This window comes from Dendrobates tinctorius, unplaced genomic scaffold, assembly GCF_039654945.1.
Source record: "Dendrobates tinctorius isolate UK_male_01 unplaced genomic scaffold, ASM3965494v1 ptg000214l, whole genome shotgun sequence".
Taxonomy (NCBI): Eukaryota; Metazoa; Chordata; class Amphibia; order Anura; family Dendrobatidae; genus Dendrobates; species Dendrobates tinctorius.
This window is the reverse complement of record NW_027361881.1, coordinates 2,810,831-2,955,009: the sequence shown is the minus strand read 5'-3', so window position 1 is coordinate 2,955,009 and position 144,179 is coordinate 2,810,831. Positions and strand designations below refer to the sequence as shown.

The window sequence follows — 144,179 nt, the reverse complement described above, 5'->3', positions numbered from 1 at the left end:
TTGGGGTCTCGGTGCGGGCTGTGCGGGACGTTGGGGGCTGTGGGACGTTGGGGGCTCGGTGCTGGCTGTGCGGGACGTTGGGGGCTCGATGTGGGTCGTTGGGGGCTCGGTGCGGGCTGTGTGGGACGTTGGGGGCTCGGTGCGGGCTGTGCGGGACGTTGGGGGCTCGGTGCGGGCTGTGCGGGACGTTGGGGGCTGTGTGGGACGTTGGGGGCTCGGTGCGGGCTGTGCGGGACGTTGGGGGCTCGATGTGGGTCGTTGGGGGCTCGGTGCGGGCTGTGCGGGACGTTGGGGGCTCGGAGCGGGCTGTGCGGGACGTTGGGGGCTCGATGTGGGTCGTTGGGGGCTCGGTGCGGGCTGTGCGGGACGTTGGGGGCTCGATGTGGGTCGTTGGGGGCTCGATGTGGGTCGTTGGGGGCTCGGTGCGGGCTGTGTGGGACGTTGGGGGCTCGGTGCGGGCTGTGTGGGACGTTGGGGGCTCGGTGCGGGCTGTGCGGGACGTTGGGGGCTGTGTGGGACGTTGGGGGCTCGGTGCGGGCTGTGCGGGACGTTGGGGGCTCGGTGCGTGCTGCGCGGGACGTTGGGGGCTCGGAGCGGGCTGTGCGGGACGTTGGGGGCTCGGAGCGGGCTGTGCGGGACGTTGGGGGCTCGGTGCGGGCTGTGCGGGACGTTGGGGGCTCGATGTGGGTCGTTGGGGGCTCGGTGCGGGCTGTGTGGGACGTTGGGGGCTCGGTGCGGGCTGTGCGGGACGTTGGGGGCTCGGTGCGGGCTGTGTGGGACGTTGGGGGCTCGGTGCGGGCTGTGCGGGACGTTGGGGGCTGTGTGGGACGTTGGGGGCTCGGTGCGGGCTGTGTGGGACGTTGGGGGCTCGGTGCGGGCCGTTGGGGGCTCGATGTGGGTCGTTGGGGGCTCGGTGCGTGCTGTGCGGGTCGTTGGGGGCTCGGTGCGGGCTGTGCGGGACGTTGGGGGCTCGATGTGGGTCGTTGGGGGCTCGGTGCGGGCTGTGCGGGACGTTGAGGGCTCGGTGCGGGCTGTGCAGGACGTTGGGGGCTCTGTGCGGGACGTTGGGGGCTCGGTGCGGGCTGTGCGGGACAATGGGGGCTCGGTGCGTGCTGTGCGGGACAATGGGGGCTCGGTGCGGGCTGTGCGGGTCGTTGGGGGCTCGGTGCTGGCTGTGCGGGACGTTGGGGGCTCGATGTGGGTCGTTGGGGGCTCGGTGCGGGCTGTGCGGGTCGTTGGGGGCTCGGTGCTGGCTGTGCGGGACGTTGGGGGCTCGATGTGGGTCGTTGGGGGCTCGGTGCTGGCTGTGCGGGACGTTGGGGGCTCGATGTGGGCTCGGTGCGGGCTGTGTGGGTTGTTGGGGGCTCGGTGCGGGTCGTTGGGGGCTCGTTGGGGGCTCGGTGCGGCTCGTTGGGGGCTCGGTGCGGGCTGTGCGGGTCGTTGGGGGCTCGGTGCGGGTGTTTGTGGGCTCTTTGGGGGCTCGGTGCGGGTCGTTGGGGGCTCGGTGCGGGCTGTGCGGGTCATTGGGGGCTCGGTGCGGGTCTTTGTGGGCTTGGTGCAGGCTGTGTGGGACGTTGAGGGCTCGGTGCGGGTTGTGCGGGTCTTTGTGAGCTCGGTGCGGGCTGTGTGGGACGTTGAGGGCTCGGTGCGGGTTGTGCGGGTCGTTGGGGTTCGGTGCGGGTCGTTGAGGGTTTGGTGCGGGTCGTTGGGGGCTCGGTGCGAGCTGTGCGGGTCGTTGGGGGCTTGGTGAGGGCTGTGCGGGTCGTTGGGTGGTCGTTGGGGGCTCGGTGTGGGCTGTGCGGGACGTTGGGGGCTCCGTGCGGGTCGTTGGGGGCTCGGTGCGGGTCTTTGTGGGCTCGTTGGGGGCTCGGTGCGGGCTGTGCGGGACGTTGAGGGCTCGGTGCGGGCTGTGTGGGTCGTTGGGGGCTCGGTGCGGGTCGTTGGGGGTTCGGTGCGGGTGGTACGGGTCGTTGGGGGCTCGGTGTGGGTCGTTGGGGGCTCCGTGCGGGCTGTGCGGGTCGTTGGGGGCTCGATGTGGGTCGTTGGGGGATCGGTGCGGGCCGTGTGGGTCGTTGGGGGATCGGTGCGGGCCGTGCAGGTCGATGGGGGATCGGTGCGGGTCGATGGGGGCTCGGTGCGGGCTGTGCGGGTCGTTGGGGGCTCGGTGCGGGCTGTGCGGGTCGTTGGGGGCTCGATGTGGGTCGATGGGGGCTCGGTGCGGGCCGTGCAGGTCGATGGGGGATCGGTGCGGGTCGTTGGGGGCTCGGTGCGGGCCGTTGGGGGTTTGGTGCGGGTGGTACGGGTCGTTGGGGGATTGGTGCTGGCTGTGCGGGTCGTTGGGGCTCGTGGGGGGCTCGGTGCGGTTCCGGCTCCTCGGCGTCGGCAGTGACGTCTTCTCTCCCCTCAGGAGGATCTGGAGGCGCTGATTGCTGAATTCCAATCACTGGACGCCAAGAAAACGCAAGTGATCGAAACGGCGACTCCTCCTCCGAGCCCCAGGTGAGAGGCCAGCGACACCACATCAGGAGGGGCTGAGATATGGACGGCGGCGCCGGGAGGGGCTGAGATACGGCCGGCGGCACTGCGCCGGGAGGGGCTGAGATACGGCCGGGGGCACTGCGGGGGAGGGGGCCGAGATACAGCAGGGGGAGGGGTGGACCGGATCCTCAGGGTGCAGTGCTTGCAGAATGTGACTTTGCTGCTTCCTCTCCTCCAGGCTGAACGCTTCGCTGACTCCGCATCCTGAGAAGGACGAACTGATTCTCTTTGGAGGTGAATATTTCAATGGCCAAAAAGTAAAGTATTTCTTCATTTTATTCCCATTGTTATCTGTTTTATAAGGGGTTAATCAGTGAAGAGTGTGGAACTACAAGTGCCAGCATGCTGTACAGAGGGCGCTGTGTGTTTTGGCTTCCGATTGAACCTTTATGTGACGCTGATTACTGTATGGTGAGAGGTTCTGTGACTTTGGTGGAATCCATTTTTTCTTTTCCTTACCGTTCTCAGGGCCTCTGCTTGCTGTTGGTGAATTTTCGTGCCAATGTCCCATTCTCGGCAGAGTTTCATTACAATTGCATCCCTTATAGGGATCTCTGGGCACAAATCCTTCTGTGCTGATAGTTTGTTACAATGTATCAGTCCGGGATGTGTCCCTCGCTTTGCCCAAACTGGGTACAAATGTAACAAACCCGCAGTGTTATAAGTTTTGGCCAAGATTTTACTCTCTGGATGTAAAGAAGAATGTTCCTATTCACTGACAGGAAGCAGAGATCCTGGAAATATCAGGAAGTGACATCCAAAGTCTATTAAATAGTTGGAGAAGTTTTAATTGTAAAAAAAATGAATAATTATATAAACTGTAATGTGAGAATGGGGCGGACTCAGGAGACGAGGATCCTGTTATGCAGCTCGGATCTGATCTGCTGGGAGTTGTAGTTCTGCAGCTGGAGATTTATTCTTTAACCCCTTGGTGACTGCCTCACTACATGCAGGGTGTGAGATCCCAGATTATCAGACAGGACTGAGTGCTATATTACTGGATGCTGGAATAATGGATTTTTACTGCACAAATTAAAGATTGTTGATGACATCTTTATTTTTTGATGTAATATTTCCCGATTATAGAAAGTGGGAGTAAAGAGATGTTATTGTGCATGCAAAAAATGTACAGAATTATAATAACCCGTCCTCTGTCGCTGTGCACAGCTAGGAACATAACATACAGACAACCACCAGGGGGCGCTCTGTAAACAGCTGGTATTATAGCCACTTATGGATAACCACTAGGAAAAAGAAAAAAAAACATGCATATTACCACCAGAGGGCGCTCTGTGTACAGCCGGGGACCATAACCACATGCATATTACCACCAGAGGGCGCTCTGTGTACAGGCTGGGACCATAACCACATGCCTATTACCACCAGAATGCGCTCTGGGTGCAGCCGGGGACCATAAACCACATGCACATCCCCAACAGAGGGCGTTCTGTGCACAGCCGGAGACCATAAGCACATGCATATCACCACCAGAGGGCGCTCTGTGTACAGCCGGGGACCATAACCACATGCCTATTAACACCAGAGGGTGCTCTATATACAGCCAGGGACCATAACAACATGCACATCCCCAACAAAGGGAGCTCTGTGTACAGCCGGGGACCTAATCACATGACTATTACCACCAGAATGCGCTCTATATACACAGCCAGGGACCATAACCACATGCATATTACCACCAGCGGGCTCTCTGTGTACAGCCGTGGACCATAACCACATTCTTATCACCACAGAGGGCGCTCTGTGTACAGTCGATGACCATAACCACATGCTTATCACCACCAGAGGGCGCTCTGTGTACAGCCGTGGACCATAACCACATGCATATCACCAACAGGGCGTTCTGTGCACAGCCGGAGACCATAAGCACATGCATATCACCACCAGTGGGCGTGCTCTGCACAGCCGATGGTCATAACCACGTGCATATCACCACCAGAGGGCGCTTTGTGCACAGCAGTGGACCATAAGCACCTGCTTATCACCACCAGAGTGCGCTCTGTGCACAGTTGATATCATAATCACATGCACATCACCACCAGGGGGCGTCATGTTTCCCCCATCAGGTGTCAATGTCCCTTTTGTTTAGGTCGGTTTAATTTGTTGTTTTGCGCTGACCGCTTATCCGACACCCGCATGTGACTGCTTTACGTTGCATTACTCTGTAGCTTTTCTGTTTCTAGGAAAGCTGGGTGACGACCACCCTTCGGGCTGCAGTGTCTCCTGTATCGGTTGTTGATGAGCCTCCTCGTCAGGCCTCTGTATAATGATGTGATAGAATTGTAAGAAGTTGGTATTTTTTGTGTTTTTTTTCTTTGATTGTCCTCGTGTTTTTCGTCCCTTAGACCTTCCTGTACAATGAGTTGTATGTCTATAATATTAAGAAGAACAGCTGGAGTAAGGTGGACGTCCCGAACCCCCCGCCGCGGCGCTGTGCTCATCAGGTAATGGACCCCCATACACTCCTGTGCAGCAGATCGGGTCTGATCTGCTGGGAGTTGTAGTTCTGCAGCTAGAGATTTATTCTTTAACTCCTTGGTGACTGCCTCCCTACATGCAGGGTGGATGTCTGCACCCTCTTACGTTGCGGCCGTCACCACCGGGCCCACCGGCCCTTCTGAAGGGCGTCTCTCCTCTAACGCCCTGCCAGTGTCTGAGCGGCTAATCATACCTCAAGGGAAAGGAAACTTATAAATCGCCCTCCTGTTCCCTGCAGATGTGTCTGACAATCACTTCATCGACCAAAAAAGCCAAACTTCATGTTTTCGTCATTTCCGCCGTTCTTTGAATTTACCCCCCCGTTTTCCAGTAGATTTTATGGTAAAATGAAAGTTGTCATTCAAGATTACAACTTGTCTCCCAAAACGATCCCCGGTCCGAGTCTATAGAGGCCGAGAACCCATAAAGCCCCGATACGTCTCCGCTGATACATTGTAACAAACCCTCAGGACCCGAGTGATCGGATTAATGAACCATCGTTCTCAGCACGGTCAGGCAGAGGATCAGGAAGCGGCAGAAGTTTCCATCGTTCTCTGATTTGTCTTCGTTCTCGTGGACGGGATGGACGTTTGGGGTTTGCAGTTCTCAGGCACTTAACAGGCCGCGGCACCTCGACGGTTAATTCTGCTTTGACACCGGATGATGTGTTAATGTTGGGGTAGGGATTCTGGCATGGACGCCGGGGTCCCCATCCTCCCCCTGTCACACTGCGGAGTGCACTGAGCGCCTAATGAGTGGGTGTTCCGATAGCAAAGCGGAGGTGTGGGCGTCCGCAGCGTCGACAGGCGCAGCACCGAGGCGTCTTCACCATCTTCTTAAAGAACCCACAACCTAATTAAGAGATCCTCTTCCTCTCCTGCTGGGATCAAAATTCTTACTGTTGTCCTGTTTTTAGGGCACCTACAAAGACATAGTTATTAGCCCGCAGATTTATGGCGGAAGCATCTGGAGTCGACGTAACTTGTGCCCCTTAGTGATAATGGGATTCTGGGAGGGGAGCGATTGGAGAAAAAGTAAAATAAAGAGTTTTACAGGATAGAAGTTGGGGTCGAGTTGTGCAACTCGGGGGAGCAACACAAGTGAGAAGAGCCGGTCCCTTCGTGTAGCCCCTCGGACCCGGGCACCGCACTGGTGACGGCGGCAGCTAATATGATGGCGGTTGTTAATCCACTAATGAGCCCCAGCCTGTGTGTGATTCTGGGGGTGTCCTGCAGGAGGCGCCATCCTGCAGCTGGGTGACACGGGGTCACCTCTCTACGTTGCAGATCTGACACGTATCCATTGCTTGCAGCACATTGTATCACCGTCTCCTCTCTCGGCAGGCGGCGGCGGTCCCTCAGGCCGGGGGGCAGCTCTGGATCTTGGGAGGGGAGTTTGCATCTCCTGATGGGGAACAGTTTTACCACTACAAGGACCTCTGGGTGCTGCACCTCCAAACCAAAACCTGGGAGCAGATCAAGTAAGACCCCAAGGCAATGAGTGACCCCGATGGTAAGATGTATCCGCTGTATGTCCCATTGGATACGTAAAGCTCCGCTGCTAATAATGGTCCTGTATCGCGTGCTCACAGGACTACCACTCCCATCCTGCAGATCCTGGTCACCTCCTTGAGTTGTTGTCCTCTTCCATCTTGTCTCCCTCACAGATCTCCTGGAGGACCGTCCGGAAGAAGCGGCCATCGCATGGTGCATATGAAGAGGCAGCTGATCGTGTTCGGAGGATTTCATGAGAGCACACGGTGAGAGTTGTAGTCAGTGACGTGCTCATAAAGACCTGTGCACCATGAACTACTGTACTCATCATCTCTTTACTGCTCCCGGCATTGCCCTACAGTCTAGCAGCATGATGGGAGTTGTAGTGTACGGCAGCTGGATAGCCGCCTGCTAAAGTTCATCAATCAGTCTTTGTGTAATGAAAACTTCTCCAACTTTCCAGCAGTCTTTACTCTCTCATTCCACCACATTTGTAAGACCTCTGCTTGCTGTCATTGATCGGAGCACGTCCCCTCACTCAGGACCTTTCCTCAGTTCTCCTTCTCTTCCAGGGATTACATCTATTATAATGACGTCTATGTGTTTAATCTGGACTCCTTCACGTGGGCCAAGATCTCACCGTCCGGCACCGGCCCCTCACCGCGGTCAGGATGTCAGCTGACCACCACCCAGGACGGAGGCGTTATCGTCTATGGCGGCTATTCCAAGCAGGTCGGTACTGTCAGCGCTGACACTGATAAATTGTAGTCACCTCCCCCTGTAAAGGCTGATAACAGGGAGTAATAGACCGTAGTCACCTCCCCCAGTAATGGCTGATAACAGGGAGTAATAGACCGTAGTCACCTCCCCCAGTAATGGCTGATAACAGGGAGTAATAGACCGTAGTCACCTCCCCCAGTAATGGCTGATAACAGGGAGTAATAGATCGTAGTCACCTCCCCCTGTAAAGGCTGATAACAGGGAGTAATAGACCGTAGTCACCTCCCCCAGTAATGGCTGATAACAGGGAGTAATAGACCGTAGTCACCTCCCCCAGTAATGGCTGATAACAGGGAGTAATAGACCGTAGTCACCTCTCCCAGTAATGGCTGATAACAGGGAGTAATAGACCGTAGTCACCTCCCCCAGTAATGGCTGATAACAGGGAGTAATAGACCGTAGTCACCTCCCCCAGTAATGGCTGATAACAGGGAGTAATAGACCGTAGTCACCTCTCCCAGTAATGGCTGATAACAGGGAGTAATAGACCGTAGTCACCTCTCCCAGTAATGGCTGATAACAGGGAGTAATAGACCGTAGTCACCTCCCCCAGTAATGGCTGATAACAGGGAGTAATAGACCGTAGTCACCTCCCCCAGTAATGGCTGATAACAGGGAGTAATAGACCGTAGTCACCTCCCCCAGTAATGGCTGATAACAGGGAGTAATAGACCGTAGTCACCTCCCCCAGTAATGGCTGATAACAGGGAGTAATAGACCGTAGTCACCTCCCCCAGTAATGGCTGATAACAGGGAGTAATAGACCGTAGTCACCTCTCCCAGTAATGGCTGATAACAGGGAGTAATAGATCGTAGTCACCTCTCCCAGTAATGGCTGATAACAGGGAGTAATAGACCGTAGTCACCTCCCCCAGTAATGGCTGATAACAGGGAGTAACAGACCGTAGTCACCTCTCCCAGTAATGGCTGATAACAGGGAGTAATAGATCGTAGTCACCCCCAGTAATGGCTGATAACAGGGAGTAATAGACTGTAGTCACCCCCAGTAATGGCTGATAACAGGGAGTAATAGACCGTAGTCACCTCCCCCAGTAATGGCTGATAACAGGGAGTAATAGACCGTAGTCACCCCCAGTAATGGCTGATAACAGGGAGTTATAGACCGTAGTCACCCCCAGTAATGGCTGATAACAGGGAGTTATAGACCGTAGTCGCCCCCAGTAATGGCTGATAACAGGGAGCGATAGACCGTAGTCGCCCCCAGTAATGGCTGATAACAGGGAGCACTCACTGACTTGTGCTTCTGCTCCTCAGAGAGTGAAGAAGGACGTGGACCGGGGGACGGTGCACACGGACGCGTTCCTCCTGCGGTTGGAGGCTGCTGGTGAGTGCCCCCTCATGGTACCTTGGAATCCTCTCATCAGGAGGTGCAAGTGATATTTTTGGGGCCATCACCACTGTTTTTTTCCCAGTGTCGCCTACATGTGTTGAGTGCAGGTCTGTAAGTCTTCATAGTCATGAACCAGGAGGCTCAGGATGAGCAGAGCGGTGCCTATACAGTGATTGGTGCTATTAACCCTCTGATTGCCGACATGCTGTGATCTGTGGGGGTCTCTGTTCTCGGGTAAGATGATGGCTCTCCCTTCACCCGCTCCTGGGGCGGCGCGGCCATCACCCGGCCCCCGCAGCGGCATTCAGCTGGTAAACAGATTGATGCCAGGCTCGGTAACTGGTAATTACAGGCTCCGCCGCGTGCTGTAACATTGGAGACAATGAGCGAGGAGGGTCCCGGGGGAGCTGCGCTGTATCACCAGGGGGTGATAGCAGCTTCTCGCTGCACAAACATGACCACGTGCAACTCCCATCATCCACGCGATTCCCGGGGATCAGGCACCCGAGCCATCATCTGGAGCAGTGCGGACCGAGCACGGATTGCGCGTGTCGGGGGAAGTCGCCATATTGTAATGGACCCCCAATTATAAAGCGCTTTCGAGATCTCTGCTCAGGCGTCCTGCTCACACAGCTGAGGGTCTGTTACAGTTGTATCCAGGCCGTAATCCAGACCTGATACATTGTAACAAACAGGACAGGAGAGATCTGGGCTGGATACTTAACAGTAAAGCTTGTTAGCCCTGCTGCCTCCAGGGGGCGCTGCCCTGGGCACATGTGGGGTCACCAATGCAGCCCCCGGGTTCGTAATTTTCTAGGGGGCCGCTCCTGAAGATTGACGGATCGGACTGGCGGCATGGGCAATGGACTGATGGTCTGAAGTGTCCCCTCTGTTGCTGCAGGCAGGCGATCTCTTTACCTAGGAGACCGTCCACCGCTGATGGGCTGCAGAGGTGGCTGGTCACCTCGGCACAGAGCATTAACTACAATCCCATCATCCTCATAGTTGTTGTTTTCCAGATAAGTGGACGTGGAGTCGTCTGAGCCCCTCCGGTGTGAAGCCCACCCCCAGGACCGGCTTCTCCATGGCTCTGGCACCCAATAACCGCAGCGTCCTTTTTGGAGGAGTCTATGATGAGGAAGAGGAGGAGACCATGGAGGGCGACTTCTACAACGACCTCTACTTCTACGACCAGGGGAAGAATCGATGGTTCGCTGCTCAGACAAAGGTGAAGCCATGAATCTGATGTAGTATGCTGGGAAATATCTGCCACTGACAGCAGGGGGCAGCACATGTCAGCGGCGCTCTGAATGCAGCTTTGGATGTGAATGGAGGAGAAAAACGATGGAGCCAATTATATACTTTATATTTCAATGATTTCTGTTGGTAAGATCTCTGCTTGCTGTCAGGAAATAGTCTTGTCCTGATGTGATACTTCCCACAGCTGAGGGTCTGTTACAATCGTACGTACACTGACACATTGTAACAAACCATCAGCAGAGGAGGGGCTCTGTGCTGCTGACGAGCGATGACTCCATCTCTAATATTTCTCTACTCAAGGGCCACAAATCTGATCGGAAGAAGAGGCGGCGCGGAGACAAAACCGTGGAGGCGGAAATGGCAGCGGCCGATGCTCCGAGCCCAGCTGAGCCCATCGAGGTGATAAAGGAGATTGTGGCTGAAGACGGGACCGTGATGACCATCAAGCAGGTGATCCCCGGCGAGGCCTCCCCCGCCAGCGAGGAGGAGGATGAGGACGAGGAGGAGGAAGCTGCCGGGCCACAGGTGGAACCGTCCCCGAGGTCCAGCGCCATGACGGCCGTCAGGCAGGGCGTCCTCTACGTGTACGGAGGAATGTTTGAGGTCGGCGACCGGCAGTTCACGCTGAACGATCTCTACAGCCTGGACCTACACAAGATGGAGGAGTGGAAAGTGCTGGTGGAGATGGATCCGAGTAAGTGCCGCACCTGCACCCGCCACCAGAGGGCGCAGGGTACAAGGAGTAGAGAATAATAATTTATTTTTATATAGCGCTAACATATTCCGCAGCGCTTTACAGTTTGCACACATCATCATCGCTGTCCCCAATGGGGCTCACAATCTAGATTAAAAAGAGCCAACTTCTCCCCCCTTCCCCGAAATAAAAATGTGCAAGCAGAAAATAAAAAAGCTATGGATTGCCAAGGCATGCTAGGACTTGTAGTTCTCCACTGTTGGAGCATACAAGTGCAGAATGTAACCTCCATTGTGTTTGGTGCAGAAACCCAGGAATGGTTGGGCGAGTCTGACTCTGAAGAGGAGGAAGGTGCGGAGGGAGGAGAGGAGGATGAGGAGGACAGTGAGGAGGAGGAGGACGACAGCGGTGAGTGTCGGCACTTGGGATCTGTGATGGACTGTGCCTTCTGATCTCCAATCCCCGATTCCTCTTGCAGATGACGAGCAGCACCCCCCGGTGGAGCCCCAGGAGAAGTACACCGATTATCTGCCCCGCACAGAATCGCACTGGATCCGGATCGCTCGCAATAACTTGGGCCCCGACACCAAAGAGAAGAAAGTCCTTAAAGTGGCGCACGCCATGGCCAAGACGTTTTACGATTTTAGAGATAAATAGAACAATGGACACCAAAGTAATAACTGCAGGAGCTCGTGGAAACTGAGGCGGCCGCCGCCCCCATGGCGGTCCCGTGGGTTCGGGCTGAGATGTCGCCCATCTGTTGTGAAACTTAAAGGGGCATTGACTTTTCTTTCAAATATTAAAAGCATACAGGAAATTCCTTTTTTTCCGGCATCCGACAATCCGGTAAGTCTGTTATTCTAGCACTTATCCTAGAGCATGAGGAGTCACTGCCTTCTCTGCTAATCCAGCGCTGATGTCGGATTACAGGAAGTATTGCATGGCCCTATGACGGGGGGCCGGGTTCTGATCTGTTTTCCCACTGTGTTATTGCACTGACGAGAGGGGGGGTGTGTGTTTAAGAACAGATGCCAGCGGACTGCCGCTCACTGTTCTGCAGCCTCCCGGTTTAACCCTTGCCGCTCCTCTGTAGCCATAAGTGACGTATTCTGATTTGCGCCAAATATTGAAATTTCCCCATTTGTTAAAGTTCCGTGCCGTCTGATGAGATGTTAGACAGTGACTAAGCCCGCGCCATTTTAAAGTCGTCTGCTCCAATTTTACTAGAACTTTTGGCCATAATCACTTTTAAAGGGCCGGTGTCCAGTCTATGCTAAATAGAAATACTTGTCATGAAAACTTTTTAAACTTTCCAAAAATCATTTCATCTTCTCGCCATTTTACAATGGCCCCCCCCCTTTTTAAAAAGTGGGAGTGGCTTAGTGGAAAGGAAGGTGTGGTCAAACAGCGCCACAAATAATTTCGGCTCATCGCATGCACCTTTATATAATCTGGCTTGATAAATCCACCCTTCCCTCTTTTCCAGTTCTGCGCCATTTTTCAAAGATCTCCGCTTGCTTTCATAGAGTAGAAACCATCTTTTTTAATCCATGAGGCTGAAACCTGATCCAAGACTTCCTACAGCTGAGGGTTTGTTACAGTTGTATGCAGTCTATCCTATCCATTATGACAGATCTGTCCAGATTGTGTTGATTGGATACAACAGTAACAGAATCTCAGCTGTGAGAACTCCAGCTGTACATGTAAAGACAAAACGGCCAAAAAGTGTGACGCAAAACCTCAGCGAAAGCGGAGGGAGACTCTTCTCTGCTACAGCTGTAGTCTCATCGTTGTGACGGGAGAAGGAAACATAGGGTTAATCTGAAGTGCGGCCGTCACTGATGAGACATCTCAGCAAACACTTCCCTTCTAAGTGGGATCCTGATGATCGGGGGTCTCTTCAGCAGAGAGACATCCACCATCACCTCTAATCTTCAAAGAGCCAGAAGTCCAATCTTCAAACCAGCCTGAGAGCTGGAGACGAGACAGGGCGGCCTAGTGATTGCTGAAGAGACCACTCCACCGAAGACCCTCACATGTCCTGTAATCACAGCATACAAGTGACCTAAAGAAGCCGTCATCACGTGTGCTGGGAAGTAACGTGAGCGACAGAGTGCCAAGGGGCATCCCGAAATATGGGGAACAGAAGAGGACTATTATTCTACATAGGAGCAGTATTATAGTAGTTATATTCTTGTATATAGGGGCAGTATTATAGTAGTTATATTCTTGTACATAGGAGGCAGTATTATAGTAATTATATTCTTGTACATAGGAGGCAGTATTATAGTAGTTATATTCTTGTACATAGGGGCAGTATTATAGTAGTTATATTCTTGTACATAGGAGCAGTATTATAGTAGTTATATTCTTGTACATAGGGGGCAGTATTATAGTAGTTATATTCTAGTATATAGGGGCAGTATTATAGTAGTTATATTCTTGTGCATAGGGGCAGTATTATAGTAGTTATATTCTTGTACATAGGGGGCAGTATTATAGTAGTTATATTCTAGTATATAGGAGCAGTATTATAGTAGTTATATTCTTGTACATAGGAGTAGTATTATAGTAGTTATATTCTTGTACATACCAGTATTATAGTAGTTATATTCTTGTACATAGGAGCAGTATTATAGTAGTTATATTCTTGTACATAGGAGTAGTATTATAGTAGTTATATTCTTGTACATAGGAGTAGTATTATAGTAGTTATATTCTTGTACATAGGGGGCAGTATTATAGTAGTTATATTCTTGTACATAGGAGCAGTATTATAGTAGTTATATTCTTGTACATAGGCGTAGTATTATAGTAGTTATATTCTTGTACATACCAGTATTATAGTAGTTATATTCTTGTACATAGGAGCAGTATTATAGTAGTTATATTCTTGTACATAGGGGGCAGTATTATAGTAGTTATATTCTTGTACATAGGAGTAGTATTATAGTAGTTATATTCTTGTACATAGGAGCAGTATTATAGTAGTTATATTCTTGTACATAGGGGGCAGTATTATAGTAGTTATATTCTTGTACATAGGAGCAGTATTATAGTAGTTATATTCTTGTACATAGGAGTAGTATTATAGTAGTTATATTCTTGTACATACCAGTATTATAGTAGTTATATTCTTGTACATAGGAGCAGTATTATAGTAGTTATATTCTTGTACATAGGGGGCAGTATTATAGTAGTTATATTCTTGTACATAGGAGTAGTATTATAGTAGTTATATTCTTGTACATAGGAGTAGTATTATAGTAGTTATATTCTTGTACATAGGGGGCAGTATTATAGTAGTTATATTCTTGTACATAGGAGCAGTATTATAGTAGTTATATTCTTGTACATAGGAGTAGTATTATAGTAGTTATATTCTTGTACATAGGAGTAGTATTATAGTAGTTATATTCTTGTACATAGGAGTAGTATTATAGTAGTTATATTCTTGTACATAGGAGCAGTATTATAGTAGTTATATTCTTGTACATAGGGGGCAGTATTATAGTAGTTATATTCTTGTACATAGGAGCAGTATTATAGTAGTTATATTCTTGTACATAGGAGTAGTATTATAGTAGTTATATTCTTGTACATAGGAGCAGTATTATAGTAGTTATATTCTTGTACATAGGGGCAGTATTATAGTAGTTATATTCTATATAGGAGCAGTATTATAGTAGTTATATTCTTGTACATAGGGGCAGTATTATAGTAGTTATATTCTTGTACATAGGGGCAGTATTATAGTAGTTATATTCTTGTACATAGGGGGCAGTATTATAGTAGTTATATTCTTGTACATAGGGGCAGTATTATAGTAGTTATATTCTTGTACATAGGGGCAGTATTATAGTAGTTATATTCTTTTATATAGGGGCAGTATTATAGTAGTTATATTCTTGTAGATAGGGGCAGTATTATAGTAGTTATATTCTTGTATATAGGGTCAGTATTATAGTAATTATATTCTTGTACATAGGAGGCAGTATTATAGTAGTTATATTCTTGTACATAGGGACAGTATTACAGTAGTTATATTCTTGTACATAGGGGGCAGTATTATAGTAGTTAGATTCTTGTACATAGGGGGCAGTATTATAGTAGTTATATTCTTGTACATAGGGAGTAGTATTATAGTAGTTATATTCTTGTACATAGGGGGCAGTATTAGAGTAGTTATATTCTTGTACATAGGGGGCAGTATTACAGTAGTTATATTCTTGTACATAGGGGGCAGTATTACAGTAGCTATATTCTTGTCCATAGGGGCAGTATTATAGTAGTTATAGTCTTGTCCATAGGAGCAGTATTAGAGTAGTTATAATCTTGTACATAGGGGGCAGTATTATAGTAGTTATATTGTACATAGGGGTAGTATTATAGTAGTTATATTCTTGTACATAGGGGGCAGTATTATAGTTATTATATTCTTGTATACGGGAGCAGTATTATAGTAGTTATATTCTTGTACACGGGGGCAGTATTATAGCAGTTACATTCCTCTACATAGGGAGTAGTATTATAGCAGTTATATTCTTGTACATAGGGGATAGTATTATAGTAGTTATATTCTTGAACATAGGGGCAGTATTATAGTAGTTATATTCTTGTACATAGGGGGCAGTATTATAGTAGTTATATTCTCGTATATAGGAGCAGTATTATAGTAGTTATATTCTTGTACATAGGGGACAGTATTATAGTAGTTATATTCTTGTACATAGGGGACAGTATTATAGTAGTTATATTCTTGTACATAGGAGCAGTATTACATTCGTTATATTCTTGTACATAGGAGCAGTATTATAGTAGTTATATTCTTGCACATAGGGGACAGTATTATAGTAGTTATATTCTTGTACATAGGGGGCAGTATTATAGTAGTTATATTCTTGTATATAGGGGGCAGTATTATAGTAGTTATATTCTTGTACATAGGGGCAGTATTATAGTAGTTATATTCATGTACATAGGGGCAGTATTATAGTAGTTATATTCTTGCACATAGGGGACAGTATTATAGTAGTTATATTCTTGCACATAGGGAGCAGTATTATAGTAGTTATATTCTTGTACATGGGGGCAGTATTATAGTAGTTATATTGTTGTACATAGGGGGCAGTATTATAGTAGTTATATTCTTGTACATAGGGGCAGTATTATAGTAGTTATATTCTTTTACATGGGGCAGTATTATAGTAGTTATATTCTTGTACATAGGGGCAGTATTATAGTAGTTATATTCTTGTACATGGGGCAGTATTATAGTAGTTATATTCTTGTACATAGGGGGCAGTATTATAGTAGTTATAGTCTTGTCCATAGGAGCAGTATTAGAGTAGTTATAATCTTGTACATAGGGGGCAGTATTATAGTTATTATATTCTTGTATACGGGAGCAGTATTATAGTAGTTATATTCTTGTACACGGGGGCAGTATTATAGCAGTTACATTCCTCTACATAGGAGCAGTATTATAGTTGTTATAATACTGCCCCTATGTACAAGAATATAACAACTATAATACTGCTTCTATGTAGAGGAATGTAACTGCTATAATACTGCCCCTATGTACAAGAATATATTAGTTATATTCTTGTACATAGGGAGCAGTATTATAGTAGTTATATTCCTGTACATAGGAGGCAGTATTATAGTAGTTATATTCTTGTACATAGGGGCAGTATTACAGTAGTTATATTCTTGTACATAGGGGCAGTATTATAGTAGTTATATTCTTGTACATAGGGAGCAGTATTATAGTAGTTATATTCCTGTACATAGGAGGCAGTATTATAGTAGTTATATTCTTGTACATAGGAACAGTATTATAGTAGTTATATTCTTGTACATAGGGGGCAGTATTATAGTAGTTATATTCTTGTACATAGGAACAGTATTATAGTAGTTATATTCTTGTACATAGGGGGTAGTATTATAGTAGTTATATTCTTGTACATAGGGGCAGTATTATAGTAGTTATATTCTTGTACATAGGGGGCAGTATTATAGTAGTTATATTCTTGTACATAGGGGGCAGTATTATAGTAGTTATATTCTTGTACATAGGGGGCAGTATTATAGTAGTTATATGCTTGTACATAGGGGCAGTATTATAGTAGTTATATTCTTGTACATAGGGGGCAGTATTATAGTAGTTATATTCTTGTACATAGGAGCATTATTACAGTAGTGGCCAAAAGTATTGACACCCCTGCAATTCTGTCAGATAATACTCAAGTTTCTTCCTGAAAATGATTGCAAACACAAATTCTTTGGTATTATCTTCATTTAATTTGTCTTAAATGAAAAAAACACAAAAAGAAATGTCCTAAAGCCAAATTGGATATAATTCCACACCAAACATAAAAAAGAGGGTGGACAAAAGTATTGGCACTGTTCGAAAAATCATGTGATGCTTCTCTAATTTGTGTAACTAACAGCACCTGTAACTTACCTGTGGCACCTAACAGGTGTTGGCAATAACTAAATCACACTTGCAGCCAGGTGACATGGATTAAAATTGACTCAACCTCTGTCCTGTGTCCTTGTGTGTACCACATTGAGCATGGAGAAAAGAAAGAAGACCAAAGAACTGTCTGAGGACTTGAGAAACCAAATTGTGAGGAAGCATGAGCAATCTCAAGGCTACAAGTCCATCTCCAAAGACCTGAATGTTCCTGTGTCTACCGTGCGCAGTGTCATCAAGAAGTGTAAAGCCCATGGCACTGTGGCTAACCTCCCTAGATGTGGCCGGAAAAGAAAAATTGACAAGAGATTTCAGCGCAAGATTGTGCGGATGTTGGATAAAGAACCTCGACTAACATCCAAACAAGTTGAAGCTGCCTTGCAGTCCGAGGGTACAACAGTGTCAACCCGTACTATCCGTCGGCGTCTGAATGAAAAGGGACTGTATGGTAGGAGACCCAGGAAGACCCCACTTCTTACCCCGAGACATAAAAAAGCCAGGCTGGAGTTTGCCAAAACTTACCTGAAAAAGCCTAAAACGTTTTGGAAGAATGTTCTCTGGTCAGATGAGACAAAAGTAGAGCTTTTAGGGCAAAGGCATCAACATAGAGTTTACAGGAGAAAAAAAGAGGCATTCAAAGAAAAGAACACGGTCCCTACAGTCAAACATGGCGGAGGTTCCCTGATATTTTGGGGTTGCTTTGCTGCCTCTGGCACTGGACTGCTTGACCGTGTACATGGCATTATGAAGTCTGAAGACTACCAACAAATTTTGCAGCATAATGTAGGGCCCAGTGTGAGAAAGCTGGGTCTCCCTCAGAGGTCATGGGTCTTCCAGCAGGACAATGACCCAAAACACACTTCAAAAAGCACTAGAAAATGGTTTGAGAGAAAGCACTGGAGACTTCTAAGGTGGCCAGCAATGAGTCCAGACCTGAATCCCATAGAACACCTGTGGAGAGATCTAAAAATGGCAGTTTGGAGAAGGCCCCCTTCAAATATCAGGGGCCTGGAGCAGTTTGCCAAACAAGAATGATCTAAAATTCCAGCAGAGCATTGTAAGAAACTCACTGATGGTTACCGGAAGCGGTTGGTCGCAGTTATTTTGGCTAAAGGTTGTGCAACCAAATATTAGGTTGAGGGTGCCAATACTTTTGTCTGGCCCATTTTTGGAGTTTTGTGTGAAATGATCAATGTTTTGCTTTTTGCTTCATTCTCTTTTGTGTTTTTTCATTTAAGACAAATTAAATGAAGATAATAATACCAAAGAATTTGTGTTTGCAATCATTTTCAGGAAGAAACGGAGCATTATCTGACAGAATTGCAGGGGTGTCAATACTTTTGGCCACAACTGTATATTCTTGTACATAGGGAACAGTATTATAGTAGTTATATTCTTGTACATAGGGGCAGTATTATAGTAGTTATATTCTTGTACATAGGGGCAGTATTATAGTAGTTATATTCTTGTACATAGGGGCAGTATTACAGTAGTTACATTCTTGTACATAGGGGCAGTATTACAGTAGTTACATTCTTGTACATAGGGGCAGTATTATAGTAGTTATATTCTTGTATATAGGAGCAGTATTATAGTAGTTACATTCTTGTACATAGGGGGCAGTATTATAGTAGTTATATTCTTGTACACAGGGGCAGTATTATAGTAGTTATATTCTTGTACATAGGGGGCAGTATTATAGTTGTTATATTCTTGTACAAAGGGGGCAGTATTATAGTTGTTATATTCTTGCACATAGGAGCAGTATTATAGTAGTTATATTCTTGTACATAGGGGGCAGTATTATAGTAGTTATATTCTTGTACATAGGGGGCAGTATTATAGTAGTTATATTCTTGTACATAGGGGCAGTATTACAGTAGTTACATTCTTGTACATAGGGGACAGTATTATAGTATATTCTTGTACACAGGGGCAGTATTATAGTAGTTATATTCTTGTACATAGGAGCAGTATTATAGTTGTTATATTCTTGTACATAGGAGCAGTATTATAGTTGTTATCCTTGTACATAGGGGGCAGTATTATAGCAGTTATATTCTTGTAGATAGGGGCAGTATTATAGTAGTTATATTCTTGTACACGGGGGCAGTATTATAGCAGTTATATTCCTCTACATAGGAGCAATATTCTAGTAGTTATATTCTTGTACATAGGGGGCAGTATTCTAGTAGTTATATTCTTTTACATAGGAGCAGTATTATAGTAGTTATATTCCTGTACATAGCAGTATTATAGTAGTTATATTCTTGTACATAGGAGCATTATTATAGTATATTCTTGTACATAGGGGGCAGTATTATAGTAGTTATATTCTTATACATAGGAGGCAGTATTATAGTAGTTATATTCTAGTACATAGGGGACAATATTATAGCAGTTATATTCTTGTACATAGGGGCAGTATTATAGTAGTTATATTCTTGTATATAGGGGGCAGTATTATAGTAGTTATATTCTTGTACATAGGGGCAGTATTATAGTAGTTATATTCTTGTACATAGGAGCAGTATTATAGTAGTTATATTCTTGTACATAGGGAGCAGTATTATAGTAGTTATATTCTTGTATATAGGGGACAGTATTATAGTAGTTATATTCTTGTACATAGGGGCAGTATGATAGTAGTTATATTCTTGTATATAGGGGACAGTATTATAGTAGTTATATTCTTGTACATAGCGGCAGTATTATAGTAGTTATATTCTTGTACATAGGGGCAGTATTATAGTAGTTATATTCTTGTACATAGGGGCAGTATTATAGTAGTTATATTCTTGTATATAGGGGACAGTATTATAGTAGTTATATTCTTGTACATAGGGGCAGTATTATAGTAGTTATATTCTTGTACATAGGAGCAGTATTATAGTAGTTATATTCTTGTACATAGGGGCAGTATTATAGTAGTTATATTCTTGTATATAGGGGGCAGTATTATAGTAGTTATATTCTTGTACATAGGAGGCAGTATTATAGTAGTTATATTCTTGTACATAGGAGCAGTATTGTAGTAGTTATATTCTTGTACATAGGGGGCAGTATTATAGTAGTTATATTCTTGTACATAGGAGGCAGTATTATAGTAGTTATATTCTTGTACATAGGGGGCAGTATTATAGTAGTTATATTCTTGTATATAGGGGGCAGTATTATAGTAGTTATATTCTTGTACATAGGAGGCAGTATTATAGTAGTTATATTCTTGTACATAGGAGCAGTATTGTAGTAGTTATATTCTTGTATATAGGGGACAGTATTATAGTAGCTATATTCTTGTACATAGGGGCAGTATTATAGTAGTTATATTCTTGTATATAGGGGACAGTATTATAGTAGTTATATTTTTGTACATAGCGGCAGTATTATAGTAGTTACATTCTTGTACACGGGGGCAGTATTATAGTATATCACTTGCAGGATTAGAAATCCATGATATCGAATTGCTGTTAGATGGCAGAGAATCTTGTAGGAATATTTTCCATGTCCCTTGTGTTTTGGGGTCCCATATTTGATGCATCCCTGAAGCTTTACCTATTCTTACATCTATGAAAGTGGAACTCCAACATGTCCTGCAAACACAGTTTGAGTGCTCGAAGGGGGGGGAGGTTTGGGGGCTCAGCTTTAACCCCAAAACATCCGCCATGAAGGACATGAATCACGAATACGCAATTTTGCATCTATCTGCACATTTGTTATTAGGGTCGGTGATGCAGGCAATTTTAGCGGCCTACCTGAACTACGGCTGGATCGCTGACCCCAACACCGGAGCGATAATCCAGCGAGCCGATGGTTATGACCACTGTCCTGGCAGAAATGGTTTTCTCGCATCTCAGATAAAGCCTAAAAATTACGCCATTGAAATAATGTGTATTCACAAAAGCTTCACTCCCCAATTCCTGCTACACTGTGACAGACCCTCAGCGACGTATCAGCCCTGACAGTGCGCTAACCACAGCAGCTGCGCAAAGCTCCTGACATTGCTACAAACCCGCAGCTGTGAGCGCAGGACCACATCGGGGGATATTCTCCCTCCAAAGAAGTAGTTACATTCCCTGACAGCAAGCAGGGGATGGATGGGTAAAAGTAACTTAGAAAACTGCAGAACAGTCCAGAAATCGATTTTTAAAGGGACTCTCCATCCTGAAATTGCTATTTATTTTAAACCATCGTGTAAATAATAAATCACCCCAATAATACTCCAGCTGTGCGCGTCCTGCTCCCTCCTGTTATGTAACTGCTGCAGCCAATCGCTGCTGCGGTAGGGGTGCATTGGTCATCACTGAGGCAGCGATTGTCTGCAGCAGTCACCTGCTGTTCTGACAGAACAGGGCGCACAGACATCGGTGGAAAGAGGAAGGCTGGGGAATCTGAATGGAGAGGTTACTTTCCTTCAATATCTTACTTTCAAGAAAAAAATTAAATAGTGAACTTCCCCTTTAAGAGATCTGATTAAAGGTAGCCTGTCACATTGTATCAAGATCGATCAGGAGCAGGTGAGGCTGAGTAGACTGACGGTGGAGGCAAACGAGCCGGATCCGTCCCATGATGGATGAACCCCAGCGATGGTCCCTGCTGAGAGGTGATGGAGGACGATCAGTTCTGTCATTTTACAGAAATATTCACTTTAAATTCGTGGCGGATTCTGACATTTGCTAGAAAAAGTAGGAAAAGAAACCCCACAATCGGCAGAACCCAACTCGTCATTTAATCAAGTAATTTGAGGCACAGGAGTCCAGGGGGCGGGCTCACTCCATGATTGACAACATTCCTTGTATGCGTTTATAGTCATAGCTGTCAATCAGTAAATAGAACCACCCACTGGACTCCTAAGCCTATAATGAGCACGAGTTGCGCTCCGTCCGCCGATCAGACGCCACCGTCGACTTCCCGTTCCCTGTAGGAAGCCTGAACCGTCACTCGGGCTGGCTCCAGATCTTGGCATAATCAATGTCTGTATCACTGGACCCCAATACTGTCCTCCACACCCCCCTCAATTTGTGCCAGGCCGCCTTGTCCTGTGGTTAATCAGTTTTCCTGCGGCCATCTTCCAGAAGCAGAGGGCCGCTGAGATCTCAATCTGCGCACGTGCAGGCCGAGAAAACGGTGATGCACTCGGCTCTGCTCACTATGGACACCGGTACGGCAGCATTGCCCCACTTCTGCTGCCGCCGGCTTCCTGAGGAAGGACCATGCCTCCTGTGACCCGACTCTACCGCTGTCGGCCCTCAGGTAAGATACATTAAGATGGACCCTCATCTTATATCTTTTTTCTACCCCAAAATTTGGGGTGCGTCTTCTGGTCCGGTGTGTCTTATAGTATGATAAATACTGTTCGTCCTCTGCTGATTCACATTCTGGGAAGTTCTCAGGCTGTTTGGGTAGTGTGTCCTTAAGCTTGCTGATTGCTTCTTTTACCAACCAGCTGATTTGTGATTGCAGCTCAGGAGTATAAAAAAAAACAAAAACGGAAGATGGTATACAAAGACCAGGATCACCGGACTAATATATACATTTATTTATTAAATGACACAAAGACATATTAAAAATACGTAAAAGAACATGATATCGGAGCCCAGCACTGGTGACGTCTCATCCGCCCGTCTGTAGGATATTCTGTAAGGAATCAATGAAGAATGTGAGATCCTGCCAAGAAGAGTCTGTATTAAGCTGCGGCACAGATACACCGCTATGAAATGCAGAGTGAAAGCAACGTTATACCGTACATTGTAATACTGAACGCGGATTCACCATACATAATAAACCTGTCACACACACCCTGCACTACGGGAGCAGCGACAGTGTCCTCTGCTTCATAGTGTTAGATCTTGTTCACACATACCATATACACGCAGACATGGAAATGGCATCTACTGCTGGCACAATACTAAGAACATGCACATAATACAGAGAAGGGGATCAAGGCTTAAGAAGGTAACCTGTCCATACAGCCATGGATAGGATATCCTACGTGTTTCGCCACTCGGGACTGTGGCTTCTTGAGGGGTAGATGTGTAGCTTCGGGACTGTGGCTTCTTGAGGGGTAGATGTGTAGCTTCGGGACTGTGGCCTCTTCAGGGGTAGATGTGTAGCTTCGGGACTGTGGCTTCTTCAGAGGTAGATGTGTAGCTTCGGGACTGTGGCCTCTTCAGGGGTGGATGTGTAGCTTCGGACTGTGGCTTCTTCAGGGGAGGATGTGTAGCTTCGGGACTGTGGCTTCTTCAGGGGTAGATGTGTAGCTTCGGGACTGTGGCTTCTTCAGGGGTAGATGTGTAGCTTCGGGACTGTGGCTTCTTCAGGGGTAGATGTGTAGCTTCGGGACTGTGGCTTCTTCAGGGGTAGATGTGTAGCTTCGGGACTGTGGCCTCTTCAGGGGTGGATGTGTAGCTTCGGACTGTGGCTTCTTCAGGGGAGGATGTGTAGCTTCGGGACTGTGGCTTCTTCAGGGGTAGATGTGTAGCTTCGGGACTGTGGCTTCTTCAGGGGTAGATGTGTAGCTTCGGGACTGTGGCTTCTTCAGGGGTAGATGTGTAGCTTCGGGACTGTGGCTTCTTCAGGGGTAGATGTGTAGCTTCGGGACTGTGGCTTCTTCAGAGGTAGATGTGTAGCTTCGGGACTGTGGCCTCTTCAGGGGTGGATGTGTAGCTTCGGACTGTGGCTTCTTCAGGGGAGGATGTGTAGCTTCGGGACTGTGGCTTCTTCAGGGGTAGATGTGTAGCTTCGGGACTGTGGCTTCTTCAGGGGTAGATGTGTAGCTTCGGGACTGTGGCTTCTTCAGGGGTGGATGTGTAGCTTCGGGACTGTGGCCTCTTCAGGGGTGGATGTGTAGCTTCGGACTGTGGCTTCTTCAGGGGAGGATGTGTAGCTTCGGGACTGTGGCTTCTTCAGGGGTAGATGTGTAGCTTCGGGACTGTGGCTTCTTCAGGGGTAGATGTGTAGCTTCGGGACTGTGGCTTCTTCAGGGGTAGATGTGTAGCTTCGGGACTGTGGCTTCTTCAGGGGTAGATGTGTAGCTTCGGGACTGTGGCTTCTTGAGGGGTAGATGTGTAGCTTCGGGACTGTGGCCTCTTCAGGGGTGGATGTGTAGCTTCGGACTGTGGCTTCTTCAGGGGTAGATGTGTAGCTTCGGGACTGTGGCTTCTTCAGGGGTAAGATGTGTAGCTTCGGGACTGTGGCTTCTTCAGGGGTAGATGTGTAGCTTCGGGACTGTGGCTTCTTCAGGGATAGATGTGTAGCTTCGGGACTGTGGCTTCTTCAGGGGTACATGTGTAGCTGTGCATGGCCCGTTAGGTCATATATATACACAAATAAGTAAGTTGATACCAATCTTGGGAGGCCGGTGTGAACGAGAGCTTATGGCCACAAGACATTCAGTCTTATCCATTAAGTATGATAGGAAAGGTATAATGCACCCTCACCCGGACATGACATCACCGGAGTGCAAAACACAAACCGGACATCATGTATGTAACCAAATAAAGGCGGCGATAGAACGATCCGACAAATATTTACCTAGTGTCACCAACTAGCGAAACAGACACATCGCTGGTTACAAAATCGCGGAAGTGATAATGAATCTAAGAAAAGGAATGGCAGCACAGAAATGGTGTGTGCTGCCATGTGGAGACAGCTGGGGATCACCCAAGGAGCGCCAACACCGGACCACCGAACAGCGCAGGCACAATGCCACTTTTATAATGATCCCCAGCAGAACAGAGAGAGCAAATACAAGAGCACAGCGGACGTGGATATTCCCGGGTGAACGGTGGCACGCAGAGCGCTTCCCAAAGTGGTGATGACTGATGAGCTCCAACACTACAGAGTCACACTGAATATTACACTGTATAACGTCACATTCACTCTATATTTCATAGCGGTGTATCTGTGCCGCAGCTTTAATTACTCTTCATACAGACTCTTATTGGCAGAATCTCACCTTCAGAATCCTGCGGCTTATTCTTGATTGGTTCCTTATAGAATATCCTGCAGACGTCACCACTATAGTGTTGTGCTCCGCTATAATGTTCTGGCCACTTGTGCTTTTTATGTGTTTTTAATGTCTTTGTTTTGCCTTTGTGTCATTAAATGTATATTTTAGCCTGTTCCTTGTCTTTGCACGCCGCCTTCTTCCACGTTCACTATTGGGTATGTGACCAGTGGATCCCGACCTGATTCATGGCAGTGCGCTCTATTAGCTATGGAGCATGATCTGACTGATTATATAGGAACTCATATTCTTGTGTCTTTTTTCAATAGAACTGTGATGGTATGATATGCTATGTGGATATCATTTTGTGCATATATTTCACTTATTTTCATAGTGTTTTTCTTGATGCTGCAAGTCTACAGCCTGACTGTATCTGTCTCTTGATGATCCCCTGTAGTGCATTAATCCCCAAGGCTCCTTTGTTCTCCTCTGGGAGGCCTGGAAACCGCCCCAACCTGTTTGACTACCCCTGGACACAAGGAAGGGGGGGGGGAAGAACAGGAGCTGGTCACGTCAGTTCCTGTTTGGAGAGGATCATGTATAGACTGCACTTCAGAAAGGAGGACCCATTTTTATCCTCTGGTGCTAGAGTGTTGGAATCTCGTCTCCCTGGACATTTTATCCTGTTACTGGACTATTGTATCCTCAGTGTGGTGGATTGTTTATGGACCTTCTAATTTTGCCTGTAATAAAGGTCTTGGGATTGTTCACACTTCCCTCGCTATGTGAATTGTGTGGTATCGGAGAAGGACCCCGTGACAACTGGTGGTAGCGGTGGGATCAACAGAGTGTAACCCAATGGAGAACCACCCACAGAGTGAGTACAGAAATTGGACTGTATCCAGTTTACAGGAGAGAGCCAGAGACCTGGGCCTGAACTACCAGGGCCTGACTAAAGAGGCCTTAATCGATCTACTGGTGGGCGCTAGCCCGGCCACCTCCTCCCAGATGTCTGAAGGACGAGCACTGGAGCCAGGGAGCCCCATCCAGAAAAGCCTGTGGTTGGTGTGGTACGAAGAAGAGATGGCGGTTCTGGGCCCTGGCGTCTCTCAGGAGTACAAGGAGGAAGCTGCCCACCGGGCACAGCGGAGACAAGAAGCAATGGAGCTTGAAAGAGGGAGTAATGCAATGTGGAGTGTAACCCCAACAATCCGGGAGCCTGTACGGATCACCCGGACAGAGTTTAAGCCATTTGATGAGACTTCCGGAGATGTGGAGGGGTTCTTCAAAGACTTTGAGCAGCAGTGTGCTGTGATGGAGGTGCCCCACTCTAGCTGGATGCGTTTGTTAGTGGGGCTCCTGAACGGAAGCATGGCGGAGGCTTACCGAACCATTGACGCACCTCGGAATCGGGATTATAACATTGTAAAGCGGACTATCCTGGATTACCATGCTATCACCCCATACTCGTATAGGGCCAAGTTACGAGACCTCCCATGCACGACGGGAGGATCGTTTAGGATGTATGCACATAAGATGTCCCAGGCATGTCGGAGATGGCTGAAAGCAGAAAACGCCTTTACTGTGGAAGATGTTATACAGGCGTTCCTTATAGAACAATTTCTTGCCAAGTGCCCTGCAGAGGTACGGGAATGGGTCCGGGAGTGCACGCCGTGTACCGTGGATAGAGCTGCAGCCCTGGCCGATGAAGCCCTTACTATCCAGCCGCAATGGAGGAGGCTTCTGGACAATGAACCACGGCCTGCTCCCGCGCCCCGTCCCCCTCCAATTATATATGCCCTTCCACCTAGTCGCAAGCCGATGACCATCACGCCTCACAAACCTAGACCCCAACAGTTCTGACCACGACCTGGGGGTATCACAGAGAGGAGGTGTTATGGGTGTGGGCAACCTGGACATTTGCAGTCTGGCTGTCCCTCCAGGATTAGGAGGGAGCCCCACCTCGTCCAGTGAACCTTGTACACTCCACCACGCCTGAGGAAGAGATACCACCACCCCCACTAGAGTGGACCACTGACCAAGGCACCATAGATACCCCTCCTGGAGTGTACGGACTCCGGCCTCTGTCCTTTAGCTACTCAGAGCAACGGCAACGACACCTGCAGGATGTCTTTATTGATGGATACAAAGTGTCAGCATTTAGAGACACGGGGGCATTCTTGACTATCGCTGATCCCCATGTGGTTCGACCCGAGGCAATTTACCAGGGTCCGGGAATTCCCATTGTCCTGGCGGGGGGTGCCCGCAAATATATACAGCGAGCTTCTGTGCGTTTGGATTATGGTTGTGGAGGAAAACTGTGTTGGATTGGAGTTATGGGAGGACTTCCTGCAGATATCCTCCTTGGGAACGACATTGGGGAGTTACAGTGCCAATTTGTGGGAGCAGTCACCCGACTACAGGTCCTTCAAGCACTACGTCATCCGGACCCCACCCGGGAGCAACCACCACGAACCGCATCAGAGTCGGTAAGCAATACGTTTGCTGCTACTACATTGGGAGAGTCTTGGGACAGAGAGGAGTTTAGGAGAGAAATAGAGGGTGACACTACCTTAGCAGCCCTTAGGCGAAAGGCAGAAACTGGGCACATGGGAGATAATGGGGATGGCTTCATTCGAGAAAACGGACTGTATTATCGTGTAACAAAGGGCAGTGACCAGGGCAACCCTGACGCAACTCATTGTCCCTCAGAAGTACAGGGCACAGCTACTCCAACTGGCCCATGACATCCCCTTGGCTGGGCATCAAGGGAGAAAAAGGACTGAAAAGAGACTCACCCAAAGTTTTTACTGGCCGGGCGTCTCGCAGTCGGTAGTCCATTATTGCCGCACCTGTGATGTGTGCCAGCGAATGCGGCATCCAGGAGCTCGACATAAGGTACCCCTGCAATCCCTGCCCATAATTGAGGAACCATTTCAACGTGTAGCTGTCGACATCATAGGTCCTCTGGCCCACCCCAGCCGGTCGGGAATAAAATAAATCCTGACCGTGGTGGGCTATGCCACTAGGTATCCTGAAGCTGTGGCCCTGTCCAGTATTACAGCAGTAAAGGTAGCCGAGGCCCTTGTTACCATCTTTACCTGGGTAGGGTTTCCTAGTGAAATATTATCGGATCAAGGCACTCAGTTCATGTCAGATCTGGTCCAGTCTCTATGGCCTACCTGTGGTGTTCGAGCCATTCGCACCACCCCATACCACCCACAGACCAACGGACTATGTGAACGCTTTAATGGAACCCTAAAAAATATGCTGAGAGCTTTTGTTGACATTGAAAAAGACTGAGAAAAGTACCTGCCACATGTCTTCGCCTATCGGGAGGTTCCCCAAGAGTCCACAGGGTTCTCTCCCTTCGAACTATTGTTTAGCGGGAAGGTCCTTGGGCCTGTCACGCTTCTGAAAGAACATTTGGAGGGAGACAACAGATACCGGAATGCCCATCGTTCCCTATGTTCTAGAGCTCAGAGACCGTCTCGCCCAGCTAGCTACCTTCGCTAAAGAACATCAGCGAATGGCCCAGTCCAGACAAAAAACCTGGTATGACCGTAATGCCAGGAACCGGGAATTTATGGAAGGACAACAAGTGCTCATGATTACTGCTTCCCCTGCCAACAAGCTTCAAGCAGTGTGGGAAGGCCCTTATAAGGTTGTCAAGAAAATTAATGACACTATGTTATTGCCCTGGACTCTAGCGGTCGACGACAGAAAACCGTCCACATTAACATGCTGAAAGACTACCACGACCGATTTCTGCCTGTTCTGTCTGCCACCCCCCTAGTAATACCGCCGACGACGAGTATCTCCCAGATCTCCTCCAGGTTGCCCAAGTGGGAGGATCACTGGAACAAGTGCCCCTGGGCTCCCATTTATCGGATATACAAAAGGACGATATTGTCGCCATACTAAGGCTGAGGGCTGCTGCTTTCTCCACAAAGCCGGGGAAGACTACTCTCACCAGCCACCATGTGGAAACCCCCGGACAACGCCCCATCCAGCAGGCTGCCTACCGGGTTCCAGAGGCTGTTCAAGGCATGATAAAGAACGAACTGGAGGAGATGAAACAACTGGGAGTTATTCAGCCATTTCACAGTTCTTGGGCCTCTCCTGTCGTCCTGGTCCCCAAGAAGGATGGTACAACACGATTCTGCGTTGATTACAGACGACTAAATGATGCCACCAAGAGTGATGCTTATCCCATGCCCAGGATTGATGATCTATTGGATCGTCTGGCCAGTGCCCAATTTGTGACCACGTTAGACTTGAGCAAGGGGTACTGGCAGATACCCCTAACGGAGGACGCTCGGGAGCGCTCGGCCTTCATTACTCCATTTGGGCTTTTTGAGTTCCTGGGAATGCCCTTTGGGATGAAAACTACCCCCGCTACTTTCCAGAGACTGGTGGATCGACTGTTACAACAATGTCAGGACTTTGCCTGTGCTTACTTAGACGACATCGCCATTTTTAGCACAACCTGGGAGGAACATCTTAAACACTTGGGCATAGTGCTGGACTGTATCCTTACTGCAGGACTGACCATTCGCCCTGATAAGTGCCAAATAGGGATGGCTGAGGTGCAGTACCTCGGGCATAGAGTAGGGGGTGGGACACTAAGGCCTGAGCCTGCCAAGGTGGAAGCCATTAGCAACTGGTGTAGACCCCAGACTAAAAAGCAGGTACTTGCATTTTTAGAAACTTCTGGATACTATCGCAAATTTGTTTCTAACTTCAGCACCTTGGCCAAGCCCCTAACCGACCTGACCCGCAAGAACATGCCTAGGAATGTGACGTGGACGACTGCATGCGAGGATGCCTTTTCAGTGTTAAAGACTGCCCTCGTCACTGCTCCTGTCTTGGCTGCCCCGGATTATAAGCGCAGGTTCCTCGTGCAGACGGATGCATCCACCTTTGGGATTGGGGCAGTACTTAGCCAAGGGAACGCCGCCGGAGAAGAACATCCTGTTGCTTTTGCCAGTCGGAAACTACTGGATCGGGAAGTTGCCTATGCCACTATTGAAAAGGAGTGCCTTGCCATCGTATGGGCGCTAAAAAAATTGCAGCCACACTTGTATGGCAGAGACTTCACAATTGTTACAGACCACAACCCCCTCACATGGCTGAACCGCGTATCAGGGGACAATGGAAGATTGCTGCGGTGGAGTTTGTCCTTACAACCCTACAGCTTCTCCATCCAATACAAGCGGGGAAGCCAACACCAGAACGCCGATGGACTGTCTCGACAAGAAGAACCATAGGCTCCCCAGGCCGACCTACCCCTTCCACTATACAAGGAACTATAAATGGTTGAGCAATGTGGACTAAAGTGAGCAGGCAAGAGGTCTGGGAAGACCTCATGGCGTGCTCGCTTATTATGGGAGGGGGAGAGGTTTTGATAGTGTGATATGCTATGTGGATATCATTTTGTGTATATTTCTATTTTCCTTATTTTCCTAGTGTTTTTCTTGATGCCCTGTGGGTCTACAGCCTGACTGTATCTGTCTCTTGATGACCCCCTGTAGTGTATTAATCCCCAAGGCTCCTTTGTTCTCCTCTAGGAGGCCTGGAAACCGCCCCAACCAGTTTGACTACCCCTGGACACAAGGAAGGGGGGGGGAGAACAGGAGCTGGTCAAGTCAGGTCCTGTTTGGAGAGGATCGTGTAAAGACTGCACTTCAGAGAGAAGAACCCATTTTTATCCTCTGGTGCTAGGGTTTTGGACTCTCATCTCCCTGGACATTTTATCCTGTTACTGGACTACATTTTTGTTCTGGACTATTGTATCCTCAGTGTGGTGGATTGTTTATGGACCTTCTAATTTTGCCTGTGATAAAGGTCTTGGGATTGTTCACCCTTCCCTCACTCTGTTGATTGTGTGGTATCGGAGAAGGACCCCGTGACAAGAACTTACAAGTCTTTAATGAGAAACCACGAAGGAAGTGTTCATCAGAGGGAGGGTGACACTGAAGATGCCGCCACCGTTACTGCGCCCACCTCTAGGGGGTCCAGCGCCCCATCGGTTCTTCCCATTATGACCATTCGGCGATATCACATCTATGAGAGACAGGAGACCGCTGAAATCTGCTGCTGGAAAGAAACACTTACCATGGAGAACAAGTTTTCAATGTTCTGCAAATGTTCGCATTGCTAAAATGGTTTATTGAACAGACAGGCGACACCCTGATTGAGCGTAAGAGGATGATCAGAACATTAAAAGCAAGCATGCAGCGGGGGCAGAATGCAGGACGTGGCCAAAACGAAAAATCCTCGCTCTCCGGACGGTCGGCAGGAGGATTGTGCAATACCCTGTGGGGACAGAGGCTGATGACTGACGAGTCTGAACAGGGGGCAAAACCTTTTACTGGACTGAGCAGCAAAGTGCAAAAATACGGATCCTTAAAGGAAAACTCCACAGGAGACCAATTGTTTCCAATAATCCACATTTACTAACGGTTATTATTTCCTGGGTGAAACTGACATTTTTTATTATTATTTTCCGCCCCGGGTGGAGCTCAGACTTTGGGGCAAAGTCTGGCACAAAAAGGGCGACCGCGGGCAAACCCGAACCCAGAGCCGCTACTAAGTGCAAACCACTCTGGGGCCAGCAGGGCTTCTTTGTGCCAATTACTTTTTTTTTTTTTGGGGGGGTTTCCTGTAAATGTTACTTTTTTTTCAACTAATTTTTGAGTCGCAAAACTTGGATTATTTGGAGAGAATCATGATGAATAAGGAATAATCTTCAGAAAAAGACCCCGATCAGTCCAGTAAAATGTCCATCGCCGCACCTTTCTTTCTAGAGAAAAGCCAAATTCTCGCCCCATTTTTCAATCTCCCGCTCGTAACATATAAAAGAAGGAACCATTGGCTAAATATTCTCAAAAATTAGCTAACTGCTTCTCTCATTGGACGATGAATCGGGACGAAAATTTTGCTGATCTCAGCGCCGGATAAAACGACGGCGGCGGCTGAGAAATAAAAAGTAATGATCAGGTAATCAGGCGGATGGCACAATCCTGGTTATCATGGACGGGAACGGAACCATTTCCAGGCAGAGGGGGCAGCGTAAGGAAGTCCTCTGACCATAAATGGCTCCTTCCTTCGGAGGGGGCAGAGTTAGGGAAAAGTCTTGTCTTTCTAAACCCTTTGCACGTGATTAACGCAACTGTCGGGGGAGGGACGGACGGGTATAAAATGTCAATATCTTTTGCATTCTCTCATGCCAAACAAGCAAGAAAAAACAAAAATTACTCAAAAAAAAAACAAAACAATAAAAAGACGTTACCCATGGGAGAGGGGAAAGGCAAACTGTGATTGAAACGGAATTTCTTGTTCCTTTGGAAGAAAAAAAAACAACAAAAACATAAAAGTAAAGAATATTAAACGCAGAGGCTCAATCAGAAAATCAGCCGATGACGGAGCTACATTCCATTCCGGGCTCCACAAGCAGCGTCCATTGTTCTACAGTTTTGTTTGTTTTATGTTTTGACGTTTTATTCTTATTTTTTTTTTTTTGCAAACGTTGGAGCAGTTCCGTCAAATGAAAAAGTGGATAAACAAAATGGCGACTCCGATGTTTAGCAAAATCACCATGACGACCAGGATGGGGGCGGAGCCCTGAAAGAAAGAAAAGGAAATGGTCAAGTAACAGACGGGAAAGAAGGAGCTGGGGTAATCCGCCACTGGGGAAAAGTGACCAAAAACCTGCCCTCTAGTGGACAGCATGGTAAGGCTGGAATCCCCTGAGCCTGCAGCCTCTATCACTGGGAACAGGACTCGGACCGTTCGGTTTTGGATCGGTGGATCCCAGGGTTGTGGCTGCGCTGATCAGTATTTTATTGATGGCTCATGACAGTATTTATGGTGGGAACTGACATTTATTTATCATAGGCTCTAACTAAACAGAAGCTTGTTTAGTGCGACCAGGGACCATCACCTAAAGTATAACTATAAGGGGCCTCCTCTATGACGAATCCCTTCTTAGGAGAAGGACCTTTGGCCTGTCCCAGCTCCAGGGTTGGGCTTTGTTGCCTCCCACTATTTCCATCTGTCTCTGTGCTTGTCCAGCAAACACTTCTGACCTCACTGATCAAGCCCTTTAAGGGCCGGCTCGGGTGGCTTTGTGCCGCCTGAGTTTTCAGGGAGCAGATCATCCTGCCATCACGTGTATTTGTTTCACCTTCCACTTGACTCTGCTCCAGATACATGTCCAATTACTTTTCCAGCCTCTCCTGATGACAGTTCCGGAACCAGCTACTCTGTCCATGCTCAGTCCAGGCACCCACCCACCCGGGACCCCAGTGATATAATTGGAAACCTGGCATTAAGGATTTGTCTTCCCTGCGGCGCCCCCACTGGGGTAATGAAGCTTTGCAGGGTGTAGATCAATGGTGTAATACAGGACGAGTCCTCCACAGCCAGAGACTCTTTTCTTGGCCACAGCCATTATAACGTGGACCCTCTATGTAAACTCAGCAATCCCTAAAAGGGAATTTCAAAACCGGACAGCCCCCTAAGGGTCTGGGCTCCCTGAAAATCATACTTTATGTATTCCTGTAAGGTTGTATGTAACCGCAACAGTAAGTTTGCAACATAACCGCGTTGCAGGTTTTGCAATTGCAGCGCGACATTTTGAATTGGAACCTCATTAGATATTGATGGCCACGAGGACTGACTGCACTGAAGTGACCCCCGGACCCCAGTGATGAGAAGGCGACACAGGTAACGGACCTATCCATTGTAAGCAAATGTTAATTAGGTGATTGCCTGAGATAATCTGCATAATTCACAGGTTCAGGCCCCCCATGTGGGCGCCTCCGATCTAGCACCATAAATGCAGCCATGCCCCAACCCGACGACCGCTAACAAGGACCCGACTGCAGCTTTATTACCAGATTTGATGTAAAGTGGTCGTTGACTATGAAGTGCCTGCGGGATAGGAGCAGCGCCCGCCAGCCACAGGTCAATGCTGCAATATACACAGTCAGGGATAACTACGTCTGTCGAGAATTCTTTACAAGCTGCGACTGGAGATGAGCGACGATCTGCAGCCCGCCACATTCACCGCTCTTATCCCTGAGCAGCAACTACACCGGAGGTCAATACCGGGAAATGTCCTGAAGGAGACTGACAAATCGGAGGAAACGTACAGAGAGCGGGACAAAACACTGTAAGGAGGAAGCACCGATATCTGGCTAGAACACCGCCATCATGAGCTGTGCCGCTGTCACCAATGTCCGACTATAACACCGCCATCATGAGCTGTGCCGCTGTCACCAACGTCTGACTATAACACCTCCATCATGAGCTGTGCCGCTGTCACCAATGTCCGACTATAACACCGCCATCATGAGCTGTGCCGCTGTCAATGTCCGACTATAACACCGCCATCATGAGCTGTGCCGCTGTCACCAACGTCTGACTATAACACCTCCATCATGAGCTGTGCCGCTCTCACCGACATCCGACTATAACACCGCCATCATGAGCTGTGCCGCTGTCACCGACGTCCGACTATAAGACCGCCATCATGAGCTGTGCCGCTGTCACCAACGTCCGACTATAACACCACCATCATGAGCTGTGCCGCTGTCACCAACGTCTGTTGTGAGTTCATTTTCCCCTTCGTCACTGGGGTCTGGTGAACTCCCTATTCTGGTAAAGGAGGGTAATGAGCCTGATTATCAGGCACCTGAGTCTAATGAGGATGACTGACTGAGTGGAGTCACGGACTGGATATAAGGTTGCCGACGCCCTTCTGCCCTGCGGGTGATTTCTCTGTGGACTTCTAGGACACCAGTCTGATTCCTGCTCCTCTAAAGCTAAGTTTTCTGTTTGCCTGTTAGCTTTTTGTTTTGCTTTTTGTTTTCCTTGCTTTTCAGTATTCTGCCATTCCCTGCTGGGGTGAGCTGAATCTCCTTTTGCCTGTAGCTGTGTCTTCAGTATATTCCTGAGTACTGACATAGCTTTTTTGAAGCCTAGCGTCTTCAGGGCCTTTTTCACTGTCAGTCTGTTGGCTCTTATTTTCATAGGGTTTTTCACAGACTGCAGACAGCAGTCTTCCTGTCCTTTTCTATCTAGTTAGCTTGGGCCCCTCTTTGCTCAGTCTATCTTTCTGTCTGTGTTAGTATTTTCATCTTGCTTCACCGTCATTATATGTTGGGGGCTGCCTATTGCTTTGGGGTCTGCTCTGGGGCAGTTTAGATTTCCCCTTTCTTTCTTTAGGCCTATTTAATTCTCCGGCTGTGATCGAGCGGTCTAGGGCATCGTAGGAACCCCCCACGGCTACTGCTAGTTGTGTTGATAGGTTCAGGGGTCTGCAATCCGATAGCTGCCAACTTCTCTGGTTTTCTGGACTTAGCTAGCATTTCTGTTTTTGCCTCCTACGGTGACTCAATCATAACAGAATCACCCGCCCTACCGCAGATCCAGGGTACTCAATAGCAGGAAAGAATTGTTTTTTTAAAAAAAAAAAAAAAGGTGTGTGTATATTCTTTCCTCTATATCTCTGAGGCCGTAGGGGGGAATTTTTTTTTTTCTCTCTCAATGGAGATAAAGCAATTGTCTGATCGTGTGGAGCAGCTCGCTGCGGAAGTGCGGGGAATTTCCGCCTACCTTGCTCGTTCGCATGCTGTTGAACCAAAGATCCCTACACCTGATGTATTTTTTGGGGATCAATCTAAATTTTTGAGTTTCAAAAATAATTGTAAATTATTTTTTGCATTGAAGCCTAACTCGTCAGGGAGCTCCGCGCAGCAGGTTAAAATTGTCATCTCTTTGCTGCGTGGCGATCCCCAGGATTGGGCGTTTTCTTTGAAACCAGATGATCCTATTCTGACTAAGGTGAACGCATTCTTTCAAGCTTTGGGGTTGTTGTATGACGAACCTAATGCTATTGATCAGGCTGAAAAGACCCTGCTGGCATTGAACCAGGGTCGTGATTCTGCAGAGTTATACTGTCAAAAGTTCCGAAAGTGGGCGGTCCTTACTACCTGGAATGATAATGCCTTGGCTGCTCTCTTTCGGAAGGGTTTGTCAGAAGCCGTAAAAGATACTATGGTGGGATTTCCTGTTCCCTCTGGTCTGGACGATTCTATGTCTTTAGCCATTCAGGTTGATCGGCGTTTACGTGAACGCAGGATTGCACGAGAGGTGTTGCCACCGGTTGAACAGACGTCTGAACCTATGCAATGTGATAGAGTTTTGTCTAAGGCGCAACGTCAGGAGTTCAGAAGGCGTAATAAGCTGTGTTTTTTCTGTGGAGATGCCTCGCATATTATTTCTGTTTGTCCTAAACGAGAGAAACGCTTGGCACACACGTTTTCTGTTGGTGGTGTTCAACCTAAGTTTCTTCTGGCAATTACTCTGATCTGCTCCCTGTCCACATTTTCCGCCAAGGCTTTTGTGGATTCGGGAGCAGCGCTAAACCTAATGGACTTGGATTTTGCTAAACGTTGTGGATTTCCGATGACACCTCTGCAGACGCCTATCCCTTTGAGGGGGATTGATGCTACTCCTTTGGCTAAAAATAAACCTCAGTTTTGGACCCAGGTGGTCATGCGGGTCGCCCCAGACCATCAAGAAAATTGCAGATTTTTGGTATTGCATGGTCTGCATGATGCCGTTGTTCTGGGGTTTCCCTGGTTGCAAATTCATAATCCAGTTTTGGATTGGAAATCTGTGTCTGTGGTGAGTTGGGGTTGTCGGTGTGCCTTTAGTGAGGTTCCGGTTTTTTCCACCTCTCCTCAGTCGCATGATGTTCCTGACTATTTGGCGGACTTTTATGATGTATTTAGTGAGAATGAGTCTGCGTCCTTGCCTCCTCATAGGAGTTATGACTGTGCAATTGAACTAAGCCTGGGGTGTAAATTTCCCAAGGGTCGGCTCTTCAATTTATCTGTAATAGCACGAGCACGAGGCTATGCGGTCCTATATTAAGGAGGCGTTGGAGAAGGGTCATATTAGACCATCCTCTTCACCCTTAGGTGCCGGTTTTTTTTTTGTGGCCAAAAAGGATGGTTCTTTAAGGCCTTGTATTGATTATCGTGCCCTCAATAAAATTACTATTAAATATCAGTATCCGTTACCCCTGATTTCGGATCTATTCTCTAGAGTTAGAGGTGCTTGCTGGTTTACCAAGCTTGACCTGAGGGGGGCGTATAATCTTATTCGCATTAAGCATGGGGACGAATGGAAGACGGCGTTTAATACTCCGGAGGGACATATTGAGTACCTGGTGATGCCTTTTGGGCTCACTAATGCCCCTTCTGTCTTCCAGTGCTTCATGAACGATATTTTCCGAGACTTTGTCGATAAATTTTTGATTATCTATCTGGATGATATTTTGATCTTCTCCAAGGATTGGGATTCTCATGTGGAACATATTCGGACTGTGTTCCGGATCTTGAGGGAGAATTCACTGTATGTCAAAGGATCGAAATGCCTTTTTGGAGTACAGAGGATTTCATTTTTGGGATTTATTTTGTCTCCGTCAACTATTGAAATGGTACAGGCCATTTATGATTGGGTTCAGCCCACTTCTTTGAAGGCCCTCCAGAAGTTTTTGGGTTTTGCTAATTTTTAGCGGAAATTTATAGCAAAATTTTCTAGTATTGCCAAGCCATTGACTGATCTGACTAAGAAGGGTGCTGATGTGTTGAATTGGTCTCCTGAGGCTGTTGCTTCCTTTCAGGAGCTGAAGCGAAGATTTACCTCCGCCCCGGTTTGCGGCAACCTGATGTCTCACTCCCGTTCCAGGTAGAGGTGGATGCTTCTGAGATTGGTGCAGGAGCTGTTTTGTCCCAAAAGGATCCTGTAACATCTAAAATGAATCCCTGTGCTTTCTTTTCCCGAAAGTTCTCTCCATCTGAACGTAACTATGATGTGGGGAATCGGGAACTGTTGGCCATGAAATGGGCATTTGAGGAGTGGAGACATTGGTTGGAGGGAGCTAAACATCAAGTTGTGGTCCTCACTGACCACAAGAATTTGATTTACCTAGAGTCGGCTAAACGCTTGAACCCTAGACAGGCTAGGTGGGCCTTGTTTTTTACACGTTTTGATTTTGTGGTCTCTTTTCTTCCTGGAACTAAGAATGTCAAGGCAGACGCCCTCTCTAGGAGTTTCTTTGCTGATTCTCCTATGGTGACCAAGCCTGCTACCATCTTAGGCGAAGGGGTAGTTCTTTCTGCCATCTCGCCCGATTTGAGACTTGCTCTGCAAGAGTTCCAGGAGGACAAACCTGAGTGTTGTCCCAGTGGAAAGTTGTATGTTCCTGACCAGTGGAAGAAGAGAGTGATGTCTGAAGTTCATTGCTCTGCATTGGCTGGTCATCCAGGTATTTTTGGTACTAGAGATCTGGTGAGTCGCTCTTTTTGGTGGCCCACCTTGTCTCATGATGTCAGGAATTTTGTGCAGTCCTGTGGGACTTGCTCCCGGTCTAAATCTTGTTCTCGCTCTAGTGGGTTGTCGATTCCTTTGCCGGTCCCCAGGAGGCCATGGACCCATATTTCAATGGATTTCATCTCTGATATGCCGGTCTCTCAAAGAATGACTGTTATTTGGGTGATTTGTGATAGGTTCTCTAAGATGGTTCATCTTGTACCACTCCCTAAGTTGCCATCTTCCTCTGAGTTGGTGCCCCTGTTTTTGCAACAGGTGGTTCGCTTACACGGGATTCCTGAGAACATTGTATCTGACAGAGGAGTTCAGTTTGTGTCTAGATTTTGGAGGACTTTCTGTTCTAAGTTGGGAATTCAGTTGTCCTTCTCCTCTGCTTTTCACCCTCAGACCAATGGGCAGACAGAGAGAACAAACCAGACCTTGGAGTCGTATTTGAGATGTTTTATTTCCGCGGATCAGGATGATTGGGTTTCATTTTTGCCCTTGGCCGAATTTGCTTTGAATAATAGAGCTAGTTCTGCCACTTTGATGTCACCTTTTTTTTGTAACTTTGGGTTTCATCCTCGATTTTCTTCAGGGCAGGTGGAGCCCTCTGCCTGCCCAGGTGTTGACACTGTGGTGGAGAGAATGCACCAGATCTGGGACCAAGTGGTGGATAAGTTATCTCTCTCCCAGGAAAAGGCCCAGCGGTTTTCCAATCGACATAGGACCATTGGTCCCCAGTTTAAGATTGGTGATATGGTGTGGTTATCATCAAAAAATATTGCTATGAAGGTGGCTTCTCCTAAGTTTAAGCCTAGATTTATTGGACCTTAAAAGATTTTGGAGATTATTAATCCGGTCTCTTTTCGTTTGGCTCTTCCTGTCACATTTAAAATCCACAATGTGTTCCATAAGTCCTTGTTGAAGAGGTTTGTTGAACCAGTTGTTCCTGGGGTGGCACCTCCGGACCCTGTATTGGTTGAAGGTAACATGGAATATGAGGTAGAGAAAATACTGGATTCCCGTCTGGCGAGACGGAGACTCCAGTATTTGGTTAAGTGGAAGGGTTATGGTCAGGAGGATAATTCCTGGGTCTCTGCCTCTGATATTCATGCCAAAAGATTTGTGCGTGCATTTCATCGGGCTCACCCTGATCGCCCTGGTGGCGTGGTTGAGGGTTCGGTGACCCCTCCTCAAGGGGGAGGTACTGTTGTGAGTTCATTTTCCCCTTCGTCACTGGGGACTGGTGAACTCCCTATTCTGGTAAAGGAGGGTAATGTGCCTGATTATCAGGCACCTGAGTCTAATGAGGATGACTGGCTGAGTGGAGTCACGGACTGGATATAAGGCTGCCGACGCCCTTCTGCCCTGCGGGTGATTTCTCTGTGGACTTCTAGGACACCAGTCTGATTCCTGCTCCTTTAAAGCTAAGTTTTCTGTTTTGCCTGTTAGCTTTATGTTTTGCTTTTTGTTTTCCTTGCTTTTCAGTATTCTGCCATTCCCTGCTGGGGTGAGCTGAATCTCCTTTTGCCTGTAGCTCTGTCTTCAGTATATTCCTGAGTACTGACATAGCTTTTTTGAAGCCTAGCGTCTTCAGGGCCTTTTTCACTGTCAGTCTGTTGGCTCTTATTTTCATAAGGTTTTTCACGGATTGCAGACAGCAGCCTTCCTGTCCTTTTCTATCTAGTTAGCTTGGGCACCTCTTTGCTCAGTCTATCTTTCTGTCTGTGTTAGTATTTTCATCTTGCGTCACCGTCATTATATGTTGGGGGCTGCCTATTGCTTTGGGGTCTGCTCTGGGGCAGTTTAGATTTCCCCTTTCTTTCTTTAGGCCTATTTAATTCTCCGGCTGTGATCGAGGGGTCTAGGGCATCGTAGGAACCCCCCACGGCTACTGCTAGTTGTGTTGATAGGTTCAGGGGTCTGCAATCCGATAGCTGCCAACTTCTCTGGTTTTCTGGACATAGCTAGCATTTCTGTTTTTGCCTCCTACGGTGACTCAATCATAACAAACGTCCGACTATAACACCTCCATCATGAGCTGGGCCGCTCTCACCGACGTCCGACTATAACACCGCCATCATGAGCGGTGCCGCCGTCACAGACGTCCGGCCATAACACCGCCATCATGAGCGGTGCCGCTGTCACCATCGTCCGACTATAACACCACCATCATGAGCTGTGCCGCTGTCACCATCGTCCGACTATAACACCACCATCATGAGCTGTGCCGCTGTCACCGACGTCCGACTATAACACCGCCATCATGAGCTGTGCCGCTCTCACCGACGCCCGACTATAACACCGCCATCATGAGCTGTGCCGCTCTCCTCGACGTCTGACTATAACACCACCATCATGAGCGGTGCCGCCGTCACAGACGTCCGGCTATAACACCACCATCATGAGCGGTGCCGCTGTCACCGACGTCCGACTATAACACCACCATCATGAGCTGTGCCGCTGTCACCGACGTCCGACTATAACACCGCCATCATGAGCTGTGCCGCTCTCCCCGACGTCTGACTATAACACCACCATCATGAGCGGTGCCGCCGTCACAGACGTCCGGCTATAACACCACCATCATGAGCGGTGCCGCCGTCACAGATGTCCGGCCATAACACCACCATCATGAGCTGTGCCGCTGTCACCAACGTCCGACCATAACACCGCCATCATGAGCTGTGCCGCTGTCACCAACGTCCGACTATAAAACCACCATCATGAGCGGTGCCGCCGTCACAGACATCCGGCCATAACACCGCCATCATGAGCGGTGCTGCTGTCACCATCGTCCAAGTATAACACCGCCATCATGAGCTGTGCCGCTGTGACCGATGTCCGAGTATAACACCGCCATCATGAGCTGTGCCGCTGTCACCAACGTCCGACTATAACACCACCATCATGAGCGGTGCCGCCGTCACAGACATCCGGCCATAACACCGCCATCATGAGCGGTGCCGCTGTCACCATCGTCCGACTATAACACCACCATCATGAGCTGTGCCGCTGTCACCAATGTCCGACTATAACACCACCATCATGAGCTGTGCCGCTCTCACCGACGTCTGACTATAACACCACCATCATGAGCGGTGCCGCCGGCACAGATGTCCGGCCATAACACCACCATCATGAGCGGTGCCGCTGTCACCATCGTCCAATTATAACACCGCCATCATGAGCTGTGCCGCTGTCACCAACGTCCGACTAACATCGCCATCATGAGCTGTGCCGCTGTCACCAACGTCCGACTATAACACCTCCATCATGAGCTGTGCCGCTCTCACAGACGTCCGACTATAACACCTCCATCATGAGCTGTGCCGCTGTCACCGACGTCCGACTATAACACCGCCATCATGAGCTGTGCCGCTCTCACCGACTTCCGACTATAACACCACCATCATGAGCGGTGCCTCCGTCACAGACATCCGGCCATAACACCGCCATCATGAGCGGTGCCGCCGTCACAGACATCCGGCCATAACACCGCCATCATGAGCGGTGCCGCTGTCACCATCGTCCGACTAAAACACCGCCATCATGAGGCGTGCTGCTGTCACCGACGTCCAAGTATAACACCGCCATCATGACCTGTGCCGCTATGACCGATGTCCGAGTATAACACCGCCATCATGAGCGGTGCCGCTGTCACCATCGTCTGACTATAACACCACCATCATGAGCTGTGCCGCTCTCACCGACGTCCAACTATAACACCGCCATCATGAGCTGTGCCGCTGTCACTGACGTCCGACTATAACACCGCCATCATGAGCTGTGCCGCTCTCACCGACGTCCAACTATAACACCGCCATCATGAGCTGTGCCGCTGTCACTGACGTCCGACTATAACACCACCATCATGAGCGGTGCCGCCGTCACAGACATCCGGCCATAACACCGCCATCATGAGCGGTGCCGCTGTCACCATCGTCCGACTATAACACCGCCATCATGAGGCGAGCTGCTGTCACCGACGTCCAAGTATAACATCGCCATCATGAGCTGTGCCGCTGTGACCGATGTCCGAGTATAACACCGCCATCATGAGCTGTACCGCTGTCACCAACGTCCGACTATAACACCACCATCATGAGCGGTGCCACCGTCACAGACGTCCGGCCATAACACCACCATCATGAGCGGTGCCGCTGTCACCATCGTCAGACTATAACACCACCATCATGAGCTGTGCCACTGTCACCGACGTCCGACTATAACACCGCCATCATGAGCTGTGCCGCTGTCACCAACGTCCGACTATAACACCGCCATCATGAGCTGTGCCGCTGTCACCATCGTCCGACTATAACACCGCCATCATGAGCTGTGCCGCTGTCACCATCGTCCGACTATAACACCGCCATCATGAGCTGTCCCGCTGTCACCAACGTCCGACTATAACACCGCCATCATGAGCTGTGCCGTCACCATCGTCCGACTATAACACCGCCATCATGAGCTGTGCCGCTGTCACCAACGTCCGACTATAACACCGCCATCATGAGCTGTGCCGCTGTCACCATCGTCCGACTATAACACCGCCATCATGAGCTGTGCCGCTGTGACCGATGTCCGAGTATAACACTGCCATCATGAGCTGTGCCGCTGTCACCGATGTCCGAGTATAACACTGCCATCATGAGCTGTGCCGCTGTGACCGATGTCCGAGTATAAGACCGCCATCATGAGCTGTGCCGCTGTCACCAACGTCCGACTATAACACCGCCATCATGAGTGGTGCCGCAGTCACCATCGTCCGACTATAACACCGCCATCATGAGCTGTGCCGCTGTCACGTGACCGCTTCCCCCAGTCTCCATACATTTCTATGGGGCGGATAATGGCTCTCGGTCCTGGCACTGTCCATGGTGCTGAAGGAAAGACACAATGTCCTGCACGTCACCCCCCGCAGTGTTGCAGGCCCGGCCCCCTCAGACGTCACCCCCCCAGTGCTGCAGGCCCGGCCCCCTCAGACGTCTCCCCCCCGCAGTGCTGCAGGCCCGGCCCCCTCAGACGTCACCCCCCCGCAGTGCTGCAGGCCCGGCCCCCTCAGACGTCACCCCCCCCGCAGTGCTGCAGGCCTGGCCCCCTCAGACGCAGCAGCAGTGCACATCCTCTCCCCCTGCACTGAGGCCGAGACCCTCCACACGCAGATCTGTGATGTCATCACGTCATATACAAGTCACGTGACCAGAACCACAGATGACAGAAGATACAAGGATGACGTATCCCCCCGTAATAAGTGATATACCCCCCTGTGTAATTACGGACATGTCCCCCCCCTGGGTAATTGGCAATATATCCCCCACCCCAGGTAATTAGTGATATGTCCCTCATGTAATTAGTGCATGCCCTGCCCCCCTGTGTAATCTGTGATCTCCCCTCCACCCCTCGGCCTCCTCTCAGCAGTGGTCAGGTGACTGGGGGAAGCACAAAAAGTTGCCTAGCAACAAGATCCGGGCAGCCAACCAAGTGCGGCAGTGATGGTCGCTGGCTGGATACGATGGGTGCACCGAGATCCCAGCTGTCCCCCGCACCGCGTCCTGTCACAGAGGGGAGGAACGGCCAGCGGGTGTGGAGGCGGTTCTGAAACATCAGGGGTTAATCCATGCTATGTAATTATCGACATGCCCCCCCTCCACTGTGTAATTAGTGATATATCCCCTCCTCCGTGTAATTAGTGACATGCCCCCCTCCTCCGTGTAATTAGTGACATGCCCCCCTCCTCCGTGTAATTAGTGACATGCCCCCCTCCGTGTAATTAGCGATATATCCCCCCCTCCACCGTGTAATTAGCGATATATTCCCTCCTCCGTGTAATTAGTGACATGCCCCCCTCCTCCGTGTAATTAGTGACATGCCCCCCTCCGTGTAATTAGTGATATATCCCCCCCTCCTCCGTGTAATTAGTGATATATCCCCTCCTCCGTGTAATTAGTGACATGTCCCCCTCCTCCGTGTAATTTTTGACATATCCCCCCTCCTCCGTGTAATTAGTGACATGCCCCCCTCCTCCGTGTAATTAGTGATATATCCCCCCCTCCACCGTGTAATTAGTGATATATCCCCCCCTCCACCGTGTAATTAGTGACATATCCCCCCTCCTCCGTGTAATTAGTGACATGTCCCCCTCCTCCGTGTAATTAGTGATATATCCCCCCCTCCACTGTGTAATTAGTGATATATCCCCTCCTCCGTGTAATTAGTGACATATCCCCCCTCCTCCGTGTAATTAGTGACATGCCCCCCTCCGTGTAATTAGTGATATATCCCCCCCTCCTCCGTGTAATTAGCGATATATCCCCCCTCCACCGTGTAATTAGTGATATATCCCCTCCTCCGTGTAATTAGTGACATGTCCCCCTCCTCCGTGTAATTAGTGACATGCCCCCTCCTCCGTGTAATTAGTGACATATCCCCCCTCCTCCGTGTAATTAGTGACATGCCCCCCTCCTCCGTGTAATTAGTGATATATCCCCCCCTCCACCGTGTAATTAGTGATATATCCCCCCCTCCACCGTGTAATTAGTGACATATCCCCCCTCCTCCGTGTAATTAGTGACATGTCCCCCTCCTCCGTGTAATTAGTGATATATCCCCTCCTCCTTGTAATTAGTGTCATGCCCCCCCCTCCGTGTAATTAGCGATATATCCCCCCCTCCACCGTGTAATTAGTGATATATCCCCTCCTCCGTGTAATTAGTGACATGTCCCCCTCCTCCGTGTAATTAGTGACATGCCCCCTCCTCCGTGTAATTAGTGACATGCCCCCTCCTCCGTGTAATTAGCGATATATCCCCCCCTCCTCCGTGTAATTAGCGATATATCCCCCCCTCCACCGTGTAATTAGTGATATATCCCCTCCTCCGTGTAATTAGTGACATGTCCCCCTCCTCCGTGTAATTAGTGACATGTCCCCCTCCTCCGTGTAATTAATGACATGCCCCCTCCTCCGTGTAATTAGTGACATGCCCCCTCCTCCGTGTAATTAGTGACATGTCCCCCTCCTCCGTGTAATTAGTGACATGCCCCTCCTCCGTGTAATTAGCGATATATCCCCCCCTCCACCGTGTAATTAGTGACATATCCCCTCCTCCGTGTAATTAGTGACATGCCCCCTCCTCCGTGTAATTAGCGATATATCCCCCCCTCCTCCGTGTAATTAGCGATATATCCCCCCCTCCACCGTGTAATTAGTGATATATCCCCTCCTCCGTGTAATTAGTGACATGTCCCCCTCCTCCGTGTAATTAGTGACATGTCCCCCTCCTCCGTGTAATTAGTGACATGTCCCCCTCCTCCGTGTAATGACATGCCCCCTCCTCCGTGTAATTAGTGACATGCCCCCTCCTCCGTGTAATTAGTGACATGCCCCCCCTCCGTGTAATTAGTGATATATCCCCCCCTCCGTGTAATTAGTGATATATCCCCCCCTCCGTGTAATTAGTGATATATCCCCCCCTCCGTGTAATTAGTGATATATCCCCCCCTCCGTGTAATTAGTGATATATCCCCCCTCCGTGTAATTAGTGATATATCCCCCCCTCCGTGTAATTAGTGATATATCCCCCCCTCCGTGTAATTAGTGATATATCCCCTCCTCCGTGTAATTAGTGATATATCCCCCCCTCCGTGTAATTAGTGATATATCCCCCCCTCCGTGTAATTAGTGATATATCCCCCCCTCCGTGTAATTAGTGATATATCCCCCCCTCCGTGTAATTAGTGACATGCCCCCTCCACAGTGTAATTAGTGACATGCCCCCTCCACAGTGTAATTAGTGACATGCCCCCTCCTCCGTGTAATTAGTGATATATCCCCTCCTCCTTGTAATTAGTGATATATCCCCCCTCCGTGTAATTAGTGACATGCCCCCTCCTCCGTGTAATTAGTGACATATCCCCTCCTCCGTGTAATTAGTGATATATTCCCTCCTCCTTGTAATTAGTGACATGCCCCCTCCTCCGTGTAATTAGTGACATGCCCCCTCCTCCGTGTAATTAGTGACATGCCCCCTCCACCGTGTAATTAGTGACATGCCCCCTCCTCCGTGTAATTAGTGATATATCCCCTCCTCCTTGTAATTAGTGATATATCCCCCCTCCGTGTAATTAGTGACATGCCCCCTCCTCCGTGTAATTAGTGACATATCCCCTCCTCCGTGTAATTAGTGATATATTCCCTCCTCCTTGTAATTAGTGACATGTCCCCTCCTCCGTGTAATTAGTGACATGCCCCTCCTCCGTGTAATTAGTGACATGCCCCTCCTCCGTGTAGTGATATATCCCCTCCTCCGTGTAATGAGTGATATATCCCCCCCTCCGTGTAATGAGTGATATATCCCCCCCTCCGTGTAATTAGTGATATATCCCCCCCTCCGTGTAATTAGTGACATGCCCCCTCCACCGTGTAATTAGTGACATGCCCCCTCCTCCGTGTAATTAGTGATATATCTCCTCCACCGTGTAATTAGTGATATATCCCCTCCTCCGTGTAATTAGTGATATATCCCCTCCTCCGTGTAGTTAGTGACATGCCCCCTCCTTCGTGTAATTAGTGACATGCCCCCTCCTCCGTGTAATTAGTGACATGCCCCCTCCTTCGTGTAATTAGTGACATGTCCCCCTCCTCTGTGTAATTAGTGATATATCCCCTCCTCCGTGTAATTAGTGACATGCCCCCTCCTCCGTGTAATTAGTGACATGCCCCCTCCTCCGTGTAATTAAGTGACATGCCCCCTCCTCCGTGTAATTAAGTGACATGCCCCCTCCTCCGTGTAATTAGTGACATATCCCCCCTCCTCCGTGTAATTAGTGACATGCCCCCTCCTCCGTGTAATTAGTGACGTCCCCCCTTCTGTATGGTTGTGGTAAAGGCTGAGGTGCTAAGACCCTAATAAGTACAACATGGGTGTACACCGGGCGGTGCATTATGATATACAGTTGTGTGATAAAGTGTTCACCCCCTTCCTGATTTCTTTTTCTTTTCCATGTTTGTCACTTAAATGTTTCCATCACCAAACAAATGTAAATATTACACAAAGATAAAACAAGGAATCACAAGTCTGGGACTTGAGAGCAGCGTACAAAAGAAAGAGGGTGGTTCTCCAGCAAACAATTCCAATTAAAAGTGAAAAAACGTAAAAAGTAGTAAAAAATGAAAAGCGCACTGGTCACCATGAAAGTCCACAATACATACCCAACGTGTTTCAGCTAGAAGTCTTAATCATGGTACCATCACTTTCATGGTGACCAGTGCTTATCATTTTTTTTTTTCACTTAAGGCAGGTCCTATTGAAGTGATTTCTTGATTAACAAGAGGTGTGGCAGTAATCAGGCCAGGCCTGAGTGTGGCTAGGGAATGTGAACTCAGCTTCCCGCAGATGTGATAAACTACAGTTACTTTATGTTGTAAGAGGGGGGCAATCACTTTTTTCACACAGGGCCCTGTAGGTTTTGATTTCTTTTTCCCTTAATAAAGACCTTCTTTTATAAACTGCATTTTGTGATTATTGTCTTTGTCTAATATTTACATTTGTTTATTGACATTAACATGACGCAAGCACTCGTGGGACACACAACTATTTTGGGGGCCTCGTTAGGACATGTGTGCTTTAAACGTGGCGGTGGGCGAGGGTTTCGGACCTTACCGTGGGTTTGAGCTCAGTCGTGTTCTCCTCGTCGGATTCTAGTGCAACAGGTAAAGATTTCTGTGGTGGGGAAAGGGTTAAATCTCGTCGCAGGAGCCGCGATTCGCCCTTCTCCCCAAACCGCAGCGTCTCCAGTTTCTGCACGGTGGGCTCAGCAGCAGCTGCCGGCCGCAAGTTCTCCTTGTTCTGAGGTTTGGAGCGCAGTCTCTGGACCCCGTACATGCGCTCCTCCAGGTGGTGGCCCTCGGCCGGGCTCCGGGACCCCGCTTTGCTGTAGTGTCTTTTTTGGGTGTGAATCTCTTGCATATAAGAATCCATTCTCTTCAGCGGCTTCATCTCCATCTCGTAGTTGCTGAGTTTCTCCTCGTCCACCTCCAGGAGCTTGTTCGCGCCCGGGCTGTGGTTGTGGGTCCTGTGGGAAGTCCACGATACGGTGGTTGGGGTGTCGGCCCACCGTTCTCTTGGCTTGTGGTTGGAAACCACGTGTTTGTGGCCGCTGCTCTTCATCATGAGCTCTTCAGGGATGGAACAAGGTCCCAGAGGATTCCCCGCCACCATCCCGACTCTGCTCCCACCGACCTCCACCCAGCTGTTGGGTCTGACATAGTCCCCAGCCCGACCCTCCAACAACATCTGAATGTCCCCTCCCCGGTCCTCGTCCACAGATAACTGTCGGGAGAAGTGGGCGCTCTTATTCCTAGACTTGGGCGCTGGTTGTGGTGGGGTGGACGGCGGGCTGCACAGGGGGCTTCTCATGGGGCTGTCGTCTGGCGTCACGTCTGACGGCGTGGTCCCTTTCCTGTACAGTTCTGGGCTGTCCGGCTGCGGCGGCGTCTCCGTTGAGATGACCTCGATGTCGTCACATGAGTTCTGATGTTTTGGCCTCTGGCACTTTAGCCCTGAACACGGAAAGTCAGAAAAGAAAAGTTACCAATGACAGTGGCATAACTGGCTGCGAAAGTCTTAGACAGTACTTGGGGGGTCTACCCTAATAATCCTGAACAGAAGGGGGCAACTGCGATAATAGCTTGTCACATGACACCACTACCTCCATGGACGAGGGCTCGTTCCTTCCCCTGAGGGTCCTCGCCTCATTTTCTAAGTCACTACGTCGCCCCCCTCTCCCCGGATGAAATCACTTCTGGTCGCGCTGCGGCACAGATTCCAGGCTTCTCAGTTACACTATCCCTGCGCTGACACTGTAGCTCATAAATTATGGACGCCCGCTAGCTGCAATTACAGTCACAGAGCGCTGACTACTTCTAGCCGCGACTACTCTCCCCATCGGAACGCACGGCTTTCCCCTTCGTTTAAATACAAGTCAGAAATGGCAGCAAGAAAAGTGGAAGAAAATGTCCAACTGCCTCCCCCGTCCTGATCAGTCAGCCACCTGCATCCTCTAGTGGCCCCTCAAGAGCGTGTAAGGGGCCCGGCTGTCAGCCCATGACTGGGGCGCTACTGACTATACAAGGGGGATGGGTGCAGAGATGAACCACGGACGGCAGAAACAGGCAGCGTGGAAAGATGGAATTTGGTGATTTCCCCTTTAAATGCACTTGTCACTTTTCGATAATTATTTCCATTTATTAGAAAAATGTAAGTATCTAACCTACTGCCGAAAACCTGGTGTGAGCGGACCTGACCCCAGTGTATGTTTAGTAGACACTCACATTCCCCATGAAAAATCTATTTCCGAGCATCTGTCCTTACAGCCCTGCATGGTGCAGTGGGGCGTGGCCCTGCACAGTGTGGCCCTGTCCAATCAGCACTGCCGATTCCGGACAAGCCCCCTGGATCGCGGGATTGTTAAGGCCCAGCAGGCACTACATTTCCAGTAAAAGTAACAGAGGAATGGCGGTGTCAGTGCTCCAGGACTCATCTTCTCAGTAATACAAGAATTCTGAGCAGAATGATCTGCACTCGAGACACGACTGACCCAGTGTATATGCATGAGGGGCGGGCGGGGGACTGCACACATGTAGCAGAGCCCACAGGGGCTCATTACTGTGAGGCCGAGAGGCGGTGACAGGGTAACGGTATCCGACAGTGTGCGCGGCGGCAGCGCTAAGGGTGGGTAGCGCGGGTCATGTGACTGGCAGCCGCAGCAGGATGCTGATCTTGTGGTAAGCACCTGGCTCTAGGGACGCGCCGGCTAATTGCTTGCCAACCTGCCCTTCCCCCTCCAGGATCAGGATTACTTCAGCCTTATGCAGCGTCTTCTGGCAGACACTGAGCTGCCAGCGCTGCGGAGGCGGCGGGGTCGCCACAATCCCCCCAAAGCCCCTACAGGTCCCAGCAAATATACGCAGACATGTATCCGAGCCCCTCATGTCAGATACTGCGTGATGAGCTGCGTATCTAATCCTCTCCTGTGTGATACTGACTGCTGAGCCATGTATCTAATCCTATCCTGTGTGATACTGACTGCTGAGCCATGTACAGTGCCTACAAGTAGTATTCAACCCCCTGCAGATTTAGCAGGTTTACACATTCGGAATTAACTTGGCATTGTGACATTTGGACTGTAGATCAGCCTGGAAGTGTGAAATGCACTGCAGCAAAAAAGAATGTTATTTCTTTGTTTAATTTTTTTTTTAAATTGTGAAAAGTTTATTCAGAGGGTCATTTATTATTCAACCCCTCAAACCACCAGAATTCTGTTTGGTTCCCCTAAAGTATTAAGAAGTATTTCAGGCACAAAGAACAATGAGCTTCACATGTTTGGATTAATTATCTCTTTTTCCAGCCTTTTCTGACTATTTAAGACCCTCCCCAAACTTGTGAACAGCACTCATACATGGTCAACATGGGAAAGACAAAGGAGCATTCCAAGGCCATCAGAGACAAGATCGTGGAGGGTCACAAGGCTGACAAGGGGTACAAAACCCTTTCCAAGGAGTTGGGCCTACCTGTCTCCACTGTTGGGAGCATCATCCGGAAGTGGAAGGCTTATGGAACTACTGTTAGCCTTCCACGGCCTGGACAGCCTTTGAAAGTTTCCTCCCGTGCCGAGGCCAGGCTTGTCCGAAGAGTCAAGGCTAACCCAAGGACAACAAGGAAGGAGCTCCGGGAAGATCTCATGGCAGTGGGGACATTGGTTTCAGTCAATACCATAAGTAACGTACTCCACCGCAATGGTCTCCGTTCCAGACGAGCCCGTAAGGTACCGTTACTTTCAAAGCGTCATGTCAAGGCTCGTCTACAGTTTGCTCATGATCACTTGGAGGACTCTGAGACAGACTGGTTCAAGGTTCTCTGGTCTGATGAGACCAAGATCGAGATCTTTGGTGCCAACCACACACGTGACGTTTGGAGACTGGATGGCACTGCATACGACCCCAAGAATACCATCCCTACAGTCAAGCATGGTGGTGGCAGCATCATGCTGTGGGGCTGTTTCTCAGCCAAGGGGCCTGGCCATCTGGTCCGCATCCATGGGAAGATGGATAGCACGGCCTACCTGGAGATTTTGGCCAAGAACCTCCGCTCCTCCATCAAGGATCTTAAGATGGGTCGTCATTTCATCTTCCAACAAGACAACGACCCAAAGCACACAGCCAAGAAAACCACGCCTGGTTCAAGAGCCAAAAAATCAAGGTGTTGGAGTGGCCTAGTCAGTCTCCTAACCTTAACCCAATTGAAAACTTGTGGAAGGAGCTCAAGATTAAAGTCCACATGAGACACTCAAAGAACCTAGATAACTTGGAGAAGATCTGCATGGAGGAGTGGGCCAAGATAACTCCAGAGACCTGTGCCGGCCTGATCAAGTCTTATAAAAGACGATTATTAGCTGTAATTGCAAACAAGGGTTATTCCACAAAATATTAAACCTAGGGGTTGAATAATAATTGACCCAAACTTTTATGTTTAAAATTTATTAAAATTTAACTGAGCAACATAACTTTTTGGTTTGTAAGATTTATGCATCTGTTAATAAATCCTGCTCTTGTGTGAAGTTTGAAGGCTCTAACTTATTTGCATCTTATCAAACTTTCTAAATCTGCAGGGGGTTGAATACTACTTGTAGGCACTGTATCTAATCCTATCCTGTGTGATACTGACTGCTGAGCCGTGTATCTAATCCTATTCTGTGTGATACTGTCTGCTGAGCTGTGTATCTAATCCTATCCTGTGTGATACTGACTGCTGAGCCGTGTATCTAATCGTCTCCTGTGTGATACTGACCGCTGAGCCGTGTATCTAATCCTATCCTGAGTGATACTGACTGCTCAGCCGTGTATCTAATCCTATCCTGTGTGATACTGACTGCTCAGCCGTGTATCTAATCCTATCCTGTGTGATACTGACTGCTGAGCCGTTTATCTAATCCTATCCTGTGTGATACTGACTGCTGAGCCGTGTATCTAATCCTATCCTGTGTGATACTGACTGCTGAGCTGTGTATCTAATCCTCTCCTGTGTGATACTGACTCCTGAGCCGTGTATCTAATCCTCTCCTGTGTGATACTGACTGCTGAGCCGTGTATCTAATCATCTCCTGTGTGATACTGACTGCTGAGCCGCAGACTCACGGTATCTAATCCTCTCCTGTGTGATACTGACTGGTGAGCCGTGTATCTAATCCTATTCTGTGTGATACCGTCTGCTGAACTGTGTATCTAATCCTATCCTGTGTGATACTGACTGCTGAGCTGCTGCACCTGATCATGTGATCTCTTCAGGCCCCAGCTCATTGGCTGCGACTTACCACATGATGCTAGTGGCGCTGATCATGGACAGCCCTAACCACAGGGACACTTTGGCTCTGCTGGACCTCAGCACATAGTACCCTATTTCAGAACCTATCTGTACGTCGTGGCAGACAGGGGGCGCCAAGGTTTGGATGGATATAACAGACAGATGTCAGTGACTGAGCAGCGAGGACCTCGGGCTGCAGGGGGCGCTCTGGCACTCACCGTTTTCCCGGTGCTGGAAGGATGGAGAGAACTCTTTGGCAGCAATCCTGGCAATTTGAGCTTCTTCCTGCGCCTTGAGAGCCGCTGCAGCAGCTGCGTCAGCCTTCGCCCTGGAATGTGACGTCCTGAGCAGATAAAGACAGAAAATAACAGATAAAAAAAAAACTGAGATCCAGCTCCGATCCTGAAGGAGGGCACTACAAGAACAAGCATGCCCTGGCATACATCACAGGCATGCCGAGACTTGTCCTACAAACCAATCTGTCTGTTCTAATGACTCCATCACAGCCGCGTCAGAGGCGACACCCTGCTACCCCTGGAGCACACGGGGGATTCTGGAGGGCGTCAGGAATGACGAGAGTCAGGCGGAGAAACCTTTGGGATAATGCTATTTTTGGAGGCATTTTGGAGAGTTTTTTTGCAGCCTTTTAAATGGACACTTTCTACTTTAGACCGGATCCATCAGGAGACGTCTCCTAGAAGTTTCCGCATGCTTTTTTTTTTTCCCACACCAACTTTTGGGGAGTTTTCCTAATAACTTTTTATTGTGATTTTTGCAACTTTTATTTTGGAGCAAATCCATTAAAAAAAATAAAAATTCTCAAGAAAACTCTGTCTCCCTGTAGCCGAGACTATGCCGACAGCGACCCCAGCAGTAAATGTCACTCGCTTACCCAGAGAGGGATACAATAGGGTCGGCGATCCCTGGATTGGGAGGAAATTCATTCTGGTTTCTCTTGTGGATATTTCGGAGTATCACTGCTCTTACTGTAAAGAAGCCCTCCCAATATTAGTGCTGGCACCGTCATCCCTCCATGTGGTGGTGTCCTGTTTATGAACAGTCCGTGTCTATGCTATAGAGATCACTTTTCAGGTGTCTTTTCTTTGGCAGCTGATCACTTCCTTACAGACGAGGCCTCCAATGCCAGTGAGTATGGCAGCTGTGACCCCCTAGACCCTCTCCAGCAACTCTGTGTCCTTACTAAAGTGAAGAGACCGATTTTTTTCTGCACTAAAAAATGGCTTTTGCAGCATGCCATGTCATGGGTAGATGCATGCTGGATCTTGTAGTTCTCCAGCTCCTGCTGCAGTCCGCACAGTCCTGTGAGGTGTACCCTGGCTTCCTGTACGGGGGTCTCTGGGGGCCGCCGTGGAGTGTATTAGCCATAGCGCGCTTCCACCAGAGTGCAAATTGTGTTGAATTATTAATGTCCGCTGCAGACAGCCGGCCTTCTCCTGCAGACTGAGAAATCTGGCATCGCTGGGAGAGAAGCCTACGCAAGCTCCCGAAATCATCTGAGCAGTGCCACACGCCTTATGCCACCGCAACCTATCATTTCACACGCGGCTCCCCGCCCACAGCGACCACCTGCCTCCGAATTCCCGTGGACAAGATGGCAATTAATGACAATGCTGCAAGGATGGATGCCACCACGCAGCCTGCGGACTCCGGCTCTGCAGCTGCCCTCGGCCCATAATCAACCACATCCTTATTAACTGCAGCGACCGGGGGTGATCTGCATAATTAATGAGTAAAGAGAAGAGCACCTGACATAACGAGCGCCCGAAGAGCTGTCTGCTGTAATTCAGTGCTGCCCCTCCCCCACACCGAATACTACAGACATGCCAATAGCCGCTGGGACACTCGTATCTTCAGCTCTCGGACGTATTCCGCATGTAACATTCTCTGTATTAAAACTGATGACATGCCGCAATAAGGTCGTAATATAAGGGAAGGTCCCGGAGGAGGGTGGAATATTGCTCCAAAAATGCCTTGTGGAAAAAGGAGACAGCGTGAGCAGGAGACGACACCCTGACCGACAGCTCTGCACCCCAAGACATGCCCTGAAACCTGAGGACGGGATACCTTCTTCAGCGACATTACAGGGTGCAATTTCCATTGAACTGAAGTACTTACTGTGTACTGGGAAACTCACAAGACCCGCCGCGTATCGGGAACACCCAACAAGACCCGCCACGTACTGGGAACACCCAAGACCTGCTGCGTATGGGAAACATTCCACAAGACCCGCCGTGCACCGGAAACATTCCACAAGACCCGCCGCGTATCGTGAACACCCAACAAGACCTGCTGCGTACCGGAAACATTCCACAAGACCCGCCACGTAACGGGAACACCCAACAAGACCTGCTGCGTACCAGAAACATTCCACAAGACCCATACCGGGAACACCCAACAAGACTCGCCGCGTACAGGGAACACCCAACAAAACCTGCTGTGTACCGGGAACACCCAACAAGACCCACCGCGTACCGAGAACACCCAACAAGACCCGCCGCATACAGGGAACGCAGAACAAGACTCGCCGCGTAGCGTACAGGGAACACCCAACAAGACCTGCCGCATACCGTAAACAGTCCACAAGACCCGCCGTGTACCAGGAACACCCAACAAAACCTGCTGTGTACCGGGAACACCCAACAAGACTCGCCGCGTACAGGGAACACCCAACAAAACCTGCTGTGTACCGGGAACACCCAACAAGACCCGCCGCGTACCGAGAACACCCAACAAGACCCGCCGCGTACAGGGAACGCTGGACAAGACTCGCCGCATAGCGTACAGGGAACACCCAACAAGACCTGCCGCATACCGTAAACATTCCACAAGACCCGCCGTGTACCAGCCAGGAACACCCAACAAGACCCGCCGCATACATGGAACACTCAACAAGACCTGCTGCGTACCGGAAACATTCCACAAGACCAGCCACATACCGGGAACACCCAACAAGACTCGACGCGTAGCGTACAGGGAACACCCAACAAGACCTGCCGCGTACAAGGAACACCCAACAAGACCCGCCGCGCACAAGGAACACCCAACAAGTCCCGCCGTGTACAAGGAACACCCAACAAGACCCGCCGCGTACAAGGAACACAACAAGACTCGCCGCGTAGCGTACAGGGAACACCCAACAAGACCTGCCGCATACCATAAACATTCCACAAGACCCGCCACGTACCGGGAACACACAACAACACCCGCCGCATACCAAGAACACCCAACAAGACTCGCTGCGTACCAGGAACACCTAAGGACCGCCGCATACTGGAAACATTCCACAAGACCCGCTGTGACCGGGAACACGCAACAAGACCTGTCGGGTACCAGGAACACCCAACAAGATCTGCCGCGTACCGGGAACACCCAACAAGACTCGCTGCGTACCGGGAACATTCTACAAGACCTGTCCCGTACCAGGAACACCCCACAATACCCCCGAAAACCGGGGACACCCCACAGGACACACTGCATACTGGGAATAGTCCACTATACTTAATGCATACCGAGAAAACCCCCACAGTATCCACCACATACTGGGAACATTCCATTAGACCCACCACATACCCGGAACACCTCACAAAGACCCGCTGTGTACAACAAACATCCCACAATACTTACCACGTACCGGTAACATCCCACAACACCCGCCGCATACTGGGAACACCCAGTAAGACGCACTGCATACTGGGAAGACCCCAAAATACTCGCCGCGTACCAGGAACACTCCACAAGACTTGCCGCGTGCCGCGAACACCTCACAGTATCTACCACATACTGGGAACATCCCACAATACATTCCATTAGACCCACCACATACCAGGAACATCCCACAATACTTGCCGCATACCGGGAACACCCAACAAGACCTATAGCGAACCAGGAACACCCAACAGTATCCACTGGGAATGGGAACATTCCACTAGACCCAGCCCATACCGGGGACACCCCACAGGACCCGCCGCATACCAGGAACACCCAACAAGACCCGTAGATTATCAGGAAAACCCACAGTGCCCACTGGGAATGGGAACATTCCACTAGACCTGCCGAACACCAGGAACACCTCACAAGACTCACTGCATATTAGGAACATCCCACAATACTCGCCGCGCACCAGGAACATACCACAAGACTTGCCGCGTACCGCAAACACCCCACGGTATCCACCAAAAACTGGGAACACCCTACAAGACCCGCCGCATACCAGGAACATCCCACAAGACCCGCTGTGTATGGGGGAACATCCCACAATACTTGCCACGTACCGGGAACATCCCACAAGAAATGCTGCATACCAGGAACACACAACAAGACCAGCCGCATACCGGGACCATTTCACAAGACCAGGAACACCCTACAAGACCCGCCGTATACTGCAAACTTCCCACAATACCCCCGAATACCGGGAACACCCCACAGGGCCCACTGCATACCGGGAACATTCCACTAAACTCTCTGAATACTGAGAAAAGCCTACAAGACTTGCCGTGTACCGCAAACACCCCACAGCATCCACCACATACTGGGAATATTCCATTAGACCTAAAACATACCGGGAACACCCCACATGATCCGCCGCATATTGGGGACACACTACAAGACCCGCCACATACTGGGAACATCCCATAATACTCGCCGCATACCGGAAACACTCCACACGACCTGCAATTTTGGGGATGCTCTGATCCGGTCATCCAGACATCACTACTAAGCCTTTCCATCAGATTCTTGCTTGTATTTCCAGCTCGTGATACATCAGCTCCATGAACTATCTCTTGCTGATGACACATCCGCCCCTGACAGGCGCCATTGTCACCAGATAATCAATGACATTCTCTTCTGACACTGGTCGCGTGGTTATGGCTGGTGACTGTATAGATATAATTACTCCACGATGAAGAATAGAAATATTAATGTGAGGTCTGATCTGCAGAATGGAGCAACACGAGGCAGAAACCCCGCTCCTCGTACTCCCTGCAGACCCCACAGCCAGGATCTGTAGGTATGGCGTTATCTCAGGAGCCAGTGTCAAGGATTCAGGTAACAACTAAGCAGTGACCCCGTGTAAGTGACCGGCCTCCCAGCGACCCCACAGACTCGTCCTTCATCGCCATCACACCTTTCTGCAAATCTCTCGTTTATTCGGAGATCCTGAGCAGCAGAACACAGGACGTGCCTTACACCGACACCTATCAGGACTAAGATTCATCCGGGAAAGTGACATCTTTATAGTGAATCCAGCTTTGAGCAGGGGGTTGGATCAGATAACCCAGGAGGTCCCTTCCAACTCCACCATTCTATGATTACCAGAGCCGCAGGTCCAGACCGTTACTAGGAGTGCAGCTCTGGAGCAACGGCGACACCGAGAAATGAAAAGAGTGACTCCTGCTTCAAGGAGAAGATACAGTGGGGAAAAAAAGTATTTAGTCAGTCAGCAATAGTGCAAGTTCCACCACTTAAAAAGATGAGAGGCGTCTGTAATTTACATCATAGGTAGACCTCAACTATGGGAGACAAACTGAGAAAAAAAAATCCAGAAAATCACATTGTCTGTTTTTTTTTCATTTTATTTGCATATTATGGTGGAAAATAAGTATTTGGTCAGAAACAAGCAATCAAGATTTCTGGCTCTCACAGACCTGTAACTTCTTCTTTAAGAGTCTCCTCTTTCCTCCACTCATTACCTGTAGTAATGGCACCTGTTTAAACTTGTTATCAGTATAAAAAGACACCTGTGCACACCCTCAAACAGTCTGACTCCAAACTCCACTATGGTGAAGACCAAAGAGCTGTCAAAGGACACCAGAAACAAAATTGTAGCCCTGCACCAGGCTGGGAAGACTGAATCTGCAATAGCCAACCAGCTTGGAGTGAAGAAATCAACTGTGGGAGCAATAATTAGAAAATGGAAGACATACAAGACCACTGATAATCTCCCTCGATCTGGTGCTCCTCGCAAAAACCCACCCCGTGGGGTCAGAACGATCACAAGAACGGTGAGCAACAATCCCAGAACCACGCGGGGGGACCTAGTGAATGAACTGCAGAGAGCTGGGACCAATGTAACAAGGCCTACCATAAGTAACACACTACGCCACCATGGACTCAGATCCTGCAGTGCCAGACGTGTCCCACTGCTTAAGCCTGTACATGTCCGGGCCCGTCTGAAGTTTGCTAGAGAGCATTTGGATGATCCAGAGGAGTTTTGGGAGAATGTCCTATGGTCTGATGAAACCAAACTGGAACTGTTTGGTAGAAACACAACTTGTCGTGTTTGGAGGAAAAAGAATACTGAGTTGCATCCATCAAACACCATACCTACTGTAAAGCATGGTGGTGGAAACATCATGCTTTGGGGCTGTTTCTCTGCAAAGGGGCCAGGACGACTGATCCGGGTACATGAAAGAATGAATGGGGCCATGTATCGTGAGATTTTGAGTGCAAACCTCCTTCCATCAGCAAGGGCATTGAAGATGAAACGTGGCTGGGTCTTTCAACATGACAATGATCCAAAGCACATCGCCAGGGCAACGAAGGAGTGGCTTCGTAAGAAGCATTTCAAGGTCCTGGAGTGGCCTAGCCAGTCTCCAGATCTCAACCCTATAGAAAACCTTTGGAGGGAGTTGAAAGTCCGTGTTGCCAAGCGAAAAGCCAAAAACATCACTGCTCTAGAGGAGATCTGCATGGAGGAATGGGCCAACATACCAACAACAGTGTGTGGCAACCTTGTGAAGACTTACAGAAAACGTTTGACCTCTGTCATTGCCAACAAAGGATATATCACAAAGTATTGAGATGAAATTTTGTTTCTGACCAAATACTTATTTTCCACCATAATATGCAAATAAAATGAAAAAAAAAACAGACAATGTGATTTTCTGGATTTTTTTCTCTCAGTTTGTCTCCCATAGTTGAGGTCTACCTATGATGTAAATTACAGACGCCTCTCATCTTTTTAAGTGGTGGAACTTGCACTATTGCTGACTGACTAAATACTTTTTTTCCCCACTGTATATATGGACTCCCCAAGTCTATATCTACAGCACTGACCCGCGCGGTACAGGATACTGTCGCTGACACCCAGGGTACAGGATTAATGACGCCGACACTCGAGGTGCAGGATGAGGACGCCGACACTCGAGGTGCAGGATGAGGACGCCGACACTCGAGGTGCAGGATGAGGATGCCGACACTCGAGGTGCAGGATGAGGACGCCGACACTCGAGGTACAGGATGAGGACAGAGACACTCGAGGTACAGGATGATGACGCCGACACTCGAGGTACAGGATGATGACGCCGACACTCGGGGTGCAGGATGAGGACGCCGACACTCGAGGTGCAGGATGAGGACGCCGACACTCGAGGTGCAGGATGAGGACGCCGACACTCGAGGTGCAGGATGAGGACAGAGACACTCGAGGTACAGGATGAGGACAGAGACACTCGAGGTACAGGATGATGACGCAGACACTGGGGGTACAGGATGATGACGCAGACACTGGGGGTACAGGATGAAGACGCCTACACTCGAGGTGCAGGATGAGAACGCCAACACTCGAGGTACAGGATGAGGACAGAGACACTCGAGGTACAGGATGATGACGCTGACACTCGAGGTACAGGATGAAGACGCCGACACTCGGGGTACAGGATGAAGACGCCGACACTCTGGGTGCAGGATGAAGACGCGACACTCGGGGTGCAGGATGAAGACGCAGACACTCGGGGTGCAGGATGAAGACGCAGACACTCGGGGTGCAGGATGAAGACGCAGACACTCGGGGTGCAGGATGAGGACGCAGACACTCGAGGTACAGGATGATGACGCCGACACTCGAGGTACAGGATGATGACGCCGACACTCGAGGTACAGGATGAAGACGCCGACACTCGGGGTACAGGATGATGACGCAGACACTGGAGGTACAGGATGAGGACGCCTACACTCGGGGTACAGGATGAGGACGCCGACACTCGAGGTACAGGATGAGGACAGAGACACTCGAGGTACAGGATGATGACGCCGACCCTCGGGGTACAGGATGAGGACGCAGACACTCGAGGTACAGGATGATTACGCCGACACTCGAGGTACAGGACGAGGACGCCGACACTCGGGGTGCAGGATGAGGACTCCAACACTCGGGGTACAGGATGAGGACAGAGACACTCGAGGTACAGGATGAGGACGCAGACACTCGAGGTACAGGATGATGACGCCGACCCTCGGGGTACAGGATGAGGACGCCGACACTCGAGGTACAGGATGATTACGCCGACACTCGAGGTACAGGACGAGGAAGCCGACACTCGGGGTGCAGGATGAGGACAGAGACACTCGGGGTACAGGATGAGGACAGACACTCGGGGTACAGGATGAGGACGCAGACACTCGAGGTACAGGATGATGACGCCGACACTCGAGGTACAGGATGATGACGCTGACACTCGAGGTACAGGATGATGACGCCGACACTCGAGGTACAGGATGAAGACGCTGACACTCGGGGTACAGGATGATGACGCAGACACTGGGGGTACAGAATGAGGACGCCGACACTTGGGGTACAGGATGATTATGCCGACATTCGAGGTACAGGATGAGGACGCCGACACTCGGGGTACAGGATGATTACGCCGACACTCGAGGTACAGGATGAAGACGCCGACACTCGGGGTACAGGATGAGGACGCCTACACTCGGGGTACAGGATGAGGACGCAGACACTCGGGGTACAGGATGAGGACGCAGACACTCGGGTACAGGATGAGGACGCAGACACTCGAGGAACAGGATGATGACGCCGACACTCGAAGTACAGGATGAGGACGCCAACACTCGGGGAACAGGATGATGACGCCGACACTCGGGGTACAGGATGAGGACGCCGACACTCGAGGAACAGGATGATGACGCCGACACTCGAAGTACAGGATGAGGACGCCAACACTCGGGGTACAGGATGAGGACGCCGACACTCGGGGTACAGGATGAGGACGCCGACACTCGGGGTACAGGATGAGGACGCCGACACTCGGGGAACAGGATGATGACGCCGACACTCGGGGAACAGGATGATGACGCCGACACTCAGGGACCAGGATGAGGACGCCGACACTCGGGGAACAGGATGAGGAAGCAGACACTCGGGGTGCAGGATGAGGACGCAGACACTCGGGGTGCAGGATGAGGACGCAGACACTCGGGGTGCAGGATGATGACGCCTACTCTTGGGGTACAGGATGATGATGCTGACACCCGGGGTACAGGATAATGACGCTGACACTCGAGGTACAGGATAATGACGCCGACACTCGGGGACCAGGATGAGGACGCCGACACTCGGGGTACAGGATGAGGACGCAGACACTCGGGGTGCAGGATGATGACGCCGACACTCGGGTTGCAGGATGATGACGCCTACTCTTGGGGTACAGGATGATGATGCTGACACCCGGGGTACAGGATAATGACGCTGACACTCGAGGTACAGCCCGGCTCCAAGCTCTAATATCAGACCCCCTCCCTGTGATATCTCTCATCAGGTGAGAAGCTGCACTTATGTGATGAAGGAGCTCATGTCTCGGAGATGTGTATGAAGGAGAAGAGACCAGATGGCCATCTCCATTCCCAGAAAAGAGGTGGGAGTTGATGACGAGCGCAAAGCGGAATATTCATGCGGTGGCGCAGAATTGGATGCAATGTGTTGAGACGTGGTGTGCACTGGACATTTGTCTGTGAGAAGACCCCCGCACAGGGGAGGTATGGCTGCAGCATCCCGGCCCGTACATGGCCTGCATCTTACGTGTCGGCCATTAGGAGCTGCCGGAGGGTCTCCTATTGAGAAGGAGCAGCTGTCCACCTCCATTATTTGCAGCTGTCAGTCTCCCAGCAGGTCCAGATTACACATCGCACCAGTATTGATCCCACATGGTCTTATTACAGTTCAATCTTCTCCAGTTTCTGTGTTTTTCTGTGGGGAATTAGATCACAGAGGATCCTCATAAGAGCCAGGATGCACATGTAGCAGTGCTGAGTGTGTAATTTGTCAGTGTGCAATGCAGTGGCCATGGCGTATATTATATAGGACTACAGACAAACCGTCTACATTATCATGGTTCAGTCATTCAGCTCTGCTACATCCGTGTGGTTTCCAAATATTTAAGACTGGACCAGTGTATAAATAGTGGGTACATCCCTGATTGTACACCGATACAATGTTTCTAATCCTTACATCCCAGACCATTAGATACTGTGCAATGCTGCAGCTTCAGCACTTATAGCCCTGCACCCCAAATATCAGTGCATCATTATTCTGTACCCAGAGTGTCATATCATCCGGTACCCCAAATATGAGTGTATCATTCTGTACCCCAAATAACATTGCTGTCACGGAGTGACTATCACAGTGTGACACGACCCAACGGGTGGGCGGTCAACGGACGGCACAACACACAACGGGGATGGAACAGGGGAGAGGAAGGCCCTACCAATAGGGAATGAGGGATGGTCACGCCTGGACTCCAACCATGCATCAGGTGACCTTTAAAGGATGGTGGGAGTGGTCACCACCCACATCAGCTGACCCAGCAGCAATGCAATTATACCAGCTTGCCAGCAGGAGGGGAGGGGGGGGGGGGGGGGGGGAAACTGACATTTAACCCCCGCTGGCCTGAAAGGAGAAAAGTTTACCTTAGTGGTGCCAGAGCTGTCACAAATTCAAAAACGGATCATCACAAGCGTATCATCATCCTGTACCCGCCAGTGTCGGCGTCATCATCCTTATAAGTCAGAATAACACCTCACCGGATCATTGTGCAAATCATGAAGCTCCGAATACAAAGAGAAAACAACACCCATTTCACGATCAGCTCCAACCGGGTTGGAAGGGTCCTGGCCACAATCAGGAAGAATTAAAGACTCTCGCGCTACTAAAATGAGGCCTGATCCTCGCCCCTTACTACAATGAGGCCTGATATCCGCCTTCATCTTCCTCTATGAGAAAACATTGGATTCTTCCTGTGTATTAAAATGCATTCCTGTTCATCCGACTCTACAATCCATCTCTTTCTACAAGAATGCACACTCGCTCTCCTCCTCCTCCATCTACCAGAATGCCTGCCGCCTCCTCTCCTCCATCTACCAGAATGCCTGCCGCCTCCTCTCCTCCATCTACCAGAATGACTGCCGCCTCCTCTCCTCCGTCTACCAGAATGCCTGCCGCCTCATCTCCTCCATCTACCAGAATGCCTGCCGCCTCATCTCCTCCATCTACCAGAATGCCTGCCGCCTCCTCTCCTCCGTCTACCAGAATGCCTGCCGCCTCCTCTCCTCCGTCTACCAGAATGCCTGCCGCCTCATCTCCTCCGTCTACCAGAATGCCTGCCGCCTCATCTCCTCCGTCTACCAGAAGGCCTGCCGCCTCATCTCCTCCGTCTACCAGAAGGCCTGCCGCCTCATCTCCTCCGTCTACCAGAAGGCCTGCCGCCTCATCTCCTCCGTCTACCAGAATGCCTGCCGCCTCATCTCCATCTACCAGAATGCCTGCCGCCTCCTCTCCTCCATCAACCAGAATGACTGCCACCTCCCCTCCTCCATCTACCAGAATGCCTGCCGCCTCATCTCCTCCATCTACCAGAATGCCTGCCGCCTCCTCTCCTCCATCTACCAGAATGCCTGCCGCCTCATCTCCTCCATCTACCAGAATGCCTGCCGCCTCATCTCCTCCATCTACCAGAATGCCTGCCGCCTCCTCTCCTCCATCAACCAGAATGCTTGCCGCCTCCTCTCCTCCATCTACCAGAATGCCTGCCGCCTCATCTCCTCCGTCTACCAGAATGCCTGCCGCCTCATCTCCTCCGTCTACCAGAATGCCTGCCGCCTCATCTCCTCCATCTACCAGAATGCCTGACGCCTCCTCTCCTCCATCTACCAGAATGCCTGCCGCCTCATCTCCTCCATCTACCAGAATGCCTGCCGCCTCCTCTGCTCAATCTACCAGAATGCCTGCCGCCTCATCTCCTCCATATACCAGAATGCCTGCCGCTTCCTCTCCTCCATCTACCAGAATGCCTGCCGCCTCATCTCCTCCATATACCAGAATGCCTGCCGCCTCATCTCCTCCATATACCAGAATGACTGCCGCCTCCTCTCCTCCATCTACCGGAATGCCTGCCGCCTGCAATCCTCCATCTACCGGAATGCCTGCCGCCTGCACTCCTCCATCTACCAGAATGCCTGCCGCCTGCTCTCCTCCATATACCAGAATGCTAGCCGCCTGTGCTCCTCCATCTACCAGAATGCCTGCCCCTCCTCTCCTCCATCTACCAGAATGCCTGCCGCCTGCTCTATTCCCATCAACCAGAATGCCTGCCGCCTTCTGTCTTCCATCCACTAGGGGTGGGCGGGTATTGTCCTGGAGAATTGTCCACCATATTTAAGGTACTGTGCATACATTGATATATTTTTGCCATTGAGTTGATCTTTACTATATGGTAATTGGAATTTTTCTGTGTGGACGCCACATTCTGTTAAGAGGTGATATGGTTTATATCCAGTGACATACCTAACCTTAGTCATTTTGGATGCTGGTACCATCATGTTACCATCTTTTAGCCCTATACGTCCTTTTGTCTGTGTAATTAATTTTAATATATATGTTTAATAAAGATGATGATTTTTATGGATTATATGACTATGTTTCCATTTACGTATATTAGTCTTTTCTGCAGTTGTCCATATTATATCCACACCATGGTGGCTTATTAATTTAACTTTATAGACTCTTTATACTCTATTACCACCTATGATGCTCATCAAAATAATTATATATCCATCCACTAGAATGCCTGCCACCTCCTGTCCTCCGTCTACTAGAATGCCTGCCGCCTCCTGTCCTCTGTCTACTAGAATGCCTGCTGCCTCCTCTCTTCCATCCACTAGAATGCCTGCCGCCTCCTCTCTTCTACCTACCGCATCCTCTCTTCTACCTACCAAAATGCCTGCCGCCTCCTCTCCTCCATCTACTAGAATGCCTGCCGCCTCCTCTTCGCCATCTACTAGAATGTCTGCCGCCTCCTCTTCTCCGTCTACAAGAATACCTGCCGCCTCCTCTCCTCCATCAACTAAAATGCCTGCCGCCTCCTCCCCATCTACTAGAATGCCTGCCGCCTCCTCTCCTCCATCTACTAGAATGCCTGCTGCCTACTGTCCTCTACTAGAATGCCTCCAGTCCTCCATCCACTAGAATGCCTGCCACCTCCTTCCCGCCGTCTACCAAAATGCCTGCCGCCTCCTCTTCTCCGTCTACTAGAATGCCTGCCGCCTCCCCTCTTCCATCCACGAGAATGCCTGCTGCCTACTGTTCTCTACAAACCAGAATTCCTGCCGCCTCCTGTCCTCAATCCACTAGAACGCCTGCCGTCTCCTCTCTTCTCCCTACCAAAATGCCTGCCGCCTGCTCTCCTCCATCTACTAGAATGCCTGCCGCCTCCTCTTCTCCGTCTACTAGAATGCCTGCCGCCTTCTGTCCTCCGTCTACTAGAATGCCTGCCGCCTCCTGTCCTCCGTCTACTAGAATGCCTGCCGCCTCCTGTCCTCAATTCACTAGAATGCCTGCCGCCTAAACCAGAATTACTGCCGCCTCCAGTCCTCAATCCACTAGAATGCCTGCCGCCTCCTCTCTTCTACCTACCAAAATGCCTGCCGCCTGCTCTCCTCCATCTACTAGAATACTTGCCGCCTGTGCTCCTCCATCTACCAGAATGCCTGCTGCCTCCTCTCCTCCATCTACCAGAATGCCTGCCGCCTCCTCTCCTCCATCTACCAGAATGCCTGCCGCCTCCTCTCCTCCGTCTACCAGAATGCCTGCCGCCTCCTCTCCTCAATCTACTAGAATGCCTGCCGCCTAAACCAGAATTACTGCCGCCTCCAGTCCTCAATCCACTAGAATGCCTGCCGCCTCCTCTCTTCTACCTACCAAAATGCCTGCCGCCTGCTCTCCTCCATCTACTAGAATACTTGCCGCCTGCTCTCCTCCATCTACTAGAATACTTGCCGCCTGTGCTCCTCCATCTACCAGAATGCCTGCCGCCTCCTCTCCTCCATCTACCAGAATGCCTGCCGCCTCCTCTCCTCCGTCTACCAGAAAGAGTGCCGCCTCCTCTCCTCCATCTACCAGAATTCCTGCCGCCTCCTGTCCTCAATCCACTAGAATGCCTGCCGCCTCCTCTCTTCTACCTACCAAAATGCCTGCCGCCTGCTCTCCTCCATCTACTAGAATGCCTGCCACCTCCTCTTCTCCGTCTACTAGAATGCTAGCCGCCTCTTCTCCTCCGTCTACTAGAATCCCTGAAGCCTCCTGTCCTCCATCTACAAGAATGCCTGCTGCCTCCTCTCTTCCATCCACTAGAATGCCTGCTGCCTACTGTCCTCTACAAACCAGAATTCCTGCCGCCTCCTGTCCTCAATCCACTAGAATGCCTGCCGCCTCCTCTCTTCTACCTACCAAAATGCCTGCCGCCTGCTCTCTTCTACCTACCAAAATGCCTGCCGCCTGCTCTCCTCCATCTACTAGAATGCCTGCCACCTCCTCTTCTCCGTCTCCTAGAATGCCTACCGCCTCCTCTCCTCAATCTACTAGAATGCCTGCCGCCTCCTCTCCTCCATCTACTAGAATGCCTGCCGCCTCCTCTCTTCTACCTACCAAAATGCCTGCCGCCCGCTCTCTTCTACCTACCAAAATGCCTGCCGCCTGCTCTCCTCCATCTACTAGAATACTTGCCGCCTCCTCTTCTCCATCTACTAGAATGCCTGCTGCCTCCTCTCCTCTGTCTACTAGAATGCCTACTGCCTCCTCTCTTCCACCCACTAGAATGCCTGCTGCCTACTGTCCTCTACAAGCCAGAATTCCAGCCGCCTCCTGTGCTCAATCCACTAGAATGCCTGCCGCCTCCTCTCTTCTACCTACCAAAATGCCTGCCGCCTCCTCTCTTCTACCTACCAAAATGCCTGGCGCCTGCTCTCCTCCATCTACTAGAATGCCTGCCGCCTCCTCTTCTCCGTCTACTAGAATGCTTGCCGCCTCCTCTCCTCCGTCTACTAGAATCCCTGAAGCCTCCTGTCCTCCATCTACTAGAATGCCTGCTGCCTACTGTCCTCTACAAACCAGAATTCCTGCCGCCTCCTGTCCTCAATCCACTGGAATGCCTGCCGCCTCCTCTCTTCTACCTACCAAAATGCCTGCCGCCTGCTCTCCTCCATCTACTAGAATGCCTGCCGCCTCCTCTCCTCCGTCTACTAGAATGCCTGCAGCCTCCTCTCCTCAATCTACTAGAATGCTTGCCGCCTCCTCTCCTCCATCTACTAGAATGCTTGCCGCCTCCTCTCCTCCATCTACTAGAATGCCTGCTGCCTACTCTCCTCTACTAGAATGCCTGCCGCCTCCAGTCCTCCATCCACTAGAATGCCTGCCGCCTCCTCTCCTCCGTCTACTAGAATGCCTGCCGCCTCCTGTCCTCCATCTACTAGAATGCCTGCCGCCTTCTGTCCTCCGTCTACTAGAATGCCTGCTGCCTAAACCAGAATTCCGGCCGCCTCCTGTCCTCAATCCACTAGAATGCCTGCCGCCTCCTCTCTTCTACCTACCAAAATGCCTGCCGCCCGCTCTCTTCTACCTACCAAAATGCCTGCCGCCTGCTCTCCTCCATCTACTAGAATACTTGCCGCCTCCTCTTCTCCGTCTACTAGAATGCCTGCCGCCTCCTCTCTTCCGTCTACTAGAATGCCTGCCTCCTCCTCTCCTCCGTCTACTAGAATGCCTGCTGCCTCCTCTCTTCCATCCACTAGAATGCCTGCTGCCTACTGTCCTCTACAAGCCAGAATTCCTGCCGCCTCCTGTCCTCAATCCACTAGAATGCCTGCCGCCTCCTCTTCTACCTAAAAAATGCCTGCCGCCTCCTCTCTTCTACCTATCAAAATGCCTGCCGCCTGCTCTCCTCCATCTACTAGAATGCCTGCTGCCTCCTCTTCTCCGTCTACTAGAATGCTAGCCGCCTCCTCTCCTCTGTCTACTAGAATCCCTGAAGCCTCCTGTCCTCCATCTACTAGAATGCCTGCTGCCTCCTCTTCCATCCACTAGAATGCCTGCTGCTTACTGTCCTCTACAAACCAGAATTCCTGCCGCCTCCTGTCCTCAATCCACTAGAATGCCTGCCGCCTCCTCTCTTCTACCTACCAAAATGCCTGCCGCCTGCTCTCTTCTACCTACCAAAATGACTGCCGCCTGCTCTCCTCATCTACTAGAATGCCTGCCGCCTCCTCTCCTCCGTCTACTAGAATGCCTGCAGCCTCCTCTCCTCAATCTACTAGAATGCCTGCTGCCTACTCTCCTCTACTAGAATGCCTGCCGCTTCCAGTCCTCCATCCACTAGAATGCCTGCCGCCTCCGTCTACTAGAATGCCTGCCGCCTCCTGTCCTCCATCTACTAGAATGCCTGAAGCCTCCTCTCCTCCGTCTACTAGAATGTCTGCCGCCTCCTCTCCTCTACCAGAATGCCTGCCACCTCCTTCCCGCCGTCTACTAGAATGCCTGCCGCCTCCTAATCTCCGTCTACTAGAATGCCTGAAGCCTCCTCTCCTCCCTCTATTAGAATGCCTGAAGCCTCCTCTCCTCCATCTACTAGAATGTCTGCCGCCTCCTCTCCTCCATCTACCAGAATGCCTGCCGCCTCCTCTCCTCCATCTACCAGAATGCCTGCCGCCTCCTCTCCTCAATCTACTAGAATGCCTGCCGCCTCCTCTCCTCAATCTACTAGACTGCCTGCCGCCTCCTCCGTCTACTAGACTGCCTGCCGCCTCCTCCGTCTACTAGACTGCCTGCCGCCTCCTCTCCTCCATCTACTAGAATGCCTGCCGCCTTCTCTCCTCCATTTACTAGACTGCCTGATGCCTCCTTTCCTCCGCCTACTAGAATGCCTACCGCCTCCTTTCCTCCGTCCACTAGAATGCCTGCCGCCTCCTTTCCTCCGTCTACTAGAATGCCTGATGCCTCCTTTCCTCCGTCTACTAGACTGCCTGATGCCTCCTTTCCTCGGTCAACTAGAATGCCTTGCACCTCCTCTCCTCCATCTACTAGAATGCCTGCCGCCTCCTCTCCTCCGTCTACTAGACTGCCTGATGCCTCCTTTCTTCCGTCAACTAGAATGCCTGCTGCCTCCTCTCCTCCGTCTACTAGAATGCCTGATGCCTCCTGTCCTCCGTCTACTAGAATGCCTGATGCCTCCTTTCCTCGGTCTACTAGAATGCCTGCCACCTCCTCTCCTCCATCTACTAGAATGCCTGCCGCCTCCTCTCCTCCATCTACTAGACTGCCTGATGCCTCCTTTCTTCCGTCAACTAGAATGCCTGCCGCCTCCTCTCCTCCGTCTACTAGAATGCCTGATGCCTCCTGTCCTCCGTCTACTAGAATGCCTGATGCCTCCTTTCCTCCGTCTACTAGAATGCCTGCCGCTTCCTCTCCTCCATCTACTAGAATGCCTGCCGCCTCCTCTCCTCCGTCTACTAGAATGCCTGCAGCCTCCTCTCCTCAATCTACTAGAATGCCTGCTGCCTACTCTCCTCTACTAGAATGCCTGCCGCTTCCAGTCCTCCATCCACTAGAATGCCTGCCGCCTCCGTCTACTAGAATGCCTGCCGCCTCCTGTCCTCCATCTACTAGAATGCCTGAAGCCTCCTCTCCTCCGTCTACTAGAATGTCTGCCGCCTCCTCTCCTCTACCAGAATGCCTGCCACCTCCTTCCCGCCGTCTACTAGAATGCCTGCCGCCTCCTAATCTCCGTCTACTAGAATGCCTGAAGCCTCCTCTCCTCCCTCTATTAGAATGCCTGAAGCCTCCTCTCCTCCATCTACTAGAATGTCTGCCGCCTCCTCTCCTCCATCTACCAGAATGCCTGCCGCCTCCTCTCCTCCATCTACCAGAATGCCTGCCGCCTCCTCTCCTCAATCTACTAGAATGCCTGCCGCCTCCTCTCCTCAATCTACTAGACTGCCTGCCGCCTCCTCCGTCTACTAGACTGCCTGCCGCCTCCTCTCCTCCATCTACTAGAATGCCTGCCGCCTTCTCTCCTCCATTTACTAGACTGCCTGATGCCTCCTTTCCTCCGCCTACTAGAATGCCTACCGCCTCCTTTCCTCCGTCCACTAGAATGCCTGCCGCCTCCTTTCCTCCGTCTACTAGAATGCCTGATGCCTCCTTTCCTCCGTCTACTAGACTGCCTGATGCCTCCTTTCCTCGGTCAACTAGAATGCCTTGCACCTCCTCTCCTCCATCTACTAGAATGCCTGCCGCCTCCTCTCCTCCGTCTACTAGACTGCCTGATGCCTCCTTTCTTCCGTCAACTAGAATGCCTGCTGCCTCCTCTCCTCCGTCTACTAGAATGCCTGATGCCTCCTGTCCTCCGTCTACTAGAATGCCTGATGCCTCCTTTCCTCGGTCTACTAGAATGCCTGCCACCTCCTCTCCTCCATCTACTAGAATGCCTGCCGCCTCCTCTCCTCCATCTACTAGACTGCCTGATGCCTCCTTTCTTCCGTCAACTAGAATGCCTGCCGCCTCCTCTCCTCCGTCTACTAGAATGCCTGATGCCTCCTGTCCTCCGTCTACTAGAATGCCTGATGCCTCCTTTCCTCCGTCTACTAGAATGCCTGCCGCTTCCTCTCCTCCATCTACTAGAATGCCTGGCGCCTCCTCTCCTCCGTCTACTAGACTGCCTGATGCCTCCTTTCCTCCATCTACTAGAATGCCTGCCACCTCCTCTCCTTCATCTATTAGAATGCCTGCCGCCTCCTCTCCTCCATCTACTAGAATGCCTGATGCCTCCTTTCCTCCGTCTACTAGAATGCCTGCCGCCTCCTCTCCTCCATCTACTAGACTGCCTGCCGCCGCCTCCTCTCCTCCGTCTACAAGACTGCCTGATGCCTCCTTTTCTCCGTCTACTAGAATGCCTGCTGCCTCCTCTCCTCCATCTACTAAACTGCCTGATGCCTCCTTTCCTCCGTCTACTAGACTGCCTGATGCCTCCTTTCCTCCATCTACTAGAATGCCTGCCACCTCCTCTCCTCCATCTATTAGAATGCCTGCCGCCTCCTCTCCTCCATCTACTAGAATGCCTGATGCCTCCTTTCCTCCGTCTACTAGAATGCCTGCCGCCTCCTCTCCTCCATCTACTACAATGCCTGCCGCCTCCTCTCCTCCATCTACTAGAATGCCTGCCGCCTCCTCCCCATCTACTAAAATGCCTGCCGCCTCCTCTCCTCCATCTACTAGAAAGCCTGCCCATCTTTAATCGTTCCATCCTCATTTACATGCACTAGCCTGGAAGATGGGCTTCGTATAAATATAGAATAAGAAGCTATTAAAATGTTTATTACATGCTATATTTGTGCACTGTCCATCATATTCTATAAGTAAAAAAAATAAAAACATCTTGACCACTAAATTCTAAGTTTAATTTCAGATTTCAGCTACAAAGTGACCCCTAATGTGAGGCACAGCGACGACATCAGACCTCAGAAGTGGTGACATCACATTTATATAAGGAGTTGTCTGACTTCAGTTAGTCGCTCGCACGTACAAGACATCTAGAGGTGATGACAATGACGAGGGCGATCCCTGCATCTTCTAGTGGAATCCTTAAGGCGCTGAGTGATATCTCCACCAAGGAGATCAGGTGAAGTGGGTGCGATGTGACCAGCGTCTTGTGTCTTCAAGGTCACAGGGATGAGAATATCATGTTGAGTGGCAAAGTGACCATTACCAACATGGCTGCAACCGCTCTCAGCTCACCTCTAGTACCCAGGCCCCTGGTCAGCTGTCGCTCGGCCGTCCTTCTCCCCTGACGGTAGCTCAATACCGTTGCCCAGGCCAAGAGTCCTGTTGATGCCCCCATGGCTCCCAGCACTGGGGTCACTGCAGTGGGGACAATAAGTATTTGATATTCTGCAACTGTTCCCACCGACAAAGAACAAAGATCTGTAATTTTTATCGTAGGTACACCTCACCTGTGAGAGACAAACTAAAAATAAAACCAAGAAAATCACATTGTAGGATTGTAACATTATTAATTTGCATTTTATTGCATGAAATAAGTATTTGATACAATAGAAAAACAGAACTTAATATTTGGTCCAGAAACTGCTGTTTGCAATTACAGAGGTCAGATGTTTCCTGTAGTTCTTGACCAGGTTTGCACACACTGCGGTAGGGATTTTGGCCCCCTCCTCCATACAGATCTTCTTCAGATCTTTCAGGGTTGTCACTGGCAACATTGATATTCAGCTCCCTCCAAAGATTTTCCATTGGGTTCAGGTCTGGACACTGGCTAGGCCACTCCTGGACCTTGAAATGCTTCTTATGGAGCAGCTCCTTAGTTGCCCTGGCTGTGTGTTTCAGGTCATTGTCATGCTGGAAGACCCAGCCACGACCCATCTTCAGTGCTCTTACTGAGGGAGGTTGTTGGTCAAAATCTCACAATATATGACCCCATCCATCCTTGCTTCAATACGGTGCAGTCGTACTGTCCCCTTTGCAGAAATGCACCCCATGTTTTTCCCCACCATGCTTCATGGTTGGGATGGTGTTCTGGGATTTGTGGTCTTCCTCCAAACATGGCGAGTGGAGTTGATACCATAAAGTTCTATTTTGGTCTCATCTGACCACATGACCTTCTCCCATGCCTCCTCTGCATCATCCAGATGGTCATTGGCAAACTTCAAACAGGCCTAGACATGTGCTGACATGAGCAGGGGAACCTTGCGTGCCCTGCAGGATTTTAATCCATGACGGCGTAGTGAGTTACTAGCGGTATTGCTTGAGACTGTGGTCCCAGCTCTCTTCAGGTCATTGACCAGGTCCTCCCTGCAGTTTGGGGCTGATTCTTGACCTTTCTCAGAATCATCCTTACCCCACTAGGCGAGATCTTGCATGGAGCCCCAGACTGAGGAAGAATGACAGTCATCTTGTGTTTCTTCCATTTTCTACTAACTGTGCCAACAGTTGTTGCCTCTCACCAAGCTGCTTGACTATTGACCTAAAAAAACAAACCTGAAGGTCTGAACTCTGATACAGACTGGTGTGCTTGCAGCATGTAAGAGCACGTTCACACTGGCCACTGAACAGAAAAAAAAAAACATAAGACAGAAAAATAACGATGCAGTAAATAAATATCAGAACATGACAATAATACACAGTACTTAGGTTAACATGTTTTTTGGTAAAAAAAAAAAAAATTGGTAAAGCCATCCCACCACTTCATGGTGACCCTAACAGTTTTTAATATAAGAGTTGGGACCATCCCAGTTAGGGTCACCGTGAAGTGCTCCATGATGTTTATTTACTGCAGGGTATTCAATCATTATGCTTTTTTTTTGGTTGTCCATTTTCCTTTGGCCTTCCCAGCCTTATGCAGGTCTACAATGGTGTCCCTGGTGTCTTTAGACAGATCTTTGGTCTTGACCATGGTGGAGAGGTTGAATTGTGATTGATTGTTTGAACAGGTATCAAGGTTAAACAGGTACAATTAAAACAGGTAATGAGAGCAGAGTAGGAGACTTCTTAATGAAGAACTAACAGGTCTGTGAGAGCAAGAATTCTTGCTGGTTGGTCGTTGATCAAATACTTATTTCATGCAAAAAAAAATGCAAATTAATTATGTAAAAATGATACAATGTGATTTTCTGTTTTTTGTTAGATTTTGTCTCTTACAGGTGAAGTGTACCTACGATAAAAATTACAGACTTCTCCATTACTTGTAGGCAAGAAAACGTATAAAATCAGCCGTGTATCAAATACCGTATAAACTCGTGTATAAGCCGAGATTTTCAGTCCATTTTTCTGGGCTGAAAGTCCCCCTCTCGGCTTATACACGGGTCATATACCTGAGGGTCGGCGGGGGAGGGGGGTGTCAGCGATCATACTTACCTGTCCTGCCGCGGTCTCTGCAGCCTCGCTTCTCCACTGTCTCTCCCTTCCTGTCTTCAGCGGTCACCTGGTGGGGGCATAATCTATGGAGCTGCATATGGGGGGCATAATCTATGGAGCAGCATATGGGGGCTTAATCTATGGAGCAGCATATGGGGGCATAATCTATGGAGCAGCATATGGGGGGCATAATCTATGGAGCTGCATATGGGGGGGCTTAATCTATGGAGCAGCATATGGGGGCATAATCTATGGAGCTGCATATGGGGGCATAATCTATGGAGCAGCATATGGGGGCATAATCTATGGAGCTGCATATGGGGGCATAATCTATGGAGCAGCATATGGGGGGCATAATCTATGGAGCAGCATATGGGGGGCATAATCTATGGAGCAGCATATGGGGGGCATAATCTATGGAGCTGCATATGGGGGGGCATAATCTATGGAGCAGCATATGGGGGGCATAATCTATGGAGCAGCATATGGGCGGCATAATCTATGGAGCAGCATATGGGGGCATAATCTATGGAGCTGCATATGGGGGGAATAATCTATGGAGCTACATATGGGGGGCATAATCTATGGAGCAGCATATGGGGGGCATAATCTATGGAGCAGCATATGGGGGCATAATCTATGGAGCAGCATATGGGGGGCATAATCTATGGAGCTGCATATGGGGGCATAATCTATGGAGCTGCATATGGGGGGCATAATCTATGGAGCAGCATATGGGGGGCATAATCTATGGAGCAGCATATGGGGGGCATAATCTATGGAGCAGCATATGGGGGGCATAATCTATGGAGCAGCATATGGGGGGCATAATCTATAAAGCAGCATATGGGGGCATAAACTATAGAGCAGCATATGGGGGGCATAATCTATGGAGCAGCATATGGGGGGCATAATCTATGGAGCAGCATATGGGGGGCATAATCTATGGAGCAGCATATGGGGGGCATAATCTATGGAGCAGCATATGGGGGGCATAATCTATGGAGCAGCATATGGGGGCATAATCTATGGAGCAGCATATGGGGGCATAATATATGGAGCAGCATATGGGGGCATAATCTACGGAGCAGTATATGGAGGCATAGTCTACGGATTCCACCCTTGGCTTATACACGAGTCAATAAGTTTTCCCAGTTTTTTTGTGGCAAAATTAGGGGGGGGGGGGGGGGGTCGGCTTATACACGAGTATATACGGTACTTATTCTCTCCACTGGATTCCTCCTTAGACCCCCTCCAACAGTCACTCTCCTGCCAGGTGCTATAGGGGCAAGATGATTGACATGCTGAGACTCGTGGTTCCAGAAGAGCCTGTTGATTTCTCAGAGTGGTGCTATGTAGCAGCAGGCGGCTCAGCTCCTTGGGGCCATGTGAGGAGCTCAAGGTCATCAGAGGGTCTTCAGGTTGATATTCCTTCAGACGAGGCCCGCTCTCCCACCACGGTGCCCCTTCTACACTTTCCCTGTTCGATCAATACCTATCCTGCCACGGGGGGCACTCCATCCAACTAAAGGCAAAAAGTATCAGAAGCTCAAGGACGTGTCAGATCTTCTGCGATATCACAGAAACACCTGAAAAAAAAAGCTGGAACATCAGCGACCCACGAAGATAAAGGTACAAACCGCTAAAGGCCCATAGACGGGCCGATCTCAGCCCATTAACGAGCACTGATCGCCGATATCATCAACTGATCGCTTACAAAGGGCGAGAACAGTGACCACTCCTTCCCCAATAATCATCTCGTCTAAACGTGCCTCAAGTATGCTATCTTACTGCAGCACAGAGCATTTCAGGAGACAACTGTGCAGCACAGAGCATTTCAAGAGACAAGTCTGCAGCACAGAGCATGTCAGGAGACAAGTCTGCAGCACAGAGCATTTCAGAAGACAAGTCTGCAGCACAGGGCATTTCAGAAGACAAGTCTGCAGCACAGGGCATTTCAGAAGACAAGTCTGCAGCACAGGGCATTTCAGAAGACAAGTCTGCAGCACAGGGCATTTCAGAAGACAAGTCTGCACCACAGAGCATTTCGGGAGACAAGTCTGCACCAAAGAGCATTTCAGGCGACAAGTGTGCAGCACAGAGCATTTCAGGCGACAAGTGTGCAGCACAGAGCATGTCAGAAGACAAGTCTGCAGCACAGGGCATTTCAGGCGACAAGTGTGCAGCACGGAGCATGTCAGAAGACAAGTCTGCAGCACAGGGCATTTCAGACGACAAGTGTGCAGCACAGGGCATTTCAGAAGACAAGTGTGCAGCACAGAGCATTTCAGAAGACAAGTGTGCAGCACAGAGCATTTCAGGACACAAGTGTGCAGCACAGAGCATTTCAGAAGACAAGTGTGCAGCACAGAGCATTTCAGGAGACAAGTGTGCAGCACAGGGCATTTCAGGAGACAAGTGTGCAGCACAGGGCATTTCAGGAGACAAGTGTACAGCACAGAGCATTTCAGGCGACAAGTGTGCAGCACAGAGCATTTCAGGAGACAAGTGTGCAGCACAGGGCATTTCAGAAGACAAGTGTACAGCACAGAGCATTTCAGGAGACAAGTGTGCAGCACAGAGCATTTCAGGAGACAAGTGTGCAGCACAGGGCATTTCAGGCGACAAGTGTGCAGCACAGAGCATTTCAGGAGACAAGTGTACAGCACAGAGCATTTCAGGAGACAAGTGTGCAGCACAGAGCATTTCAGGAGACAAGTGTGCAGCACAGGGCATTTCAGAAGACAAGTCTGCAGCACAGAGCATTTCGGGAGACAAGTCTGCACCACATATCATTTCGGGAGACAAGTCTGCACCAAAGAGCATTTCAGGCGACAAGTGTACAGCACAGAGCATTTCAGGCGAAAAGTGTGCAGCACAGAGCATTTCAGGCGACAAGTGTGCAGCACAGGGCATTTCAGGCGACAAGTGTGCAGCACAGGGCATTTCAGAAGACAAGTGTGCAGCACAGAGCATTTCAGGAGACAAGTGTGCAGCACAGAGCATTTCAGGAGACAAGTGTGCAGCACAGGGCATTTCAGGAGACAAGTCTACAGCACAGAGCATTTCGGGAGACAAGTCTGCACCAAAGAGCATTTCAGGAGACAAGTGTGCAGCACTCAGCATTTCAGGAGACAAGTGTGCAGCACAGAGCATGTCAGGAGACAAGTGTGCAGCACAGGGCATTTCAGAAGACAAGTGTGCAGCACAGAGCATTTCGGGAGACAAGTGTGCAGCACAGAGCATTTCGGGAGACAACTGTGCAGCACAGAGCATTTCAGGAGACAAGTGTGCAGCACGGAGCATTTCAGGAGACAAGTGTGCAGCACGGAGCATTTCAGGAGACAAGTGTGCAGCACGGAGCATTTCAGGAGACAAGTGTGCAGCACGGAGCATTTCAGGAGACAAGTGTGCAGCACGGAGCATTTCAGGAGACAAGTGTGCAGCACGGAGCATTTCAGGAGACAAGTGTGCAGCACGGAGCATTTCAGGAGACAAGTGTGCAGCACGGAGCATTTCAGGAGACAAGTGTGCAGCACGGAGCATTTCAGGAGACAAGTGTGCAGCACAGAGCATTTCAGGAGACAAGTGTGCAGCACAGAGCATTTCAGGAGACAAGTGTGCAGCACACAGCATTTCAGGAGACAAGTGTGCAGCACAGGGCATTTCAGGAGACAAGTGTGCAGCACGGAGCATTTCAGGAGACAAGTGTGCAGCACGGAGCATTTCAGGAGACAAGTGTGCAGCACGGAGCATTTCAGAAGACAAGTGTGCAGCACAGAGCATTTCAGGAGACAAGTGTGCAGCACACAGCATTTCAGGAGACAAGTGTGCAGCACAGGGCATTTCAGGAGACAAGTGTGCAGCACGGAGCATTTCAGGAGACAAGTGTGCAGCACGGAGCATTTCAGGAGACAAGTGTGCAGCACGGAGCATTTCAGAAGACAAGTGTGCAGCACAGAGCATTTCAGGAGACAAGTGTGCAGCACACAGCATTTCAGGAGACAAGTGTGCAGCACAGGGCATTTCAGGAGACAAGTGTGCAGCACGGAGCATTTCAGGAGACAAGTGTGCAGCACGGAGCATTTCAGAAGACAAGTGTGCAGCACACAGCATTTCAGGAGACAAGTGTGCAGCACACAGCATTTCAGGAGACAAGTGTGCAGCACAGGGCATTTCAGGAGACAAGTGTGCAGCACGGAGCATTTCAGGAGACAAGTGTGCAGCACGGAGCATTTCAGGAGACAAGTGTGCAGCACAGAGCATTTCAGGAGACAAGTGTGCAGCACACAGCATTTCAGGAGAGAGTGTGCAGCACACAGCATTTCAGGAGACAAGTGTGCAGCACAGAGCATTTAAGGAGAACAGAGTGCTGATCATGTGACAGGTAACAGGGTGATTAGTTACGTTATTGGAGAAGGAAGGTCCTCAGCAGCACAGAGCATTTCCGGAGACAAGTCAGCAGCACAGAGTATTTCAGGCAGAGTTCCTGGGAGTTCAATGACTGAATTACAGAGAGGATGTGGCAGCACAGAGGGTTTCAGGCAGAGCTGCTGCTCTGTGTGGATTTCTCACGTGGAGTGTAAGTGACTCATTCCTCCTGAACACATCATCCGCTTCTTGTAGAAAGCAGCCATCTGGACGGAGCGTCTCCTCCAGGAATCCGGCCTCCCTCCACGCAGACAGGAAAACTCTGCAAGTACTTCTAGGTCGGTGCTGCTGTGGGCACTACAAATCCCAGCATGAACTGAAAACAACTTCCTTGCTGAGGATGCTTAAGATGGTCGCAGTCGCGTCACCATTGCCTAAACTCTCCTACGTTTCTTGATCGGGCCGAATCATTTCAATGTGCCCAAGAGCCCCATAAAGCAAGCGGCGAGTCGCAATGAAGCCCATGATGGATGACATTAGGGGCCGACGCCAGACACATACAAATAGACCTGAGGCAGGATCACCGGCAACGAGGAGCGCTGCTCCGACACACACACACGTCCCATCATCGGGCTGCAGACACAACTCCTCTCCGGGTGGAGCGCTCCTTTAGTCGTAAGTATACCGGCCTCATGTGGGATGACATCGTCCTGGACCTGAGGGTACTAAACAAGCCAAGCTGGAAATCCGGACCCTCAGACATGGATACGGAGAAAAGAATGGGGGAGGAGAGAGCGTCTCGTCCTGTCACCTACTCTCACAGGGGTGACGGGGGCCAACATGGCTGCAGCGATGAGCCGTGGCCTGGAGTAGTCCTCATGGCATCACGGACAGATAAAAAAAGAAAGTGAACGGCATCAATCTATGGGTGGTATGGCGGTAATATTATATGTCATACTACCAGTATTACCAATATACGGCACTACTGGTGGTTTATTAGGAATACTGATCCTGGTGTCCTGTTCATTATCAGTATAACGCTATTACTGAAGCACTATGGGACGGTAATCTGTGGCCATATGTTGGCGGTATTAAACGTTCCCGATGCAGGATTGTTTTATATATCGGTATATTGAAAACCATTGATTAGTGATTTAGTGTCATAGGTCATAATGTCAATTTTGCTTTTTGCAAAGGGGTCTTAGAATAATCCTCGAGGCTTGGGTTCCCGATCCAAAAAGACCCTTCTATGGGCCCTAGACCCATAAACACATATTTGTCTACGATATTTAAAAAAGTTTGAAAGGGATAACCACAATGTCCCAAAACCTAGTAGGAAGGGAACTTCACACAATCATATAACACAAATCCCATAAATGTAACATGGAACAAAGAAGAGATTCCAATAATGTTAAAAGATCATTTTATTCAAAAATTCTAAAATGACAAAAGCATAATGCCGTATAGGGGACGCCGTGAACACTCAAAAAATCATCATGAGGAGAAAATGTACATGAACCCGACTAAAACATGTGTGAACCAATCACATAACAATACATGTCAATTATCCTGATTCCATACTATAAAAGACCATGGGTGATGTCCAAAATATATATTCAAAAGATGTCCCTCCCCAAAATAAGGAAAGTCACTCTGTGAGCTAAAGGCATACAGTGGGGAAAAAAAGTATTTAGTCAGTCAGCAATAGTGCAAGTTCCACCACTTAAAAAGATGAGAGGCGTCTGTAATTTACATCATAGGTAGACCTCAACTATGGGAGACAAACTGAGAAAAAAAAATCCAGAAAATCACATTGTCTGTTTTTTTTTTCATTTTATTTGCATATTATGGTGGAAAATAAGTATTTGGTCAGAAACAAGCAATCAAGATTTCTGGCTCTCACAGACCTGTAACTTCTTCTTTAAGAGTCTCCTCTTTCCTCCACTCATTACCTGTAGTAATGGCACCTGTTTAAACTTGTTATCAGTATAAAAAGACACCTGTGCACACCCTCAAACAGTCTGACTCCAAACTCCACTATGGTGAAGACCAAAGAGCTGTCAAAGGATACCAGAAACAAAATTGTAGCCCTGCACCAGGCTGGGAAGACTGAATCTGCAATAGCCAACCAGTTTGGAGTGAAGAAATCAACTGTGGGAGCAATAATTAGAAAATGGAAGACATACAAGACCACTGATAATCTCCCTCGATCTGGTGCTCCACGCAAAATCCCACCCCGTGGGGTCAGAATGATCACAAGAACGGTGAGCAAAAATCCCAGAACCACGCGGGGGGACCTAGTGAATGAACTGCAGAGAGCTGGGACCAATGTAACAAGGCCTACCATAAGTAACACACTACGCCACCATGGACTCAGATCCTGCAGTGCCAGACGTGTCCCACTGCTTAAGCCTGTACATGTCCGGGCCCGTCTGAAGTTTGCTAGAGAGCATTTGGATGATCCAGAGGAGTTTTGGGAGAATGTCCTATGGTCTGATGAAACCAAACTGGAACTGTTTGGTAGAAACACAACTTGTCGTGTTTGGAGGAAAAAGAATACTGAGTTGCATCCATCAAACACCATACCTACTGTAAAGCATGGTGGTGGAAACATCATGCTTTGGGGCTGTTTCTCTGCAAAGGGGCCAGGACGACTGATCCGGGTACATGAAAGAATGAATGGGGCCATGTATCGTGAGATTTTGAGTGCAAACCTCCTTCCATCAGCAAGGGCATTGAAGATGAAACGTGGCTGGGTCTTTCAACATGACAATGATCCAAAGCACACCGCCAGGGCAACGAAGGAGTGGCTTCGAAAGAAGCATTTCAAGGTCCTGGAGTGGCCTAGCCAGTCTCCAGAACTCAACCCTATAGAAAACCTTTGGAGGGAGTTGAAAGTCCGTGTTGCCAAGCGAAAAGCCAAAAACATCACTGCTCTAGAGGAGATCTGCATGGAGGAATGGGCCAACATACCAACAACAGTGTGTGGCAACCCTGTGAAGACTTACAGAAAACGTTTGACCTCTGTCATTGCCAACAAAGAATATATCACAAAGTATTGAGATGAAATTTTGTTTCTGACCAAATACTTATTTTCCACCATAATATGCAAATAAAATGAAAAAAAAAACAGACAATGTGATTTTCTGGATTTTTTTTTCTCAGTTTGTCTCCCATAGTTGAGGTCTACCTATGATGTAAATTACAGACGCCTCTCATCTTTTTAAGTGGTGGAACTTGCACTATTGCTGACTGACTAAATACTTTTTTTCCCCACTGTAAGTGCTGCAAGGCCATGTATAATAACACAGTCACCATTTAAGGCAAAAAATCCTAATCATAAAAATGCCACGGTGCACAGAGCAAAAAAGATGTATAATTACCTCTATGGGAGAGTGTAGTCCAGCGTTCCCTCACCCCGACGCGCGTTTCGCCGTCTGCTTCTTCCAGGGGCGTGTCCAGGGTGAGGGGCGGCAGAGTTTAAATGAGAGTAGAAATCAGGACGTGACCAATAAAAATGGTCGGCGCATAATGTTGTAATACACGCCTCCATTGCCAATCAGATGAAACGGCGCATGACGCCGCTAAACACGCCCCTATGACGTACTTCCCCCAGCGCTCAATGAACCGCAAGCTAAAAGCTATGCGTGTCAATATGAGAGCGTCACAAGGAAGCGCCAGAGGCCATGATAAGCAGCGCATGCGCACAGTCTGAAGGCCAAATAATATACCGGGAGTAACAAAGAGAATCTGATGTTTATGCTAATATCAATCGATATAATTTAAAGTGACTAGTGCCCAGACACCTTAATCGAAATGTATATATAATACATTATTTATGATCATGATAAATCGTGGCTTTACATAAAACGTTGTCATGTGTAAAGACATAATAATACTCACATGACAAAAATAAAGTGCATTAGTGCTGTGAATACCACAAAATTGGGACTCAAAATTTAATGTCCCCGTAACATCAAGTGACTCTACTATACATAGACAAATATGATGGGAGTGACATAGTGCTATCATATTAACCCTATCAAATGCATATGTCACAAAAACACATTTAGTGAACAATAACAGAGAGAATCAATATTCAAATTGTGCTGTCAAAAATAATAAATAATAATAAAATGTAATATAATATAATAAAATAGAGGATTTTGCTTCTTTAAAAACCATTCCAAGGCATTTCAAGAAGTATCATGGGTGTAATCCTCAGGGTTTGAGCATCAAAGCCATTGACCAGGTGGATTTAGGCGTTAGAAGTGGTGATGTCTTTAGGATTCTTTCTCAACTTGATAGTAGATGGATTTACCGGTTAGGTACTCGCTCACCTTCGGGTTTAAATGAAAACATGGGATTTGCTGCTTTTTTGTAACCTGGTATCTTTTTTATGGGTTTGGGGTAATTATTTGTTTTATAATGATTTTAACATCTATTTTCTTGATTGCAGCATAAGAGTAGTCTTCATTTCATTATGTGTCCGTTATTATTCATCCGGGATTAGAGATTCTGTTGTGGATGTTTCTACTATCAAGATTCAAGAATTATATTATATTACATTTTATTATTATTTATTATTTTTGACAGCACAATTTGAATATTGCGCAGTTTCATCTGATTGGCAATGGAGGCGTGTATTACAACATTATGCGCCGACCATTTTTATTGGTCACGTCCTGATTTCTACTCATTTAAACTCTGCCGCCCCTCACCCTGGACACGCCCCCGGAAAAAGCAGGCGGCGAAACGCGCGTCGGGATGAGGGGACGCTGGACTACACTCTCCCATAGAGGTAATTATACATCTTTTTTGCTCTGTGCACCGTGGCATTTTTAAGATTAGGATGTTTTGCCTTACATGGTGACTGTGTTATTATACATGGCCTTGCAGCACTTATGACTTTAGCTCACAGAGTGACTATCCTTACTTTTGGGGAGGGACATCTTTTGAATATATTCATCTATTTTGGACATCACCCACGGTCTTTTATAGTATGGAATCAGGATAATTGACATGTATTGTTATGTGATTGGTTCACATATGTTTTAGTCCGGTTCATGTACATTTTCTCCTCATGATGATTTTTTGAGTGTTCACGGCGTCCCCTATACGGCATTATGCTTTTGTCATTTTAGAATTTTTGAATAAAATTATCTTTTAAAGTTTGAAAGGGGTTGTATCAAAAAAAATTTTTTAGTGCTTGTAAATATAATTTCGGCCTCTGGGGAAAGAACGCAGCATGTACAAGCTCTTGGCTATAGAGTTTGTAAGAGCAGCTCTGAAATGGGCTGGCTCACTACTCTGGGTTCCAGCCAGCCATGTGACACTGGACCAATCGATCAGGAGCCAGAGGCCAAGGAGCGACCCTGAGACTCTCAACTATACAGCACCAAATAACCAGATAACTCACATATGGCGCCGCTTATCTCCAAGCAAAAGAAAAGATTGGAGAGGATAAACACATCCATCCCCAGCATGAAATGTAACAGGTGCACGGATAGCGGCCCGTCCATGCACATGAGACCATTCACCTCACCGAAAGTGAATGCTGGAGACAAAAACAGTCATCCCTTTAAAACTTATTAACTTTAAACTAGAAAACCCCTTTAAGAAAAACTGAATGTGCAGCGAGACACAGAGCTCTCTTCATCTACAGCAAAGCGATGGGCGCAGGACGAGACGCGTTTCCCCTGCAGTATAACGACATCCATAATTCATGACTGCTCACCGTGTGGTAAATACCCGGCCGGTAATATGTTCCCCGCTGATATCACAATGTAACAGGTGCATTAGAAATGGATTCAGCGTAAATTATTAATGGAGGATAGCAGCACACAGCCCGCGGGGGGGGGCGGAAAATCCTGACCCCACCGACGACTTACACCCAGGAACAAGGCGAAGAGTTAAAGGCACAGACACCTTATATCACATCATACCGACAATAATCACAAGAGTGTCACAATGTAACCAGTGTAACCAGTCACCCAAACACCGAGAGAGGTCACTGCAAGCAATCAGTATTATAGCAGTTACATACATCCACATAGGAGCAGTATTATAGTAGTTATATTCTTGTACATAGGAGCAGTATTATAGTAGTTATATTCTTGTGCATTGGAGCAGTATTATAGTTGTTATATTCTTGTACATAGGGAGCAGTATTATAGTAGTTATATTCTTGTACATAGGGGGCAGTATTATAGTAGTTATATTCTTGTACATAGGGGGCAGTATTATAGTAGTTATATTCTTGTACATAGGGGGCAGTATTATAGTAGTTATATTCTTGTACATAGTGGCAGTATTATGGTAGTTATATTCTTGTACATAGGGGCAGTATTATAGTAGTTATATTCTTGTATATAGGGGGCAGTATTATAGTAGTTATATTCTTGTACAGTGCCTACAAGTAGTATTCAACCCCCTGCAGATTTAGCAGGTTTACACATTTGGAATTAACTTGGCATTGTGACATTTGGACTGTAGATCAGCCTGGAAGTGTGAAATGCACTGCAGCAAAAAAGAATGTTATTTCTTTGTTTAATTTTTTTTTAAATTGTGAAAACTTTATTCAGAGGGTCATTTATTATTCAACCCCTCAAACCACCAGAATTCTGTTTGGTTCCCCTAAAGTATTAAGAAGTATTTCAGGCACAAAGAACAATGAGCTTCACATGTTTGGATTAATTATCTCTTTTTCCAGCCTTTTCTGACTATTTAAGACCCTCCCCAAACTTGTGAGCAGCACTCATACATGGTCAACATGGGAAAGACAAAGGAGCATTCCAAGGCCATCAGAGACAAGATCGTGGAGGGTCACAAGGCTGGCAAGGGGTACAAAACCCTTTCCAAGGAGTTGGGCCTACCTGTCTCCACTGTTGGGAGCATCATCCGGAAGTGGAAGGCTTATGGAACTACTGTTAGCCTTCCACGGCCTGGACAGCCTTTGAAAGTTTCCTCCCGTGCCGAGGCCAGGCTTGTCCGAAGAGTCAAGGATAACCCGAGGACAACAAGGAAGGAGCTCCGGGAAGATCTCATGGCAGTGGGGACATTGGTTTCAGTCAATACCATAAGTAACGTACTCCACCGCAATGGTCTCCGTTCCAGACGAGCCCATAAGGTACCTTTACTTTCAAAGCGTCATGTCAAGGCTCGTCTACAGTTTGCTCATGATCACTTGGAGGACTCTGAGACAGACTGGTTCAAGGTTCTCTGGTCTGTTGAGACCAAGATCGAGATCTTTGGTGCCAACCACACACGTGACGTTTGGAGACTGGATGGCACTGCATACGACCCCAAGAATACCATCCCTACAGTCAAGCATGGTGGTGGCAGCATCATGCTGTGGGGCTGTTTCTCAGCCAAGGGGCCTGGCCATCTGGTCCGCATCCATGGGAAGATGGATAGCACGGCCTACCTGGAGATTTTGGCCAAGAACCTCCGCTCCTCCATCAAGGATCTTAAGATGGGTCGTCATTTCATCTTCCAACAAGACAACGACCCAAAGCACACAGCCAACAAAACCAAGGCCTGGTTCAAGAGGCAAAAAATCAAGGTGTTGGAGTGGCCTAGTCAGTCTCCTGACCTTAACCCAATTGAAAACTTGTGGAAGGAGCTCAAGATTAAAGTCTACATGAGACACCCAAAGAACCTAGATAACTTGGAGAAGATCTGCATGGAGGAGTGGGCCAAGATAACTCCAGAGACCTGTGCCGGCCTGATCAGGTCTTATAAAAGACGATTATTAGCTGTAATTGCAAACAAGGGTTATTCCACAAAATATTAAACCTAGGGGTTGAATAATATTTGACCCACACTTGTATGTTTAAAATTTATTAAAATTTAACTGAGCAACATAACTTTTTGGTTTGTAAGATTTATGCATCTGTTAATAAATCCTGCTCTTGTGTGAAGTTTGAAGGCTCTAACTTATTTGCATCTTATCAAACCTGCTAAATCTGCAGGGTGTTGAATACTACTTGTAGGCACTGTACATAGGGGCAGTGTTATAGTAGTTATATTCTTGTACATAGAGGGCAGTATTATAGTAGTTATATTCTTGTACATAGGGGGCAGTATTATAGTAGTTATATTCTTGTACATAGGGGCAGTATTATAGTAGTTATATTCTTGTACATAGGAGCAGTATTATAGTAGTTATATTCTTATACATAGGGGCAGTATTATAGTAGTTATATTCTTGTACATGGGGGCAGTATTATAGTAGTTATATTCTTGTACATAGGGGCAGTATTATAGTAGTTATATTCTTATACATAGGGGCAGTATTATAGTAGTTATATTCTTGTACATGGGGGCAGTATTATAGTAGTTATATTCTTGTACATAGGGGGCAGTATTTTAGTAGTTATATTCTTGTACATGGGGGCAGTATTATAGTAGTTATATTCTTGTACATAGGGGCAGTATTATAGTAGTTATATTCTTGTACATAGGAGCAGTATTATAGTAGTTATATTCTTATACATAGGGGCAGTATTATAGTAGTTATATTCTTGTACATAGGAGCAGTATTATAGTAGTTATATTCTTGTACATAGGGGGCAGTATTTTAGTAGTTATATTCTTGTACATGGGGGCAGTATTATAGTAGTTATATTCCTGTACATAGGGGCAGTATTATAGTAGTTATATTCTTGTACATAGGGAGCAGTATTATAGTAGTTATATTCTTGTACATAGGGGCAGTATTATAGTAGTTATATTCTTGTACATAGGAGCAGTATTATAGTAGTTATATTCTTGTACATAGGGGGCAGTATTTTAGTAGTTATATTCTTGTACATGGGGGCAGTATTATAGTAGTTATATTCCTGTACATAGGCGCAGTATTATAGTAGTTATATTCTTATACATAGGGGGCAGTATTATAGTAGTTATATTCTTGTACATAGGGGGCAGTATTATAGTAGTTATATTCTTGTACATAGGGGGCAGTATTATAGTAGTTATATTCTTGTACATAGGGGCAGTATTATAGTCGTTATATTCTTGTACATAGGGGCAGTATTATAGTTGTTATATTCTTGTACATAGGGGGCAGTATTATAGTCGTTATATTCTTGTACATAGGGGGCAGTATTATAGTAGTTATATTCTTGTACATAGGAGCAGTATTATAGTAGTTATATTCTTGTACATAGGGGCAGTATTATAGTAGTTATATTCTTGTACATAGGGGGCAGTATTATAGTCGTTATATTCTTATACATAGGGGCAGTATTATAGTCGTTATATTCTTGTACATAGGGGCAGTATTATAGTCGTTATATTCTTGTACATAGGGGCAGTATTATAGTAGTTATATTCTTGTACATAGGGGGCAGTATTATAGTAGTTATATTCTTGTACATAGGGGGCAGTATTATAGTAGTTATATTCTTGTACATAGGGGGCAGTATTATAGTAGTTATATTCTTGTACATAGGGGGCAGTATTATAGTAGTTATATTCTTGTACATAGGGGGCAGTATTATAGTAGTTATATTCTTGTACATAGGGGGCATTATTTTAGTAGTTATATTCTTGTACATGGGGGCAGTATTATAGTAGTTATATTCTTGTACATAGGGGGCAGTATTATAGTAGTGATATCCTTGTACATAGGGGCAGTATTATAGTAGTTATATTCTTGTACATAGGGGGCAGTATTATAGTAGTTATATTCTTGTACATAGGGGGCAGTATTATAGTAGTTATATTCTTGTACATAGGGGCAGTATTATAGTAGTTATATTCTTGTACATAGGGGCAGTATTATAGTCGTTATATTCTTGTACATAGGGGCAGTATTATAGTAGTTATATTCTTGTACATAGGGGGCAGTATTATAGTAGTTATATTCTTGTACATAGGGGGCAGTATTATAGTAGTTATATTCTTGTACATAGGGGGCAGTATTATAGTAGTTCTATTCTTGTACATAGGGGCAGTATTATAGTAGTTATATTCTTGTACATAGGGGCAGTATTATAGTCGTTATATTCTTGTACATAGGGGCAGTATTATAGTCGTTATATTCTTGTACATAGGGGCAGTATTATAGTAGCTATATTCTTGTACATAGGAGCAGTATTATAGTAGTTATATTCTTGTACATAGGAGCAGTATTATAGTAGGTATATTCTTGTACATAGGGGCAGTATTATAGTAGTTATATTCTTGTACATAGAGGGCAGTATTATAGTAGTTATATTATTGTACATAGGGGCAGTATTATAGTAGTTATATTCTTGTACATAGGGACAGTATTATAGTAGTTATATTCTTGTACATAGGGGGCAGTATTATAGTAGTTATATCCTTGTACATAGGGGGCAGTATTATAGTAGTTATATCCTTGTACATAGGGGGCAGTATTATAGTGGTTATATTCTAGTACTATGTAGCGTAATAATGGACGTTGTCTGGGGTGGGCTTTTATTTCCTGACTATACAGGGGTGTGACATTTGCACGGATGATGTCGGAGGTGTAAGATGTGGGTTCTCTAATGTTATACTCCAGTCGTGCTGTAGTGTATGTCTGCGGGGGACATGTAAGCTCCGCTGACCTTGTTATTATCCAGAGATTGTTACAAACACATTTTCCTTTCATGGTTTCAATTATCCTTTACAATTGCCAAGTTGTTATTATAATGTCACCTTGAAGGAAAACTCTGGAGGCTGCGGGGGACTCTGAGAAGGACGGGGTTCAGGAATACATGAACACACCTGCTCCCTCAGGTCTGTGACTTCCCCTTTAATAGTTATAATATTACAGATGCTAATGTTGCATAAAACGACATTCATCGGCTGTATGCAGTGACTGCACTGAAACAAGCGCAGCTGCAGTGTAAAGCATCGGGGTACATAATTAAAACAAGACTTTTATAGAAAACCAAGTTAGTTAAGATTATGTCAGGCTCCAATAATAAAAAAAATAGGCCCAAATGGAGCAAAGCTGGGGTGTAAAGCATGGACAAAGCAGCAGCCTGTGGACTGCAGTGCGAGTCCCATGCGGACGTTCCAGATTTGATACTATACACAGCTGAGTATTTGTTACAGCGTTTCCAGTCCAGAGAATAATGAGCAGAAAATCTCCCTCCTGTATGGAGTTTGTTACAATGTATCAGCGCAGGTAATGTATGAGCTGTAAGTCCAGGATATTTAGAGGATGGGATATTGTGGATACTATGTAACGAACCCTCAGCTGTGATATGGACACATGGAGCCTTATGCTGCAGCCCGGGCAGCTATACCCAGGCATGGAGAGAGCAGTCAGTGCCTCCTGCTCTAACGCTCCCATCCTCAGCCCGTCACCCTGCACCGTGAGGCCACGCGAGTCATCAGAGGCACAGTGATGACTCACACCAGCTCACGTGGCACAGAGAACCTCTGACAGGTGGGCGGCACAGAGTGGGTCTGTAGAGAAGCTCCGAGCGCAGAGGATGCTGCCCCTGCTGCAAGGTGATTCAGGAGGGCAGACGCGTGGCAGCGCAGAACCATGCTTTACTGGATTAGGAGGAGGGGAACTGGGTCAAGTGGAGGAATTCCCTCTCTCAGTCATCCCGGGTAATAAGCGACATGTACGTGAGGGCACACAGCAGAGGAAAGGGTCGGGGAAGGAAAAACGTCAGGTCACAGCTGCAGCCGCACCACTGCATGGAACGGAGAAAAAACGCCTGGAGCTGTCCGAACACAGCAGCCCGCGGAGCATTGGGCACAATGGTGCCACGTAAGCCGTGCCACGTAACTGCACCTTGCCTCCCCCGGGGGGCCATGCAGATATATTATGTGATCACTTTATGACCCAAGAACGCACATAAAGGACATGTACCAGGGGCCTCCACCTACCATTTATAATGCCAGTGTGTATGTAGATGGCAGCAGGGGCAGGACTGGGGGGCCAACGGCCTCCTCTGCACCACTATAGCTACACCCCTGGCATCGTCTGTATACTGGTATATACACACTGCGCCGTGAGACAGAACCAACATGAAAACTTCAGGGAACAATGTCCATTCTCTGCCTGGGGAGCTGCTGACGCCCCCCGTGGACAGAACCACAGCATTGGTAATTCACTGACCCAACAGAGCCACGTTCTTAGCTCCAGATATCGGTGATAATAAGGGGCGATGACATTATCATTACGGAGCCACAGTCACAATCTGACCAGCTGGAGATGGCTGATAACGGGGATATAGATGCATGCTCGAGTGCCGGGAGATCTGGGGGGCTGCAGGATGCAATGAGTGCACATCCGTATAATACACCACCATTCTAACACTCGTCGGGGGATGTCTATTGCCCCCCACCATTACACCCGTCTGGTAGGACGCCCCGTACTCACCTTGATGCTGCAATCTCGGCTTTCTGCTTGGCAATGTTACTCGCCCTCTCGGCTTGTTCCACGGCTCGGTCCACCTTCTCTCGGATCTTGCTGGCTCTGAGAGGGATCAGGTTCTTCCTCTTCCCACTCACCAGGACATTTTGCTTGTACTTCCCTTCCTCTTTCGTTCCATCGGGAAAAGTCATGCATCCGTACCCGTGCCGCTTATTATTGGCCCACTCCCCCTCGTACTTTAGACCGTCCGAGCGTTGACTTACTCCAAAACCAGAGCGCTTGTCGTGCTTCCATTCCCCCATGTAGACCTCAGTGGTGGTGGCATCGATGTCGTCCTCGATCACCGAGAGCTCGGTCTCGGCCTCGCCCAGGCTGATGGTGGAGTTGATGTCGCTGGCGGTGGAGCTCACAGTGCTCATGCCGGCTTCACTGCGGAACGAGCTCTGTTTGCTCCGCTGGCTGGCGAGGGAGCTTTTCGATTCGGACTTGCGGAGCTTCAGGCCGCTGAGGATGGACCTCCTGAAGATTCCCTTCTTCTTGTTCTTTAACATCTCGGCGTCACTGTGGGCCATCAGCACAAACCCCCCTCTAGAGACGGCCGGGCTGCCAGCCACCCCGCAGGAGGCATCCGGGTGCATGGCTGTCCCATTGGTATGCTCGCTGCGGAGCGAGTTTATAGAGGTCCGAAGGGGGGACCGGATGATGGCGGCCATTCCATAGGGGACGCTCTGGCGCACTCCGTAGCCCTGGCGTATTCCAGCTGCCCACTGACCTTGGTAAGTACCTGGAAGAGACACAGAAAAGCGGCTTAGGTTCTCATCATGTATCCACTTTATTAAGTAGGAAAAAATCTTTGTTTGAACTCATTTCCTTCAAGGATAAAAACCCCAAAGGCAACGCGGCTCTCTCATCTCCGAATCAATCACACAGAAATGAGAAGATAGCAACGGAAGAACAAGAACGCGACCGGACTGCGGCCATGGCTGAATCGTCAGAGGAGCCAGGAAATCACAAGGATACACAGCGCCAAACCCTCAGCATGATCCAGCCAGGCTGCCTGCAATCACCACTAGGGGGAGCTCACCATCTACAGATTTATACAGCCACCACTAGGGGGAGCTGAGAACATACAGATTCATACAGACACCATTAGGGGGAGCTCAGAACATACAGATTTATACAGCCACCACTAGGGGGAGCTCACTAACTACAGATTAATACAGCCACCACTAGGGGGAACTCAGAACATACAGATTTATACAGCCACCACTAGGTGGAGCTCACTAACTACAGATTCATACAGCCACCACTAGGGGGAGCTCACTACCTACAGATTTATACAGCCACAACTAGAGGGAGCTCACTGCATACAGATTTGTACAGTCATCACTAGAAGGAGCTCACTACACAGCTTTATACAGCCACCACTAGGGGGAGCTCACTACATACAGATTTATACATTCACCACTAGACAGAGCTCACTACATACAGATTTATACAGTCACCACTAAGGGAAGATTACAACATACACATTTACACAGCCACCACTAGAGGGAGCTCACTACATACACATTTACACAGCCACCTCTAGGGGGAGCTCAGAACATACAGATTATACAGCCATAACTAGAGGGAGCTCACTACATAAAAATTTCCAAATTACCGCAGGGCCGCCATCAGGGCATTACTGCCCTGACTGGCGTATGGGGCCTGCATCGGGCCCAGTCTCCTCTGCTCACCGGGCCCCTACCGGCACGCTAAACCGGGCCCTCGGCACTGCGACAGTTGATCGGTATTGACATGCGGGCCTGCGCCCGCACGTCAATAGTTAACAGCCGCCAGCCAATTGGAGGCTGGCAGCTGACATCAGCCGCAGCGCGCACCTCGTCGGCGTCTGACGTCATTGTCAGTCGCCGGCGAGTGCGCGCTTCAGCATGGAGAGACGGGGCGTCGCCGATGGAGCGCGACCAGGTAAGAAGAACTTGTGGGGTTTTTTTTTGTTTTATTTTTTTATTGAGAGCGGCGATCCGGGGGGCCCGGGGCAGATGGCAGAATGCTGGGACACGATGGGGGCAGAACCCTGGACCCGATGGGGGCAGAACGCTGGACACGATGGGGGCAGAATGTGATAATGAGACACAGGGGGCAGGATGAAAGACATGGGAGCAGTGGCAGATCTTAATAGGGGCGGATGGGGCGGTCGCCCCGGGCCCAAGGTTTTTTGCGGGCCCAGGGGCAGGGGCGGGCTGGGCCGGGTGTCAGAGAGGCAAATGCCCCCCGGGCCGCTCCCCCAGCACCTGTACAGTGCCGGCCGTGCCCTGTGACGCCGCCGGCAGCAGACAGCCGCCCGCGTCACATTCTATGAGGCCGGGGCCGGGAGCTGTGCACGGCCGTCACCTTGACGGCTGCTCAGCTCCGGCTCCCTCCGGCTGTACTTCCGGGTCAGATGTCGGGCGTGCGCAATGACGTCATCGTGCACGCGCCGACATGTCCCGGAGGATGCTGAAAGCAGAGGCGCTGCTGGGGAGCGAGCCGGCTCGGCTGTGAGGTAAGTATGGGGAAATTTTTTTTTTTTTTTTTTTTATTTATAAAATGAATTAAATGGGGGAGGGGGTGAGTGGGTGCTGTACACAATGAAGGGGGGGGTGACTGGGGGCTGTATATGATGAAGGGGGGTGAGTGGGGCTACACAGGATGAAGGGGGTTGAGTGGGGTTGTACAGGATGAAGGGGGGTGACTGGGGTTGTACAGGATGAAGGGGGGTGACTGGGGTTGTACAGGATGAAGGGGGGATGAGTGGGGGCTTCACAGGATGAAGGGGGGATGAGTGGGGGCTTCACATGATGAAGGGCGGTGAGTGGGGCTGCACAGGATGAAGGGGGGGTGAGTGGGGCTGAACATGATGAAGTGGGGGATAAGGGGGACTGCACATGATGAATTGGGGGTAAGGGGGACTGCACATGATGAATTGGGGGATAAGGGGGACTGCACATGATGAATTGGGGGTAAGGGGGACTGCACAAGATGAATTGGGGGTAAGGGGGACTGCACATGATGAATTGGGGGTAAGGGGGACTGCACAAGATGAATTGGGGGTAAGGGGGACTGCACATGATGAATTGGGGGTAAGGGGCACTGCACATGATGAATTGGGGGTAAGGGGCACTGCACATGAAGTGGGGGTAAGGGGGACTGCACATGATGTGGGGGTAAAATTAACTGCACATGATGATGGGGGAGTGGGGCTGCACATGAAGTTGGGGGGGAAGGGGACTGCACATGATGAAATGGAAGGGGGGATAAGGGGCTGCAAATGATGAAGCGGCACTGCAGATGAAGTGAGTGGGTGATAGGGGACTGCAATGGATGAAGTAAGGGGACTTCAAATTAAAGTGGGGACATTAAAGTGGATCCCCTATGGCCAGGATCACGTTGGGCGACTTTGTGCGTATTGGCCGTAGGCCTACAGCTTATGTGCAACGTCTTTTTAGGCCATGTCCACACGTGGTGGAATGGTGGCGGGTTTTCCGTATGGACCCGCAGCAAACCAAGAGCTGCGGTCCGTACGGCTGTCAATTCCCGCACGGGGACCGCAGCGCTCAGGTGGGAAGGGGGGTACAGGGGCCCAGCTTTTATGAACAGCCCCGGGCCCATAGTCCACTTAATCCGCCACTGCATGGGAGCATGATTGGAGACAGATCGTGCAGGATCATGGGGCAGGATGGAGAGATCATATGGGGCAGAATCGATACTCATGAGGGCGGGATGGGAGAACATATGGCTGAAGCCAGGAATGAGACACACGGGGGCCAGGATGGGGGATATTATTACCGTAGGGGCTAATTAAGGGATATCATTACTGCAGTGATGTATTTTAGTTTTTGAGTATACAGTTTTAAATGGGGAGGCGGTCCTGTTACTGTGTAGAGCGACACTGTCGCCTTTTTTTCTTCATGTGGTGTAATGTAGAAGTTGGGAAAAAATAAGTTATGTGTTCTGCAAGTGGAGCTCTAGATAACTGTGTTATTTCCTGCAGAGACGAGCCCTGGCTGGAAGACGTGATGGCGATCTGTGCTGGATGAAAGATGAAAATCAAAGACGAAGGACTTCACCTAGAGACGTCACTGGTGAGTCAGTGTGTTACCGATACACTGACACTACACATTGTATACTATATACAGAGGTCCTGTGTATAATGTCACCAGTGATCACTGTGTTACCTGTACATTATATACAGAGCTCCTGTGTATATAATGTCATTGATCACGGTAAAACCTGTACACAGACACTGCATACCAAGTACAGATCTCCTATGTATAATGGCACTTATGGTGATAGTGTCGTGTTTTTTTTATTACTGATCAGTATTATAGTATTCAGTCACTATGTGGTGGTAATATGTGGTCTGGTCATGGTGTAGCGGTATTTGTTCTTTGTATGTGGTATTATAGGTCACTATGTGGTGGTAATATGTGGTCTGGTCATGGTGTAGCGTTATTTGTTCTTTGTATGTGGTATTATAGGTCACTATGTGGTGGTAATATGTGGTCTGGTCATGGTGTAGCGGTATTTGTTCTTTGTATGTGGTATTATAGGTCACTATGTGGTGGTAATATGTGGTCTGGTCATGGTGTAGCATTATTTGTTCCTTGTTTGTGATATTATTGGACATTTTAAAAATTGAAAAATAAAAAAATACCCAAATTGTATTGCATATTTTAACAAATATTTAATAGGTTACAGTAGAGTAGAGCTCGGCCAAAAGTGTCTACCGTGTTATGGTGGCAGCTTAAAAATTCTTTTGGCCAAAACAAAAGCTGCCGGCTATATGTGTGATCTGGTGATGGCAACTGTTAATGTGTGATAGGTGAGAAGTCAAGTTTTTCCAAGAGAGAGCGGAGGGACTGTGGACAGTTTGAGGGATGGAGGCGGGGCTGGGGTGGAGCTTAAGCGGAGTCTCAAGAGGGCCCCCAAAATTTTGCCAGTATGGGGCCCCGAAATTCCTAGCGGCAGCACTGAATTACCGTAAACAGTTTGCATTAGGGGGAAGTACCCTGCATACAGATATATACACACCTTTCAATTAATCCATTATTGTGAATACACAGATCTTCCCAAGATGGTGACTGCAGACAGGATCTTATCTTGTATCTCTGTATACAGGGAGCTCCCCCTAATGGTGGCTGCAGACAGGATCTTATGTATTTGTATACAGGGAGCTCCCCCTAGTGGTGGCTGCAGACAGGATCTCATCATGTATCTCTGTATACAGGGAGCTCCCCCTAGTGTTGGCTGCAGACAGAATCTTATCATGTATCTCTGTATACAGGGAGCTCCCCCTAGTGGTGGCTGCAGACAGGATCTCATCATGTATCTCTGTATACAGGGAGCTCCCCCTAGTGTTGGCTGCAGACAGGATCTTATAATGTATCTCTGTATACAGGGCGCTCCCCCTAGTGGTGGCTGCAGACAGGATCTTATCATGTATCTCTGTATACAGGGAGCTCCCCCTAGTGGTGGCTGCAGACAGGATCTCATCATGTATCTCTGTATACAGGGAGCTCCCCCCTAGTGGTGGCTGCAGACAGAATCTTATGTATCTCTGTACACAGGGAGCTCCCCCTAGTGGTGAATGCAGACAGGATCTTATCATGCATCTCTGTATACAGGGAGCTCCCCCTAGTGGTGGCTGCAGACAGGATCTTATGTATCTCTGTATACAAAGAGGTCCCCCAATGGTGGCTGCAGACAGGGTCTTACCATGTATCTCTGTATACAGGTAGCTCCCCTAGTGGTGTCTGCAGACAATTGCATCATGATGCTTTTCATGTCCAGAACTTCAAGCTCTGTATGAGACAAACCAAAATTTGTACTATTTTCCAATTTTAGACATTGGAGCCATTTTGAAACATTGCAACAATACAACAATAAAGCCCATAAATGACATGCATCGATCTTACAAGAAAATTAAGAACAGAACGCAACTCTAGGATACAACTTGATCCTGAAGAATCCTTGTTTTTCCTAACTACATGGAGATGAAAGTGACAGGACAAGACCATAGGAATAAACATAGATCCAGATGTGGCGGCAGCTCGGCTGAGACTTGTAGCAATGCAAACACTTCTTCTAAGTACTCGGGAGCGGCTGCAGTTGCGGCTGTATGTGCAGACAGTTCCCCACATCCCATCCCGGAGGCCTCATCTTAATTTGCACATCAAACTTGTCACAAGATTCCTTTCTGCGGATGAACAGGTGTCGGGAACAGAGAAGCTGCATCTGAAGAGCATGACCAGAGTGTATGCAGAAATGGGGGGGAAGAGACCCTGATCAGAGGTCCTTGAGTCACCCGCTAATGTCACACAGCTAAAACTTCTGTCCTCATATGCATCACTACTGTGTGAGGGAGAAGGGGGCATCACTACAATCTGGGGGCACAAAAGGGGTCATCACTACTGTGTGAGGGAGAAGGGGGCATCACTACAATCTGGGGGCACAAAAGGGGTCATCACTACTGTGTGAGGGAGAAGGGGGCATCACTACAATCTGGGGGCACAAAAGGGGTCATCACTACTGTGTGAGGGAGAAGGGGGCATCACTACAATCTGGGGGCACAAAAGGGGTCATCACTACTGTGTGAGGGAGAAGGGGGCATCACTACAATCTGGGGGCACAAAAGGGGTCATCACTACTGTGTGAGGGAGAAGGGGGCATCACTACAATCTGGGGGCACAAAAGGGGTCATCACTACTGTGTGAGGGAGAAGGGGGCATCACTACAATCTGGGGGCACAAAAGGGGTCATCACTACTGTGTGAGGGAGAAGGGGGCATCACTACAATCTGGGGGCACAAAAGGGGTCATCACTACTGTGTGAGGGAGAAGGGGGCATCACTACAATCTGGGGGCACAAAAGGGGTCATCACTACTGTGTGAGGGAGAAGGGGGCATCACTACAATCTGGGGGCACAAAAGGGGTCATCACTACTGTGTGAGGGAGAAGGGGGCATCACTACAATCTGGGGGCACAAAAGGGGTCATCACTACTGTGTGAGGAAGAAGGGGGCATCACTACAATCTGGGGGCACAAAAGGGGTCATCACTACTGTGTGAGGGAGAAGGGGGCATCACTACAATCTGGGGGCACAAAAGGGGTCATCAATACTGGGTGGGGGCACCAAGACTGTGTGGAGGCATCACTATTGTAAGGGAGGCAATACAATGGAATCATTAGCATGTGAGGGAAACTAACAGGGCATCACCTCTGGGGGTACCAAGTCAGCCAGCAATTCTGGGCGGGCTAAAAGAAATAAAAATAAAAAGGGTGTCATCACGACAATCTGGGGGCTCAAAATGGGTCATTATTTGGGGAGCTAACAGAAGCAATACTACAGGGTGGGGGCATCACTATTGTGTGCTAGCACTCAAGGTGCACCACTATTTGGTCACTAAGGGGCATCACAGCTGTGTGGGCAGCAGGGGGGCTCCTCACTGTGCGGATGCACTAATAGGTCATTCTTACCGCATAAGGGGCAATATATATATATATATATATATATATATATATATATATATATATATATATATATATATATATATATATTTCCTTCCCTAATCTCTATGAGGGCATGAGTACTAAAGTGGCACTAGAATCATAGAATGGTAGAGTTGGAAGGGACCTCATGGGCCATTTGGTCCAACCCCCTGCTCTAAGTAGGATTCACTAAATCATCCCAGACAGATGTCTGTCCAGCCTCTGTTTGAAGACTTCTATTGAAGGAGAACTCACCACCTCTCGTGGCAGCCTGTTCCGCTAGGAGTGGTCCGTGGCTTATGGGCACACTAGGCCTACTTGTATTTGTAACCTCTGGACTAAACCTCCCATGGAGCTGGGAAATAATCTCTCCGATATGGATTGCCCTCAATTCTAGCTACACCCGAGTTGTGTGATAACGACCATGTAGCTTACCCAGGTCTGCCAGTATGTACAGGGGAGAGGGGGGGTTGGGAGGACACGTGTGGTCATCCAGCAAAAAAATATTGCCCCCTGCAAGATGACCTGTCGGTGGTCTACGTCTATCCGACTGCAGTCATTGAAACACAAGTGGCTCATAAATCATCCTTGCCCAGGGATCCTCCAGTTTGGGGTCAGTTCCTGCATTGGGGGCCATATTCTTGTCTTTTACAGGTGACTCAAGGGGATTTTGTTTCGACGTTTGGAGTCACGTTATAAAGGAACTACAAGAGCGTGGATAGAATGCGGCTCAGCCCCAGAGAATAGACAAGACGCCGAACACAGGATGAAGCTCCAGAGAATCAGAGGTTTGTTCCTGCCTCAGATTCCTGAAATGATCTGCACCCGGCACCGGTGAAGCGCAGGAGACAGTCCACAGAAATCAGCATCATCGGGGGCAGATGCACTAGAGATGGCGGGTCTGCAGATTGATGCCCCCACAATCTGCGGCACAGGCCGCCTGTCACCCCCCCACCTGTGATCCGCGTCCATTAATCATTATTTTCACCAGTAAGTCGCAGAGGCACGTTCCCCGCTAACGCTTACCCAGACAAATGCCGATCCCAAGGGGAAGCCAGCAATCTACGCAGCACAGCCCGGATCCATCCCACATCACAGGCCGCAGAGCTGCACGCTCAATACTATCCTCCAAGAGACATTTTCCTTACTTGACAATTGTGAGTCACACATTTAACGCCTTGTGTGTCCCGTAATAGCAAAAGTGTGAGGAGTGAACACTCCGGAGATCACGCTCCGCAATATTTATATCCTGCATTATGCAAAAAGTCACTGGAAGCTGAATATAAAGACGGTGCAGTCACCTGCCGGGGGGGCGGAGGGGGAGGCGCACTCCCCTGCCGGAGGGGGAGGCGCACTCCCCTGCCGGAGGGGGAGGCGCACTCCCCTGCCGGAGGGGGAGGCGCACTCACCTGCCGGAGGGGGAGGCGCACTCACCTGCCGGAGGGGGAGGCGCACTCACCTGCCGGAGGGGGAGGCGCACTCACCTGCCGGAGGGGGAGGCGCACTCACCTGCCGGAGGGGGAGGCGCACTCACCTGCCGAGGGCAAAGGGGGAGGCGCACTCACCTGCCGAGGGCAAAGGGGGAGGCGCACTCACCTGCCGAGGGCAAAGGGGGAGGCGCACTCACCTGCCGAGGGCAAAGGGGGAAGCGCAGTCACCTGCCGAGGGCAAAGGGGGAGGCGCACTCACCTGCCGAGGGCAAAGGGGGAGGCGCACTCACCTGCCGAGGGCAAAGGGGGAGGCGCACTCACCTGCCGAGGGCAAAGGGGGAAGCGCAGTCACCTGCCGAGGGCAAAGGGGGAGGCGCAGTCACCTGCCGAGGGCAAAGGGGGAAGCGCACTCACCTGCCGAGGGCAAAGGGGGAAGCGCAGTCACCTGCCGAGGGCAAAGGGGGAAGCGCAGTCACCTGCCGAGGGCAAAGGGGGAAGCGCAGTCACCTGCCGAGGGCAAAGGGGGAAGCGCAGTCACCTGCCGAGGGCAAAGGGGGAAGCGCAGTCACCTGCCGAGGGCAAAGGGGGAAGCGCAGTCACCTGCCGAGGGCAAAGGGGGAAGCGCAGTCACCTGCCGAGGGCAAAGGGGGAAGCGCAGTCACCTGCCGAGGGCAAAGGGGGAAGCGCAGTCACCTGCCGAGGGCAAAGGGGGAAGCGCAGTCACCTGCCGAGGGCAAAGGGGGAAGCGCAGTCACCTGCCGAGGGCAAAGGGGGAAGCGCAGTCACCTGCCGAGGGCAAAGGGGGAAGCGCAGTCACCTGCCGAGGGCAAAGGGGGAAGCGCAGTCACCTGCCGAGGGCAAAGGGGGAAGCGCAGTCACCTGCCGAGGGCAAAGGGGGAAGCGCAGTCACCTGCCGAGGGCAAAGGGGGAAGCGCAGTCACCTGCCGAGGGCAAAGGGGGAAGCGCAGTCACCTGCCGAGGGCAAAGGGGGAAGCGCAGTCACCTGCCGAGGGCAAAGGGGGAAGCGCAGTCACCTGCCGAGGGCAAAGGGGGAAGCGCAGTCACCTGCCGAGGGCAAAGGGGGAAGCGCAGTCACCTGCCGAGGGCAAAGGGGGAAGCGCAGTCACCTGCCGAGGGCAAAGGGGGAAGCGCAGTCACCTGCCGAGGGCAAAGGGGGAAGCGCAGTCACCTGCCGAGGGCAAAGGGGGAAGCGCAGTCACCTGCCGAGGGCAAAGGGGGAAGCGCAGTCACCTGCCGAGGGCAAAGGGGGAAGCGCAGTCACCTGCCGAGGGCAAAGGGGGAAGCGCAGTCACCTGCCGAGGGCAAAGGGGGAAGCGCAGTCACCTGCCGAGGGCAAAGGGGGAAGCGCAGTCACCTGCCGAGGGCAAAGGGGGAAGCGCAGTCACCTGCCGAGGGCAAAGGGGGAAGCGCAGTCACCTGCCGAGGGCAAAGGGGGAAGCGCAGTCACCTGCCGAGGGCAAAGGGGGAAGCGCAGTCACCTGCCGAGGGCAAAGGGGGAAGCGCAGTCACCTGCCGAGGGCAAAGGGGGAAGCGCAGTCACCTGCCGAGGGCAAAGGGGGAAGCGCAGTCACCTGCCGAGGGCAAAGGGGGAAGCGCAGTCACCTGCCGAGGGCAAAGGGGGAAGCGCAGTCACCTGCCGAGGGCAAAGGGGGAAGCGCAGTCACCTGCCGAGGGCAAAGGGGGAAGCGCAGTCACCTGCCGAGGGCAAAGGGGGAAGCGCAGTCACCTGCCGAGGGCAAAGGGGGAAGCGCAGTCACCTGCCGAGGGCAAAGGGGGAAGCGCAGTCACCTGCCGAGGGCAAAGGGGGAAGCGCAGTCACCTGCCGAGGGCAAAGGGGGAAGCGCAGTCACCTGCCGAGGGCAAAGGGGGAAGCGCAGTCACCTGCCGAGGGCAAAGGGGGAAGCGCAGTCACCTGCCGAGGGCAAAGGGGGAAGCGCAGTCACCTGCCGAGGGCAAAGGGGGAAGCGCAGTCACCTGCCGAGGGCAAAGGGGGAAGCGCAGTCACCTGCCGAGGGCAAAGGGGGAAGCGCAGTCACCTGCCGAGGGCAAAGGGGGAAGCGCAGTCACCTGCCGAGGGCAAAGGGGGAAGCGCAGTCACCTGCCGAGGGCAAAGGGGGAAGCGCAGTCACCTGCCGAGGGCAAAGGGGGAAGCGCAGTCACCTGCCGAGGGCAAAGGGGGAAGCGCAGTCACCTGCCGAGGGCAAAGGGGGAAGCGCAGTCACCTGCCGAGGGCAAAGGGGGAAGCGCAGTCACCTGCCGAGGGCAAAGGGGGAAGCGCAGTCACCTGCCGAGGGCAAAGGGGGAAGCGCAGTCACCTGCCGAGGGCAAAGGGGGAAGCGCAGTCACCTGCCGAGGGCAAAGGGGGAAGCGCAGTCACCTGCCGAGGGCAAAGGGGGAAGCGCAGTCACCTGCCGAGGGCAAAGGGGGAAGCGCAGTCACCTGCCGAGGGCAAAGGGGGAAGCGCAGTCACCTGCCGAGGGCAAAGGGGGAAGCGCAGTCACCTGCCGAGGGCAAAGGGGGAAGCGCAGTCACCTGCCGGGGGCGGAGGGGGAAGCGCAGTCACCTGCCGGGGGCGGAGGGGGAAGCGCAGTCACCTGCCGGGGGCGGAGGGGGAAGTGCAGTCACCAGCACAGGAAGATGGAAGAGCAGTGCAATCACCTGCATGGGAAGGTGGGGGGACAGTGCAAATCACTTAACGCCTTGTGTGTCCCGTAATAGCACAAGTGTGAGGAGTGAACACTCCGGAGATCACGCTCCGCAATATTTATATCCTGCATTATGCAAAAAGTCACTGGAAGCTGAATATAAAGACGGCGCAGTCACCTGCCGGGGGGGGCGGAGGGGGAGGCGCACTCACCTGCCGGGGGGGGGGGGCGGAGGGGGAGGCGCACTCACCTGCCGGGGGGGCGGAGGGGGAGGCGCACTCACCTGCCGGGGGGGGGCGGAGGGGGAGGCGCACTCACCTGCCGGGGGGGGCGGAGGGGGAGGCGCACTCACCTGCCGGGGGGGGGCGGAGGGGGAGGCGCACTCACCTGCCGGGGGGGGCGGAGGGGGAGGCGCACTCACCTGCCGGGGGGGGCGGAGGGGGAGGCGCACTCACCTGCCGGGGGGGGGCGGAGGGGGAGGCGCACTCACCTGCCGGGGGGGGGGGCGGAGGGGGAGGCGCACTCACCTGCCGGGGGGGGGGGGCGGAGGGGGAGGCGCACTCACCTGCCGGGGGGGGGGGGCGGAGGGGGAGGCGCACTCACCTGCCGGGGGGGGGGGGGCGGAGGGGGAGGCGCACTCACCTGCCGGAGGGGGGGGGCGGAGGGGGAGGCGCACTCACCTGCCGGGGGGGGGGGCGGAGGGGGAGGCGCACTCACCTGCCGGAGGGGGGGGGCGGAGGGGGAGGCGCACTCACCTGCCGGAGGGGGGGGCGGAGGGGGAGGCGCACTCACCTGCCGGAGGGGGGGGGGCGGAGGGGGAGGCGCACTCACCTGCCGGAGGGGGGGGGGCGGAGGGGGAGGCGCACTCACCTGCCGGAGGGGGGAGGCGGAGGGGGAGGCGCACTCACCTGCCGGGGGGGGGGCGGAGGGGGAGGCGCACTCACCTGCCGGGGGGGGGCGGAGGGGGAGGCGCACTCACCTGCCGGGGGGGGGCGGAGGGGGAGGCGCACTCACCTGCCGGGGGGGGGGGCGGAGGGGGAGGCGCACTCACCTGCCGGGGGGGGGGCGGAGGGGGAGGCGCACTCACCTGCCGGGGGGGCGGAGGGTGAGGCGCACTCACCTGCCGGGGGGGGGGGGGAGGGGGAGGCGCACTCACCTGCCGGGGGGGGGGGGAGGGGGAGGCGCACTCACCTGCCGGGGGGGGGGGGAGGCGCACTCACCTGCCGGGGGGGGGGGGAGGCGCACTCACCTGCCGGGGGGGGGGGAGGCGCACTCACCTGCCGGGGGGGGGGGAGGCGCACTCACCTGCCGGGGAGGGGGGCGGAGGGGGAGGCGCACTCACCTGCCGGGGGGCGGAGGGGGAGGCGCACTCACCTGCCGGGGGGCGGAGGGGGAGGCGCACTCACCTGCCGGGGGGCGGAGGGGGAGGCGCACTCACCTGCCGGGGGGCGGAGGGGGAGGCGCACTCACCTGCCGGGGGGCGGAGGGGGAGGCGCACTCACCTGCCGGGGGGCGGAGGGGGAGGCGCACTCACCTGCCGGGGGGCGGAGGGGGAGGCGCACTCACCTGCCGGGGGGCGGAGGGGGAGGCGCACTCACCTGCCGGGGGGCGGAGGGGGAGGCGCACTCACCTGCCGGGGGGCGGAGGGGGAGGCGCACTCACCTGCCGGGGGGCGGAGGGGGAGGCGCACTCACCTGCCGGGGGGCGGAGGGGGAGGCGCACTCACCTGCCGGGGGGCGGAGGGGGAGGCGCACTCACCTGCCGGGGGGCGGAGGGGGAGGCGCACTCACCTGCCGGGGGGCGGAGGGGGAGGCGCACTCACCTGCCGGGGGGCGGAGGGGGAGGCGCACTCACCTGCCGGGGGGCGGAGGGGGAGGCGCACTCACCTGCCGGGGGGCGGAGGGGGAGGCGCACTCACCTGCCGGGGGGCGGAGGGGGAGGCGCACTCACCTGCCGGGGGGCGGAGGGGGAGGCGCACTCACCTGCCGGAGGGGGAAGCACAGTCACCTGCCGGAGGCAAAGGGGGAAGCGCAGTCACCTGCCTGGGGCAAAGGGGGAAGCGCAGTCACCTGCCTGGGGCAAAGGGGGAAGCGCAGTCACCTGCCTGGGGCAAAGGGGGAAGCGCAGTCACTTGCCGGGGGGCAAAGGGGGAAGCGCAGTCACCTGCCGGGGGGCAAAGGGGGAAGCGCAGTCACCTGCCGGGGGCAAAGGGGGAAGCGCAGTCACCTGTCAGGGGCAAAGGGGGAAGCACAGTCACCTGTCGGGGGCAAAGGGGGAAGCGCAGTCACCTACCGGGGGCGGAGGGGGAAGCGCAGTCACCTGCTGGGGGCGGAGGGGGATGCGCAGTCACCTGCCGGGGGCGGAGGAGGAAGTGCAGTCACCAGCACGGGAAGATGGAAGAGCAGTGCAATCACCTGCATGGGAAGGTGGGGGGACAGTGTAAATCACCTGCACGGGTGCAGAGCAGGAAGTGGAATCACCAGCACAAAAAGGTGGGGGGACAGTGCAATCACCTGCCGGTGGCAGAGAGGTAAAGTGCAATCACCAGCAGGGTCATTCCATGGTAACTTACATTACAACACAGTTGGTAACTTACGTTACAACAAGTTTACGACTCATATGAAGTAATGGTATTGTAAGTAACCATCAGCTATGTAACGTAAGTTACTACATTGTGTTGTAACGTAAGTTACCAAGTAACACTTTTGTATTAAACTTGTACTGTTGAAAAATCAAACTGTGTTCAAGTCTATTGAGAATAGTTTAATGTACAATATACATTCACTCATTTTTGTGCCTGCCTTCAAAGAACAGTGTGTAGCCATTATTAACTCAGTTTTTGGCTTGTGCATGTAACGTAAGTTACCATGGAATGACCCAGCATAGGAAGATGGGGGAGCAGTGCAATCACCAGTACAGGAAGGTGGGGGGCAGGCTGTACAATCGCCTGGCGGGTGGAGGGTAGTGTGCAATCTCCTGCGGAGGGAAGGAGAGGGGCAGTAAAATCACCTGTGGGATGAGGACTGTGCAACCACCTAGATGGGAAGATGAGGGAGGCAGTGCAATCACGGGGATAGGGAAGGGGCAATGCAATCATATCTTGGGAAGAGCAGTGAAATTATCTGTCGGCGGGTGGGGAGGGGGCAGTGCAGTGATTATTCGGAATCTGGTGCGTTTTTCTGGGTTCTTCTTCGCACAGTGAAGATCTCCACCATAACATGAGCACGTCACACTTTACTGGAACAGTTTCCCCCAATGTCCCTACCGCACTGACTCACTGCGCACTCATTGTGCTCAAATTCAGCAGTAGATGAGTAAATCAGGTCACTGACTGTCTTTTTAAAAATTTTTTTTAGTTATTTTTCATTTTTTTTTTAAACAGCTAAAACAGAATTTTTACATTTGGAGCAGTCAGATTGTGAAACCACAGAATACAGGTGCGATTAACACATTCCCTCACAGCTATTATCAATGTCTGGTGAATGGAGACGTCATCACAGGAGATTTCTGAGTGTAGCGCCCCACAACAGCCACCGGGGGCATCACATGTCCCCTGTATTAAGGTGAGACCACGAGTTACGGCGCTCCCAGCAGTCTACACTGAAATGACACCAAGGAGGAAAGGTGGTGAATAATTACGACCCCAGGATGGAGATGTCACGGATCTGTCACCGCAAGAACATTATCACAACTTCTGGATTTCTCCAGTCTGGAGTCTGAGCCTCAGGCAGAAATCCTGGCACCTCCGACCTCGGCTGCAGTCACCGAGGTTATTAATGGTAGTCCGAGAAAGATTCTGCCGCTGAATGTACAAATCATCCAGATCCGCTACTGGCAGCTCCTGTGTAATCACCGACCAATGACCTCCCCGATGTGTACGATGGAGACAAGTACGGAGACACTGCTGGCAGCTCCTGTGTAATCATAGACCAAAGACCTCCCCGATGTGTACGATGGAGACAAGTACGGAGACACTGCCGGCAGCTCCTGTGCAATCACCGACCAATGATGATGTCCCCGATGTGTACGATGGAGACAAGTACGGAGACACTGCCGGCAGCTCCTGTGTAATCACCGACCTATGATGATGTCCCCGATATGTGCGATGGAGACACTGCCGGCAGCTCCTGTGTAATCACCGACCAATGATGATGCCCCCGATGTGTGCAATGGAGACAAGTACGGAGACACTGCCGGCAGCTCCTGTGTAATCACCGGCCAATGATGATGTCCCCGTTGTGTGCGATGGAGACAAGTCCAAAGACGCTGCAGCGATGGGAACAGGTTTAGGCCACTGCTTTTACCACTAAATCAATCTAACGCCAAGCTGTTGGTGCACCTGCAAACTAGAAGGGTCCGGCCAGTAGTAGGACTGGTGCTCTGTTCCCTCGTGAATGCTTCATAGTTTTGCCCATGTGGTCTCCAGCCCTATCTCAGTTATCATTGCATAAAGTGAGACTCATCACTTCAGAAGACAGACCTCCATTCCAGTCTTGCTCTGCACCATGATGGCCTGTGGGAGAGGTGGTGTGAGGTCAATGGACACGTGTAGTCTAACTTCCGGCTCGTAACCCACTGTCATGCAGACACCTTCTGATGGGTTGTGTAGCTACTGAAGCCCTAGGCTCGTTATGTGATGTCCAACTTCATTTGATGTACACAATGGTTCAACTGTAGATCCAGTTTTCCAATATGACAACTCCAGGCCTCAACCTGCTCCTGTGGCTGCAGTGTCTCCAGATCCAGACTTGTCTCCATCGAGCACATTGAGGACGTGATTGGTCAGTGATCACTCAGAAGCTGCTGGCAGTAGATACTGATGATTTGCACAGAGGCAGAAACTTCCTAAGACGACTATTAATAACCTCAGTGACAGCAGCCGAGGCTCAGACTCCAGACTTGAGAAATGCAGAGGTTGTGATAATGATTCCATTTTTTTATTACTTACTGATCAGTGTCATCTCCATCCACTGATTACAACACCAAGAAGGAGTCGTCGCACAATGTTGGAAATCTCAAAGTTAAGAAGAGTATATAAGTCACTCTCCAGAGACATTGCAGAGAATGCGGAGAATGCCTCCTATTCATCACCAGAGATCAGAGGTGACATCACTGAGAATGCCTCCTATCCATCACTAGAGATCAGCGGTGACATCACTGAGAATGCCTCCTATCCATCACTAGAGATCAGCGGTGACATCACTGAGAATGCCTCCTATCCATCACCAGAGATCAGAGGTGACATCACTGAGAATGCCTCCTATCCATCACCAGAGATCAGAGGTGACATCACTGAGAATGCCTCCTATCCATCACTAGAGATCAGCGGTGACATCACTGAGAATGCCTCCTATCCATCACCAGAGATTAGAGGTGACATCACTGAGAATGTCTCCTATCCATCACTAGAGATCAGAGGTGACATCACTGAGAATGCCTCCTATCCATCACTAGAGAACAGCGGTGACATCACTGAGAATGCCTCCTATCTATCACCAGAGATCAGAGGTGACATCACTGAGAATGTCTCCTATCCATCACTAGAGATCAGAGGTGACATCACTGAGAATGCCTCCTATCACTAGAGATCGGAGGTGACATCACTGAGAATGCCTCCTATCCATCACCAGAGATCAGAGGTGACATCACTGAGAATGCCTCCTATCCATCACCAAAGATCAGAGGTGACATCACTGAGAATGCCTCCTATCCATCACTAGAGATCAGAGGTGACATCACTGAGAATGTCTCCTATCCATCACTAGAGATCAGAGGTGACATCACTGAGAATGCCTCCTATCACTAGAGATCGGAGGTGACATCACTGAGAATGCCTCCTATCACTAGAGATCGGAGGTGACATCACTGAGAATGCCTCCTATCCATCACCAGAGATCAGAGGTGACATCACTGAGAATGCCTCCTATCTATCACCAGAGATCAGAGGTGACATCACTGAGAATGCCTCCTATCCATCACTAGAGATCAGAGGTGACATCACTGAGAATGTCTCCTATCCATCACTAGAGATCGGAGGTGACATCACTGAGAATGCCTCCTATCTATCACCAGACATCAGTAGTGACATCACTGAGAATGCTTCCTATCCATCACCAGACATTAGTGGTGACATCACTGAGAATGCCTCCTATCCATCACCAGAGATCAGAGGTGACATCACTGAGAATGCCTCCTATCCATCACCGGAGATCAGAGGTGTCATCACTGAGAATGCCTCCTATCCATCACTAGAGATCAGAGGTGACATCACTGAGAATGTCTCCTATCCATCACTAGAGATCAGAGGTGACATCACTGAGAATGTCTCCTATCCATCACCAGAGATCAGAGGTGACATCACTGAGAATGCCTCCTATCCATCACCGGAGATCAGAGGTGACATCACTGAGAATGCCTCCTATCCATCACTAGAGATCAGCAGTGACATCACTGACAATGTCTCCTATCCATCACTAGAGATCGGAGGTGACATCACTGAGAATGATTCCTATCCATCACTAGAGATCAGAGGTGACATCACTGAGAATGTCTCCTATCCATCACCAGAGATCAGAGGTGACATCACCGAGAATGTCTCCTATCCATCACCAGAGATCAGAGGTGACATCACTGAGAATGCCTCCTATCCATCACCAGAGATCAGAGGTGACATCACTGAGAATGCCTCCTATCCATCACTAGAGATCAGCGGTGACATCACTGAGAATGCCTCCTATCCATCACCAGAGATCAGAGGTGACATCACTGAGAATGTCTCCTATCCATCACTAGAGATCAGAGGTGACATCACTGAGAATGCCTCCTATCCATCACTAGAGAACAGCGGTGACATCACTGAGAATGCCTCCTATCTATCACCAGAGATCAGAGGTGACATCACTGAGAATGTCTCCTATCCATCACTAGAGATCAGAGGTGACATCACTGAGAATGCCTCCTATCACTAGAGATCGGAGGTGACATCACTGAGAATGCCTCCTATCCATCACCAGAGATCAGAGGTGACATCACTGAGAATGCCTCCTATCCATCACCAAAGATCAGAGGTGACATCACTGAGAATGCCTCCTATCCATCACTAGAGATCAGAGGTGACATCACTGAGAATGTCTCCTATCCATCACTAGAGATCAGAGGTGACATCACTGAGAATGCCTCCTATCACTAGAGATCGGAGGTGACATCACTGAGAATGCCTCCTATCACTAGAGATCGGAGGTGACATCACTGAGAATGCCTCCTATCCATCACCAGAGATCAGAGGTGACATCACTGAGAATGCCTCCTATCTATCACCAGAGATCAGAGGTGACATCACTGAGAATGCCTCCTATCCATCACTAGAGATCAGAGGTGACATCACTGAGAATGTCTCCTATCCATCACTAGAGATCGGAGGTGACATCACTGAGAATGCCTCCTATCTATCACCAGACATCAGTAGTGACATCACTGAGAATGCTTCCTATCCATCACCAGACATTAGTGGTGACATCACTGAGAATGCCTCCTATCCATCACCAGAGATCAGAGGTGACATCACTGAGAATGCCTCCTATCCATCACCGGAGATCAGAGGTGTCATCACTGAGAATGCCTCCTATCCATCACTAGAGATCAGAGGTGACATCACTGAGAATGTCTCCTATCCATCACTAGAGATCAGAGGTGACATCACTGAGAATGTCTCCTATCCATCACCAGAGATCAGAGGTGACATCACTGAGAATGCCTCCTATCCATCACCGGAGATCAGAGGTGACATCACTGAGAATGCCTCCTATCCATCACTAGAGATCAGCAGTGACATCACTGACAATGTCTCCTATCCATCACTAGAGATCGGAGGTGACATCACTGAGAATGATTCCTATCCATCACTAGAGATCAGAGGTGACATCACTGAGAATGTCTCCTATCCATCACCAGAGATCAGAGGTGACATCACCGAGAATGTCTCCTATCCATCAACAGAGATCAGAGGTGACATCACCGAGAATGCCTCCTATCCATCACCGGAGATCAGAGGTGTCATCACTGAGAATGCCTCCTATCCATCACTAGAGATCAGAGGTGACATCACTGAGAATGTCTCCTATCCATCACTAGAGATCAGAGGTGACATCACTGAGAATGCCTCCTATCCATCACTAGAGATCAGCGGTGACATCACTGAGAATGCCTCCTATCACTAGAGATCGGAGGTGACATCACTGAGAATGCCTCCTATCACTAGAGATCGGAGGTGACATCACTGAGAATGCCTCCTATCACTAGAGATCGGAGGTGACATCACTGAGAATGCCTCCTATCCATCACCAGAGATCAGAGGTGACATCACTGAGAATGCCTCCTATCCATCACTAGAGATCAGCGGTGACATCACTGAGAATGCCTCCTATCACTAGAGATCGGAGGTGACATCACTGAGAATGCCTCCTATCACTAGAGATCAGAGGTGACATCACTGAGAATGCCTCCAATCCATCACTAGAGATCAGCAGTGACATCACTGAGAACGCCTCCTATCCATCACTAGAGATCGGAGGTGACATCACTGAGAATGATTCCTATCACTAGAGATCAGAGGTGACATCACTGAGAATGATTCCTATCCATCACTAGAGATCAGAGGTGACATCATTGAGAATGCCTCCTATCCATCACTAGAGATCAGAGGTGACATCACTGAGAATGTCTCCTATCCATCACTAGAGATCAGAGGTGACATCACTGAGAATGACTCCTATCACTAGAGATCGGAGGTGACATCACTGAGAATGCCTCCTATCACTAGAGATCGGAGGTGACATCACTGAGAATGCCTCCTATCACTAGAGATCGGAGGTGACATCACTGAGAATGCCTCCTATCCATCACTAGAGATCAGAGGTGACATCACTGAGAATGTCTCCTATCCATCACTAGAGATCAGAGGTGACATCACTGAGAATGCCTCCTATCACTAGAGATCGGAGGTGACATCACTGAGAATGCCTCCTATCTATCACCAGACATCAGTAGTGACATCACTGAGAATGCTTCCTATCCATCACCAGACATTAGTGGTGACATCACTGAGAATGCCTCCTATCCATCACCAGAGATCAGAGGTGACATCACTGAGAATGTCTCCTATCCATCACCAGAGATCAGAGGTGACATCACTGAGAATGCCTCCTATCCATCACCGGAGATCAGAGGTGTCATCACTGAGAATGCCTCCTATCCATCATTAGAGATCAGAGGTGACATCACTGAGAATGTCTCCTATCCATCACTAGAGATCAGCAGTGACATCACTGACAATGTCTCCTATCCATCACTAGAGATCGGAGGTGACATCACTGAGAATGTCTCCTATCCATCACCAGAGATCAGAGGTGACATCACCGAGAATGTCTCCTATCCATCACCAGAGATCAGAGGTGACATCACTGAGAATGCCTCCTATCCATCACCGGAGATCAGAGGTGTCATCACTGAGAATGCCTCCTATCCATCACTAGAGATCAGAGGTGACATCACTGAGAATGTCTCCTATCCATCACTAGAGATCAGAGGTGACATCACTGAGAATGCCTCCTATCCATCACTAGAGATCAGCAGTGACATCACTGACAATGTCTCCTATCCATCACTAGAGATCGGAGGTGACATCACTGAGAATGATTCCTATCACTAGAGATCAGAGGTGACATCACTGAGAATGATTCCTATCCATCACTAGAGATCAGAGGTGACATCATTGAGAATGCCTCCTATCCATCACTAGAGATCAGAGGTGACATCACTGAGAATGCCTCCTATCACTAGAGATCGGAGGTGACATCACTGAGAATGCCTCCTATCACTAGAGATCGGAGGTGACATCACTGAGAATGCCTCCTATCCATCACCAGAGATCAGAGGTGACATCACTGAGAATGCCTCCTATCCATCACTAGAGATCAGCGGTGACATCACTGAGAATGCCTCCTATCACTAGAGATCGGAGGTGACATCACTGAGAATGCCTCCTATCACTAGAGATCGGAGGTGACATCACTGAGAATGCCTCCTATCCATCATCAGAGATCAGAGGTGACATCACTGAGAATGCCTCCTATCCATCACCAAAGATCAGAGGTGACATCACTGAGAATGCCTCCTATCCATCACCAAAGATCAGAGGTGACATCACTGAGAATGCCTCCTATCCATCACTAGAGATCAGAGGTGACATCACTGAGAATGCCTCCTATCCATCACTAGAGATCAGAGGTGACATCACTGAGAATGTCTCCTATCCATCACTAGAGATCAGAGGTGACATCACTGAGAATGCCTCCTATCACTAGAGATCGGAGGTGACATCACTGAGAATGCCTCCTATCCATCACCAGAGATCAGAGGTGACATCACTGAGAATGCCTCCTATCCATCACCAAAGATCAGAGGTGACATCACTGAGAATGCCTCCTATCCATCACTAGAGATCAGAGGTGACATCACTGAGAATGTCTCCTATCCATCACTAGAGATCAGAGGTGACATCACTGAGAATGCCTCCTATCACTAGAGATCGGAGGTGACATCACTGAGAATGCCTCCTATCTATCACCAGACATTAGTGGTGACATCACTGAGAATGCCTCCTATCCATCACCAGAGATCAGAGGTGTCATCACTGAGAATGCCTCCTATCCATCACTAGAGATCAGAGGTGACATCACTGAGAATGTCTCCTATCCATCACTAGAGATCAGAGGTGACATCACTGAGAATGTCTCCTATCCATCACTAGAGATCGGAGGTGACATCACTGAGAATCATTCCTATCCATCACTAGAGATCAGAGGTGACATCACTGAGAATGTCTCCTATCCATCACCAGAGGTGACATCACTGAGAATGCCTCCTATCCATCACCGGAGATCAGAGGTGTCATCACTGAGAATGCCTCCTATCCATCACTAGAGATCAGAGGTGACATCACTGAGAATGTCTCCTATCCATCACTAGAGATCAGAGGTGACATCACTGAGAATGTCTCCTATCCATCACTAGAGATCGGAGGTGACATCACTGAGAATCATTCCTATCCATCACTAGAGATCAGAGGTGACATCACTGAGAATGTCTCCTATCCATCACCAGAGATCAGAGGTGACATCACCGAGAATGTCTCCTATGCATCACCAGAGATCAGAGGTGACATCACTGAGAATGCCTCCTATCCATCACTAGAGATCAGTGGTGTCATCACTGAGAATGCCTCCTATCCATCACTAGAGATCAGAGGTGACATCACTGAGAATGCCTCCTATCCATCACTAGAGATCAGTGGTGTCATCACTGTGAATGCCTCCTATCCATCACTAGAGATCAGAGGTGACATCACGGAGAATGCCTCCTATCCATCACTAGAGATCAGAGGTGACATCACTGAGAATGTCTCCTATCCATCACTAGAGATCAGAGGTGACATCACTGAGAATGCCTCCTATCCATCACTAGAGATCAGAGGTGACATCACTGAGAACGCCTCCTATCCATCACTAGAGATCAGCAGTGACATCACTGACAATGTCTCCTATCCATCACTAGAGATCAGAGGTGACATCACTGAGAATGATTCCTATCCATCACTAGAGATCAGAGGTGACATCATTGAGAATGCCTCCTATCCATCACTAGAGATCAGAGGTGACATCACTGAGAATGCCTCCTATCCATCACTAGAGATCAGCGGTGACATCACTGAGAATGCCTCCTATCCATCACTAGAGATCAGCGGTGACATCACTGTGAATGCCTCCTATCCATCACCAGAGATCAGCGGTGACATCAAACATGTAGGATCAGGGGCAGCACTCACTAGACCATGGGCATCAGACATATCATGCAGCTTGGGGAGAAGATTGATCTCTCGGATTACAGGTCGGAGTACAGAAGTGTCCTGCATTTTCCTCCTCTCAACAGACATCACAAAGAGGATTATGTGATTTGAAAACACCTCTAAAAACAAATCACCTTCCTAAGCCCTCCGATCATGAGCAGGACGAGCTTTCCAGCCAGTCACACTGACACATGAGGGACGATTCTCCCGGATTCTGTATGAATCCCCCCAAAACAAAAACTGCCATTTTGCAAAAGGTGCACGGATGAGAAAGCTTCCAGTACATCATAGCGGCTTGTGTGAACCTGGAATCTATGAAACTTTGGGAATTTAACAGTTTGTGTAAATAAGACACTTTTCAGTCTCCTCACTTTTTTGCTCCCCATTCTTGGCGTCGTTTTCCTTATCCAGATGTTTCAGCCTAGTTGTTAATTTGCGATTTATCGAAATGTGGTGCCACCATTTTTGCACAACTGCGCTCAGCACCTGGAAAGGGGGGGGGGGTATCTGCTGCTTTTCTGCACTTTAAGACTAAGGGGCGACATTTTAAAGAATCTGGTAACCATTTCCCCTAAATTTGTTCAAAAATTTGCAATGGGTACGAGGAGACAAATCCAAAAGTCACTGTAGAGAACGTGCAAATGATGAACAGCGACTTCAGTCCTGTTCACACAAGTCAGATCCAAAGATAACCTACATCCCAAGTTGTGTTTCCAGAACTCTGGGAGGATTTAGGCAGAGGGAAATAAAACAATCCCAAAATGTTTGCACTGGGTTTCCACTGTTCTTCACTGTCCTATTAAGGGAATAGAAGAATCCAGGATATTTATAAGCAGAAAGATAGTGAGGAAACACTTAGCTAACCTAAATGAATTCAAGTCTCCAGGTCCAGATGAATTACACCCCAGAGTACTGAAGGAGATAGCAGAAGAAATTTTTGAACCCCTCTCCATAATCTTTGAAAATTCTTGGAGAACAGGAGAAGTGCCAGAAGACTGGAGAAGAGCAAATGTTGTTCCTATCTTCAAAAAGGGGAAGAAGGTGGACCCAGGCAACTATAGGCCGGTGAGTCTGACTTCTATACCAGGAAAGATCTTTGAACAAATTATTAAACAACATGTATGTCAGTACCTGGATAAGAATGAAGTGATTAAACAGAGTCAGCATGGGTTTGTAACTAATAAGTCATGTCAGACTAACTTAATTTCCTTCTATGACGGAATCACTGATTGGGTGGATCAAGGAATTGCTGTAGATATAGTATATCTTGACTTCAGCAAAGCATTTGACAAAGTATCTCATACAATCCTTATTGAAAAAATGACTAAGTATGGAATGGACAAGGCAACTGTTAGGTGGATTCATAACTGGCTTAGTGATCGGACCCAAAGAGTGGTCGTAAATGGCTGCACATCCAGTTGGAACAGAATGTCTCAAGTGGGGTACCACAGGGCTCTGTCCTGGGCCCTGTATTGTTCAACATCTTTATCAACGATATAGATGAAGGAATTGAGGGTAAACTGATTATATTTGCTGATGACACAAAGCTAGGAGGGATAGCTAATACTAGAGGAGAGAGAGGATTCAAAAAGATATAAATAAACTGGAGAAGTGGGCAGCAAGTAACAGAATGGTTTTTAACAGGGAAAAATGCCTAAGTACTACATCAGGGCAATAAAAATGAAAAAACATATACTGAATGGGAGGAATAGGGCTAAGCAACAGCACATGTGAAAAAGACTTGGGTATACTAATAGATCACAGACCGAATATGAGTCAACAGGGTGATGCAGCAGCAAAAAAGGCAAATGCAATTCTAGGCTGCATTAACAGAAGGATACATTCTAGATCACGTGAAGTCATTATTGCCCTCTACTCCTCTTTGGTCAGACCTCATCTGTAATACTGAGTCCAGTTTTGGGCACCACATTTTAAAAAAAGACATTAACAAACTGGAGCAAGTTCATAAAAGAGCGACCAGAATGGTGACCGGTCTGCAAACCCTGTCTTATGAGGAAAGGTTGCAGGATTTGGGAATGTTTAGTTTGCAAAAGAGAAGACTGAGAGGAGACTTAATAGCTGTCTACAAATATCTAAAGGGCTGTCACATTGTAGAAGCATCATCTTTATTCTCATTTGCACAAGGAAAGACTAGAAGCAATGGGATGAAACTGAATGGGAGGAGACACAGATTAGATATTAGAAAAAACTTTTTGACAGATAGAGTGATCAATGAGTGGAATAGGCTGCCACGAGAAGTGGTGAGTTCTCCTTCAATAGAAGTCTTCAAACAGAGGCTGCACAGACATCTGACTGGGATGATTTAGCGAATCCTGCTTTGAGCAGGGGGTTGGACCAGATGACCCAGGAGGTTCCTTCCAACTCTACTATTCCTCCACACAGACCCCCGGGGGTCGGGCACTCCTCGCAGCACATGCACAGTGTCAGGTTTGCATTTCTAGGAGGTCTATCCACCTGCGTGGTTCACCATCTCGCGCCCCGCTGGCCGTCTGCTCCTGCACTGGAGATGTGGCTGAGATGCGGTTTTAATACAAATCACTGTAATTAGTTTAGTGCGGTGGAGCGACGCCGTCGCCCCCTCTGTCCTCTCCACCATGATGGCACACAGGCGACTCCGCGTTTCTCCAATGCTGAGTGTAGTGAAGGTCTCGGTGGAGTCTGGTCCATTTCGTCCGTGCATCCTCGCAGCTCTGCCGTCGCTCGTTTTCCCATTAGCTTTCCACATCGCCTTTGTCCCTAATTGCCGAAGTGTCCCGTCTTCCTTTCTCCGCGCACGACACCTTGCAGACGGCGCAGCGCTCCCATTGTGTCGGAGTCGAGGTCTCTTTGACTATAATTGCCTCGCTTCTGTCACCGGAGAAATTTCACAGGTTTGTTTCTTTTATTAATGCATTAAATATCAATAGGAACCTGTGCCGGTCTGAGGAGCGCGGCTTTATTAGGACGTGTAATTATTAACTGGGCAGACGAGAAGAGGATAATTATGTGTCTGATGTATCGCCGCCGTCCGTTACAAGTCCAGTGACCGCAGACCCCTAATTATACCATTACTGTCACCCCGAAAAGAGCAGCACTGCAGCCATCTCCGTCCGGTGCCCGTCCAGCTGATAAGACTACAACTCCCAGCCTCCCCTGAGAGTCGCCGATGCAGTCTATAGGCCGGTGTCACTCCTCTCACCCGCTTCCATCACTGATGGACGATTATTTAGAGAAACGGTCATCAGAAAATGATTATTGCTTAAATCACGTTTTTGTGTTAATAAATATTTAACTGCAACTTGGTTCCTTCTCAATGAAAAAAAATAATACTGCCATTGGGACTATTACAGAATTGCTGTCCTTTCAGGAAGAGTTTACAACAGTTTCCTTATCATCAGAGTCAGGATCACAATGGCTGATAGCACCTCTATAAAAAGCCGTTAACACAGGATCCATCATTCTCAATAGATGTCACAGCTCACCTTCTCCTATACAATGACTAACAACATCTTTATATATAGTAGATAACACCGGACCCACCATTCACAATAGGTGATGTCACAGCTCACCTCCTCCTGTACAGTTACTAACACCTCTATATACAGTAGGTAACACCGGACCCACCATTCACAATACAGGATGTCACAGCTCACCTCCTCCAGTACAGTTACTAACACCTCTATATACAGTAGGTAACACCGGACCCACTATTCACAATACATGATGTCACAGCTCACCTCCTCCTGTACAGTTACTAACACCTGTATATACAGTAAGTAACACCGGACCCACCATTCACAATAGGTGATGTCACAGCTCACCTCCTCCTGTACAGTTACTAACACCTCTATATACAGTAGGTAACACCGGACCCACCATTCACAATAGGTGATGTCACAGCTCACCTCCTCCTGTACAGTTAGTAACACCTCTATATACAGTAGGTAACACCGGACCCACCATTCACAATAGGTGATATCACAGCTCACCTCCTCCCTCTCTTGTACAATGGCTGATAACACAGATGAATATACATTGAAAGATAATTGTGAAACAAGTGTTCTTATCAGTCCCTTACCATTATATTATCTTGCAGTTTAAATGTTCCTTAGACTAATCACTGCAGTATTGCTAATGTAAATGTCAAAAGCAAAGATAGAAAGGTAGTTATATGCAGTCACCACTAGGAGGAGCTCAGAGCTTAGTGTGTATTTTCTGGATCATTCTAGCTCCCCCTAGTGGTGGCTGCAGACAGGATCTTATGTATTTCTGTATACAGGGAGCTCCCCCTAGTGGTGGCCGCAGACAGGATCTTATCATGTATCTCTGTATACAAGGAGCTCCCCCTAGTGGTGGCTTCAGACAGGATCTTATGTATCTCTGTATACAGGGAGCTCCCCCTAGTGGTGGCTGCAGACAGGATCTTATCATGTATCTCTGTATACAGGGAGCTCCCCCTAGTGGTGGCTGCAGACAGGATCTTATCATCTATCTCTGTATACAGGGAGCTCCCCCTAGTGGTGGCTACAGACAGGATCTTATCATGTATCTCTGTATACAGGGAGCTCCCCCTAGTGGTGGCTGCAGACAGGGTCTTATCATGTATCTCTGTATACAGGGAGCTCCTGCAGAAGGTCCGTTTGACCGAAACGTCACTGTTTTTGATTACTTTTGGTAATAAATCTGAAATTTTTAAGCAACTGCAGGGCAATCGTTGCTCGTTACCAGTGCCGTCTGCACAGAACCTTGCTGGATCTGGAGTATAAAATACTTTTAATGAACTGAACAGTTGAGTCACTGTTTGGCTGCTGCCTTTGCAGTTGGGGGAGGGCAGGAGCTGAGCACTCCGTAATCTCCATTATCCATTAACCGTTCTGGCACTAAACGGTTACACTGCGTCCAATGACCAAAGCCCTTACATGGCAGAATCCACTGCTGTGCTGCAACTGGGCGGCAGCTGCATCCTGTCCGGCGGTGTGATGGGAGCAGAGCCTGGCCGTACACAGGCAGCAATGGGCAGCGCTGTCCAAGGTGCTGAACCCCTCACTCCAGCAGGAGCCCAGCTCACACTATCAGCGGATGAGATACATTGTATCAGCTGGAGGATGCTTTGCACTGGACACTATTGGATCATCCCCATGGACGTGAACAAGAATGTTTTAATTCATTGAGAGCAAGCAGAAAGGGTGAACATTAGAAATTAGGCAGCAGCAGAGCTTTTGTTTTACACCGATTAGGTTTTATCTTCAGAAGATCAGAAACCCCTATCGGTCCGTCCAATAAACTTCCCATTAAATAAGATTCTTACAGGTCGGATCCGGCCGTTTCGTGGTGGTGTTCAGGTTATCGCCCCAGGCGGGCGGCCCCTTACGGCTGTGTCTATGCCCCTTGTGAACTGCAGCAGAGGAAATCAGATGTGGAGCAGCTGAGTAAACTGCATCTCCCGACAGTCTGCATCCAGCCCGGACTCCAGATCAATAAATCCCATTTTCCCATTACAGAATACAGATGGTCAGATTGCAGCGCTTTCCTGCCTCTCCGCTGAGGGATTGGGTAATAACAGTGGTAGCAGTCATCTATGCATGGATGGTGGCACAGGGGATTGGAACAGCGACTTCAGGATCTCATATAAGACGCAGACATTTAAAAGAACACTCCGGACTGAGATCCTGTGTTGGCTGCAGATTCGCTCTTCTCGAGTCCTTGGATAGGGTTCTTTGTTGGCTGAAATGTGAAAAAAGGATGGAAAAAAAAAAAAAAAAAAAAAGGCCCCCCTGATTTTTGCTACAAATTGCATGTGTATGAGGAAGATCTGCACGGCATCCATTGGGATAATCCTGTTTTGGGGTTTGAAAACAATTGCATACTAATTATATCTATCGGCTGCATGTTCTGGGCTGTGGGACCCCCATTTCCATTCTGGGGTTGTGGATTTGCTGCCAATTTTGGTCAAACATTGTGTCAAATGTGATGCCTGAGAACACGGCATTTTCCATTCAATCCCTGTGGTACACTGGCCCCAAGGAGAACGCCCTTCACCAGTATTGGTCTCAGGGCTCCTTTAAGGCAGAGTTCACATAAGCCACAAAAGCGAATGGCGAGCATGTTGGAAAGCCGGAGCCACGACATCAAACACTCCCTTTGTGATGCCAGCCTTAAAGTGGGGTTCTGATTACTTTTGTGACCTGTGAATAAATGGGGCCACACTGTAGTTATGTGCCCGATCACAGAAGGAGGAGACTAAGGGACGGTCAGTAAGCGCTACAGACGGCTGCAGTAGTAAGCTGTAACACTGCACGTGAATATTCGCCATTGGTTCACCCGATCCATTGTTGCAGGACGGTGTTTCCATCCCCACAGCCGCTCGCTCATATACAGAGGTAGAAGGAATATATATTCCATTATTGCTTCACAGGCTGCACCATCAATCTTCATTATGTGACTGCGAGAGAGGCCATCACCAGCCGCCCGGCCATCGCTGTGGAGGTGGTGATGTAGCAATAAAGCATCTTATCCCCCCACCCCCTGTCAATTAACTAACATACAAACTCTCCCTTACATCGCCCCTCCCCAATTCCTGCAGCCAAGGATTTGGAGTGGAGGAGGATCCCCATCATCCTCAGTCATCCCTGCTTCTGTCACTTCCCCAAACATAAGAAAAATAGCCATTTTACATCAGTGCTGGACACGGCGTCTAGTATCAAAATCAGAAAAATTCAAAAAGCCGCCACTGCCGTCCCTGGTCTCCGCACCCTGCACGGCTGTAACGCTCTGGGGTCTAATGACCAGGTGACGGCCCCCCAGGGAGAAGTAACAGCTGATGACTTATCGGCAAATCTACAAATAATGTTTCATTTAGTGCCGAGCAACATAACAGGCCAGAATGTAGATGTATCCGGATTACCGGGGCCAGTACTGATAATAAGGGGTCCGCAACACCCAGGTCTTCAGGTAAAGAGAAGATCACAGAAAAACGGGCAGCAAGCGGGGGTCTTCAGAAGGCCACAAGGCTAGAGAACATGCTGGCGCATAAAGCAGCCCCCGTCTAGGATGCTCAGAGCAAAGATAGGGTCTTTATGAGAAGCTTGGATGTAAAGTGCCTATAGGTGTGGAGCCTACCGCCATAGCGATACAGAAGTGCCGCACATGAAGGCAGTCATAATCCCTGAGCCCGTAGATCATCTGATCTGATGGCGGCACAGAATAGAACCGGAGTGCCGGCGCATTCACTGTCACTCTGGAGTCTGATTTCCATATGTGACAAATGTCTTCTGAGTTGAGCGGCCTATGGTAAAACGCAGCGACAATCAAGGCAGAGGCGCGCCACAGCACCGCCGATCGCAATGCACCGGATCCGGCCACGGCAAAGCCAGAAAAGTCCGCACTAAACACAGCAGAGATCTGCTCTTCTCCAATTTTTTGCTGCATTTTCTCCTTTTTTGATGAGCGCAGATTGGAGGCCACAATTAGGTATTTTTTGATTCTGGACTTAGAAATTTTTTTTTATTTCATAATCTCCATAGAAGACTATTGGGAAAAGAGATGCACAGGCTGATGACGAGTTTTCATGGACTCACATTCACCTCGGTCGACCTGTTAAACGCAGCGGATTTACTGCACGAAAAAACTAAGCGCAGCATTTACACTGCACGTCTGAGCCGAGCTAAAAACCATTTATACTGCATTACTGGTTCCATTAACGTCCTACTCAACGCCTACAGGATAATATGGAAATGAGGGACTGTGCCAGGGTGCCAATACATCAGCTACAGGCGGCTGTCAGAGAGAAGGGCGGATGTAGAAAATGTCACAGACATACAGCAGATCCCAATGAAAACAAGCAATGGTGTACTTTACATCATACAGCGGTCCTGACCAGGGTAGATGTGAATCCAGCTCTCGTGTGATAACTTGCTAAAGATTGCAGCACAATCTTTCCATGTCTCCTTCTGCTCTCCTCTCTCCATAGAGTATAATAGGAGGTGGAATCTGCATCAAAGTGAGATTTCAGTACTTTTGAGCCATTTTTCAGGGTGGATGACAAATTCAAAGGGAAGGTGAGACAGAAGGGGCTCATAAGTGGGGAAGGAAGCAGATTTAACCACTAAGATACATTACACAGTTTCTTATATTCACCTGTACTACTGATTTAAGCAAAGTTTGTTCAAAGTCCAGTTCCCTTTTAAATTGAGGACCACAAAGAAGTCACATGGTTGTCAGGACAGGGGTATTGCAGGGTGGTCATGCCATGTCAGGTGATATGTATATGTAGGTGTTTTTATGTATACCCCCCTCACATGTAAAGCGCCATGGAATAAATGGCGCTATAACAATAAATAATAATAATAATAATAATAATAATAATAATAATAATAATAATAATATGTACGGCGGCCTCATCTTTCCCCACCTATATGGGATGTCAGGGGTCGGAAGAAGAACTTGCAGTTATCAGCTCAGGGCTTTTGACGACAAAACGCCTTTAATAAGGATCCATATTTTTAAAGCTATACATCAAGACATGTCAAGTATCGCAGCCTCAAACAGGGGGCCAAGAATGCTCCTGGGGGGGGGGGGGGTCATCAGGAGCCTTAATGACACAATTTACTGTAGGAGGCACTGGGATCTGCACTGATACAGCCCATTAAGGACAGGATATGACTCTCTGACCTCGAGACAAACCTGAAGAGTCTGCAAGAACCGCCAGTCATTATGTCTGAGTGCAGGAAGAGCGCTAGCCTCCTGACTGCACAGCACGATCGGAGAGCAGACGTGGACGACTCCAGCCCTGAACATGTGTCCCCTGAGCTCCAAGCTCTGTGTATGTCTACATGACAGCATCTTGTATACAATATAGACCGCAGCTGCTGCGGAACCTCTTACTGCAAATCTCGACTTATAACACTCACCTCAGCTGCTGCAGAACCTCCTAGTACATACCTCAGCTGCTGTGAAACCTCATTCGACATACCTCAACTTCTGCAGATTATAAAACAGCTCAGCTGCTGCAGAACCTCCTAATACACACCTCAACTGCTGAACTTCAAAATGCATATTTTGGCTGCTGTGGAACCTCACACACAACTCAGCTTCTGCAGAACATTGTAATACTCATCTCCATTGCTGCAGAACCTCATCAGACAAACCTCCACTGCTGCAGAACCTCATTAGACAAACCTCCGCTGCTGCAGAACCTCATTAGACAAACCTCCGCTGCTGCAGAACCTCATTAGACAAACCTCCGCTGCTGCAGAACCTCATTAGACAAACCTTCGCCGCTGAAGAACCTCATTAGACAAACCTTGGCTGCTGCAGAACCTCATCAGACAAACCTTGGCTGCTGCAGAACCTCATCAGACAAACCTTGGCTGCTGCAGAACCTCATCAGACAAACCTTGGCTGCTGCAGAACCTCATCAGACAAACCTTCGCTGCTGCAGAACCTCATCAGACAAACCTTCGCTGCTGCAGAACCTCATCAGACAAACCTCCGCTGCTGCAGAACCTCATCAGACAAACCTCCGCTGCTGCAGAACCTCATCAGACAAACCTCCGCTGCTGCAGAACCTCATTAGACAAACCTCCGCTGCTGCAGAACCTCATTAGACAAACCTCCGCTGCTACAGAACGTCATTAGACAAACCTCCGCTGCTACAGAACGTCATTAGACAAACCTCCGCTGCTACAGAACCTCATTAGACAAACCTTCGCTGCTGAAGAACCTCAGACAAACTTCTGCTGCTACAGAAACTCAGACAAACCTCCGCTGCTGCAGAACCTCATTAGACAAACCTCCGCTGCTACAGGACCTCATTAGACAAACCTTCCCTGCTGAAGAACCTCATTAGACAAACTTCTGCTGCTACAGAAACTCAGACAAACCTCCGCTGCTGCTGAACCTCATTAGCCAAAGTGCGGCTACTGTGGAACCTCCTAATGAAACCTCAACTGCTGCAGACCGTCCTAAATGCACAGGCTGGTGTTAACATTGGGGCATCATGTAGTGATGGCATGATTATCTGTATGTTATACGATCATTGTACCTGGGCACTATATGGTCATTTAAGGTACCCTATGATCGCTCCATATGGAGATGAGGTAGGCAGAGGAGCAGTCGATCCGTCAGTGTACTGACATCTGCTCTATGAGGGTGAGCTGATCCTGGTTTCAGGAGGCTACTTTTATGAGGTTATAGCAGGTAATGACCCGTAGGACAAAGGAGACATCACGCCATGAATTTACGGAGGATTTTATGTGTCCTTTGTGACCAAGTGCCTGTAATTTCACCTCTAAAGATTGTGTAGCATAAAGTAGCACAACTTGTGAAATCTGTGCACAGGAGGATGGCCGCCATAACCCACCAGGCCTCTCGTATCCCATACACACTGTACAGCACCCCAGAAATCAATACTGATCCCCAAAATTGTCAGAAATAAGACTGCACACATCCAGCAGTCGTAATGCCAAACAGTGCACAGTCTGTCCCTGCAGAGAGAACGGGAACAGCTCACATCCCTACATCAGTGATGTCACCGCTGATCTCTGGTGATGAATAGGAGACATTCTCAGTGATGTCACCTCTGATCTCTGGTGATGGATAGGAGGCATTCTCAGTGATGTCATCTCTGATCTCTGGTGATGAATAGGAGGCATTCTCAGTGATGTCACCTCTGATCTCTGGTGATGGATAGGAGGCATTCTCAGTGATGTCACCGCTGATCTCTGGTGATGAATAGGAGACATTCTCAGTGATGTCACCTCTGATCTCTGGTGATGAATAGGAGACATTCTCAGTGATGTCACTGCTGATCTCTAGTGATGGATAGGAGACATTCTCAGTGATGTCACCTCTGATCTCTAGTGATGGATAGGAGGCATTCTCAGTGATGTCACCGCTGATCTCTAGTGATGGATAGGAGGCATTCTCAGTGATGTCACCTCTGATCTCTGGTGATGGATAGGAGACATTCTCAGTGATGTCACCTCTGATCTCTAGTGATGGATAGGAGACATTCTCAGTGATGTCACCTCTGATCTCTAGTGATGGATAGGAGGCATTCTCAGTGATGTCACCGCTGATCTCTAGTGATGGATAGGAGGCATTCTCAGTGATGTCACCTCTGATCTCTGGTGATGGATAGGAGGCATTCTCAGTGATGTCACCGTTGATCTCTGGTGATGGATAGGAGACATTCTCAGTGATGTCACCTCTGATCTCTAGTGATGGATAGGAGACATTCTCAGTGATGTCACCTCTGATCTCTAGTGATGGATAGGAGGCATTCTCAGTGATGTCACCGCTGATCTCTAGTGATGGATAGGAGACATTCTCAGTGATGTCACCGTTGATCTCTGGTGATGGATAGGAGACATTCTCAGTGATGTCACCTCTGATCTCTAGTGATGGATAGGAGACAGTCTCAGTGATGTCACCGCTGATCTCTAGTGATGGATAGGAGACATTCTCAGTGATGTCACCTCTGATCTCTAGTGATGGATAGGAGACATTCTCAGTGATGTCACCTCTGATCTCTGGTGATGGATAGGATGCATTCTCCGTGATGTCACCGCTGATCTCTAGTGATGGATAGGAGACATTCTCAGTGATGTCACCGCTGATCTCTGGTGATGGATAGGAGATTATTCCGTCAGTCACACTATGCTCCAGTAAGGCCTCAGTAATGAGGGGCCGCACCGGTCCGTACCGTGCACTGTAGACCCACCAGCCGCAGGCTGTACTGGGGGAAGGTGTGTGCACATTAATGTGCTGTGAACGGCCACGATGCACAGTAACCCTCGTCACACAGCAAGGGGTTGGCCAGTAACATGATGGCGGATCTCGGCCTCACTAATGATCTTGTCTCTGCTGCTGCTGCATATTGTATTGGTCTCTCAGGGAAATGGAGTAACAAATAAGACCTGCTGTTTATTATGCTGACAAGCGGGGAGGGGGCAGAGAAGGCACCGGCGTTACCACCGCCATGGACCTGTCAGATTCAGCGATGTCTTATGGCATAAACAAGCTTCAATCCCATCCCTGTATGTGCATCTGCTGCCCGCATAAGCGTTCCCAGAGATGGAGCAGGATCTGGCGCCTGGTACCCGATTCTGCACCGCAATGTACATCAGATGATCTGAACAGAAATCTGGAGACCACATCCAGTATTGATCAGGACTCTGACTGGGGCTCGCCACCCCCTCCTCCAGAAATTAATGGGCACACCAATCAATCACATGACCAGGGATGAGGGCCGGGAGCCGGCAGTGACACGCCGATCCCGCTTCTCCCCAGATACCAATATATTTCCAGCTGGGGACCCAGAGGCAAATCTCATTACAGGGACACATTGCAAAAATCACACACTGTCAACACAACGCAGGCAACGATCCGCGCTTTGCAGCCGCAATTATCCAGGTACCTACAGAAAGGCTGGATACACTGCAATATTCACTATGACTGGCAAGAAAGGGGTTAATAGTGTAGTTTTATCATGCACACTCAAGGGGTATAGCTCTAGTGATGGAGCACACGGGGTCATCAGCCCTAGTCATCTGGCAACGTAACATACAAGTGCTTCTCACAAAGCTAAATTCACTTTTATGATTCACTTAGGAGCCTGTACAGGGGTTTATTGTGAATTATTCTGATTTCCTGAGATAATGACTTTTGGGTTCTCATTGTCTGTAAGCCATAATCATCACCAGAAACCCATGACATAGATCCCTCTGTGTGTAATGACTCTATAGAATACAGGAGAGTCACTTTTTGTATTGAGGAACAGAAATACATTCACTGTTTGATGATATTCTAATTTTGTGAGAAGCTCCTGTGTATTAAGTAGAGTTGGACGGATCGATTCACGGGACTCCGGTCCAGTGGCCATGTTAATAGTCCAGTAGTCCGTGGCTCACAAATGGCGCCATGTCACCTGTGCACCACAACGCAATGATGATGCCGGGGTCCAGCCCGGCGCCGGGGATCCCGGGAGGTAAGAGATTTGCAAGACTTTGCCGACAGACTGAAGTTCAGTGTTGGATCACCCAGTAGAGAGAGACGACCTCCAACGCATTTATGGCCCAGAACTTCCTACGCAAGATTACGGTAGTTTTGTAGAAAACGATTTTCTAGATATACCTTTTCCTTATGTCCTATAATTCATCCAATTGTGTCGGGCTTTGGTTTGTGAATCTCGGCCGTTTTTTTATACGAGATCTGGGACCCTCAGATGGATTTGGCAGTAAAGATCTGGTGCAAGGAATAATATAGGCGCCATGTCCCATACAAGTAATGAGGAGGGAATTAATGGGGTCCTTCATGTCTACCACTATCCAGAGGTCTCGGGGCAGCCACTGTTACCGGGTGTTCATGGTCCCAAAGAAACATGACTCTCCATTGGACCTTCAGTTTTGGGGTGTTCTTCACATTCTGTTTAACCATAGCTCACTTTGGACCTGCATTTTAAGTATTTTGCCCATCACCTGTATTAATGTCACTCATAATCTGTATAAAACCATTGAGAATTAAACTGAAGCCATTTTGAGGGGGGAAATAAACACAAACCTACAATTATGGGGTTGCATAAGTGTGAACACCCTCTTACAGTTGGGGCTGTGATTATGCTCCAATCATATTTGCCCTCAGGTTACATATTAGACCACAATTGTCCAAATATCACACTTCCGGCAGCGCTACCATGGTAATCTGGGTGTATACCAACACACAGGTCACTGAGCGCATGTCAGGAAGTGTAGTAGAATTGCAGAAGAGCAGGACTGATGACGCGTGTGCCGTAGAGTCTGGGCGTGAGCTTTATGTAATTATCCTCTGGTATTTTCATTGGCTCTGGGCACAATAAATATGCCTCTCCAACCTTTCTTGGCACGCCCCCGGAAGAAGCAAGCGGGCAAAACGCGCGTCGGGGCGCAGGGGCTCACAACCACCACAGTCTCACTTTCCACTCCTCTCAGTCCAGTGAGTGAACTGGCGGATATACTATTTACTGATTGCAGTGTGATTGGGTGTCTATATCTCAAATTATTTGCTGGATGACATGATGTGGGAATTGTATTGAGGCTTTCTTGGGGATCATCTAAAGAGGCACATAACTTATATGAGAAATGCCTTGGGCAATAATACATTTGATTCTTAACTATTTTTTGTATACTGCCTTTTTTGCTCCCCTTTTGAGATTTCTCTCTCCACTTGGAAATAATATATACAGCAACAAATTAAAAGTTTACAGAGGTTAATTTAACCTTTTATGTGGTTGTTTGTCCGCCTTGGGGTATGTTGACAATGATTATGTATAAGTAGCAATTTTTATGGATTTTTATTATGTTTCAAAATAAAATAATTTACTTTAAATAGCATATGGTTCTCTTCTTGTGTAGTAACAGCTCCAACCTCAGGTTACATAGTAGTCAGTCCACAGACGACAATTTACCTCAATTCTGATTATACCCATAGCTATTTTCACTGTTCTAGGAAGATTTTCCTCTCATTTTCTTGTCTGTAAACAGCTGACAACACAGCAAAGGACCTTATTGTGGAAAGTTGTTAGTCAGGAGAAGGTACAAAAACATTTCCAAGGCATAAGATCTACCATGGACACTAAAGACATCAAGAAGGGGCTGAAGTTTGGCACAACAGTGACATTTCCTAGATTGGGACGTCCCTCAAAAATTGATGAAAAGACAAGAAGAAAACTGGTCAGGAGGCCGACAAGCAACATTGAAGGAGCTGCAGGAATTTCTGGCAAATCCTGATTGTGTCCTGTGTGTGACCACAATCGCTCAGATTCTTCATATTTCCGGCTTGTGGGGTCAAGGGGCAACACAGAAGTCTTTTCTTACAAAGAAGAACATCCAAGCCAGGCTATGTTTTGCCAAAACCCAAATCAAATCTCCCAAAAGCCAACACTATGTATCACCAGATCACCATCCCTACCGTGAGGCATGGTGGGGGCAGCATTGTGCTTTGGGGCTGTTTTTTAGCAGATGGAACTGCAGCTTTAGTCAAGGCAAAAAGAATAATGAACAGTTCCAAATGTCAGTCAATTCTACATCAAAACTTTAGGCCTCTGCTGAAAAGTCAAAGCTGAAGAGTAATTTCACCTATCAGCACAACAATGACTCTAAGCGACCTCCAAATCGCCAAATGAACGGCTTCACTAGAGTTTTGGAGCAACCAAGACCTGATTCCAGGGGACAATCTGTGTTGACCTGAAGAGGGCGCTGTACACAGAAGATGCACCTATAATCTGACAGACGTGGAGCTGCTGCCAGGAGGAGCCGGCTAAGATCACCAATTCTACATGTGCCGTGCCGAAAGACCCCAAAACTAAGAAAAAAAAACCGGAATGCTGCCTGAAGTTCACAGGAGGCTTCACCAAATTATTAGTGCAAGGGAGTGCAGATTTATGCAACATTATTTTTATGTCTTAATTTTTCTTATTCCACCCGAAAATATGTCAAATAATACATTGTACAGATTAAAATCGACATTAAACACAGAGAAAGTTCTGAAATGATTCCTCTTAGAATTTTTTTTTTCAGAAGGGTGTGAAAACTTTATATCCACTGTACATATCTATATACACACACGCAGATTTACTTAAAGAGGGAAATGGAGTGAGAGCGAAGGGCTGATGGCAGCTGTGCATTATCTGTGGATCAGCTTACTGGAGTATTACTTGTGCGGCCTGCACACGTTCCCCATACACGGCTATCACCCTGGAAAGTGGATTACGGCACAGGCTCATCGTCACTGCCGCTGCCGGGGGGAAAGAACGGGAACTTATAGTCATACAGGGTGGTGTGCGCCTATGTGTCCTGAACTGTGTAACCATAAAACCCCAACACCATGTAACCAACCGCACAGACGTTGTAACTACTGCATGTAACATGACCAGAGCTGTCACAATGTATCTCCTTGTCTCTCAGCACAGTGTGCACAGGAACCGCCGGCGCTCGTCACTGACAACCAACAGAACTTTATCATTCCCAGTGATTTGGAGTCGGAGGGATGGTCCCACGGATGGTCCTTGCAGTACAGTGTGACAGCTCTAGGTCAGGACATAAGACAGTACAGGCCACGAGCTGTCTAATGTCCATCAGTACACAAAGCAGCACAAGTCCCAATGTTGTGGGTGCAAATTCCCAGAACTGGACCCAAGAGCAGCACATCTCTAAATCCCTCAGGCGCAGCTCTCCAGGACGTCAGCAGAGCAAAAGTCTCATCTGTCTGTACATTGGCGAGGTTGCAGCCCGGTACAAAAGGGCAGATCATCTGCACACAAGGGGCTGAAACGTCAGGTGAGTTTTCTGCACAGAGGCGTCCGGCTGCGCCTCCCTTTTGGATTGGTACACAATATATCTATGTCAGATCCATCTATGGATAGAGCAGGACAGGAGGCTCCTTCCCCTGATGCAGCTGCTCCATCTGGAGTGATACTAACAGGCAGGCACTCGGGGGGCACGGCCCACTCATCAGCTGTGACACCCAGCGGGTACAAGGAATGGTGAAGCCAGAGCACAGCCAGATCTGCAGAGGGTTCATGACTGACAGCAGCGCTCCACATGAGGAGCCGTGGGAGCCCACCGTGTGGCCCTCAGTAGGTTACATGACACGGAAATGTGTAGGGGCCATCATACTATACATGTCAGGAAGCGCTCCGGGGGCCATCAGCCGGCACACACCAGCCGGCCCTCCGGGGGCCATCAGCCGGCACACACCAGCCGGCCCTCCGGGGGCCATCAGCCGGCACACACCAGCCGGCCCTCCGGGGGCCATCAGCCGGCCCTCCGGGGGCCATCAGCAGGCACACACCAGCCGGCCCTCCGGGGGCCATCAGCCGGCACACACCAGCCGGCCCTCCGGGGGCCATCAGCCGGCACACACCAGCCGGCCCTCCGGGGGCCATCAGCCGGCACACACCAGCCGGCCCTCCGGGGGCCATCAGCCGGCACACACCAGCCGGCCCTCCGGGGGCCATCAGCCGGCACACGATTCAGCCCTCCAGGGGTCCTCATCTTATGCAAATTGTGTAGCCCCCATGGCCCTGATCCAGCCCTCAGTCCCTCCAGGGCCATCATCCTGCACATGCCTGTCAATCCTCCAGGGCCATCATCCTGCACACACTGGTCAGTCCTCCAGGGGCTCTCATCCTGCACACACCAGTCAGTCCTCCAGGGGCCCTCATCCTACACACACCGGTCAATCCTCCAGGGGCCCTCACCCTACACACACCGGTCAATCCTCCAGGGGCCCTCACCCTGTAAGCACCAGTTAGTCCTCCAGGGGCCCTCATCCTGCACACACCATGCAGCCCCCACTCCAGGGGCCCTCATCCTGCACACACCATGCAGCCCCCACTCCAGGGGCCCTCATCCTGCACACACCATGCAGCCCCCACTCCAGGGGCCCTCATCCTGCACACACCGGTCAATCCTCCAGGGGCCCTCATCCTGCACGCACCATGCAGCCCCCACTCCAGGGGCCCTCATCCTGCACACACCGGTCAGTCCTCCAGGGTCCCTCATCCTGCACACACCGGTCAATCCTCCAGGGGCCCTCACCCTGTAAGCACCGGTCAATCCTCCAGGGGCCCTCATCCTGTAAGCACCGGTTAATCCTCCAGGGGCCCTCATCCTGCACGCACCATTCAGCCCCCACTCCAGGGGCCCTCATCCCGTACACACTGTGCAGCCCTCCAGGGGCCCTCATCCCGTACACACAGTGCAGCCCTCCAGGGGCCCTCATCCCGTACACACAGTGCAGCCCTCCAGGGGCCCTCATCCCGTACACACAGTGCAGCCCTCCAGGGGCCCTCATCCCGTACACACAGTGCAGCCCTCCAGGGGCCCTCATCCCGTACACACCGTGCAGCCCTCCAGGGGCCCTCATCCCGTACACACCGTGCAGCCCTCCAGGGGCCCTCATCCCGTACACACCGTGCAGCCCTCCAGGGGCCCTCATCCCGTACACACCGTGCAGCCCTCCAGGGGCCCTCACCCCGCACACACCGTGCAGCCCTCCAGGGGCCCTCACCCCGCACACACCGTGCAGCCCTCCAGGGGCCCTCATCCCGCACACACCATTCAGCCCCCACTCCAGGGGCCCTCATCCCGTACACACCGTGCAGCCCTCCAGGGGCCCTCATCCCGTACACACCGTGCAGCCCTCCAGGGGCCCTCATCCCGTACACACCGTGCAGCCCTCCAGGGGCCCTCATCCCGTACACACCGTGCAGCCCTCCAGGGGCCCTCATCCCGCACACACCGTGCAGCCCTCCAGGGGCCCTCACCCCGCACACACCGTGCAGCCCTCCAGGGGCCCTCATCCCGCACACACCGTGCAGCCCCCACTCCAGGGGCCCTCATCCCGTACACACCGTGCAGCCCTCCAGGGGCCCTCATCCTGCACGCACCATTCAGCCCCCACTCCAGGGGCCCTCATCCCGTACACACCGTGCAGCCCTCCAGGGGCCCTCATCCCGTACACACCGTGCAGCCCTCCAGGGGCCCTCATCCCGTACACACCGTGCAGCCCTCCAGGGGCCCTCATCCCGTACACACCGTGCAGCCCTCCAGGGGCCCTCATCCCGTACACACCGTGCAGCATCCAGGGGCCCTCATCCCGTACACACCGTGCAGCCCTCCAGGGGCCCTCATCCCGTACACACCGTGCAGCCCTCCAGGGGCCCTCATCCCGTACACACCGTGCAGCCCTCCAGGGGCCCTCATCCCGCACACACCGTGCAGCCCTCCAGGGGCCCTCATCCCGCACACACCGTGCAGCCCTCCAGGGGCCCTCACCCCGCACACACCTCCAGGGGCCCTCACCCCGCACACACAGTGCAGCCCTCCAGGGGCCCTCACCCCGCACACACCGTGCAGCCCTCCAGGGGCCCTCACCCCGCACACACCGTGCAGCCCTCCAGGGGCCCTCACCCCGCACACACCGTGCAGCCCTCCAGGGGCCCTCACCCCGCACACACCGTGCAGCCCTCCAGGGGCCCTCATCCCGCACACACCATTCAGCCCCCACTCCAGGGGCCCTCATCCCATACACACCGTGCAGCCCTCCAGGGGCCCTCATCCCGTACGCACCGTGCAGCCCTCCAGGGGCCCTCATCCTGCACGCACCATTCAGCCCCCACTCCAGGGGCCCTCATCCCGTACACACCGTGCAGCCCTCCAGGGGCCCTCATCCCGTACACACCGTTTAGCCCTCCAGGGGCCCTCACCCCGCACACACCGTGCAGCCCTCCAGGGGCCCTCACCCCGCACACACCTCCAGGGGCCCTCAGCAGCTCTTACCTCCGTCAGAGTAGGTCTCGGTGCCGTAGCCATCCTGCAGCCCGTTGGTCCAGGTGCCCTCGTACTTGGCGCCGTTGCCCGCACACTCGCGGACCCCGTAGCGGCCCTTGAAGCCGTTGGTCCACTCGCCCCGGTACACCCACTTGCCCTTGCTCTCCACGCCGATGCCATGGCGCTTGCCCTGCGCCCAGGTGCCCTGGTAGGTGTTGCCGCTGGGCCAGGTGTAGACGCCCAGCACCTCGAAGCCGTGACTCCAGGAGCCCGTGTACTCGCCCTGGCCCTTGGGACCGGTGCAGATGCCGTGGCCGTGCGCCTTGCCGTCCTGCCAGCCGCCGCAGTAAGACCCCCCATCGTCAAAGTTAAATCTTCCCCCCGTGGACATGCACGTACCGCGGCCCCTGCACACACGCTGTGAAGACGGGGCTCCGGGGGGCCCGGGGCTTAGCACAGGGGCGCACTCAGGGACCCCGGGCTCCCCAGCATTCCGGGGGATGCTCGCCGTGTACGGGGGGATGAGCACTGCAGCTGCCGAGCCCTCTGCCTCCTCCTCCCCGTCTGTGCCCGGCCCCCGCCTCCTCCTCCTCCCGCTGCATTGGCTGCTGCTCCCGGGATTGAGGGACCTCGACTGCGCCCTCTGCGCTCACAAGACGCAGCGAGTGCGCAACACGGCGCAGCGCGATCATCCCAGACAGCGGCGCCGGGAGGGCAGAGCCAGCGGCGGGAGAGCGGGGAGGTCCCGGGGGTGCGCGGAACCAGGGATAGGAAAGCAGGTATATACACGCCCCATGTGACCCGGTGTCCATGTATACAGCCAGGGGTACAGGGTACCTCATATACACGGTCACCAGATGCACCCCAGTGTCACTACAGGACCGCTAATGTCACCAGATGCACCCCAGTGTCACTACAGGACCGCTAATGTCACCAGATGCACCCCAGTGTCACTACAGGACCGCTAATGTCACCAGATGCACCCCAGTGTCACTACAGGACCGCTAATGTCACCAGATACACCCCAGTGTCACTACAGCACCGCTAATGTCACCAGATACACCCCAGTGTCACTACAGGACCGCTAATGTCACCAGATGCACCCCAGTGTCACTACAGCACCACTAATGTCACCAGATACACCCCAGTGTCACTACAGCACCGCTAATGTCACCAGATGCACCCCAGTGTCACTGCAGCACCGCTAATGTCACCAGATGCACCCCAGTGTCACTACAGGACCGCTAATGTCACCAGATGCACCCCAGTGTCACTACAGGACCGCTAATGTCACCAGATGCACCCCAGTGTCACTACAGGACCGCTAATGTCACCAGATGCACCCCAGTGTCACTACAGGACCACTAATGTCACCAGATGCACCCCAGTGTCACTACAGTACCGCTAATGTCACCAGATACACCCCAGTGTCACTGCAGCACCACTAATGTCACCAGATGCACCCCAGTGTCACTACAGCACCGCTAATGTCACCAGATGCACCCCAGTGTCACTACAGGACCGCTAATGTCACCAGATGCACCCCAGTGTCACTACAGGACCGCTAATGTCACCAGATGCACCCCAGTGTCACTACAGGACCGCTAATGTCACCAGATGCACCCCAGTGTCACTACAGGACCGCTAATGTCACCAGATGCACCCCAGTGTCACTACAGGACCGCTAATGTCACCAGATGCACCCCAGTGTCACTACAGGACCGCTAATGTCACCAGATGCACCCCAGTGTCACTACAGGACCGCTAATGTCACCAGATGCACCCCAGTGTCACTACAGGACCGCTAATGTCACCAGATGCACCCCAGTGTCACTACAGGACCGCTAATGTCACCAGATGCACCCCAGTGTCACTACAGCACCGCTAATGTCACCAGATGCACCCCAGTGTCACTACAGCACCGCTAATGTCACCAGATGCACCCCAGTGTCACTACAGCACCGCTGTCACCAGATACACCCCAGTGTCACTACAGCACCGCTAATGTCACCAGATACACCCCAGTGTCACTACAGGACCACTAATGTCACCAGATGCACCCCAGTGTCACTACAGGACCACTAATGTCACCAGATACACCCCAGTGTCACTACAGCACCGCTAATGTCACCAGATGCACCCCAGTGTCACTACAGCACCGCTAATGTCACCAGATACACCCCAGTGTCACTACAGGACCACTAATGTCACCAGATGCACCCCAGTGTCACTACAGGACCACTAATGTCACCAGATGCACCCCAGTGTCACTACAGGACCACTAATGTCACCAGATGCACCCCAGTGTCACTACAGGACCGCTAATGTCACCAGATACACCCCAGTGTCACTACAGGACCGCTAATGTCACCAGATACACCCCAGTGTCACTACAGGACCGCTAATGTCACCAGATGCACCCCAGTGTCACTACAGCACCGCTAATGTCACCAGATACACCCCAGTGTCACTACAGCACCGCTAATGTCACCAGATACACCCCAGTGTCACTACAGGACCGCTAATGTCACCAGATGCACCCCAGTGTCACTACAGGACCGCTAATGTCACCAGATACACCCCAGTGTCACTACAGGACCGCTAATGTCACCAGATACACCCCAGTGTCACTACAGGACCACTAATGTCACCAGATGCACAACAGTGTCACTACAGGACCGCTAATGTCACCAGATGCACCCCAGTGTCACTACAGGACCGCTATTGTCACCAGATGCACCCCAGTGTCACTACAGGACCGCTAATGTCACCAGATGCACCCCAGTGTCACTACAGGACCGCTAATGTCACCAGATACACCCCAGTGTCACTACAGGACCGCTAGTGTCACCAGATGCACCCCAGTGTCACTACAGGACCGCTAATGTCACCAGATACACCCCAGTGTCACTACAGGACCGCTAATGTCACCAGATACACCCCAGTGTCACTACAGGACCGCTAATGTCACCAGATACACCCCAGTGTCACTACAGCACCGCTGTCACCAGATGCACCCCAGTGTCACTACAGGACCGCTGTCACCAGATGCACCCCAGTGTCACTACAGGACCGCTAATGTCACCAGATACACCCCAGTGTCACTACAGCACCGCTAATGTCACCAGATACACCCCAGTGTCACTACAGCACCGCTAATGTCACCAGATACACCCCAGTGTCACTACAGGACCGCTAATGTCACCAGATGCACCCCAGTGTCACTACAGCACCGCTAATGTCACCAGATACACCCCAGTGTCACTACAGGACCGCTAATGTCACCAGATACACCCCAGTGTCACTACAGGACCGCTAATGTCACCAGATACACCCCAGTGTCACTACAGCACCGCTAATGTCACCAGATACACCCCAGTGTCACTACAGCACCGCTAATGTCACCAGATGCACCCCAGTGTCACTACAGGACCACTAATGTCACCAGATACACCCCAGTGTCACTGCAGGACCACTAATGTCACCAGATACACCCCAGTGTCACTACAGGACCACTAATGTCACCAGATGCACAACAGTGTCACTACAGGACCGCTAATGTCACCAGATGCACCCCAGTGTCACTACAGGACCGCTAATGTCACCAGATGCACCCCAGTGTCACTACAGGACCGCTAATGTCACCAGATGCACCCCAGTGTCACTACAGGACCGCTAATGTCACCAGATACACCCCAGTGTCACTACAGGACCGCTAGTGTCACCAGATGCACCCCAGTGTCACTACAGGACCGCTAATGTCACCAGATACACCCCAGTGTCACTACAGCACCGCTAATGTCACCAGATACACCCCAGTGTCACTACAGCACCGCTAATGTCACCAGATACACCCCAGTGTCACTACAGGACCGCTAATGTCACCAGATGCACCCCAGTGTCACTACAGGACCGCTAATGTCACCAGATACACCCCAGTGTCACTACAGGACCACTAATGTCACCAGATGCACCCCAGTGTCACTACAGGACCACTAATGTCACCAGATGCACCCCAGTGTCACTACAGGACCGCTAATGTCACCAGATGCACCCCAGTGTCACTACAGGACCGCTAATGTCACCAGATACACCCCAGTGTCACTACAGGACCGCTAATGTCACCAGATACACCCCAGTGTCACTACAGGACCGCTAATGTCACCAGATGCACCCCAGTGTCACTACAGCACCGCTAATGTCACCAGATACACCCCAGTGTCACTACAGCACCGCTAATGTCACCAGATACACCCCAGTGTCACTACAGGACCGCTAATGTCACCAGATGCACCCCAGTGTCACTACAGGACCGCTAATGTCACCAGATACACCCCAGTGTCACTACAGGACCGCTAATGTCACCAGATGCACCCCAGTGTCACTACAGCACCGCTGTCACCAGATGCACCCCAGTGTCACTACAGGACCGCTAATGTCACCAGATGCACCCCAGTGTCACTACAGCACCGCTAATGTCACCAGATACACCTCAGTGTCACTACAGGACCGCTAATGTCACCAGATACACCCCAGTGTCACTACAGGACCGCTAATGTCACCAGATGCACCCCAGTGTCACTACAGCACCGCTAATGTCACCAGATACACCCCAGTGTCACTACAGCACCGCTAATGTCACCAGATACACCCCAGTGTCACTACAGGACCGCTAATGTCACCAGATGCACCCCAGTGTCACTACAGCACCGCTAATGTCACCAGATACACCCCAGTGTCACTACAGCACCGCTAATGTCACCAGATACACCCCAGTGTCACTACAGGACCGCTAATGTCACCAGATACACCCCAGTGTCACTACAGGACCGCTAATGTCACCAGATACACCCCAGTGTCACTACAGGACCGCTAATGTCACCAGATACACCCCAGTGTCACTACAGCACCGCTAATGTCACCAGATACACCCCAGTGTCACTACAGCACCGCTAATGTCACCAGATACACCCCAGTGTCACTACAGGACCGCTAATGTCACCAGATACACCCCAGTGTCACTACAGGACCGCTAATGTCACCAGATACACCCCAGTGTCACTACAGCACCGCTAATGTCACCAGATACACCCCAGTGTCACTACAGCACCGCTAATGTCACCAGATGCACCCCAGTGTCACTACAGGACCACTAATGTCACCAGATACACCCCAGTGTCACTGCAGGACCACTAATGTCACCAGATACACCCCAGTGTCACTACAGGACCACTAATGTCACCAGATGCACCCCAGTGTCACTACAGGACCGCTAATGTCACCAGATGCACCCCAGTGTCACTACAGGACCGCTAATGTCACCAGATGCACCCCAGTGTCACTACAGGACCGCTAATGTCACCAGATGCACCCCAGTGTCACTACAGGACCGCTAATGTCACCAGATACACCCCAGTGTCACTACAGGACCGCTAGTGTCACCAGATGCACCCCAGTGTCACTACAGGACCGCTAATGTCACCAGATACACCCCAGTGTCACTACAGCACCGCTAATGTCACCAGATACACCCCAGTGTCACTACAGCACCGCTAATGTCACCAGATACACCCCAGTGTCACTACAGGACCGCTAATGTCACCAGATGCACCCCAGTGTCACTACAGGACCGCTAATGTCACCAGATGCACCCCAGTGTCACTACAGGACCGCTAATGTCACCAGATGCACCCCAGTGTCACTACAGGACCACTAATGTCACCAGATGCACCCCAGTGTCACTACAGGACCGCTAATGTCACCAGATACACCCCAGTGTCACTACAGCACCGCTAATGTCACCAGATACACCCCAGTGTCACTACAGGACCGCTAATGTCACCAGATGCACCCCAGTGTCACTACAGGACCGCTAATGTCACCAGATACACCCCAGTGTCACTACAGGACCGCTAATGTCACCAGATGCACCCCAGTGTCACTACAGCACCGCTGTCACCAGATGCACCCCAGTGTCACTACAGGACCGCTAATGTCACCAGATGCACCCCAGTGTCACTACAGGACCGCTAATGTCACCAGATACACCTCAGTGTCACTACAGGACCGCTAATGTCACCAGATACACCCCAGTGTCACTACAGGACCGCTAATGTCACCAGATGCACCCCAGTGTCACTACAGCACCGCTAATGTCACCAGATACACCCCAGTGTCACTACAGCACCGCTAATGTCACCAGATACACCCCAGTGTCACTACAGGACCGCTAATGTCACCAGATACACCCCAGTGTCACTACAGGACCGCTAATGTCACCAGATACACCCCAGTGTCACTACAGGACCGCTAATGTCACCAGATACACCCCAGTGTCACTACAGCACCGCTAATGTCACCAGATACACCCCAGTGTCACTACAGCACCGCTAATGTCACCAGATACACCCCAGTGTCACTACAGGACCGCTAATGTCACCAGATACACCCCAGTGTCACTACAGGACCGCTAATGTCACCAGATACACCCCAGTGTCACTACAGGACCGCTAATGTCACCAGATACACCCCAGTGTCACTACAGGACCGCTAATGTCACCAGATGCACCCCAGTGTCACTACAGGACCGCTAATGTCACCAGATGCACCCCAGTGTCACTACAGCACCGCTAATGTCACCAGATGCACCCCAGTGTCACTACAGGACCGCTAATGTCACCAGATACACCCCAGTGTCACTACAGGACCGCTAATGTCACCAGATACACCCCAGTGTCACTACAGCACCGCTAATGTCACCAGATACACCCCAGTGTCACTACAGGACCGCTAATGTCACCAGATGCACCCCAGTGTCACTACAGGACCGCTAATGTCACCAGATGCACCCCAGTGTCACTACAGGACCGCTAATGTCACCAGATGCACCCCAGTGTCACTACAGGACCGCTAATGTCACCAGATACACCCCAGTGTCACTACAGGACCGCTAGTGTCACCAGATGCACCCCAGTGTCACTACAGGACCGCTAATGTCACCAGATACACCCCAGTGTCACTACAGGACCGCTAATGTCACCAGATACACCCCAGTGTCACTACAGCACCGCTAATGTCACCAGATACACCCCAGTGTCACTACAGGACCGCTAATGTCACCAGATGCACCCCAGTGTCACTACAGGACCGCTAATGTCACCAGATACACCCCAGTGTCACTACAGGACCGCTAATGTCACCAGATGCACCCCAGTGTCACTACAGGACCACTAATGTCACCAGATGCACCCCAGTGTCACTACAGGACCACTAATGTCACCAGATGCACCCCAGTGTCACTACAGGACCGCTAATGTCACCAGATACACCCCAGTGTCACTACAGCACCGCTAATGTCACCAGATACACCCCAGTGTCACTACAGGACCGCTAATGTCACCAGATGCACCCCAGTGTCACTACAGGACCGCTAATGTCACCAGATACACCCCAGTGTCACTACAGGACCGCTAATGTCACCAGATGCACCCCAGTGTCACTACAGCACCGCTGTCACCAGATGCACCCCAGTGTCACTACAGGACCGCTAATGTCACCAGATGCACCCCAGTGTCACTACAGGACCGCTAATGTCACCAGATACACCTCAGTGTCACTACAGGACCGCTAATGTCACCAGATACACCCCAGTGTCACTACAGGACCGCTAATGTCACCAGATGCACCCCAGTGTCACTACAGCACCGCTAATGTCACCAGATACACCCCAGTGTCACTACAGCACCGCTAATGTCACCAGATACACCCCAGTGTCACTACAGGACCGCTAATGTCACCAGATACACCCCAGTGTCACTACAGGACCGCTAATGTCACCAGATACACCCCAGTGTCACTACAGGACCGCTAATGTCACCAGATACACCCCAGTGTCACTACAGGACCGCTAATGTCACCAGATACACCCCAGTGTCACTACAGCACCGCTAATGTCACCAGATACACCCCAGTGTCACTACAGCACCGCTAATGTCACCAGATACACCCCAGTGTCACTACAGGACCGCTAATGTCACCAGATACACCCCAGTGTCACTACAGGACCGCTAATGTCACCAGATACACCCCAGTGTCACTACAGGACCGCTAATGTCACCAGATACACCCCAGTGTCACTACAGGACCGCTAATGTCACCAGATGCACCCCAGTGTCACTACAGGACCGCTAATGTCACCAGATGCACCCCAGTGTCACTACAGCACCGCTAATGTCACCAGATGCACCCCAGTGTCACTACAGGACCGCTAATGTCACCAGATACACCCCAGTGTCACTACAGGACCGCTAATGTCACCAGATACACCCCAGTGTCACTACAGCACCGCTAATGTCACCAGATACACCCCAGTGTCACTACAGCACCGCTAATGTCACCAGATGCACCCCAGTGTCACTACAGGACCACTAATGTCACCAGATACACCCCAGTGTCACTGCAGGACCACTAATGTCACCAGATACACCCCAGTGTCACTACAGGACCACTAATGTCACCAGATGCACAACAGTGTCACTACAGGACCGCTAATGTCACCAGATGCACCCCAGTGTCACTACAGGACCGCTAATGTCACCAGATGCACCCCAGTGTCACTACAGGACCGCTAATGTCACCAGATGCACCCCAGTGTCACTACAGGACCGCTAATGTCACCAGATGCACCCCAGTGTCACTACAGGACCGCTAATGTCACCAGATACACCCCAGTGTCACTACAGGACCGCTAGTGTCACCAGATGCACCCCAGTGTCACTACAGGACCGCTAATGTCACCAGATACACCCCAGTGTCACTACAGCACCGCTAATGTCACCAGATACACCCCAGTGTCACTACAGCACCGCTAATGTCACCAGATACACCCCAGTGTCACTACAGGACCGCTAATGTCACCAGATGCACCCCAGTGTCACTACAGGACCGCTAATGTCACCAGATACACCCCAGTGTCACTACAGCACCGCTAATGTCACCAGATACACCCCAGTGTCACTACAGCACCGTTAATGTCACCAGATACACCCCAGTGTCACTACAGGACCGCTAATGTCACCAGATACACCCCAGTGTCACTACAGGACCGCTAATGTCACCAGATGCACCCCAGTGTCACTACAGGACCGCTAATGTCACCAGATACACCCCAGTGTCACTACAGCACCGCTAATGTCACCAGATACACCCCAGTGTCACTACAGCACCGCTAATGTCACCAGATACACCCCAGTGTCACTACAGGACCGCTAATGTCACCAGATGCACCCCAGTGTCACTACAGGACCGCTAATGTCACCAGATACACCCCAGTGTCACTACAGCACCGCTAATGTCACCAGATACACCCCAGTGTCACTACAGCACCGCTAATGTCACCAGATACACCCCAGTGTCACTACAGGACCGCTAATGTCACCAGATACACCCCAGTGTCACTACAGGACCGCTAATGTCACCAGATACACCCCAGTGTCACTACAGGACCGCTAATGTCACCAGATACACCCCAGTGTCACTACAGGACCGCTAATGTCACCAGATGCACCCCAGTGTCACTACAGGACCGCTAATGTCACCAGATGCACCCCAGTGTCACTACAGCACCGCTAATGTCACCAGATGCACCCCAGTGTCACTACAGGACCGCTAATGTCACCAGATACACCCCAGTGTCACTACAGGACCGCTAATGTCACCAGATACACCCCAGTGTCACTACAGGACCGCTAATGTCACCAGATGCACCCCAGTGTCACTACAGGACCGCTAATGTCACCAGATGCACCCCAGTGTCAC

The 144,179-nt window shown here is 50.0% G+C and overlaps 2 protein-coding genes across 2 annotated transcripts in view; one reads left to right on the top strand and one right to left on the bottom strand.

Moving 5' to 3' along the window:
• The window catches only part of KLHDC4 (kelch domain containing 4), a 13,140-nt gene extending 1,694 nt beyond the window's left edge, over positions 1-11,446 (top strand). The window contains exons 2-12 of the mRNA XM_073554919.1: positions 2,408-2,499; positions 2,717-2,795; positions 4,902-5,000; positions 6,378-6,514; positions 6,701-6,793; positions 7,100-7,259; positions 8,583-8,652; positions 9,678-9,886; positions 10,219-10,612; positions 10,919-11,020; positions 11,091-11,446. Coding sequence (XP_073411020.1) covers positions 2,408-2,499; positions 2,717-2,795; positions 4,902-5,000; positions 6,378-6,514; positions 6,701-6,793; positions 7,100-7,259; positions 8,583-8,652; positions 9,678-9,886; positions 10,219-10,612; positions 10,919-11,020; positions 11,091-11,269 — 1,614 coding nt within the window. The 3' untranslated portion in view covers positions 11,270-11,446. The remainder of the gene's footprint in view (positions 1-2,407; positions 2,500-2,716; positions 2,796-4,901; positions 5,001-6,377; positions 6,515-6,700; positions 6,794-7,099; positions 7,260-8,582; positions 8,653-9,677; positions 9,887-10,218; positions 10,613-10,918; positions 11,021-11,090) is intronic.
• A 19,742-nt stretch (positions 11,447-31,188) lies between these two features.
• Positions 31,189-134,943, bottom strand: JPH3 (junctophilin 3). Its single transcript, XM_073554918.1, has 5 exons — positions 134,373-134,943; positions 91,529-92,306; positions 53,012-53,136; positions 48,096-48,994; positions 31,189-32,664 (listed from the first exon to the last, which is right to left on the bottom strand). The coding sequence occupies exons 1-5, from the start codon at positions 134,752-134,754 to the stop codon at positions 32,584-32,586; spliced, it is 2,265 nt and encodes a 754-aa protein (XP_073411019.1). The 5' UTR covers positions 134,755-134,943; the 3' UTR covers positions 31,189-32,583.
• Positions 134,944-144,179: the final 9,236 nt, after the last annotated feature.

Bases quoted from the DNA above. Each gene is read 5' to 3' on its own strand.
- JPH3 (XM_073554918.1), bottom strand. From the start codon at position 134,754: ATGTCCACGGGGGGAAGATTTAACTTTGACGATGGGGGGTCTTACTGC. The intron at 53,137-91,528 runs GTGAGTACGGGG...TTATCTGCTCAG, and splicing joins GCCGAGATTGCAGCATCAAG to GACGTCACATTCCAGGGCGA. The intron at 32,665-48,095 runs GTAAGGTCCGAA...TCTTTCTTTCAG, and splicing joins CGACTGAGCTCAAACCCACG to GGCTCCGCCCCCATCCTGGT.